General features: G+C 43.3%; 1 protein-coding gene and 1 non-coding gene across 4 annotated transcripts; both read right to left on the bottom strand.

The window, feature by feature from the left end:
- Window positions 1–65951: 65951 nt before the first annotated feature.
- LOC126457108 (uncharacterized) lies at window positions 65952–143866 on the bottom strand. Of its 3 annotated transcripts, XM_050093155.1 has the most exons (4): window positions 143734–143866; window positions 129534–129671; window positions 120056–120300; window positions 117478–118423 (listed from the first exon to the last, which is right to left on the bottom strand). In XM_050093155.1, exons 2-4 carry the CDS (start codon window positions 129578–129580, stop codon window positions 118269–118271), a joined length of 447 nt encoding a protein of 148 aa, XP_049949112.1. In that variant the 5' UTR covers window positions 129581–129671; window positions 143734–143866; the 3' UTR covers window positions 117478–118268. The 3 variants fall into 3 exon arrangements, 2 of the variants coding, with proteins under 2 accessions (XP_049949111.1, XP_049949112.1); XM_050093154.1 differs by lacking the exons at window positions 117478–118423; window positions 120056–120300; window positions 129534–129671 and adding exons at window positions 65952–66523; window positions 100545–100824 and having other exon boundaries at window positions 143734–143849; XR_007585433.1 differs by lacking the exon at window positions 129534–129671 and having other exon boundaries at window positions 143734–143860.
- On the bottom strand, window positions 134699–134773 carry Trnat-ugu (transfer RNA threonine (anticodon UGU)). Its single transcript has one exon. It is a non-coding gene; the product is annotated as a tRNA-Thr (tRNA).
- Window positions 143867–144179: the final 313 nt, after the last annotated feature.

Raw genomic sequence — 144179 nt, 5'->3', positions numbered from 1 at the left:
TACTTGCAAGATAATGGAAACAGACATTCCGAGCACTACTTCCTGCAGGGGGAGTTCGAGCCATGGCCTGCAGGAAGTATCACTACGTCAAAACCTGATTGGCTGGAGACAGCTATTTAGGGGCTACCTAGAACCAGCCCTGAAGTTCAGTTCACTCCGGATGCCGACCTCGTGGACTTCGACTGCTGAAGATTACGTCTTCGTCTCTGCATTGGACTTTTAGTAGTGTGTGCGTGTGTTACCACGAACCTTTGTGGAAAATTAGAAGTGAACTTTTGTTTGCCTCAACTGGGAGACTTTTACTGGTATCGTTATTGTTTCCTTTCTTTTGTTGTTCAGTCATCAGCCTTGTAAACTTACATAAGTAAAAGTTGTCTTTGTGAAAACTTGCGAATTGTCAGTCACAACAATAGGTACCGGTATCGTTTTATGCTCTGTTACACATACTGACCAGCCAGTGGTCCAACTAACCGGTAATGGTGTGAGCATTTGCAGTTCAGACGAAAAAGGAGACGAGCAAAGAAACAATATGGTGTAAAACCGTACTGTCAGCATTTCACCATACTGTTGATTACTGAAGACAATGATGGTATTAATTACAGTCAGTCGTCAGATAATATCTTAGCTCCTTCCTTATCCGAATCGGAGAAATACGTCTCAGTTCTGGAAATGTCGTCTGCTACGAGTCGATCAAGAGCAGAATCCACGATGCCACCCAGGCGCCGCATTTTGTCCTCTTCTTTTATGAGGTGCTGTTCCTAATCCCGCCAGTATTCGGCAGTGATATTTGAAAGAACTGCGTGCATTAGTTCCAGTATGTTTGGAAGCTTATCAGTCTTATTATTTCTCGGACCAGATCCCTTAACTTGTCTCCAGATCAGTTCTGTTGGGTTCATATTGTAACGGTACAGCGGCAAATGTAAAAATGCAGCATTTGTGTGGTGTGCTCGATGCTGTGGAAATGATTGTTTTCTTGTTTCTACGACACTTATTTGCATCTGTGGTATAAAACAATAGACATAGTCCAAATAAAGAGTATTTAGTTTTTAATTTTTGCCTTCAAAAATTAGACTGTTATGTTTTCTTAGTTTAAGCAACCTATATTAACAGTCTTTCATAAAACATTGATAACTAGGAATTTATATTTGAAAGGAAAACGGGAATTCCGCATGCAATATGTAATTAGAAACAAGAAGACGTGTATTATTCACAAAAAATGATGAATTTTACAATTACGAGATGTAGGTTTTCAAATTGAAAGAGAGAGAGAGAAAAAAAAAGACTCTGCCAGTACTTGAACCAGCGACCCTTTCCCTGCTGTCTAATGTCAAGATACTACTCTACTAATACCGCTATAACAACAGTTACAGCTTCTCAACTGTATCGAATACCCACCGGAAAACTTCAAAGCCGATTATCTCTGTGAATTTATGAAAAACATTAAGAACAGCATTTTTCTCGGTGCTTTTCAACCGTGTTTCACTGCGGAGCAGTAAGCAGCCTCAGACAGTTTCATACTGAGGATTAACAGCGCGACAATCAGACCACAGCAGCGCAGAGGCCGTGACTGTACACGATTTTTGAAATAAAAGCTACATAGATAAAGCGTGATAAAGAAATACGTTGATATCACATACAAAGTAGGACCTACTTCCAAAAGCGTAACACCATTGTACATGTGCTACGGCTTCTGACCAATCATCGCGTCTGTGTTTGTTTACATCAGGTCCATTCTTATGGTGAGCGGACTATAGGAAGCCTAACTTTGGCACTGAAAGGAGTGCTGTCTCCAGCTATAAAACTCTTGACAATCTACCCAAGAAGGTGAAGCATCTGATAGATAGCAGAAGTGTTTTCAGATATAAATTAAAATTGTTTCTTCTTATAACATATCTTTTTTGTATACCATAAAATAATTCTTGAATGGAAATAGTCAATTACAAACCTGTAAATGCCGGCATGTTGCCACATATTTTCAAATGATATGGCCCACATTGTAACTTTTATCGTGAATATGATGGAACATGGAACTAACTAACCAGCAGGTTAACGTGGAAACCTCTTCTTCAAGTAAGCCATACACATCCTTATATGAACTTTGAATAAGCATTTTATTGATCTTAACTGGGGATACAAGTGGAGCAGATGTGGAGGAGGAGGAGAAGATTAATGTTTAACGTCCCGTCGACAACGAGGTCATTAGAGACGGAGCACAAGCTCGGATTAGGGAAGGATGGGGAAGGAAATCGGCCGTGCCCTTTCAAAGGAACCATCCCGGCATTTGCCTGGAACGATTTAGGGAAATCACGGAAAACCTAAATCAGGATGGCGGGAGACTGGTTTCAACCGTCGTCCTCGCGAATGCGAGTCCAGTGCGCAGATGTGGTCAGCGTTCCCCAGCGAACTGCACCAGTATAATGACGTAGGTGATGACTGTGGCTGCTAGACTCCTCAGAAGACCAGCGTCCAAGGAGAAGAGTGAGCACGCGCTGAACTTCACAGGATTGAGCCGCGCCTGCCTGGACAGGCTGCGTAGCGCTTGGCGCAACTGCTGCTGCTGCTCCATGCCGAAACCTGCACCAAACAAGCTAATTAACAGCATTTCTCGCCAGAGTTCACTGTGGTAGACAGTCACTGACATGTTAGTAGCATAGAGTATTAATAATATCTATGGAGTGAGAATTTCGATTTGCCGAATGAGAATTCTGTCCGCAACATCTGCTGCAGCTCAAGACACGTAATTTCGGGACGGCACATTTTAGCCTGTACTGAACATTGCCTATTCTGAGTGTTCTTATTTCGCTGCTACAGACAGATTATCTTCAGAAGTACAGTGAAACTCTGCATACACGTTTTACAGATACGTTAATAACTTGATACCATGAACAGGCTTAAAGACGTGACGAGCAATGGTATTGTGCTTTTCGCCACAGTACCGTAGCTCAAATTTTCGGTGATATCCAAGTTTTTAATGTTTTATGTTGCTCTTATTCATATTGTCGAATCCCTGTTCAATTAATTACATTACAATGACGCTGTAGACGATGCCGAACTGTTACGAAAAAACAACGCGTTTGGAACTATGAAATTGTTACAGTAAACGCCGTAAGCGATTTGCACCACATGCTTGTCCATTATTATTTTCAATTTTTCTATATTTACTCTTCTGCTGTTCATAGACAAACAAAATATCCATAACATTTTTAGCCATCTCATCAGAAACGTAAAACTATACACTATGCAAAAAATAAATAAAATAAACAATAAAATGAATTTAAAAATAAAAAATACAAGATTAATGCTCGAATTTTTGAGTAATATAAGAAGTGACAACCAAGAACATTTTTTTATGTTTTCTGTTGTACTGATTCATATTGTCGAATCTATTCTAATTAATTACACTGCAGCGACATTGTATAGGAAACTGTCTCATTCAGAAATACTTAAATAATACAACACTTTGAGAACCAGCATAAATTGGAGGAAATTAACCAGACTGTTATGTATAAATTTTATCAGCTTATGAATTAGCATCGATATGTCTACACTGACTGGCAGCTTACTCAAACACACTTGCAAATTCATCCAGCATTGTCTCGTAAACACATGTTCATAAAATCGCAGACATTATCTCTTCAATACAAGACTTTACACAGAGATGATAAAAGTCATGATTTTACCTCTTAATACCGTGTCGGACCTCCTATACTACATCTACATCTACATTTATACTCCGCAAGCCACCCAACGGTGTGTGGCGGAGGGCACCTTACGTGCCACTGTCATCTCCTCCCTTTCCTGCTCCAGTCACGTATGGTTCGCGGGAAGAACGACTGCCGGAAAGCCTCTGTGCACGCTCGAATCTCTCTAATTTTACATTCGTGATCTCCACGGGTGGTATAAGTAGGGGGAAGCAATATATTCGATACCTCATCCAGAAACGCACCCTCTCGAAACCTGGAAAGCAAGCTACACGGCGATGTAGAGCGCCTCTCTTGCAGAGTCTGCCACTTGAGTTTGCTAAACATCTCCGCAACGCTATCACGCTTACCAAATAACCCTGTAACGAAAAGCGCCGCTCTTCTTTGGATCTTCTCTGTCTCCTCTGTCAACCCGACCTGGTACGGATCCCACACTGATGAGGAATACTCAAGTATAGGTCGGACGAGTGTTTTGTAAGCCGCCTCTTTTGTTGATGGACTACATTTTCTAAGGGCTCTCCCAATGAATCTCAACCTGGCACCCGCCTTACCAACGATTATTTTATATGATCATTCCACTTCAAATCGTTCCGTAAGCATACTCCCAGATATTTTACAGAAGTAACTGCTACCAAGTTTGTTTGCTATCTTATAATCATACAATAAAGGATCCTTCATTCTATGTATTCGCAATACATTACATTTGTCTATGTTAACGGTCAGCTGCCACTCCCTGCACCAAGTGCCTATCCGCTGCAGATCTTTCAGCATTTCGCTGCAATTTTCTAATGCTGCCACTTCTCTGTATACTACAGCATCATCCGCGAAAAGCCGCATGGAACTTCCGACACTATCTACTAGGTCATTTATACATATGTATATATTGTGAAAAGCAATGGTCCCATAACACTCCCCTGTGGCATGCCAGAGGTTACTTTAACGTCTGTAGACGTCTCTCCATTGAGAACAACATGCTGTGTTCTGTTTGCTAAAAACTCTTCAATCCAGCCACACAGCTGGTCTGATATTCCGTAGGCTCTTACTTTGCTTATCAGACGACAGAGCGGAACTGTATCGAACGCCTTCCGGAAGCCAAGGAAAATGGCATCTACATGGGAGCCTGTATCTAACATTTTCTGGGTCTCATGAACAAATAAAGCGAGTTGGGTCTCACACGATCGCTGTTTCCGGAATCCATGTTGATTCCTACAGAGTAGATTCTGGGTTTCCAGAAATGACATGATAGGCGATCAAAAAACATGTTCTAAAATTCTACAACAGATCGACGTCAGAGATATAGGTCTATAGTTTTGCGCATCAGCTCGACGACCCTTCTTGAAAACTGGAACTACCTGTGCTCTTTTCCAATCATTTGGAACCTTCCGCTCCCCTAGAGACTCGCGGTACACGGCTGTTAGAAGGGGGCAAGTTCTTTCGCGTGCTCTGTGTAGAATCGAATTGGTATCCCGTCAGATCCAGTGGACTTTCCTCTGTTGAGTAATTTCAGTTGCTTTTCTATTCCTTGGACACTTATTTCGATGTCAGCCATTTCTTTCGTTCATGCGAGGGAGGGTTTAGAGAGGGAACTGCAGTGCGGTCTGCCTATGTGAAACAGCTTTGGGAAAAGGTGTTTAGTATTTCAGCTTTACGCGTGTCATCCTCTGTTACAATTCCATTATCATCCCAGAGTGTCTGGATGTGCTGTTTCGATCCACTTACTGATTTAACGTAAGACCAGAACTTCCTAGGATTTTCTGTCAAGTCGGTACATAGAATTTTGCTTTCGAATTCACTGAACGCTTCACGCATAGCCCTCCTTACGCTAACTTTGACATCGTTTAGCTTCTGTTTGTCTGAGAGGTTTTGGCTGCGTTTAAATTAGCAGTGAAGCTCTCTTTGCTTTCGCAGTAGTTTCCTAACTTTGTTGTTGAACCACGGTGGGTTTTTCCCGTCCCTCACAGTTTTACTCGGCACGTACCTACCTAAAACGCATTTTACGATTGACTTGAATACTCAACATTGTCAGTGTCGGAACAGAAATTTTCGTTTTGATCTGTTAGGTAGTCCGAAATCTGCCTCCTATAACTCTTGCTAAACAGATGAACCTTCCTCCCTTTTTTTATATTCCTATTTGGTTCTATATTCAGGGATGCTACAACGGCCTTATGATCACTGATTCCCTGTTCTGCGCTTACAGAGTCGAAAAGTTCTGGTCTGTTTGTTATCAGTAGGTCCAAGATGTTATCTCCACGAGTCGGTTCTCTGTTTAATTGCTCGAGGTAATTTTCGGGTAGTGTACTCAGTATAATGTCACTCGATGCTCTGTCCCTACCACCCGTCCTAAACATCTGAGTGTCCCAGTCTATATCTGGTAAATTGAAATCTCCACCTAAGAGTATAACATGCTGAGGAAATTTATCTGAAGTTTACTCCAGATTTTCTCTCAGTTGTTCTGCCACTAATGCTGCTGAGTCGGGAGGTCGGCAAAAGGAGCCAATTATTAACCTAGCTCTGTTTTTGAGTATAACCTCCACCCATAATAATTCACAGGAACTATCCACTTCTATTTCACTACAGGATAAACTACTACTATTGCCCGGCGTAGTGCAGTAATCGACGTGAAATGGACTCAACAAGTCGTTGGAAGTCCCCTGAAGAAATATTGAGCCATACTGTCTCTATAACCACAAATGCAAAAGTGTTGCCAGTGCAGGATTTTCTGCATGAATTGACATCTGGTATATGTCCCATAAATGTTCGATATGTCGGGCAATCTGAGTGACCAAATCATTACCCCGAACTGTCCAAAATGATTGTCAAACCAATCGTGAACAGTTGAGGGCCGGTAACACGGCGCACTGTCTTCCATAAAAATTCCATCGCTGTTTGGAAGCAGGAAGTCCTTGAATGGCTGCAAATGAAGTAGCCCAGTCAGAGATCAGATCATTTGGACTAGAGGACTCAGCCCTCTCCATGAAAAAACAACCCACATCGGTACGGAGTCACTACCAGCTTGCACAGCTCCCTGTTGACAACTTGGGTCCAGGGCTTCGTGGGGTCTGCACCACTCTCGAATCCTACCATCAGCTCTTACTACCTCCAGTGCTCGCTTCGTCCCTTTATACTGTTGTACCGCGCGACTGCGCATGCGGCCACAGATGCAAATGCGCCAGGGACGTTGGTCGGCGGCAGAGACGTGCATAATGCGCGAGTTATATCTAGTGAAGGAGGCAATTGAAATTCGCTTGACGAAGAATTTAATTAGTAGAGATAGTGGTTTCAATCAAGATAAATCATGAAATCCGTCACTTGCTGTAATAAACTCGCAAAGACGTCGTCACAGTGCAGCTCACATGATATATCGATATGCCAACACAGATCAACTGCGGAGTCATAACTCGCGCATTATGAACGTCTCTGCTGCCGACCAACGTCTCTGGCGCATTTGCATCTGTGGCCGCATGCGCAGTCGCGCGGTACAACAGTATAAAGGGACCAAGCGAGCACTGGAGCGGCCGCTATCTTTGTTTCCCTTGATCTCCAGAACGCCTATGACCGTGTCTGGCATCCCGGGCTCCTCTTCAAACTCCAGACCTATGCTCTCCCCATCAACTTCGTCCATCTCGTTGCTTCCTTCCTCTCCCATCGTCCCTCCTATGTGACTATCCACAATTCCAACTCCCGTACTTTCTACCCCTCTGCCGGCATGCCCCAAGGTTCTGTCCTTTCCCCTCTCCTCTATCTCCTGTACACTGCTGATATGCCCAAACTTCCCTCTCCTGTTCATCTTCTCCAGTTCGCTGATGACACCGCCTTCCTAGCCCTTTATCCTACCCTTCAACGGTCCCAACGTACCCTCCAAACCCACCTTGACCAATTCACCGCTTGGTGCAACCAGTGGTTCCTCCGTGTTAATCCCTCCAAGACCCAGGCGATCATCATAGGCCGCACCACCCGCTCCTTCTGCCTCCACGATTTCTACATCACCATTTATGGCCGTCCTATCCACCTCACTCCTACCCTCAAATACCTTGTCCTCACACTCGACCGCCACCTCACCTGGACTCCCCATCTCCTTACCATCCAACACAAAGCTCACAACCGCCTCCGCCTCCTGAAACTCCTGTCCGGCCGGACATGGGGTCTGCATCCTTCCACCATCCTTCGCACCTACAAATCCTTGATCTGCCCCATCCTCTGTTATGCCAGCATCGCTTGGATTTCCGCCCCTACCCGGTTCTATAAAGCCCTCCAAATCCTCGAACGCCATGTGCTCCACCTCGCCTTCTGCATCTGCCTTCCGTCCCCCATGTGCCTCCTCTACGACTTTGTCCCCTGCCCCCACCTTCTCCTTTACCTTGAACACATCCGCACACTATATATTGTCTGCCACCTTGATCCCCCTCAACCCCTGGTGTCTCCCTTCCTCTCCACCCCCCACCAGTTGTCGCGCCTTTACCGTTGTGTCCCACCCTCTCTCCATCTCCACACCCTCCATCTCCTTCCCCAACACAACTTCCACTGTCTACCCCTCCCAGATGATGAGCTTCGCCCTGACATCTACCCTTCCTACCAACTCTAACCCCATCTTGCTGCCTCCTCCTCAGGGCTCCCTCTCCTCCCCCTCCCTTCTCCTGAGCGGCTTCCCCCTCCTACTCCCCCTCCATCTCTTGTGCCTCCTTTCAGTGTCTCTGCACTCCCTCCTGCCCTGTCTTCCCTCTTCCTCTTCCGCCCCACGTGTCTCCTGCCTCTTCGTGAACTCACTGATGCCCCTCCTCTCTTCATGCTGCGGCTTCCCCAGCTGCCCCATGCTCTCCTCTCCTTTTCCATACGCTCTGACCTTTCCCTCGGCAGGTCCCACCTGGCAGTTTTATTCTTCGTCATGTGTGCTCCAATTGGATTTTAAGTGTGTTGTTCCATAGTGTTTTTAATACTGTGGCCGACTTTTAACCTGTGCATTCGCATTCAGTGTCTTTTCTCTGAGTTTTCAGAATCGCCAACTGTGTTTTCTAACTTTCTGGTGTCTTTTTTAACTGTCCCCCATGAAGTCTCCACGTCAGTGTATTTTTACCTCCATTTTTCTCCCCTTACTCTGTTTATGTTCGCCTTTTTTATCTCCTTATGTATGTATCATTTTATTCTTGTTTTAGTTGTCCTGTCACTCGGCTGAAGAGCGGCGGATTGTGCCGCTGACAGCCCTCCCTTGCCCATATGGGGCAGGGGAATGAAATCACAAAAAAGAAAAAAAAACTGGTGGGGCCATTCGAGGGTTGGATTCCCTCACTTCGTCATCGAGGACTCGCACTGAATGGGCTACTCTCAGTGTGTATCTTCGACGTGGAAGAGCCCCAACCATGCCTGTCATGTTGTTGCCCGTCTGTACGCCGTCACTGCTGCCCACCGCCACCGCCGCCGCCGTCTGGTCGCCGCCTCCCGGTGCTTGCCACCGCCGCCGCCGCCGCCGCCTGGTCGCCGTCTCTCGGTGCCCGCCACTTCTTCCGCCGCCGCCGCTGCCGCCGTCTATCGGTGTTCGCTGCTGCCTGCAATCATGGACGGGGCGTCCACCATCATCTACACCTCCCCTTCACCTGCCCCCATTGTAACGTCATGGAGTGCTTCCTCTGGGGTTAACCCATCTCATCCACCTCCCCCACCCACAGTCTCCTCCCCATCTATCTCCTCTCCATCGCTGTATCCCCACCTGTATGTCACTCCTGCCCCTACCCCTGCTACTGCACCTGCTGCTGCTCCTGCTCCTGCCTCTGCCCCTGCTCCCACCCCCCTCCCTCTCCTGTCGCCTGTCGAGACGACTTTCCCCCTCTCCCCCCCTGCAACTACCACTGCTTCCCCTGCCCGAGTCACCACCCGCCCCGCCACAGTGGCCGCCACAGAGCGCCCTACCCTCTCATCTGGTGCTACTGCCTCACAGGAGGGCCCTGCCTCCCACCACCTCCCCATCCATCCAGTCCCTCATCCCTCCTTCAGGGCAACACCTGCCAAAAAATCTTCCTAATGGCCCAGTGGCGACCTCTCCTCTACTCCCTCATCCAAAAAGCCACTGCCTGCCCCACCTCCTGCTGACCCCACTATGGATACCACCCCACCTCCCTCCTCTCCAGCCCCCTCCCTGTATACCTTTGTCCTACCCAACCCTGATCCAAAATTCCTGGATGCCCGCACCCTCACCCTTGAAATCCAGAAGTACATCCCCAGTGCACCCATCACCCAACTTATCCCTCGCAGAGACTCTGTTCTCATCAAGTCTCCCTCTCCATCATTCCTTACTGATCTCCTCCGGCGCCTTCCCCGCATCGCCTTTGGGCCCCACGCATCCTTCATCCCATTCCTTACATCCTCCCCTCGTCGTCAGCCCCAACCACCTCGTCGTCCACCAACCCTCACCGCCGACATCACAAAACTCAGCCCTGTGGTCACAGAGGCTGAGGTGTTGGCGGAACTGAATGCCCACCCTATCCTGGAAGTCCGCTCTGCCCGCCGTATTTACAACTCCTCTGGCCCTACTTTCCTCATGCGTATATTTACAGAGTCCGCCTCCTCCATCGACCACCTCCTCATGCAGGGAGCCCTGATTTTCAACCACCGCCACCCTGTTGACCCGTCCCGTTCCCCTCCTCAATCCTACTGCTGCCAGCGTTGTCTTCTGTACAATGACCACCTCACCCAAAACTGTAAGAACCCACCCACCTGCCCCCATTGTAAAGCCTCCCACTTTCTTAAACAGTGTCCCAACCTCGTCTCCCCCCCCCCATCCTGAAACACCTGCAATGAACCTCACCCCACATATTCCTCCAAATACAAAGCCAAGCCCCCTCCCACCAACCCTGAACTCACTGTCCCTGTTCGCCCCATTGACTCACCCATCTACCCTAACAATTCCCTCTGCCCTCCCCCTACAGCACAAGACATCCAGTTCCTCACCATCGTCCTGCCGAACATACATCCCTTCCAGCACCCCCACACACTCCAGCAGATTTCCCTTGCCGCCCGCTCTGTTTTCCACTTAAACACCTATGCCACCTACTCCCACAACCAGGCCCACTTTACCTTCGCCTGCCTAGACACCCTCATTTAAGCGCCTCTCTCCCCTTCCCGCACCCTTCCCACCTCCATCCTCCTGGTGCGTCAACAGTATCGTCTCCTCTACCTCAACATTCGCTCCCTCCCTGCAAACAAATACCTCTTCATGCATACCTTCTCCCAGCACCAGGTTGACTCCTTCATCCTTAATGAAACTTTCCTCCAACCCCACCATGTTGTCCTCACCTCCCCTTATCTCCTTCACCACACTGACAATCCCCTTCCCCTAGCCCAAGGTGGGGTCACTATAGGCCACCTCAGGCATCTCCCTGTTCGGTCACAACCCCTCCTCAATGACCCGACCAAACACCTTCTCCTCAGCCTATTTTTTCCCTCCCTCACCATAACCTGTGCCACTATCCATATCTGCCCCGCAGCTCCTCTCCCCTCCGACTTCATTTCCCATATTGACTGTACCTTCTCCACCTATGTAATCGCCACTGACCTCAACATCCACAGCCGTGACCCTGCCACCCTTCGGCGGTGGCATCAGTTCCTTGCCACTCTCCATGGTGACCTTGTTCCTCTCCCACAGCACACCCGTCCTGAAAGTAACTCCACCCCCGATGTTATACTCGCTTCCCCCAACCTCCTTGGTCGCATCACCGTTGATGTCCTCGATCCTGTCGGTAGTGACCATCTCCCTGTCCTTCTCACCATCTCCTCTACCCGTCCCGCCACTGCAGCCACCCGCCCAGCTGCCCCTCCAAAGTCTGTCCGTGACTACCACCGTGCCAATTGGGGTGCCTACCGGGAATCCATTGCCTTGCAGGTCGAAAGCCAACCCCTCACCTTTCACCAACCTGATGACATCACCCTTGCCTCTTCCTTCCTTCAGAAGACCATCACCGACACTGTGGAGACTCATGTCCCTACCAAACTCATCCACCCTCACCGCTCTACGGTTCCGCCACAGGCCGTCCTTCTTCTGCGTGAATCCCGCAGGCTCTACTGCTCATTCCTCCGCACTCGTGACTGGGATACTCTCGCCCACCACTGGCAATTACAGCGACATATCCGGGACCTCCTTACAGCAAAGAAACTCTGGGACTGGCGCCAGACAAGCACATGCCTCAACTCCGCCCTCCCTGTCAACTCCTCCAAGTACTGGTCAGCTTTCCACCTCCTTAATGGTAGCCATCCCACCCCGCATTACCCCATCCTCCATGATGATCGACCCGTTCCTGACAACCTCAGTAAGGCTAACCCTTTTGCTTCCCATCTATCCGAAGTCTTATCCATTCCTGATGATCCCCATTTTCATTACTCCCTCTTCCCCACCATCCTTGACCGCACTGACACCTCTGTCCCCCCGCTCGCCCCTAGCTTCCAGTACTTGGATCGATTACCCCCCTCCAACATCAACACTCCCGTCACCACCCAAGACATCACACTCATCCTCCGCTCCAAACGCAACACCGCCCCTGGTCATGATGACATCACCTACCGTCACCTCAAGGAATCCCCTCCATCCTTCCTGTCTGTCCTTGCTACCCTGTACAATGTCCTCCTCTCCACTGGATTTTACCCCGACCTGTGGAAGACTTCCCGTGTCCTGCTGTTCCCTAAATCTAACAAACCCCCCTCTGATACCTCTTCCTATCGTCCAATCTGCCTCACCTCCGTGTTCAGTAAGGTCTTCGAGGCCATCCTCTCTCGCCGTATTCATTGCCACCTTAACCAGCACCGCCTCCTTCCTCTTACCCAATGTGGCTTCCGGCCTTCCTTCTGCACTGACGACCAGCTCCTTAACCTTACCAATCTTCTTTCCCTCCAACTTAAGTCCTGTCACTCCGCTATCTTTGTTTCCCTTGATCTCCAGAACGCCTATGACCGTGCCTGGAATCCCGGGCTCCTCTTCAAACTCCAGACCTATGCTCTCCCCATCAACTTCATCTGTCTTGTTGCTTCTTTCCTCTCCCACCGTCCATCCTATGTGACTATCCACAATTCCAACTCCCGTACTTTCTATTCCTCTGCCGACATGCCCCAAGGCTCTGTCCTTTCCCCTCTCCTCTATCTCCTGTACACTGCTGATATGCCCAAACTTCCCTCTCCTGTTCATCTTCTCCAGTTCGCTGATGACACCGCCTTCCTAGCCCTTTATCCTACCCTTCAACGGTCCCAACGTACCCTCCAAACCCACCTTGACCAATTCACCGCTTGGTGCAACCAGTGGTTCCTCCGTGTTAATCCCTCCGAGACCCAGGCGATCATCATAGGCCGCACCACCCGCTCCTTCTGCCTCCATGATTTCTACATCACCATTTATGACTGTCCTATCCACCTCACTCCCACCCTTAAATACCTTGGCCTCACACTTGACCGCCACCTCACCTGGACTCCCCATCTCCTTACGATCCAAAACAAAGCTCACAACCGCCTCTGCCTTCTGAAACTCCTGTCCAGCCGGATGTGGGGTCTGCATCCTTCCACCATCCTTCACACCTACAAATCCTTGATCTGCCCCATTCTCTGTTATGCCAGCATCGCTTGGATTTCCGCCCCTCCCCAGTTCTATAAAGCCCTCCAAATCCTCGAACGCCATGCGCTCCGCCTCGCCTTCCACATCCGCCTTCTGTCCCCCACGCGCCTCCTCTACGACTTTGTCCCCTTCCCTCACCTTCTCCTTTTCCTTGAACACATCCACACACTATGTATTGTCTGCCGCCTTGATCCCCCTGGTGTCTCCCTTCCTCTCCATCCTCAACCAGTTGCCGCGCCTTTACCATTGTGTCCCACCCTCTCTCCATCTCCACACCCTCCATCTCCATTCCCAACACAACTTCCACTGTCTACCCCTCCCGGATGATGAGCTTCGTCCTGACATCTACCCTTCCTATCAACTCTAACCCCATCTTCCTGCCTCCTCCTCAGGGCTCCCTCTCCTCCCCCTCCCTCCTCCTGAGTGGCTTCCCCCTCCTACTCCCCCTCCATCTCTTGTGCCTCCTTTCAGTGTCTCTGCGCTCCCTCCTGCCCTGTCTTCCCTCTTCCTCTCCCACCCCATATCTTACCTCTTCGTGTACCTACTGATGCCCCTCATCTCTTCATCCCGCCGCTTCCCCTGCTGCCACATGCTCTCCTCTCCTTTTCCATCCTCTCTGCCCTTTCCCTTGGCAGGTCCCACCTGGTGGTTTTATTCTTCGTCGTGTGCGCTCCAAGTGGGTTTTAAGTGTGTTGTTCCGGAGTGTTGTTACTACTGTGGCTGACTCTTAACATGTGCATGTCCCTTCAGTGTCTTCTATGAGTTTTGAGGACTCGCCAACTGTGTTTTTTAACTTTCTGGTGACTTTTAACTGTTCTCCATGAACGTCCCCGTGTTAGTCTATTTTTTACCTTCATTTTCTCCCATTATTCTGTTTTAAGTTCCCCTTTCTCGCCTTATGTATGTAACATTTTATTCTAATTTTAAGTTGTTATGTCACTCGGCTGAAGAGCGGCGGGTTGTGCCACTGACAGCCCACCCCTACCCATATGGGGCAGGGGAATGAAACCACAATAAAGAAAAAAGAAAATCTGGAGCGGCAGTCTTGCGTCTCACTCTGAAGATGGCTGAACGTTATACAGCCGAAATATTAGAAGAAGAAGGATATTTATTGCGGCTGCACATCCGAAACTTAGTGGAACTGCCTCCTATCAGTATGGCATTTACTATTACACATTTGTTGTAGATACCTACGAAGAATAAGTTGACCTGTTTTCACCTACTTCTCTTTACATCCGTAGGAACGAGAAAACTGCACCATAGGTGCTACCAAAGCTCAAACATGACGAAATGTATATACAACAAGGCGACTGTGTGAAAATTGAAGTTTCGCTATTACCGTAAATTGTAGACAAGCAGCGTCGCCCCAAAATCACGTGACTAGCCTCGTTTTATGCTGAGAACATGCGCAGTAGGCTATGATTACTTCATAGACATACAGGGCGGAGAAAAATTGTGTCACGAAATTTTGTTGTCGGTTCACACATACAAATAGTGACAAAAAATAAAAACACCTACAGCCGTCCTTATGGTTTTATTTTATTTTGTCGCTACCAGTTTCGACACTTCATTGTGTCATCAAAAATGTTCAAATGTGTGTGAAATCTTATGGGACTTAACTGCTAAGGTCATCAGTCCCTAAGCTTACACACTACTTAGCCTAAATTATCCTAAGGACACACACACACACACACACCCATGCCCGAGGGAGGACTCGAACCTCCGCCGGGACCAGCAGCACAGACCATAACTGCAGCGTTTAGACCGCCCGGCTAATCCCGCGCGGCATTGCGTCATCTTAAGGCCGTTTTGATGCGATACAGGTTGATACGATCCCCATGCATAACCCATCAGTTGGTAGCATTACTGGATTCGCAGCTAATGTGTCAGCACTCCAACCATCAACTGTTGACCATCAGCTGTTGACAGTTGATGGTTGGAGTGCTGACACGTTACCTGCGAATCCAGTAATACTGGCAACTGATGTGTTATTGTTATGCATGGGCATCGTATCAACCTGTAACGCATCAAAACAGCCTGAAGATGACTCAATGAAGCGTCGAAATTGGTAGCGAGAAAAATAAAATAAAATAAAATCATAAGGACGGCTATAGGTGTTTATATTTTTTGTCACGATAGTAAACGGCCGTCATCCCAGGGACGTCCTGCTAAAAGGATGGACATACAAATGTCCCTACCACCGAGCGTGCGGGCCGCCTTGGATACATCGCGGTCTCCGGCAGGCAAAGCATCCGCGGTCATGCGTTGCCCACAGCATCCGGCAACAGAGCAATCCCGCGGCCAATCGGAGCGGATGGCGCCAAGGTTCTCAAGTTTAAAAATGTTGCGTTGTCGACATACACAACATCAATAATTTTGGTTCCTACTGGCATCAGCTGTCCAGGGTTAAAATTTCGTGACACAATTTTTCTCCACCCTGTATATACACTATGGTTTGTAGCTAGTATGTTAATGAGTCGGATATAGTCAGACGCAAACTTGAAAGAAAGATTTATGCTGTCGTAAAAATAAATTATTGTTGTTTTCCTTATAAACTGCAATGCAATACTTGGAAGTGAGTAAATCGGAAATGTAACGAAGCTAAGACGAAATGGCTACAGGAAAAATGTGAAGAAATGGAAAAGGAAATGGTAGTCAGGATGACCCAATTCTGTTCAGTACTTCCCCGTTAGGTACGTGATCTACCTACGTAATCTTCCGCATTCTCCTCTAGCACCACTTTTCGAAACCTTCTATTCTCTTCTTGTCTAATCTGTTTATCGTCCATGTTTAACTTCCGTACATGGCTATACCCCATACAAATACTTTCAGAAAAGACTTCCTAACACTGACATCTATATTCGATGTAAACAAATTACTCTTCTTAAGAAACACTTTCCTTGACATTGCCAGTCTATTTTATATCCTCTCTGCTTCGGCCATCATCAGTTATTTTGCTGCCCAGGTAACAGAAGTCATCTATACAACTTTAAACCCCTCGTTTTCTAATCTAAATCCCTCAGCATCACCTTCTTTTAATTCTACTACATTCCATTACCCTTGTTTGCTTTTGCTGACATCCATCTTATATCCTCTTTCTATGACACTAACCATTCCGTCCGTCTGCTCTGCAAAGCTCAGAGGTTTTATTTCTTCTGCCCCCTGCTTGCCTTTCTTGCCATTCGACTCACAAGACTAAATCTAAAACAAAATCGACATGATGCCTTAACAAATTTGCTGCGCTCCAAGCGGCCTGATACACACACACACACACACACACACACACAGACACACACACACACGCAAATGTATCCACTGTTTAAAAGTCCATAACTGGCAAACTAATTGACGGAGTTGTCTCATCTTTGGTAGTGTTAGTTTGCAGTTCCGGCAATCACCACACAAGCGTTGTATTGGGTTGTTTTGTTTCGTCAGATGACAGTCACCAGATAGTCAGTGTTTTGTTCTTAGTTGCACCTGGTTACTCGAGTAAACATGGCTGGCGCAAGGCTTACATTCCATGAAAGGAAGTCAGTTTTGAAGTGGTAGTTTAAGTACGAAAACATTAATGAGGTTCAATGGCAATGGCGAAATGAGTATAAAAGAGAGCCACCGACACGTTTCACGATTCGTCGCATTCGAGACAAATTTGAAGCCGAAGGCTGTGTTAAAGATGTACACAAACAACGATCTGGACGACCTGTAACAGTAGCAAGGCCAGCTAACTCCCGTCGTGTGTTACAATAATTCACTCGCTCACCACAGAAGTCTGATAGACAGTGTGCCCGTGAAACTGGAGTGAGTCGCTCAAGTGTTCGGCGAATTTTGAAGACAGCAAAATGGAAGTGGTACATCTTTCTATTTCTACACTCAATGAACGAGGACGACCCAGATCGTAGAATGGAGTACTGCGAGTGGTTTACTAACATGGTGCGCAATGATGAAGAGTTTGCAGAGATGGTTCAAATGGCTCTGAGCACTATGGGACTTAACATCTGAGGTCATCAGTTCCCTAGAACCTAGAACTAATTAAACCTAACTAACCTAAGGACATGACACACATCCATGCCCGAGGCATGATTCGAACCTGCGACAGTAGCGGTCGCGCGGTTCCAGACTGAAACGCCTAGAACCGCTCGGCCACCCCGGCCGGCTTGCAGAGATGATTGTGTGGTCTGATGAGGCACAGTTCAAACTCCATGGTACAGTAAATCGCCACAATTGCATCTACTGGCCAGCCGAAAATCCGAACGTCCATATAGACAAAACCGTGAATTTGCCAGGAGTAAATGTGTGGTGTGGGTTGTCTTACCGGGGCATGATTGGGCCATTGTTCTTTGACGGCACAGTTACCGGTGAGGTGTACCTTCAGAAGCTTCAGACATCCATTTTACCTGCCATCCGAGACTTGTATGGAGACGGAAGAGTTTATTTTCAACAAGATAGTGCCCCAGCCCACTAACAAAATCGTGTTCGGGCGTATCTCGACGAAAATCCACCAGGAAGATGAATAGGCCCGTAGAGATGCTGTGGAGTATCCACCACGTTCCCCAAACCCAACTCCTCTGGACTTCTACCTGTGGGAAACACTAAAGGATGTCGTTTATCGACAAAAGCCACGCACACTGGATAAACTTCGAGAATCCATCGTACATTCATGTGCAAATATCCAACTGAACACGTTGCAGTCAGTACTTCGTGCTGCAGTTCGGCGGCATCGTTTGTGTGTGGATATTAATGGTGACCATTTCGAACACCTACAGTAATATCTTTAAGTTGGACTTTAAGCTACACTTCCACCAAAAATGAGACAACTCCGTCAATTAGTTTGCAAGTTATGGACTTTTAAACAGTGTATACATTTTTTGGACTCCTCTATATATATATATATATATATATATATATATATATATATATATATATATATATATATATACTGACGAACCAAAACATTATGACCACTGGCCACCGCGACGTTGGATGACGTCTAGTGACGTTGCGGGTACGTCACGTGACAATTAAAGTGTGTAAGCGGAGCAGATACGCACGGGCGATCTTCCTAACGAAGACACGGGCTGCAAATGGCGAAATTCATTGCGACTCTGACAAAGGACAGATTATTATTACGCAGAGCCTGTGTACGAGTATCGCGAAAACGTCGAAGCTGGTCGAATGTTCACGGTTTACTGTCGTGAGCATCTATGGAAAGAGGTAGGACAGTGAAACTACCACTAGGCCCTAAATGGTTGGACGTCCACGTCTCGTCACAATACGTATGCTACGGAGGCTTGTCTGCTCTGTAAAGTAGGGTAGATGGTGATCTGTGACATCTCTGTCGAAAGAGCACAATGCTGGTGCACTCACAAGTGTTTCGTAGCACACCCTTCATCGTACGTACATTGTTGATCATGGAGCTCCGCAGCAGACCACACCTAAGTGTTCACAAGTTGACCCAATGACATCGTCAGATACGATTGCAGTTGGTACTGCACCATCGGGATTCGAAAGTCAATCAATGGAGACGAGTCGTCTCTTCTTATGAATCAAATTTTTGCTACACTAGGTCGATGGTCGTCTCCACAAACGCGAGGTGAACTGCGGCTCGGAACGCAGCGCGCCACGGATGCACGCTGGTGGGAGCAATATTATGTTATGGGAGACATTCTCCTTCGTTTGCATGGGACCTGTGGTAGTAATCGAAGACACGCTGACAGCTGCGAACCACCTGCGTCCCTTCATGCTTTATGTCTTCTCCGACGGTGATGTCATATTTCAGCAGTACAATTGTTCGTACCCCGGAACCAGAACCATGCTATAGTGGTATGTGGAGCGTTATAGTGACCTCACGTTGATGTCTCGGCGACCAAATTCACTTGATGTAAATCCTATGGAACCCACATAGGTCGCTACAGGGCGTCATCACCGCATATGCAAATCAGCGACCCATTATTTACGCGAATTATATGATCCGTGCGTAGGTATATAGTGCCGCATACCTCCACAAACCTCCAAAAAAACTGTCGGATCCCTGGTACGCAGAATCAGTGATGTGTTTCGTTCCGAAGACGGACAAATAAGTTATTAAGCAGGTGGTCATAATGTTATATCCCATCAGTGTATGTATGTATGGAAGACTAAATTACGAAATACGGAACCGACATGATGGATTAACAAAGTTGCTGCGCTCCAAGCGGTCTGCCAGCGAACCAGAGTTGTGTTTGCGGAAGTTCCTGTTGAATTTCGCCCGACTGGAAGGAAGTGCCAACGAAACGATTATTCAAGTTATCGGACGACTAAATGAAATTGGAGACGTACCATCCGACTTTTGCGAGAATACTGTCTACACTACAGCTCCGCAAATGTTCTGGGCAGATAAATAGAGGGTGTAACGGAAGGGTAAGACCAAACTATCAGGAAACATTCCTCACTCATAGATGAATAAAATGTGCTATATGGACATGGGTCCGGAAACGATTTATTTCCATTTAGAGTTAATTTTCTTCTTCCTTTCGTAATCACATTTATCGTGGGAAACACACATTAGCAGAACGTACCAGCACAACATGAAGTGGTCAAAATACCCTTTTGGTTATGTTTGGTTAGAATGTACAGTAAGTTGTAATCCTCAGGTTCATAACCATTGATTGTTGTCCTAACTGAACGTAGGTAATGCTGCCATACTCACTTCATTGGTTGTTTTGACATGTGACGAACTTCATTGCTCTACTAGCATCAAGCATGTAGCACAACCTGTTTAGTGTTCACCATGGATTGTGTTTCCGGTACAGTGCAACGGAAGTGCACTCAAATGCGAAGTTGGCAGACGCCCATTTGCTATACGGATTAGTAGATGATAACGGCCGTCGCTGTCAACGTTTATATCAGGAAAGATCTCCAGAACGACAGTTCCCCGACACGAGGACGTTTGAAACAAATGATCGTCGTCGTATTGGACATGGGACGTTTAAGCCTACTACTCGGGACTGGGGAAAGCCTAGAAGGACAAGGACACCTCAGCTGGAGGAGAAACTTCTTCGTGCAGTTAGCAACAACCCCTAGAGTCTTCGTGCAGTTGGCAACAGCCTCTAGAGTCAGATGCAACAAGTATCGTTGACCCTGTGACTGTCTGGAGTGCTACACCATGTACAACGTCTACAGGCAATACCAGCAGCTGATTGTCATGCACAGGCACACTTCTGCGACTTGTTCATTCAACGATGTGCCAAATCTCACTTTAGGACAAATGTTCTGTTCACTGCTGAGGCTTCGTTTCAAAGGAGATGAATAATGTGTTGAAGAATTGTAGAAACTGGGCTCTAACAAGGAACTAAAATGTTTGCAGGTCCATGTCCGTATAACATATTTTCTTCCTCTACGTGGGAGGAATATTACACGAAATCCTGGCCATAACTTTTTGTTAAAGCCTGTATGAAAAGTCTCACACAGTCAGCTTGACACCTCAAACAACCAAGAAGCTGACCAGAATAATATCGAAAAGAATGGCAATGGTAGGATGTGTAGCAGTAGAGAGTTTCATATTTGGTGGCTCGCGGGATCGAGATCCACGCAGTTTTTTTTTTTTTTTTGAAATGCATATTTTTTCAACTATGATCATATTATTTCACATATATGATATTTGAAAGGAATCAGAATGTAAAGAAAACCACTTGTATTTGCACGAACTTTATAGAATTTGTAGATACCATGTGATGTGTTCTTTTACCAGTCTCATTCCTTCTATTTTTGTCTCCAACGGAATGCATCCGGCTTTTGCCTTCCTTTCAGCTGGCCCATTGTCCTCATCATCGGAAAAATCTTGACCTTCACAAAATAGACTTTCATCTCCTTTGTGGGGTGGTCGTCAGTCGTTAGTGTCTCTTGTCCTAACATTTCGATGGTAAATAAATAAAGTTTTTCCCCAATCGCCACTGCATCTGCAGAAAACTTTGCTGGTGATTGTCTCTTAGTAAAGTCCACTTCCTGATGAATACTATCACAGTGCGCGAACGCATATTTCATCTTAACGTTTGTCGACTTCATTAGGCTAGGCATTGAATCTTCACGACATTCATCAGCAGTAGTGAAGAATCTGGAGTCGGGAGTCATTTCCATTTTTGCAATAAAAACGTAAATTTTGTGATTTAAAAAAAACGTACGTACACCATTTGTTCTTGTTACAGTAGCGAGGTCTCACTGCTCTGCATGTTAAAGAGTGGGTGCGGTCTCAGTGTCTGCAGGTCGAAGCGTCCAGATGCAAAGCAGTGTTGGGTACCTTACCCGATTGCAGGTATAAGGGATTTCGCAAATCGCGACAGGCATACATTTTCAGGAAAACATTATGTGTTTGATCTTTTACTTATCGATTACTGCAAACATGATATTTGTTCTAATAATTAAAATTAGTAAACAGCCAAATACCATTGGGAAATCAAATAGTTGAAATGGCTCTGAGCACTATGGGACTTAACTTCTAAGGTCATCAGTCCCCTAGAACTTAGAACTAATTAAACCTAACTAACCTAAGGACATCACGCACATCCATGCCCGAGGCATGATTCGAACCTGCGACCGTAGCGGTCGCGCGGTTCCAGACTGAAACGCCTAGAACCTCTCGGCCACCCCGGCCGGCCATTGGGAATTCAATAAAATTTCATGCAAATACACGTGTTTCTTTGTATTACCTTTCAAACGTCACATGTCTGCAATAATATGAGGAATGTTGAAAAAATATCCATTAAAAAAAGAAAAGATTAGTGGGACTCGATCCAGCGGATCACCGATAACGGAATTCGAACGGTAACCAGTCGACCGTCACCATCTCGTACAGGAAGGGCTCTCAACAAGGGAAGTGTCCAGGCGTCTCGGAGTGAACCAAAGCGGTGTTGTTAAGACATGGAGGAGATACAGAGAGGCAGGAACTGTCGATGACATGCCTCGCTCAGGCCTCCCAAGGGCTACTACCGCAGTGGATGGCCGCTACCTAAGGATACGCTCAGGTAAATATTGAACGGGTAATATTCCTCTCACGGTTTTCTCAAAAGTTTCTAAGTAGCACACCTTACTACACTCATCAAAAAAAAGTTTTGCATCACCCCGGTTCCCAGAACTCCTGAAGATAGACGTTGACTGTGGATATTGTATCACAGACACAGTCCCTTTGACTGTCCAGAGATGTCACTAAACCCGCCCAAAGATGTAAACAACCATGCATGAGCAGCGCCTATTAGACGGAGGGGGTCCGACAGCCGATCATTTCCAGTCATTACACCAGCAAGGAGGTACACGGCTCGTGTTGTCTGTATTTCAACCATGTTTAGACGGTCAATACCGCGGTTTGATCGCGTCCGCACTGTTACTTTATGCCAGGAAGGGCTCTCAACAAGGGAAGTGTCCAGTTGGTTGTGAACCAAAGCGATGTTTTTCGGACATGGAGGAGATACAGAGAGACACGAACTGTCGATGACATGCTTCGCTCAGGCCGCCCAAGGGCTACTACTGCAGTGGATGACTGCTACCTACGGATTGTGGCTCGAAGGAACCCTGACAGTAACGCCACCATGTTGAATAATGCTTTTCGTGCAGCCACAGGACGTCCCCCCCCCCCATGAACCATGGACCTTGCCGTTGGTGGGGAGGCTTGCGTGCCTCAGCGATACAGATAGCCGTACCGTAGGTGCAACCACAACGGAGGGGTATCTGTTGAGAGGCCAGACAAACGTGTGGTTCCTGAAGAGGGGCAGCACCCTTTTCAGTAGTTGCAAGGGCAACAGTCTGGATGATTGACTGATCTGGCCTTGTAACAATAACCAAAACGGCCTTGCTGTGCTGGTACTGCGAACGGCTGAAAGCAAGGGGAAACTACAGCCGTAATTTTTCCCGAGGGCATGCAGCTTTACTGTATGATTAAATGATGATGGCGTCCTCTTGGGTAAAATATTCCGGAGGTAAAATAGTCCCCCATTCGGATCTCCGGGCGGGGACTACTCCAGAGGATGTCGTTATCAGGAGAAAGAAAACTGGCGTTCTACGGATCGGAGCGTGGAATGTCAGATCCCTTAATCGGGCAGGTAGGTTAGAAAATTTAAAAAGGGAAATGGATAGGTTGAAGTTAGATATAGTGGGAATTAGTGAAGTTCGGTGGCAGGAGGAACAAGACTTCTGGTCAGGTGACTACAGGGTTATAAACACAAAATCAAATAGGGGTAATGCAGGAGTAGGTTTAATAATGAATAGGAAAATAGGAATGCGGGTAAGCTACTACAAACAGCATAGTGAACGCATTATTGTGGCCAAGATAGATACGAAGCCCACACCTACTACAGTAGTACAAGTTTATATGCCAACTAGCTCTGCAGATGACGAAGAAATTGAAGAAATGTATGATGAAATAAAAGAAATTATTCAGATTGTGAAGGGAGACGAAAATTTAATAGTCATGGGTGACTGGAATTCGAGTGTAGGAAAAGGGAGAGAAGGAAACATAGTAGGTGAATATGGATTGGGGGACAGAAATGAAAGAGGAAGCCGCCTGGTAGAATTTTGCACAGAGCACAACATAATCATAACTAACACTTGGTTTAAGAATCATGAAAGAAGGTTGTATACATGGAAGAACCCTGGAGATACTAAAAGGTATCAGATAGATTATATAATGGTAAGACAGAGATTTAGGAACCAGGTTTTAAATTGTAAGACATTTCCAGGGGCAGATGTGGACTCTGACCACAATCTATTGGTTATGACCTGTAGATTAAAACTGAAGAAACTGCAAAAAGGTGGGAATTTAAGGAGATGGGACCTGGATAAACTAAAAAAACCAGAGGTTGTACAGAGATTCAGGGAGAGCATAAGGGAGCAATTGACAGGAATGGGGGAAATAAATACAGTAGAAGAAGAATGGGTAGCTTTGAGGGATGAAGTAGTGAAGGCAGCAGAGGATCAAGTAGGTAAAAAGACGAGGGCTAGTAGAAATCCTTGGGTAACAGAAGAAATATTGAATTTAATTGATGAAAGGAGAAAATATAAAAATGCAGTAAGTGAAACAGGCAAAAAGGAATACAAACGTCTCAAAAATGAGATCGACAGGAAGTGCAAAATGGCTAAGCAGGGATGGCTAGAGGACAAATGTAAGGATGTAGAGGCCTATCTCACTAGGGGTAAGATAGATACCGCCTACAGGAAAATTACAGAGAGCTTTGGAGATAAGAGAACGACTTGTATGAATATCAAGAGCTCAGATGGAAACCCAGTTCTAAGCAAAGAAGGGAAAGCAGAAAGGTGGAAGGAGTATATAGAGGGTCTATACAAGGGTGATGCACTTGAGGACAATATTATGGAAATGGAAGAGGATGTAGATGAAGATGAAATGGGAGATACGATACTGCGTGAAGAGTTTGACAGAGCACTGAAAGACCTGAGTCGAAACAAGGCCCCCGGAGTAGACAATATTCCATTGGAACTACTGACGGCCGTGGGAGAGCCAGTCCTGACAAAACTCTACCATCTGGTGAGCAAGATGTATGAAACAGGCGAAATACCCACAGACTTCAAGAAGAATATAATAATTCCAGTCCCAAAGAAAGCAGGTGTTGACAGATGTGAAAATTATCGAACTATCAGCTTAATAAGTCACAGCTGCAAAATACTAACACGAATTCTTTACAGACGAATGGAAAAACTAGTAGAAGCCAACCTCGGGGAAGATCAGTTTGGATTCCGTAGAAACACTGGAACACGTGAGGCAATACTGACCTTACGACTTATCTTAGAAGAAAGATTAAGGAAAGGCAAACCTACGTTTCTAGCATTTGTAGACTTAGAGAAAGCTTTTGACAATGTTGACTGGAATACTCTCTTTCAAATTCTAAAGGTGGCAGGGGTAAAATACAGGGAGCGGAAGGCTATTTACAATTTGTACAGAAACCAGATGGCAGTTATAAGAGTCGAGGGACATGAAAGGGAAGCAGTGGTTGGGAAGGGAGTAAGACAGGGTTGTAGCCTCTCCCCGATGTTGTTCAATCTGTATATTGAGCAAGCAGTAAAGGAAACAAAAGAAAAATTCGGAGTAGGTATTAAAATTCATGGAGAAGAAATAAAAACTTTGAGGTTCGCCGATGACATTGTAATTCTGTCAGAGACAGCAAAGGACTTGGAAGAGCAGTTGAATGGAATGGACAGTGTCTTGAAAGGAGGATATAAGATGAACATCAACAAAAGCAAAACAAGGATAATGGAATGTAGTCTAATTAAGTCGGGTGATGCTGAGGGAATTAGATTAGGAAATGAGGCACTTAAAGTAGTAAAGGAGTTTTGCTATTTGGGGAGCAAAATAACTGATGATGGTCGAAGTAGAGAGGATATAAAATGTAGGCTGGCAATGGCAAGGAAAGCGTTTCTGAAGAAGAGAAATTTGTTAACATCCAGTATTGATTTAAGTGTCAGGAAGTCATTTCTGAAAGTATTCGTATGGAGTGTAGCCATGTATGGAAGTGAAACATGGACGATAAATAGTTTGGACAAGAAGAGAATAGAAGCTTTCGAAATGTGGTGCTACAGAAGAATGCTGAAGATTAGATGGGTAGATCACATAACTAATGAGGAAGTATTGAATAGGATTGGGGAGAAGAGAAGTTTGTGGCACAACTTGACCAGAAGATGGGATCGGTTGGTAGGACATGTTCTGAGGCATCAAGGGATCACCAGTTTAGTATTGGAGGGCAGCGTGGAGGGTAAAAATCGTAGGGGGAGACCAAGAGATGAATAAACTAAGCAGATTCAGAAGGATGTAGGTTGCAGTAGGTACTGGGAGATGAAAAAGCTTGCACAGGATAGAGTAGCATGGAGAGCTGCATCAAACCAGTCTCAGGACTGAAGACCACAACAACAACAACAACAACAACACAGGACGTCGTGTTACGACTCAAACTGTGCGCAATAGGCTGCATGATGCGCAGCTTCACCCCCGACGTCCATGGCGAGGTCCATCTTTGCAACCACGACAGCAGGCAACGCTTGCAGATGCGCCCAACAACATGTCGAATGAACCGCTCAGGATTGGCTTCACGTTCTCTTCACCGATGAGTGTAGCATGTGCCTTCAACCAGACAAACGTCGGAGACGTGTTTGGAGACAACCTGGTCAGGCTGAACGCCTTAGCCACACTGTCAAACGAGTGCAGCGATGTCGGGGAACCCTGCTGTTTTGGGGTGGCGTAATGTGAGGCCGACGTACGCCGCTGGTGGTCATGAAAGGCGCCATAACGGCTGTACGTTACGTGAATGCCATCCTCCAATCGATAGTGCAACGATATCGGCAGCATATTGGCGAGGCATTCGTCTTCATGAACGACAATTTTCGCCCACATCGTGCACATCTTGTGAATGACTCCCTTCAGGACGACATCGCTCGACTAGAGTGGCCAGCATGTTCTCCATACATGAACCCTATCGCACATGCCTGGGATATATTGAAAAGGGCTATTTATGGAGGACGTGAGCCACCAACCACACCGAATTGCCGTTGAGGAGCGGGACAATCTGGACCACCAGTGCCTTGATGAACTTGTGGGTACTATACCATGACGAATACAGGAATGCATCTCTGCAAGAGGACGCGCTACTGCGTACTAGAGGTACCGGCGTGCACAGCAATCTGCGCCACCAGCTCTGTTTCGTGGTACAGCATACAATGTGTGGTTTTCATGAGCAATAAAAAGGGCGAAAATGACGTTTATGTTGATCTCTCTTCCAATTTTCTGTACAGGCTCCGGAACTCTCGGAAACGAGGTGATGGAAAACTTTTTTATGTGTGTTCTTGCATACTATGCTGTCTTAATGGACCACTAAAAGTGTGAACTGAAGGTCGTAGCTTCCCCTTGTGAGCACAGATTATGGATTATGAGAATATCAAAGAAAGACAAGACATCAACGACAAACTTAACATTACCATCTGGTATCGTATATTAAGGCGGAAGAAATCTTTTACTTTAGATTCGAAATAACACATAACGGATGAAGCAAGAAGTATATAAGGCGAAGAGTCCATTCTTCACTACAGTGTCTATACAGGCCTTAACTGGAGAAGAAATTTCCGAACATGTACGGCTGGAGCACAGCACCGTATAGAAGTGAATCATGGGCTGCGGCAAAACCAGAAAAGACGAGAATCAAAACATTTGAGATGTGGTGCTACAGAACAGTACTGAAATTTCAGTGTACTGATAAGATAAGAAATGAGTGGGGTCTCTGCAGAAAGGGCGAGGAGAGGAAGATGTGGAAAATATTAACAAGAAGAAGAGCAGTATGATACAACAAGCGTTAACACATCAGGGAGTAACTGATCTCGTGTTACAGGAAACTTCAGAGGTGGAGAAACTGAAGAGGAAGGGATTGGAATATACTGATTAAATTAGTGAAGGCATTGGGTGTAAGTACTTCTCTGAGATGAAGCGGCCGGCACTGCAGAAGAAATAGTTATCGGGAGCTCCAGTGTTATGCGCGTTATGAAGGCCCTTAGGAGGTAGTGTTCACACCTGGAAAGAAAGCGAACGTGTAATCGGTATGTCTACCGGGGGGTCTCATCCGAGATGTGGAGGCGTCCTTGCCTGCGACTATCGAACAGGCAGGATGCAGTCGTCTGCAAGGTGTGGCTACGTTGGTAACCAACGACACCGGTCGTGTGGCTCCTCTGTTCCTACAGACGTCTGTTAAAGGTGGTGGTGAATGCCGCTGGCCCCCTGCGCGGGGTGCAAGCAGAGCTCGCAATTTCCAGCATTGTTTCCAGAGTTGATCGGGATCCTTTGGTTTGGAGCCGATGGGAGGGTCTCAATCAAAGGCTCCGCCGACTCTGTGACGGTCTCGGCTGCTGGTTTCTAGACCTCCTTTATCGTGTGGACACTGGCAGCATTCCCCTTGATAGGGCAGGAGTACACTACACAAAGGAAGCAGCTACTGGGGTAGCAGAGTACTTGTGGAGTGCACACTGATTTTTGGGGGGGCTGGGTGGTAGTTTGACGTGCTCTGATGAACCCTTGATAGTCGATACGCAGAAAGAGAAGTCAGACTGCGTTAAAAGTAAAGACATTTTGACTGTCAAAATTTTGTCAGTAAATTTTTTAAATATTCGTAACAAAGTTCCCGATTTAGTGCCCTCCAGAAAACTTCTCGCATTCGTATTATTCTTGCTTCCGAGAAATGGCTGAAACCAGAAGTAGAAATCTCTGAGATATTTAGTGAGGCATGAAAGGTATATCGAAAAGACAGATTAGACGCCTAGGAGTAGTAGTGTTCATTGTAAAAATATTCTTTCTGTTGACGTCAAAGTTGAGAGTGACAGTCAAGTTATCTGGTCGTGTGTAACAGGTCTAGGTGGAATCAAGTTAATTGTTGGATTATTTTACCGGCAACCCGATTCCACTGCGACGGTTCTAGAGTTATTCGACGAAATTCTACGGTCAATAATCTGTAAAAATCCCAGATCATGGAGTAGAAATTGTAGGTGATGGCGATTTTAACCTACCGAGTATAGACTAGGACGTCCATGGATTCATTGCGGGGAGTACAGACTACAGACAGACAGAGAATCTTGCGAAGTACTTTTTAACACGTTTTACAAAAACTGTCTTTTTAAAAATTCTTTGACTTTCGGGACGTGCCTGTACAGCCATCTCAATAGTGGAATGTCAATTATGACGATACGAGCGAAAGGACAACACAACACCCAGTCCCCGAACAGTAAAAATCTCTGACCTGACCGCAAATTGAACCCGGGCCCCTTAGGATAGCAATCCACCGCACTGACTACGCAGTTACCAAGGTGGACGATAACTGTCTTGAGCAGCTTGTTCGACAACACATACGAAACGGAAATATTCAGACCTTATAGTACAAACAGGCCGGAATTTATCGACAGCGTCAAGGGTTACTGACCATGATGTCATCATGGCGACTGCGGTCACTAAACGTAAGAAATCAATTAAGAAGGCTAGGAAAGTATTTCTGCCAGAAAGAGCAGATAAGTAGTAGCTGGCATCCCAGCTACACAATGAATTGACACCATTTAGTCCTAATATGATGGACGTAGATAAATTATGGACAAAGTTTAAACAGACTGTGAATCGTGGTAAGAACTATATGCATAGAAAATGGATTAAGGACGGAAAAAAACGTGTCACCGTTATTGTATCTTTTCAAAAGATCTGGCATAGAACCTGAGAAAATTCTGATGCTACTTGAAATAGTGAAACGGGTCTGAGGCTGCCATCTAGTCGCTCGTTGAACAGTCTGGTGTAGCAGTCGAAGATAGCAAAACAAAAGACGAAGTTTTAAATTTCGCTTTTAAGAAATCGTTCTCGCAGGAGCAAAGTACAAACATACCGTCGTTGGACTGTGGAATAGACTCCCGTATGGATGACACACTAATAGGTATCCCTCGGTAAGAGAAACAAAAAGTAGAAAATAGGTAATTCGCCAGTCGGAATGAAATCCTAAGTCGTTTTTGCAAAGAGTATTCTGCGGCATTCGCCCCGTATTTAACTTGTATTTATCACGAATGTCTTCCCCAGGACGAAGTCCCAAGTGACTGGAAAAAGCGCAGGTGACACCCGTATATACGAAGGATAAAAGACCCGTCCTTCAAAATTACAGACCAACATCCCTATCACCTGTTTGCTGCAGAAGTTTTGGACATTTCTGCAGACCGAGAAAGTAATGTCCACGAGTCAGCACAGGTTTAGAAAGCATCGCTCGTGCGAAACTCAGCTTGCCCTTTTCTCACACAGAATACTACAAACTATAGATGAAGGGCAACAGGCAGATTACGCATTTTTAAATTTCTGGAAAGTATGTGATACGGTGCCCCACTGCAGACTTTTAACGAAGGTATGAGCATATCGAATAGGCTTTCAGATACGAGTGGCGCGAAGACTTCTTAAATAATAGAATCAAGTATGTTGTCCTCGACGGCGAGTGCTCATCAGAAACAAGGGTCTCGTCAGGAGTGCCGCAGGGAAGTGTGATATGACTGTTATTAATTTCTATATACATAAATGATATGGCGGATAAGGTGGACACCAATCTGCGGTCGATTGCCGACGATGACGTCTTGTAAGGTAAGTTGTCGAAATTCAGTGACTGTAGGAGGATACAAGATGATCTACAAACAATTTCTAGTTGGCGTGGTGAATGGCAGCTAGCTCTAAACGTAGAAAAATGTACGTTAATAAGGATGAGAAGGAAAAACAGCATTAGTAGTGTCCTTCTTGACCCAGTCAAGTCGTGTAAATATTTGGGTGTGACGTTTCCAAGCGATTGGAATGGAACGAGCTTTTTAGGATTGTTGTTGGGAAGATGAATGGTCGACTTCGGTTTATTGGGAGAATTTGGGAAAGTGTTGTGTATCTGTAAAAGAGACCGCATATAGGTCTCTAGTGCGACCTAATCTTGAGTAGTGATCGAGTGTTCAGGATGCGTATCAGGTCAGATTGAAGGAGGACATTGAAGTTCAAATAGTTCAAATGGCCCTAAGCACTATGGTACTTGACATCTGAGGTCCTCATTCCCCTAGAACTTAGAACTGCTTAAACCTAAATAGCCTAAGGACATCACACACATCCATGCCCGAGGCAGGATTCGAACCTGCGACTCTAGCAGCAACGCGGTTCCGGACTGAAGCGTCTAGAACCGCTCGGTCACACCGGCCGGCTGACATTGAAGTAATTCGGGGGCGGGCTACTAGGTTTGTTAATGGTAGGTTCGATCAGGACAAGAGTGTTACGGGGATGCTTCGAGAACTCAAATGGGAATCGCTGGAGGGAAGGTGACGTTCTTTCCGAGAAAAATTATCGAGAAAATTTAGAGAACCGACATTTGGAGCTGTCTGCCGAGTAATTCTATTGCCGCTGACATACATTGGGCGTAAGGAGGACGAAGATAATAGACCAGAAATTAGAGCTCATACGGAAGCATATAAAAAGCCGTTTTTCCCTCACCGTTCTTGCGAGTAGAACAGGAAACGAAATGACTAGTAATGGTTCAGTGTATGCACCGCCTGGTAGCTTGCGGGGTATGCATGTAGATATAGATGCAGATGAAAGAGTAGTGGGCATAAAACCCGTTAGAACACTAAAGACAAAAGAATTATAAGAGTGTTGTACGTTGTGGTTCAAATGGCTCTGAGCACTATGGGAGTTAACATCAGAGGTCATCAGTCCGCTAGAACTTAGAACTACTTAAACCTAACTAACCTAAGGACATCACACACATCCATGCCCGAGGCAGGATTCGAACCTGCGACCGGAGAGGTCGCGCGGTTCCAGACTGAAGCGCCTAGAACCGGTCGGCGACTCCGGCTCTACGTTGTGATAATTGTTCTCGCTCACAGATCCGATACAGTTGCAACCCATTTGTCATCGAGGTTGACGTAAAACTTAAAAGAGTTGCTGCCTGACCTTTGTCGATTCTTGTACTTTTAGGACTTTCTGATCTGTTTCAGGCACTTCTTGTTAAAATAATATTTAGATACTTCGAGAAAGTTCGATACTTTTATAAACAGAAGGAGATGATTCAGCCTGCCCTGTGCCTTCTGTTGTGTTGCCATAATAAACTGTTTTTCAGTATTACGAGCTGGGGTTCCACGACGAAGCTGCTCTCGTATTTCACAAATATTTGTATGCCAGCTTCCACGGTGAGGTTTCTATCTATCTCTCAACACTGGTACCTACCAATGTTAAGGGAAAATACAGTGGCAAGAGAACTGTAGCAATTTAGGAGGAATAGCGTACCTCATACCTGGGTTCAAAGGGTCACATAAATTTACTGTCAGAAATCATTTACAGACTGAAATCATTTCCCTCTGATCCAAAAGTCGTAATATTTCTCGCATTCTAAAGCTAAAAGTAAATTTGACTAAAAATGCATACATCTTTTTAAGAAATGCTCCTAAACTGTTCTTTATCAGTATTACAGAGACATAAATTTCCTATCAAATATATGACTCTCTGCCTATCATGCAAATTTTTGACTAGATTTCCGGCATGCAACTGATAATTATACCTGTTTAGCTAAACATAAACTAACTCTAATATTTAAAGATTTAACAGGAAAGAAATCTTGATAGTAAGTTCTACTAATACCTAGCGCCGACAACAGTAATATTTATTCAGTTTGAACGCGGCTAACAACAGGAAAAAGTGTACAAGTAGTATGCCAACTTAAATACCAGCTTACTGACTTTTCCAAACAACGTTAGCGTGGTTGTGAATCTGAAATCCGATTTCAAAATTCACTTGTACTCGTGCTTTTCAGCAGGAACAAATCTGTATTATAAAATATAATCATGTATGAAACGATAATTAAATCAAGACCCTACGCTGCCGACAGGCGCTGATATAAATCAACGGTGACAGTTGAAAATGCGTGCCTCGACCGTGGCTCGAGACGCTCTATTTTTTTGTGTTTGGCCGTTGCGGACGTCACATGACATCCGTTCAAGTTCACTCAGTTTTTTTTTTCCCAGAGGCCAACCAGCTCTCTGAGCGAACACGCTGAGCTACCATGGCGGCACCTGAACCATCGAGGGCACAGAGGGTAGTGCGACTGCAGGAACTTATCCCTTGCACGCTCCCCGTGAGACTCACATTCCCAACTCAATGTCCACACACTACATTCGTAGTGCCCCTGCCCATTACACTCATTACTCGCGGCAGACAGTCTTACCGAGAGATAGAACAGATACCATCTTCATATAGTTAAGGCTAACCGGCCATTGACCTTCTTCTGTGCGGATGCACAAGTATTGCTCGGTAAGATTGTCTACCGCGAGCAATGAGTGTAATGGGCAGGAGCACTACGAATGTGGTGTGTGGACATTAAGTTGCGAATGTGGGTCTCACGGGCAGCGTGCAAGGGATAAGTCTCTGCAGTCGCGCTGTCGTTTGTGCCCTCGGTGGCTCAGATGCATTGAGTGTCTGCCATCTAAGCGGGAGATCCCGGGTTCGAGTCCCGGTTGGGGCACACATTTTCAACTGTCACCGATTATGTATATCAACGCCTGTCGGCAGCGTAGGGTCTTGATTTAATTATCATTTCATTCTAGAGCGTTGCATGGTCATCTTCCTATAATCATATATATTCACCTTTAACTTCTTGCAGCAGCAGTTCTTCAGCGAGACTTGATGTCCTGTTCGCCTGGGCAGAAGTCAAGTGACAGACGGATCCAAGCATTATCGTTTGCACAACTATCGCTGATACGCTTAATATATCTAGTACGGGTACAGTTATGTTGATGTGATATGTCTGGGTAATTGTTAAAACGATAACAAATATTATTTGCACTATCAATATGACAGCTTGTAATATAGACATTGTGATGGGAACGGCATACATCTCGTTAAGAGAAATTGCTGTTCTCTTCAGACTCTTGTATACTATATCGACTTCCTGCACTCGTGCATAGAGCGTATTTAAATTCTGCATTGGCCGAGGTAACTCAGTTGTTGCAAGTCGATCTCGTCTCATTATCGAAGCGTTTAAGTCATCCACCTCACCAGCAAGAAACACATTTGGATCGTAAGAGAAATCTTTTTGTACGGTATTATTCAGCGACAGAAATCTTTGCCTCAGCATCAGACATGCTGCCAAGAATTGGAGAGAAATAACGAATGTGATGGAGTTTGTTGTAGTGACAGTAATACCGCCGTAAAATCCGTAGAGAATAGCACGAGCTGTACCAGCAGTATGAAGTATAAGTAATATAGGCAGCGTGGTCACTAGGAGCAGCTTCAGTTCGCGGTCGTTTCGCTGCGCACGGTTCCCAAGCAGAATGTCTACACGCTGAATGTCAGTGATCAGTTTTCCAAACTTGTCACCTGCGGTCAGGAACAGCGCGAAGGCTGAGCACACACACGTGGCAGTGGTGGAGACGCAGCACACGATGGCGGGCACCGTGTGGCTCGGTGGCATCTTGTAGAGTACGAGCTGCTCCAGACCGAGCCAGCACAGCCAGAGGAGAGCCAACATCACGAGCAGGCTGTAGGCTCGCGAGCAGACGCGCAGCAGGCTGTAGGCTCGCGAGCAGCGGTGTGGCGACACGCCCAGCGTCGCCGATAGCAGCAGTAGAGCCCTAAGGGCTACGGGTGGCCCCACACGGCCCCACGCCCTTAAAGGACTCCCCATGGCTGCGAAACCCTGGCCGCTTCAGTACGCTCCTGTGCTGTAACACATTCGCTCAATATGCGGCCGCGAAGTGAACACAGCCGTTGACATGTATTTATTATGCGCAGACCCGCAATATACTTAAAAGGCTGTGGTGACGGCTGTCGATTACTTCATTCACGCCTGCTCAAAGAATCGTTTGTTTGTTTCGGTTTGGGCGCTCGTCGGTAAACTTCGGATGTCCTTCCTTGCTGAGTTCCTTACTCTTGGCATCTCATTAACAAAACAGATTTATTGTCGCCTTAAGGTCTGTTGTGGCTCTCATACCTTTGTTAGTGACAGAAAAAATAAATTTTGAAGAAAAGTCAAATGTTTTGTGAAATGATTTGCCAAAAAGCAAGAAATAAACATTTGGCGTTCCTTTGAATGATGCTCGAAAACATGTACGGCAAATGGGGTGCTTCCAATGTTTCTCTAACCTATTTTACTTCTTACTTTCATACAAATCATTTCACAAACGGTGACCTTCTTTTGAGAATGAGATGTTCACTCTGTAGCGGAGTGTGCGCTGATATGAAACTTCCTGGCAGATTAAAACTGTGTGCCGGACCGACACTCGAACTCGGGACCTTTGCTTTTCGCGGGCAACTGCTCTACCATCTGAGCTACCCAAGGACGACTCACGCCCCGTCCTCACAGCTTTACTTCTGCCAGTATCGCGTCTCCTACCTTCCAAACTTTACAGAAGCTCTCCTACGAACCTTGCTGAACTAGCACTCCTGAAAGAAAGGATATTGCGGAGACATGGCCTAGCCAAAGCCTGGAGGATGTTTCCAGAATGAGATGTTCACTCTGCAGCGGAGTGTGCGCTGATATGTAACTTCCTGGCAGATTAAAATTGTGTGCCGGACCGAGACTCGAACTCGGGACATTTGCCTTTCGCAGGCAAGTGCTCTACCATCTGAGCTACCCAAGCACGACTCAAGCCCATTCTCACAGCTTTTCTTCTGCCAGTATCTCCTTCTTTTTAATTTTTTTTAAATTTTCAGTTTTTATTCAAGAAGTATGAAATATAATACATTTAAATCAAGATTGATGTTCTACTATTATTAAGAATGTGTACAGCGATTTTAATAATTCACGTTACACCCTTCTAAACGTTCTAGAGCGGACTTAGTAGATGAAGTGTTACATAGGAACCCACGTCCGAAAATGTCATCCGACGGCGCTACAGAGAGTCAGAGTTATAGGTGCCGATCATTGGTGCTGATCATTCAAAATATTATAACCACTGCCAACCGCGAGATTGGATGCCGCCTGAGGGCGTTGCGAGAAAGTGATAGCGTAACAGGAGTATGTAAATGGAGCAGACACGGGCGAGGGAACACCCTAGCGAAGATATGTGAACCAGTATCTCGAAAACGGCAAAGCTGGTCGAACGGTTCACGTGCTACTGTCGTGAGCGTCTGTGGAAAGAGGTAGAAGGACAGTGAAACTGCCACTAGGCCCTAAACAGTTGGACGTCCCCGACTCTTCATAGAATGTGGGGTTCGGAGGCTCGTCTGCTCTGCAAAGTAGGATAGATGGTGATCTGTGGCATCTCTGCCGAAAGAGCATAACGCTAGTGCCCGCACAAGAGTTTCGGAGCACACCGTCCATTGTACATTGTTGAACATGGAGTTCCGCAGCAGACCAACACCAAGGTGTTCACATGTTGAAACGACGACATCACCAAGTACGATTGCAGTGGACACGGGACCATCGGGATTCAACCGTCGATCAATGGAAACGTGTCGTCTCTTCAGGTGGATCACGTTTTTACTACACCATGTCGATGATCGTCGCCATGAACGCCGTCATCGATGTGAACGGCGGCTTGAAAAGTGCAAGGCGCCACGGACGCAGCTTAGTGGGAGCAGTAACATTCAAAGGGAGACACTCTCCTGGGTTGCGTGGTACCTGTGGTAGTAATCGAAGACACGCAGACAGCTGAGAACCGCCTGCATCGTTTCATGCTTGATGTCTTCCCTCAATGGTGACGGCATTTTTCAGCAGTATGATTGTCCATGTCTCGGAGCCAGAACCGTGTTACAGTGGTTTGAGGAGCATTCGCGACCAGATTAGATCTTATGGAACCCATCTGGGTCGCCATCGGGCGCCATCACCGCGTACGCAAATCAGCGGCCTGTTATTTACTCGAATTACATGAACTGTGCGTAGACATCTAATGCCATATACCAACACAGACCTACCAATAAATTGTCGGATCCTTGATGTGCAGAATCAGTGATCTATTTGTTTCCGTAGATGGGCAAACAAGTTGTTAAGTACGTGGTCATAATATTTTGGTTCATCTGTGTATCTGTATACAAAATGATTCCGTGATGATGTTACAAACTTCTAGGACGATGGAGAATGATAAATGTATCAATTTATAAGTAAGGGAAACGAACGAGTCGAAAGTTACAAGAGAAAACCGTTCTGATACATCTGACAGTGGAACACATGTACAAAGGGCGTTCAACAAAGTTTTTACAGTCGTCTCTAAATTTTTGCAGGAGGGAACGAAATTTTTTGTGAACATACTTGGAACATTTAGCTATACAAGTACATTGAACCTACTCAATGTAGCCTCCATCAACTGTGACGCATCTGGCCCAACGTTCTTTCCATGATGTAAATTCTTTGGATTGACTTTTACACCATCGCTTGACACAGGAAATAAGGTCTTCCTGACTATCAAATGTTTTAACGCTCAGGTGGGCCTTCGGACGACCAAAGAGGTAAAAATCAGGCAGAGCCAAGTCCGGACTGTAGGGAGGATGAGGAACTGTTCGTGAAAGTCTTTGTTTCTTCTTCCGAGGGGAACCCGGATGACGCCACTACATGGATTGGATTTTGATCTCAGCTTCGTACAAAAACAACCATGTTTCATCCTGGGTAATGACTCCGTCAAAACACTGTTTCCACTCTTCAATAAAGGTCTTCATGAGACTGTCGCACACATTCTTCCTCATCGTTTTCATTTCTCTTGTCAATAATCTACGCACCCAACGTGCAAAGATTTTTCTCTACCCTAGTGACTGTACCAGTGATACCACACTACCCAATGACAAACGAGTCATTTCAGCAAGCTGTCGTGTCGTTACATATCTGTCATTTTGGATGATTTGATCAATGGTCTCCTTATTCACACCACTCACTGCCGTCGATGGTCTAGCGCGCCGTGGATTGTCCAGTAGAGATAAATCACCTTCTTTAAACCTCTGCAACCACCGCTGGATACTGCTGCGATCCATTGTTTCCTCCCCATGTGAATCGATGTGGCAGAGTCATTGTCGGTCTTCAAGAGGAACTCCATCACCGACCGTTGTCGCAACCTGACATCTACTTCACGGGCCATTGTGGTTCACCTGTAGGTAAAAGAAAATACTTTTATATACCAACTTACAGCTAAATGTTCCAAGTATGTTCACAAAAAATTTCATTCTCCTCCTGCAAAAAATAAAAAAAGATGAGAGACGACTGTGAAAAACTTTTTGAACGCCCTTTGTACTGGTACTGCTGCTGCTAAGATTGTAGGGTAGGCAACTTCCACAGGTGGTAGTATGGACCAAAACAAGAAAAAATATTAGTAAACATGGGTTCTAAAATGGACATTTGAGGAACTATGAGCACTTATTCATCTTCGCTACTGTGAAAAACGTCTCCTCTATTGAACAAGTGCTCATAGCTTTTATGGTATGCATTTTAGATCCATGTTTACTAGGAACTTTTTCTTGTTTTGTTACATACTACCACCTCTGAAAGTTACCTAGCCGGCCGAAGTGGCCGTGCGGTTAAAGGCGCTGAAGTCTGGAACCGCAACACCGCTACGGTCGCAGGTTCGAATCCTGCCTCGGGCATGGATGTTTGTGATGTCCTTAGGTTAGTTAGGTTTAACTAGTTCTAAGTTCTAGGGGACTAATGACCTCAGCAGTTGAGTCCCATAGTGCTCAGAGCCATTTGAACCATTTGAACCAAAGTTGCCTACCGTACAATATAAACAACAACAGTACCAGTGCATGTGTTCCACTGTCAGAGGTATCAGAACGGTTTTCGCTTATAACCTTCGACTCGTTCATTCCCAGTACAAGAACCCTTACCTCAAACTGATACATTTACCCTTCTCCATTATCCTAGAAAGCCTGTAATATAATCACGGAATCACCCTGTACATATATACGTTTACAGGCGCGCCGCCTATGACTTTCACTTTCTGTAGCGTCGTTGGTTGACGTTTGCGGACATGGATTCCTATGTAAAACTTGATCCACTAATCTCCTCCACAACTTCTAGAAGTGGGTAACATGAATTGGGAAACACGCTGTAGATCAAGAGAAAGCAGAGAACTTTAAATTTATGTTGTAATTAGATTTTTTTCAACATGAAAGGAACAACTGCACAATTTCTACACCTTACTTACTTTCTCCATGGATATAGCTAGACCCTGAAGACACGAACTTTTTCACACTTCATTCACATAGTTCTTGGAAAGATATTTTAATTTTCTCTCAAACATTAAATAAGTTTTTTCAGTTATCCCACTTTCTTTCAAGCAATCAAATATTTTTTCTACAAAATTAGACATCAGCTGGTCAATCTGACACCCCATTTGTAGATTTCTGTCTCTTCATTTGGCTAAGACAACTCGGACAAAAATCCACCATATAATTTCTAAACAGTCTTGTTTTTATTAAATTAAAAAATGAAACCATAAATAAATTGCGTGACGTTCCCCACCGCTCAAAACAGTTGTTCGGTATTAATGCATAGTTGATTCTCGTAGATAAGAAAAACCTGATGTGGTAGAGAACAATAATAATAACCTTATACTTTTTACAGCTGGTGCAGTTAACGATAAGCAAGTACTGTCTGGAAAAACTGTACAAATATTCACTCGTATCTAGATAGAATATTAAAGGTTATGCAAAGTTTCGCAGCTCGTTTTAAGTGTTCAGAAAAGTGAAATTGTGCGCTTCACAAAGCGAAAAAACATAGTGCACTATGACCACAACATCAAGTCTCAACTGGAATCAACCAGTTCATACAAATACCCCAACATGTGTATGAATGTTTACCGAACAATCACATAGGCTAACAGTCAGTTGTAAGTAAAGCAGGTGGCAGATTTCGGTTCATTGCTAAGGTATTAGGAAAATGGACTCTCCGTAAAGGAGATTGCTTACACAGCATACCTATCCTAGAACATTGCTTAAGTATGTTGAACCTGTACTAGATAGGACTAAAAGGGTACACTCAAGGTATGCAAAGAGAGGCAGTACGCACGGTCGCCGGTTCGTCTGATCCACAGGAGTGCGTCACAGAGGTGCCGAGAAACCTCAACTGGTAAGTGCTTGAAGACAGACACCATTTATCCTGCGAAAGCCTAACTAAAAACTTTCAACAAACAACAGGAAATGAAAAACCTGTAAATATGCTACAGCCCCTACGTATCGCTCCACTAGAAAAGAGTAGACTAATTGCAGTGCGCACAGAGGCAATACACGTTCCACCCGTGCTCCGTATGTGAAACAGATGGAAAGAAGCCCTAATTAAGCTCTATAATGGGAAGTATCCTCAGCCGTGCACTTCACTGCGGTTTGCAGATGTGCGTATGGAAATTTGTTATCATTGTCATCATCATCACCTACAGCAAGGGTTTGACGATTGTGGTCAAGCCGGTTCTTCATTAGTCTTCCTAAATATTCTGGCGTTTACGCCACATTTGCGAGCAAGCAGGAACAGGAGATTAACCACTCCACAAGCAGCAGCCAACAGTGGCCATGGACAGTGGGAAAGAAAGTATGCAGTATGGTATCGAAACGTCGACAGAGAGCAGTGAATCCTGTGTTAGGTTTAGTACCAAGACGAATAACTTTTAGTATCAATATTTGATGTTTGAATTTTAATACGCTATTCTAGCAATGCTAAAGACCGTATCCACACGGATATGCGCCTAATTACAGTTTCAGTGATTCAAATTTACTTGCAAATATTAACTGAAGAACTAGGATAATGTTACAAGTCATTGTTAGTCTTTGCCTTCCCCCATGAACCATGGACCTTGCCGTTGGTGGAGAGGCTTGCGTGCCTCAGCGATACAGATGGCCGTACCGTAGGTGCAACCACAACGGAGGGGTAGCTGTTGAGAGGCTAGACAAACGTGTGGTTCCTGAAGAGGGGCAGCACCCTTTTCAGTAGTTGCAGGGGCAACAGTCTGGATGATTGACTGATCTGGCCTTGCAACACTAACCAAAACGGCCTTGCTGTGCTGGTACTGCGAACGGCTGAAAGCAAGGGGAAACTACAGCCGTAATTTTTCCCGAGGGCAAGCAGCTTTACTGTATGGTTAAATGATGATGGCGTCCTCTTGGGTAAAATATTCCGGAGGTAAAATAGTCCCCCATGCGGATCCCCGGGCGGGGACTACTCAAGAGGACGTCGTTATCAGGAGAAAGAAAACTGGCATTCTACGGATCGGAGCGTGGAATGTCAGATTCCTTAATCGGGCAGGTAGGTTAGAAAATTTAAAAACGGGAATGGATAGGTTGAAGTTAGATATAGTGGGAATTAGTGAAGTTTGCTGGCAGGAGGAACAAGACTTTTGGTCAGGTGAACACAGGGTTATAAATACAAAATTAAATAGGGGTAATGCAGGTGTAGGTTTAAAAATGAATAAAAAAATAGCAGTGCTGGTAAGCTACTACCAACAGCATAGTGAGGCATTATTGTGGCCAAGATAGACACAAAGCCCATGCCTACTACAGTCATACAAGTTTATATGCCAACTAGCTCTGCAGATGATGAAGAAATTGATGAAATGTATGATGAGATAAAAGAAATTATTCAGGTAGTGAAGGGAGACGAAAATTTAATAGTCATGGGTGACTGGAATTCCAGAGTAGGAAAAGGGAGAGAAGGAAACATAGTGGGTGAATATGGATTGGGGGGAAGAAATGAAAGAGGGAGCCGTCTGGTAGAATTTTGCACACAGCATAACTTAATCATAGCTAACACTTGGTTCGAGAATCATAAAAGAAGGTTGTATACATGGAAGAAGCCTGGAGATACTACAAGGTATCAGATAGATTATGTAATGGTAAGACAGAGATTTAGGAACCAGGTTTTAAATTGTAAGACATTTCCAGGTGCAGATGTGGACTCTGACCACAATCTATTGGTTATGAACTGTAGATTAAAACTGAAGGAGCTGCAAAAAGGTGGGAATTTAAGGATATGGGACCTGGATAAACTGAAAGAACCAGATGTTGTAGAGAGTTTCAGGGAGAGCATAAGGGAACAATTGACAGAAATGGGGGAAAGAAATACAGTAGAAGAAGAAAGGGTAGCTCTGAGGGATGAAGTAGTGAAGGCAGCAGAGGATCAAGTGGGTAAAAAGACGAGGGCTAATAGAAATCCTTGGGTAACAGAAGAAATATTGAATTTAATTGATGAATGGAGAAAATATAAAAAGGCAATAAATGAAGCAGGCAAAAGGGAATACAAACGTGTCAAAAATGAGATCGACAGGAAGTGCAAAATGGCTAAGCAGGGATGGCTAGAGGACAAATGTAAGGATGTAGAGGCTTATCTCACTAGGGGTAAGATAGTTACTGCCTACAGGAAAATTACAGATAGCTTTGGAGAAAAGAGAGCCACTTGTATGAATACCAAGAGCTCAGGTGGAAACCCAGTTCTAAGCAAAGAAGGGAAAGCAGAAAGGTGGAAGGAGTATATAGAGGGTCTATACAAGGGCGATGCACTTGAGGACCGTATTATGGAAATGGAAGAGGATGTAGATGAAGATGAAATGGGAGATACGATACTGTGTGAAGAGTTTGACAGAGCACTGAAAGACCTGAGTCGAAACAAGGCTCCGGGAGTAGACAGCATTCCATTGGAACTACTGATGGCCTTGGGAGAGCCAGTCCTGACAAAACTCTACCATCTGGTGAGCAAGATGTATGAGACAGGCGAAATACCCACAGACTTCAAGAAGAATATAATAATTCCAATCCCAAAGAAAGCAGGTGTTGAAAGATGTGAAAATTACCGAACTATAAGTTTAATAAGTCACAGCTGCAAAATACAAACACGAATTCTTTACAGACGAACGGAAAAACTGGTAGATGCCGACCTCGCGGGAGATCAGTTTGGATTCCGCAAAAATTCCGCAAAACTGTTGGAACACGTGAGGCAATACAGACTCTACGACTTATCTTAGAAAATAGATTAAGGAAAGCAAACCTTCATTTCCAGCATTTGTAGACTTAGAGTAAGCTTTTGAAAATCTTGACTGGAATACTCTCTTCCAAATTCTAAAGGTGGCAAGGGTAAAATACAGGGAGCGAAAAGCTGTTTACAATCTGTACAGAAACCAGATGGCAGTTATAAGAGTCGCGGGACATGAAAGGGAAGCAGCCGTGGGGAAGGGAATGAGACAGGTTTGTAACCTGTCTCCGATGTTATTCAATCTGTATATTGAGCAAGCAGTAAAGGAAACAAAAGAAAAATTCGGAGTAGGTATTAAAGTCCATGGAGAAGAAATAAAAACTTTGAGGTTCGCCGATGACATTGTAATTCTGTCAGAGACAGCAAAGGACTTGGAAGAGCAGTTGAACGGAATGGACAGTGTCTTGAAGGGAGGGTATAAGATGAACATCAACAAAAGCAAAACGAGGATAATGGAATGTAGTCGAATTAAGTCCGGTGATGCTGAGGGAATTAAATTAGGAAATGAGACACTTAAAGTAGTAAAGGAGGTTTGCTATTTGGGGAGCAAAATAACTGATGATGGTCGAAGTAGAGAGGATATAAAATGTAGACTGGCAATGGCAAGGAAAGCGTTTCTGAATAAGAGAAATTTGTTAACATCGAGTATAGATTTAAGTGTCAGGAAGTCGTTTCTGAAAGTATTTGTATGGAGTGTAGCCATGTATGGAAGTGAAACGTGGGCGATAAATAGTTTAGACAAGAAGAGAATAGAAGCTTTCGAAATGTGGTGCTACAGTAGAATGCTGAAGATTAGATGGGTAGATCACGTAACTAATGAGGAGGTATTGAATAGAATTGGGGAGAAGAGGAGCTTGTGGTACAACTTGACAAGAAGAAGGGACCGGTTGGTAGGACATGTTCTGAGGCATCAAGGGATCACAAATTTAGCATTGGAGGGCAGCGTGGTGGGTAAAAATCGTAGAGGGAGCCCAAGAGATGAATACACTAAGCAGATTCAGAAGGATGTAGGTTGCAGTAAGTACTGGGAGATGAAGAAGCTTGCACAGGATACAGTAGCATGGAGAGCTGCATCAAACCAGTCTCAGGACTGAAGACAACAACAACAACCTTCCAATCACGTAAGTGCCCTGTGGAGGCAGGTGGGAAAGAGTGCAAATGCCACGGTACTCAGTCTATGACTAGCTTTTGGGCAGGCAACACGTTTCTTCTGCGAATGGTTGTTTCGTTTCATTAAAGTTAATGTTTAACTTTGCGTAATGAAATTTTTATATGCAGTCTCTACTGCCATGAAGCAGATCTTGTGTACTTGACTGTCAATATTATGGTTCTCAATAGAGTATAATTAGAGTTCACAATCATTACTGCAGTTAATGTTTTCAGCTTGGCTCTCAGATAGGATCGAATGTGGAAACACATTTTCCTCACTTTGGTTTGAATTAATAAATGAGGTGGTATCCCATATCTTGAAACATTCTAGCATTATAACATTCTAGCATTATAACATTCTAGCATTATAACATTCTAGCATTATAATAGTATGGGGCAATGTTGTACCCTGGAACACTTTTCAGATTTTCGCCTAGTTTTAAAATGACAGCATTCATTTCATAAGTACCACAGTCTATTTCTGAAACTACAGTACCGCAGAAAAGCATGGTTTTTCCAGATATAATTTGGTCAAAGATTAATACGCTATGGATATGAGCCTAGGAACAAATATTCTATTCATATTTAAAAGTGTTGCAAAAGAGAAAGTAGTGTCAGCACTGTATTTAATAATCTATATGTTACATTATTACTCTGATGCCCATCAATAATCACTAAGTGAAATAAAATTAAGAAGAAATATTATCAAAACCAATCATAAGTTCAAAATTTTCTAAATAGAAGCTGTTAGAAACCAACACAAATTTCCAGTTTCAAGTCACGGAAAATTGGTAAGACATTAAAGAAATTCAGTTCAGTCACAAATATCACATATTCCATGGTAGAAGACCGTCTTTCAGATCAAGATGAAAGATGGTACAGAACTTACAAAGTATGCTTTAACTAATTTTAGAAATATACAGAACTTTACTCACCTAAAAACTTGTAACTGAAGAATTAGCAATATCCTCCAAATAACTATAATAGACTATGCAGCACTTAAATATGTAAAACTCATAATATTCACAAATGCTACACAAAACTCAAATTCGTGTCTCACAACAACAACAGCAGCAAAGATCGGAACCTGCTTATGGCTACCTCTAGTGTGCATTTCTTCATGTGTTTCTAACATCGATCATTAGATTGAATTACCTACCACGAAACATTATTTATTCTTGGGTACCCTATCCTCCAGGAACAACACTCTCCCCTATTTCCAAAAATCATTCCAGAATTCACTGTCTATTGACCACTTGTTTGGAGTGGCACCCAATGCAGGAGAAATCCGATACGGATATCAAGACAGCTTTAGGAAAAACTAGGTAAGTTTCTTTCTCCTGCTGATCTACGGAACAATCAGGTGAAAACTGGTAGAACTCTCCCTCACAGACTGTTCAGTGTAATCCTCCACATGCAACCTTCCACACCTACAATTTACATTTACAGCATATCTGGCACAGTAATGTGTGACAGGGAGAATATTTCTTCTAACTTTCGACAAATTTATAATGGATACCCCCTACGCATGGCAACCCTAGTAGTGATACTGCTGTGACTGAGAAATTTCCAACAGTTGAGAAGCCAGCAGTTAATCGCAATTCAATATGTACTTTACTGCAGATCTAGATTTCTGCTACAGTATAGCTGTCACCACAGCAAATGAAGTCAGTCATAGAGGATCAACAGGCTTGTAAATGCTTGTTATTACATGACTTTGCCATGTTCATAGCTTCGTTCGAACAATTAATAGATTTGAAACAAGCTACATACATGCTGACGTGAAAATTCCTACGCAACAGTGAATATTATGTGTGGCAAATCTTATACTGATCATTGAACATTAGGAAAGAACGTTGATTTTGAACTCCCCTTGTGGAATACATTGTGATGAATAGTGAGTATGAAAATTATTGTCAATGGCAAATCTACATGTTATTTTTGAAAGCAGTCTAATGATCAAATGTGAAAACTGTGAAGGACTATCGTGCCATATCATATGAACATTACGTGAAACGAAATATTAGCACCATTGGCGCCACACCTGTTTAGGCATCATTTGTGGAAAATTGATACTTATTGAAAATTATGAGTTAATTTTCATGCTGTTGATACGCTGACAGCATATGTAGTGGAACTGGCTAAGTGAGGATGGCACAAAACTGACAGTGAGTGAGGAATAGGAAGTGATTCTGTACCAGCAATCAGGAGGGGTCTAGTCAGCAAATCATATATAATTTAGGACTCAAAAATGACTACCAAGATATCACATACATAGTGTTGTATGACATCACATTTAAAAAATCCATGTCTGTTTATTTAGAAATGAACCACATTCAACTTTATGTACCTACACTCATTCACTGTTTTATCACATTTTCCTTGGCACAAAAAGCTGTGGTTGTTCTGATGATGGAGAAAAAGGGTATAGAAGCCTCTGCTACTGACAACTTAACGTGATACCAAAGCTAGCATCTGCCAGTTACATGTTGAAAACTGTATTAGTGGTTCTGTGTGCTCTATAAACTGCAACATGTTCTTCAGCATTCTTTATTTCATGTTCTTCATCATGTGTATCAGTCTAGACCTTAAGCTGCATTTACACTACACAAAACAGCCTCATACAGAGTCTCGTGTAATGTAAAGATGATCTGCATTGAGAAATTTGTTGCAAGAGTTTGTTTTGCAGCGATCCAGATCTGTGGTGGTTTTTAGGCGTGAAAAAAAGTTTCTAGCTTCTCTAGTACCTATTCGCTTTTGTGAGATCCCAAAGAAAAAAAACCATCACAATATTCCGAAAAGGGAGGATATATAAAGGAAAATGAGTGTGGTCGTGAGAAGGGAAAGAAGAATGGGAACAAAAGCAGGATCACTGAAGTAGGTAAAAAATTTTTGTATATGAACATACATTATATGTTTTATAGTATTTTATGAAATTTGTATTAATTTGTTTTTATTAGAGATGTATTAATAAAATCATATCTTGTGCATAGTCAGATCGAGTGTATATGAATGAAAGTGGTGTCCATATAAATATTTCAACTTTATAAAGGACAGAGACAACCCAAATGCAACTTTCAATATAGCTGGATGTGCAGTAAGTACATTCTTTAATCAATATCTGTTCTGGCATGGCAAGCTGTGAATTAAAATAAAATAATCTGCTAAATGTCGACGAATGTTCTTGGCGTGTTGAGATAACCGTCATGGAATGTTGCGAAGATGCAAGAACGACTTCATTGCTGGACAGTTCTCCATGTTCCTTGACTGTTTTCTCCATTCCTGTCAGCTGTCCATCAAACCAGGTGGTAGATAAATTTCACGTGAAGAGCTTTTGCGTAAAAAGTTTTGTAGTATAAGATAATTACTGTTATTTTCGATGTTACCTCTGACTGCTATACCATCTGTTTTATCAGTACACGAAAACCAGAATTTTCTACTGTTCAGCGAGATCTAGAATCAAGATAATTGAATACTCGTTCAGGTGTACCAATGTCCATGCCACTGTAAATGGTTTTGTTGGGCCGACATTCAAAGACATTGCCTTTTTTACCATACAGGGTACTTGCACATAACGTAGTATTCACAAGGCTTTTGGGTGTGGTATATTCAAACTCAGGATCTCTTACTGTGTTGTGTTTTTGAAAACACCACCATCCAATATTAGCACTTTGCAACCCACATCAATACACACTGAAGTGACAAAAGTCATGGGATACCTTCAAATATCATGTTGGATCTCCTTTTACTCAGCTTAGTCCAGCAACCCGACATAGTATGGACTTAACACGTCGTTGCAGAGATATTGACCATCCGTAACTGTGATGGTTGTGCCAGTGCAGGATTTGTGCACAAACAGAGCTCTCCATTACATCCCGTAAATGTTCAATAGGATTCTTGTCAGGTGATCTGGGTGGCCAAATCACTCACTCAAATTGTCCAGAACGTTCTTCAAACTAATCACAAGCAATTGTGGCCCAGTGACATGGTGCACTGTCATCCATAAAAATTCCATTGTTGTTTGGGAACGTGACGTCCCTGCATGGTTGCAAATGGTTTCCAAGTAGCCAAACACAACCAAGACCCAGTCCACTCCACATAAACACAGTCCTCACCATTATGGAGCCACCACCAGCATGCACAGTGCCTTGTTGACAACTGGGTCCATGGCCTCATGCCATCTATACCAGACTCGATCCCTACCATTAGCTCTTGCCAACTGAAATCTGGAGTCATCTGACCAGGTCACATATTCCCAGTCCTCTAGGATCCAACCGATATGCCCAAGAGCCCAGGAGAGGCGCTGCAGGTAATGTCGTGCAGTCAGCAAAGGCATTCACGTCAGCCATCTGCTGCCATAGCCCATTAACCCTGAATTTCGCCTTACTGCCCAAACGGATACATTCATCGAACGTCCCACACTGATTTTTACTTCATGCAGCGTTGCTTGTCTGTTAGCAGTGACAACTCTACACAAACGCTGCCTGCTGCTCTTGGTCGTTGCCCATGCTGAGAGGTAACGCCTGAAATCTGGTATTCTCGGCACACTCTTGACACTGTGGATCTCGGAGTATTGAATTCCCTAACGATTTCCGAAATTCAATTTCCTATACGTCTGACTCCAATTACCATTCCGTCGTGTTCAGAGCCTGTTAATTCCGATCATGTGGCCATAATCACGTCATAAACCTTTTCAACATGAGTTACCTGAGTGCACATGACAGCTTCGTCAATGCACTGTCCTTCTATACCTTGTGAATGTGATATTACCGCCATCTGTATACGTGTATATCGTTATCCCATGACTTCTGCCACTTCAGTGAAAATGGAAGCAAGAAGCACAACACTAAAAAAGTAAAGTTTTATTCAGAGTCTGTGCAGATGGTAGCTTGTAACATCCCGTTTTTTTTTTTTTCATCAATTTCACCGATAGCGTAAGGGAAACTTCATTCTGTTTCATATTAGTCGGCGAATTGAAGCCACTCCTCAGTAGTAGATGACACCTCGGCGTTGTTCCATGGAGCAACGTAGCGCATTATCTCAGCCTCAAGCTCGGTAAAGGACTGACATGGCGCCTGCTCATCGCAGACATGCACAGCAAAGATATAGGACGACTTTTCGCCTAACCGCACCCCAGCATCACTTTCTACAAGGCGATGCCCTATCCCGCGCTAGAGTATGTAGCGGTGGACTGGGCCTTTGCAGCAGAAACCAACATTAAGAAGCTCCAGCGAATGCAGAAGAAGATGCTGCACCTACCGCTACTTGTAGTGGCACCACAGTTTAAGATAGGGAAGTTAGATTTGATGCAGTATTTCTGAGGACACAAGTTACAGCCGGGTGAGGGCTGGACTGTAGTCAGTTACGCCGACCAGCAGTTGCGAAAAGGAATGGAGGCCACAGGGGCCATCGAACCGCTGAAAATAGTAAACGCAGCTGTTCGCATGTCGGAAGCTATAGGAAGAAGGGGCCCACTGGTGCAACCGTGGTGTGGGGCGTACGTAACGGAGCGATGCGTTAGCGAAACAGAGCCGAAAAAGCCGAGTATAAACAGGTGTTGTTTTCTAACGAGATTCATTCAAGTGTGGCAGCTCTCCTGGATGGCGGGACGTGTCACACTTCCGGCGACACACGGCGACAGATAGGGTGACAGCGTCCCACTCCACAGCGGGTCGTTGGTTCGACCCTCTGAGGTCGACGCGGGGTCCGCAGCCAGCCGGGGTGGGCCACTCTTCGGGTCGCTACCGCGGACAGTTGTCTCGGCTCCCGACACACGCCGGAGACTTACAAGGCGAGGGCCGCAGGTTCGGACGCCGGAACGGGAGCAGTCATTGCAGCCGCATTCTCAGCTACGCCAGCCAAGGAAGAAGCGGCAGCGCGGCTTGCTACAGCTCTCAGCAGAGCAGTGCGGAGTCAACAGGGACGGTGGCCGCTGAGTCGGCTGCTAGCGCAGCCATCCTCACGTAATTGGAACTCTGCAGCTGGCGTACAAGGCCTGCTTGACACAGTGCGTTGCACAGGCCGCTGGGGTGCTATCTCAGCAATGTGGGGCCTGTGACGCAGACCGAGGTGAACGAAGCTCTGAAGTGGAAAAAATAAATCATTTGAAAAGCTCGGACGAGTTTTAATACGGCACCTCCTGGTACCCACCTTCTACGCACGTGACTTCTCATCGGACATGGTGTACGTGATGACCAGTATCTCACAACTGAAGGAACGCTACCAGCACACTGCCAACTTGTATGTAACGAGGGAGGGGGGAGGGCGTCCGCAAATAGGAACATTCATGTGCTCTGTGGAAAAATACAGTGCTGAACATCAGCAGGGTGGCCTCACCTTCTGAATCACTAAGGTCATTCGGAAAGTGAAGATTTAAGTAACTGATCAACAAAAAATATAACCAGAAAGAAATCTAAATAAAACCACTATAAGATGCGTGGAGACAAAAACACCCAGTTCGAAACACAAGACAAAAAAATGGTTCAGATGGCTCTGAGCACTATGGGACTTAACTTCTGAGGTCATCAGTCCCCTAGAACTTAGAACTACTTAAACCTAATTAATCTAAGGACATCACACACATCCATGCCCGAGGCAGGATTCGAACCTGCGACCGTAGCGGTCTCGCGGTTCCGGACTGTAGCGCCTAGAACCGCTCGGCCACTCCGGCCGGCGAAACGCAAGACACAAACGACAGAAGAAATCCCCTGTAATAATGATCAGCTGGTTAAACAGGAAGCAAATGAAAAACGAGATTAAATCATAAATACAAACATATTATAAATCCAGTATCTATAATGTATATCATTATGACCACCACCATAATAGCTAGTATTCCCACTTTTGAAATGGGCAATAGTCGTGACACATCATGAAAACAATGAGGCCTTGGCAGGTGCTGGAGGGAGCTCGCACCACACTTGCATACACAAGTCACCTAATTCTCGGAAATTCCAGGGAAGGAGGTGACGAGCTCTGATGTCACATTTAATTACGTTCCAGATGTGTTCGATCGGGTTCAGATCTGGTGAGCTGGTTGACCAACCACTGTGTTCCCCGAACGCTTCATCACTCTCCTGGCCAGTCCGCAGCTCGAGGTCTAGTGGCTAGCATTTCTGCCTCTGGATCACGGGGTCCTAGGTTCGATTCCCGGCCGGGTTGGGGATTTTCTCCTTCCGGGGACTGGCTGTTTGCATTGTACTCATCATTCCATCATCATTCATGAAAGTGGCTAGATTGAACTGTGTAAAGATTAAGAATGTGTGTGGGTGCTGATGACTGCATAGTTGAGCGCACCACAAACCAAACATAATTATCATCATCTACACTCCTGGCCTGATGACATAGCACATTATCTGCAACTGCCTGCACACATGATCGTTATGAAGGGGTATACGTGGTTTGCAACTGGTGTACGATACTCCTTGGCCGTCGTGGTGCCTTGAACGAGCTCCACTGGACCCATGGATGCCCCATGAGTGTTCCCCAAAGCATAATGGAGCTGCCGCGAGCTTGTCTCGATTTTACAGTACAAGTGTCAAAGAGGTGTTCCCCTGGAAGACGACAGATTCGCGTTCTCCCACCAGCATGATGAAAAAGATATCAGGATTCATCAGACCACGCAATGCTCTGCCACTGCACCAGCATCCAGTGCCAATGGTCATGTGGCCATTTCAGTAGTAGTTGGCGATGTCATGGTGTTAACATTTTACATGCATGGGTTGTCAGTTACGGAGACCCACCGTTAGTAGTGTTCAGGGAACTGTGTATTTAGACACACTTGTACTCTGCCCAGCAGTAAATTCTGATGTTATTTCCTCCGCAGTTCACCACCTGTCATTTTTTACCAGTCTGCCCAGCATATGACATTCAACATTTGTAACGAAGGGTGGCTGCCAAACCCCACGATGCCTGGACGTGGTTTCACCTTGGTTTCGCCATGTGTTGAAGACTTTCACCATAGCACTCCTCGAACACCCAACAAGTGATGCAGTTTCCAAAATGATCATGCCAAATCTCTGGGCCATCACAATCTGCCCTCTGTGAAATCTCAGCTAGATTACGCACCTTCCCCATCCCACAACTGAACAGCACACTCACAGATACTACATGCACCATGCGTGTGTCTGATTGGCAGTCATTCCTCAATGGGGTGACTCTGCTATCGCATGGATGGGTTTATATCGATAGTAGGTTGGCAGTTCACTGGACTGATTTCAACCAGACTTGGGGCAGGTATGCCTTACTGTCAGATAACACTCGTTTATGACAGTTCAGGAGGTATGACGACATGAGCAATGAGATGTGTGAAAAACTGACACATCATACACGACGTTTAAATTTATTACCCGTTTGTTACTCGCTCTTTTCACAATAAATTTTGCAGATAGTATCCACATATGCTGCTAAATTCATCTCCAAAAGTTATGTCATGATACCACACATAGTTCAGGAGATATAATATCATAAACACGGAGACGCCTGAAAAAATGCCCCGTCTCGATGAGTTTTTAATACATTTATTCTTTGCTATTAAGACACTGCTACAGTCAAGTAACTTAAAGAAATCCCTGACACGTGGCAGCGCTTTTGACAGCTTACAACGGTGTAGTGCAAACGGCTGTAGGCGGAAACAATCACCGTCAATAGAGCTTTGAAGAGGCATTGCCATAGAGACGTTTACAAAATCACGGTGTAGACAGGCGAAGCAGCTGCACCCAGCGTACGGAAACTGTCTGGGATATTACACTACAAACATAGTTAATTTTCTGTTATCGTTCCTAATAGAAAACTGGCAAAACGGGTATCCTGGCAATGCGGGGTGTCTCAGCTAGAGAACAATATACAGTACGTTTCACAATGCCTACTACAGGTTTCTCAGTTGTAGAAGTGAATAAACAGATTAAATCTGGACCAGGGTCCTTCTCTGTGTGATGAAGGACATTGTCTTAAAAGTCAGGATTGTGACACGTCCATGAAGCACCAAAGTCAGTTCTCCTAGTTGTGAATGTACCAGTTTCTGTCAGCTGTTATTGTAGCTGGACGAAAACGGTAGAGTCTGCACAGAATAAGGTGGTCAGTAGATGCGCATTTGGCAAGGCACACATGGTGAGAACGGTAGTGGTGGGGGTTATGGGCAGCTATCGTTTACCAAAATCTCGTTTTAGTATCTCAAACCATATATGAAATATGAATGTTGTGGATCTTTCATTCTGGCTTTATTGCTGGCATGGCGCGACAGTAAGTGAGTGTGCCACATCAGATCAGTTTTCTCGAGAGTGGTGACAGTTAGAGATTGTAAGTAGGCTGTTTAGATTTTTATGTTGGTAACGCCACGTACTGCTCTGTATGAATATCAATGACTGCACTGTGTGAAGTCTGTGGCTGGTTGGACTCATTGCTGGAATATTCGATTGCATAGTGTTGGGCAGTTAGATGTGAAGAGAGTGTAGCATTGAGCTGTTGGAGGTGAGCCGCCAGCAGTGGTGGACGTGGAGAGAGATATGCCAGAGTTTTCAGAGGTTACTATAAGTTGACGTTCTGGACGTGTGTCCGCCAGAAAAAGGAAATTTGTAAAAATGGATGCCATGAATTGATGACTTTTGAACATTATTAAGGTAAATACATTGTTTGTTCTGTACAAAATCTCTCATTTGCTAACTATGCCTATCAGTAGTTAGTGCTTTCAGTTGTAGTATCTTTTATTTAGCTGGCAGTATTGGTGCTCGTTGTATTGCAGTAGTTTGAGTAACGAAGATTTTTGTGAGATAAGTCATTCATGATAGGTATAGGTTATTGTTGTATTGTATTGTATGTATGTATTGTATGTTAACTGGGGACCAAGAAACGACGGAGAGGCTCCGACCCCGCCGCAGCCACAGTGGTCCATAACCCCATGACAACTACCACAGTCCACTTCACCACTCCACCGCCCCACACCGAACCCAGGGTTATTGATCGGTTCGGCCTCCAGTGGACCCCCCAGGGAATGTCTCACACTAGACGAGTGTAACCCCTATGTTTGCGTGGTAGAGTAATAGTGGTGTATGCATACGTGGAGAATTTGTTTGCGCAGTAATAGCTGACATAGTGTAGCTGAGGCGGAATAAGGGGAACCAGCCCGCATTCGCCGAGGCAGATGGAAAACCGCTTAAAAACCATCCACAGACTGGCCAGTTCACCGGACCTCGACACAAATCCGCCGGGCGGAATCGTGCCAGTGACCAGGCGCTCCTTCCCACCCGGAAAGCTGTGAGTTAGACCGCACGGCCTACTGGGTGGGCTAGGTTATTGTTAGTCAGGGCCATTCTTTTGCAGGGTTTATCGAAAGTCAGATTGCGTTGTGCTAAAAATATTGTGTGTCGCTTTAGTGATGATCAAAATAAGTAAAGAGAAAACTGTCTGAGTATGTTGAGTTTTGCTCAGCTGTTTGAAAATCAAATAACGTAAACATTTACCAGCACTTTCATTCTTTACAGTCAAAGGAGAAGCTTCATATGGCGACCTTGCCAGGGTACCTCGCTGGAATCTTCTGATTTTTTCTTGTAGTTTGTGTAATTATTGTAGTTATTGTTTATTTCTAGCGCATAATTGTAGAGAGAATCTACTTTGTGGTAGTAGTTTTTCATTGTTGTACTGTAAAACAATTGTGGCATGCATGTAGATTTGCACCAAGTATTTCGCAGATGCGCTTCCAATTAATTGGATCTTATTTTCAGTGCTATTTTAATGTGTTTTCTTATTGTGCTCTTCAAATTGTGCTTTTCTGTGTTATTGTGTGAAATATTGTGACAAGTATGGCGTGTGAAAAACGTAATACTAGGCTCCAAAGTAAACTGAGAAATGACTGTGAAGACGAGAGTAGTGTGTTAGCGCCATCGTGTAATGAATTAACAAATATTCAGAATAGTAATTTGGAAATTGTGCATAGGCAAATGGACCAGGCAATAAATAATGGTGTAGACAGTAAAATAGCTAGTGAACAGGGAAGTAAAGTCGATCGATCGATCAGCAACAGCTAGCCTCTGGAATGGCGGGTTTTGCATCATTACCCATTTCTCAATCAAGTCAAGATACATTTTCTGCTTTTCAAAATTCGAATGTTGCTGTTGCAAATGCACTGCCGTAAAGTACAGGGGAACATCTTTCAGACACCAGTGCATTGTTATTACAATTAATGCAACAAATGGGACAACAGCTTCAAAAGTTAGATGCAATGGAACAAAATCAAAAACAATAACAGCAACAAATGGAACAAAATCAAAAACAAATTAAAGAACCACTTCAACAAACACGTGAAGATTTAACTACTGAGTTACATAACATCGAATCGAAATGTCATAAAGTCTGTAATGACGTAAAAACACAAATTTGTGAGCATTTTCAACCTTTTTTTTGCGGCATGAAAATGCATTACAGAATCGCGAAGCAGCCATAAAAGAACTGCAAACAATTGTTCATGAAAATAACGACACCTTGCGGGCTGAAATTGACTCAGTTGCATCTTCTGATTCAGTTACGCAACTTGCAAAAACTCAGGAATCTTAAAGGACACGGTAGATATTCTGAAACTTGGTTGAGAAAGACACACGGAGGAAATCAATTCATTATCAGAGACAGTAGTCGAAATTTCGGATCAGCTAAATAATTTATCTACGAAGGTATATGATAATCTGAATGACACAAGACTGGGACATTTTACTGACATAGAAGGGTACGAACAAATTAGGAAATTCCAACAAAATCAAAATCAAATTAATAGGCAAAACAAAAGAGAAATCCGGGAAGTACAAGATCAGTTGGCACAAGTAATACAAGAATTACATATTTCAGCGGACATTCGCGCTCAAATCCGGGAAGAAAAGCCACAAAGTAATAACACAGGCATTTCGGAAATTATGAAAGAATTAGCAAGGTACACCGAATTTTGAGATGGAACCGCCGACACGACGTAACAATGACCGATATGCGACTCGCCGTCATGATGACTTTGCCTATAAGCTGTTCATTACTACATGTAAATGCAAAACATTTAAGATTTCTGGCAACGACATTCATCCACAAGCTTGGCTTCATCAATTCTCTCATTATTTTCCTCCCAACTGGTCAGTAGAGCACAGATTAGAATTTATGTGTTGCTACTTAGAGAATGAACCAGCTGTAAGAATGCAATCGATCATTCACGATTGTCACAGTGAAGGAGAATTTTATCATGCCTCCCTCTCAGCATATTGGTCTCAAGCTACTCAAGATCGCGTAAAACATAGCATCATAATGATGAAACATTTCGAACAATCTGAATTTTCCAGTCTTGTCAAATATTTTGAAGACATGTTGCACAAGAATCAGTACCTGTCAAACCCATACAGCCTCACAGAACTCATCCGCATTTGCTTAATCAAATTGCCTGAACATTTAAGACATATTATTTTGGCAGGACGTTGCAAATATGACACTGAGGCTTTTCAGGGACTCTTACAAGAACTGGAAATCGACACTGACAATCGCAGGACGCGAAACCAGGAAAACAACAATTACAGGTCACATCAGTCACAATTCCGGGCCGACAGAAATAATAACTGGACACGAGAAGGCTATTATTACAAAACAAATCGTGACCAAAACAGACACCACCCGTATGACAACTGTTGGCAGAGTAATTATAATTACAGGGAAAGATCACCTCTCCGCGGTAATGACTATGACAGAGACTATCATAGAACCAGACGGTATGGGTACCAGAACTATTATTATCAAGGAAGACAGAATAACTTCAGATGCAATGGGCCACATCGCAGTTACGGTTCCGGGAGAAATTCTCCACCACGTGACCGGTAAGAAAGAAATTACGGAAATTACTGATATGACGGCGGATGATGTAATCTTAACAAAAGACCAGAATTTAATCAGAACTGGCGGGATTCAAACAGGGCAGGGCCCTCTCCACATTTCGAAATTGTAGAAGTTAGGTCTCCTAATCCCAATAACGACACGCGACAACAAAGAGACAGTAGACAATGACTCGCACTGCAGGCAGCCACGTGCACCAGCTGGCTCAGAGAAAAATAACATAGACGCTAAGCGTGAGAAAAATTTTACCATTCTTTAGCGACATATACTACATGATAATTGCGTTGATGTTGAAACTCTGCACACTAAGAAAAGTAAAGAAGTACACTGCATTTTACATGTGGCACCATTTATTGAGAGATAATTTGCTTTCTGAATTAGTCTTTGCTATAAGGTAAGATTTTCACTTCACGTTACTAATACGCTTAACTATCAGTCTAGAACCTAGGGAACTTATTTAGACAATAATTGCGAATGCATTGTTATAATGAACAGACGACACGGTGTTATTGTGTGTACATTTTGTTTGTTAGTTGCACGATTATGTTACGACTATAAGGCTTACATACTTAGAACATATACTGCTAATAAGATTTTAATGCAACATTTTGATTTACTTAAAAAGACATTCTGGATTTCTGAGAGATTACGGATGACTTAGTATTTGGTTTGTTTAACAGCTACACGATTATACTACGGCGCTGTTAATGAGTGACACAGTCTACATTATTGCTTTTGCGCTGTATCTGTTTTATATCTGCACATTTTTTTTAAATTCTTCTGGAAAGTAAAACATGTTTTAGCAGTGACTTTTGTGGTATAGCTACAGTGAGACAGCCTTTTTGCATCACAACAATGCGTTACAGTATAGTACTTTCTTTATCACGGCAATGAACGTAATAATTAATTTTTGTACTTGGAACATTTTTAGAAAGATTCTTGAATTACAAATGTACAAAGAATGTTTTCAGTGATGCATTTCAATCGATTGTTGTAATTTGTAACACCTGAGGGTGTAATTAAATTAATCCTCAGTGGGTACACGCCTACTTTGTCTACTTTGTGGCAAGCGCTAGGAGCCCCAGCTAATAAGGTATTTGCTTATACAACTTTACACATCGGTACCATATTTCTCTAACACAGAATTACACAGCTATCTGATTGTTTAACAGAGAAATAAACATTTTTTTTACTATGTCAGTGACACATGTTTACGCAATTACACAGGTGGATAACTTCACACATACGAAATTGTATTCGATCTCCACTTTGTAAACTGTTCACATTTTTTCGGAACCATTGTGATATTATGAGTGCTTTGAAAGATGTATTTTGTATGGGATCATGAGCTTTGAAGTACGTTTGAGGTAGATGACTCTATTGAAGCGAACAGAGAGAATTTTTAAAGGTTTTGAGATTATTGGAGGAAGCTACGACGATTTTGAGATTTGATTGATGTGTTATGATGATACTATTATGATGACGATGTGTATTATGATGTTGAGATATGTTTATGATCGATGAGATGATGCTATATGAGGAATGTGGTTACATGTTCATATGTATATGAATAATGAGTAGAGTTTAGGGACTCTTGTTTGTGAAAAGTATGTTGGAAACCAAGAATCGTACTTTTAGAGTTATGAAATGTGTGTGCTTGTGTGAATGTTAGTAGCACTGTGCTGACAGAAATTTTAGACTTTACAATACGAGATTTTGTTTCTACACACTTCTAACGTACATTTTCAACTTGCGAAATTTTTTATGTGAGACTCACTGTCGTAAATGTTTCAGTAAAGAAGGTAGGAGACCTTGATGTAATGCATTGTGGGCGCCCAGCTGCGCGACAGTCTCCTGGAAAAAAAGTCATTAGTGTGGGCCTTTCAGAGGCACAGGTGTAGGAAAAAGGGGCCATTAACCTCGCTATTGACATTTTTTATAGAAACCATCGCAAATACGACATGCTCATACTTGAAAACATATGATTACCGCTTCGAGCTCGTAATTTCTGATATTTACTGAAATGCCTAATGGATTGATCAGAAATATTTTATGTCTGCACGTCTGATTGTGACTGCTGTCTGTCAAGTTGAGAGATTTTTTTTACTGCCTTACGAAATTCCAAATGGCTAGTGAATGACGTTTCATGCCTTCCTTTATGTATATATTTGCCTATTCTGTTTAATATCTAGTTTCTAGCTGTACTGCAGCATTGGTTAAAATAAAATTTAATAGATGTACTAATAGAAATTTTTCTGTCTACAGATGCATTAAATAATAATTTTATGATCTACTTTCTTTAACAAAAGAACGGAGTACATGTAGACATTTCCCTTCACAGGAATTGTATACATAATTTTTTTAATAACTTGGTAACTTGTTTGGTAGAGTAAGTTATTGTGATGCCTCATTCTAGTGTTAAGATGTGACATGGCAATCTTTACTGTAATATTTTTTCTGCTTGAGCTTTGTTGTGTTTAGGTATAAGTTATTGCATTTGAAGCTGCTGTTTGCCAGTCATCGTCCTACTGAATTTTACATTGTATTAAGCCAGTTTTAATACTGATTTATTTTTCATGTTGCTGCACATTGCCTTATATTAGCTGTAATGTTCCATTTGCTTTGCTAATTTAGATATACTGCTGCTTGCTTTGCCAATTTGCATTTTTTTCATTGCTATTTGTGTTAATTGTTTTGTGCTGCTGTATTGCCTCGTTCTCTAGTATATGTATCTGAGCTCAGAAGATTTAAGTTATCTTAAGAGGGGGTAGGCTATATAAGAGAATGAGTTGTGGTGAATTGGAAGGAATGCATTGAAAAGCTATAAGAAAAGGGTTTGGTCAAAAAAGTAGTGTACAATGAATAACAATTATTTTGAAAGAGGATATGAACAAAAAAGTAGGGTTTAGGGACAACAGGTTCAGGTAGGATTTTCTTGGAAACAAATGATGAGGTAAGATAATGGAAAATAAATAATGAGGTATGAAATATGTGAACATATAAATACAGAATGCATGCTTGGATAGAACCTTTTTGCAAAACAAAAAAATGTTGAAATAAGAGGAAAGGTCTATTGAATGAAGTTTTGGGTTGGGCTGCAGTACCAAATGTCACACTAAAAACAAACACTGTCCTTTCCTTTTGTATTATTTCGCTATGTGTTTGTGTACCCTTGTGTATTTGTGTTCTTCCTGTCTTCATGTGTTTATCTGATAAGAGTTATGTTGTAGAATTTTTCTAATACTAAGCTACATTCACTATGATGAGGAATACTGTTATCCTCAAATATAATTTGCATTAATAATATGTTGTTTACTTTGTAAAGATGTTTAGACATTATTTATTCTGTTGTGTTTCCTTTTAATGCTCATGTGTGAAGTTAATGCTTCGAAAGCTATTCTCAATTTTTATTTATTTACGTATGTCATAATTCCTGTAACACTGATGTATATGTTTATTTCTATTCGTTTGTAAAGCCTGTATTACAACAAATGTTATCTGTATTGTTATGTTCTTTAATGATGTTTTCTGTACCGTTATAATTGTATTCTTATGTTGTAAATTTGTAATTATATAGACACCAGTTCTTCAAATGAAGTATATAGCAGGGCTACTGCACACATTTCTGTTGGTCATAGTACAAGCACAATATGTGAGAAGTTAAAAAAAGGGACTGTTAATGCTCGCATCTGTGTTGATAATTCAGCAGGGGACTGGTTAACAGCACTGCCGGTTTTAAGGACATTTCAAAAAAAAAATTATGATTGCACAAATGGTGGTTAATGTACTTGCTATCTTATCTGCAAGACTCTTTGATGGTGATTGTGCACCTGCACAGTCGCAACAGATGGCTGCCGGCCATCTCTACAAGAACTACAGTGGGTCTGCACCTTTGATTGCCCACCAATACCATAATCTCTACCAGGACTACAGTTGGTCTGCTCTGTATTGACCTACCTACCAATGTTCTTCAAAACTTCTATTGACTCTGCTGTGGGTTTGATCTGTTGTGGGCCCTTACCTGTCTGCATATCAAGAGTCATCGCTGTCTTTCCGTTGGAAGGACAACACTACTTCTTCAAGACTGCATGGAAATCCACTACTTCCATGTGCATTTTATTTTACTGCTCAGACTCTGTGCAAAAGAAAAAAAACTGCAATTACCACTGTGATGAATGATTAGGACTATCTTTATGGACTGTGAGAACAATTTTCTGCTTTTGACCAACAGTGTATCAATAATTGTGTGAATTCGATATATTTTTTTGTCATTAATATAAAAAATTTTAGCAAATAAGTATTGTCCACTGTCAAAAACTATTTGTAAATTTTGTGGGGAGCATGGGGGCTATATAAGTAGGCTGGTTAGGTTTTTATGTCGGTAAAGCCAAGTAGTGGTCTGTATGAAAATCACTGACAGTGCTGCGTGCAGTCTGTGGGTGGTTGGACTCATTGATGGAATATTCATTTGCGTAGTGTTAGGCAGTTCTATGTAAACAGAGCGTAGCATTGGGCTGTTGGAGGTGAGCCGCCAGCAGTGGTGGATGTGGAGAGAGAGATGCCGGAGTTTTGAGAGGTTACTATAAGCGGACGTTCTGGCCGTGTGTCCACCAGAAAAAGGAAATTTGTAAAGATGGATCTCATGAATTGATAGATACATATATGATGATTTTTGAACATTATTAAGGTAAATAAATTGTTTGTTATCTATCAAAATCTTTCATTTGCTAGTTATTCCTATCAGTAGTTAGTGCTTTCAGTTGTTAGAATCTTTCATTTAGCTGGCAGTATTGGGGCTCGCTGTGTTTCAGTAGTTCGAGTAACGAAGATTTTTGTGAGGTAAGTCATTCATGAAAGGTATAGGTTATTGTTAGTCAGGGCCATTTTTTGTAGGGATTATTGAAAGCCAGATGGCGTTACGCTAAAAATAATGTGTGTCAGTTTAGTGATGATCAGAATAAGTAAAGAGAAAACTGTCTGTGTACGTTGAGTTTTGCTCAGCTGTTTGAAAATCAAATAACGTAGAAGTTTACCAGTACTCTCATTCTTTACATTCAAAGGAGAAGTTTCAAGATATCCACCCAAAACGAAAGAAAAATTCAATGTTAGCTAAACTTCATAATCAGCAACATATTATGTAAAATTCACCTAACAGAAAATCATAGACATCCCTCTTTTTCATCGCAAAATTTTTCGAATTTTTCTCAATGTCTTACTTCCATGCAAATATCTCAATAACTACGGCCATTAACGAAGTATAAAGCTATAAATAACACAAAAATTAAATTGTGTTACCTAAAAGCTTCTGCAGTATCGTTTGAGGTTGATTGCATAGTGTACGCCACAATTCTGTAATCGCCGACCGTCCGAAAGGGGGCAAACACTACTCAGCATGCCCCTTACGAACAAATAGATGAACTCGGCCAGCATTTTAGATGAATATTGGTCACTGCGCATCAGCTACCATGTCCTACGCGGAACCTCGTGATGGACTGAGGCAATCTGGAAAATGTTCTCGATACATTTGTACTATAGCTCTACCATCATGCTCAGGTTAACTGTAAATCAACACCTCTGTCTACTCTTCAAATGCTTATTCCGCCATCTTGTACTATTTAGGTCGTCCTTGCTGCTTAATGATGGATTGACGAGAGACCAGAACGCTGAAGCAGTGATGTAAACCGTGAAGTGGAAGGTTTGAAAGTGGCACTATCTCCAAACGCATTTCTCATTCAAATGGTACATTTATGGACTTGCTTTTCAATCTGCTAAGCCTCTTCTACAACCCCTAGACTCCTGCAATACGGAATATAACATATTACAAGCGCTGCTGTTTCAGTAAATGTGTGATGAAGGATGTAAGGGAAAGTAGACTAAGCCCGCATATCAGCTTAAAATGACACCGAAGTGTTTTTCACAGTTCATGGTCACGTTTCGTCGTAACTGCAGTGTTACCTATGGCACGACGTTAGTAGATGACTCTTAACTTTGAGAAAAATAAAAGCATGTGGTTGAAAGTACTGCACAGCTGTTGAATTTTGTTTTTGAGCCTTGTCCTTCTGCTACATACACTGGTGAGCCAAAACATTATAAACACCTGCTTAATAGCTTGTTTGTCCATTTTTGGAAGGAATTACATCACTGATTCTGCGTATCAGGAATCCTGCAGTTTGATGGTATGCTCATGGAGGCATTTGGCGTTGGATGTCTAAGCACAGATCGCTTAATTCGCGTAAGTAATAGGTCTCCGATTTGCATAAGCGGTGATGGAGCCCTATAGCGACCCAGATGGGTTCTGTACGATGTACGTCAGTCGAATTTGGTCGCCGAGGTACCACCGTGAGTTCACTATAATGCTCCTTAAAGCACTGTAGCACGGTTCTGGTTCCGAGACACGAACAATTTTACTGCTGAAAGGTGACATCGCCGCCGGGGAAGACATGAAGCATGAAGGGATGCAGATGGTTCGTAGCTGTCAGCATGTCTCTGATTACTACAAAAGGCGCCATGCAAGCGGAGTAGAATGTCTTCCATAGCTACTGCTCCTAATTGGCTACCTCCGTGGCGCACTGCACGTTTCTAATCTCCTTTCACATTATGGCGGCGTTTGTGGAAACGACCATCGGCCTAGTGTAGCAAAAATGTCATTCACCCGAAGAGCCGACACGTTTCCATTGTCCGACTATTGAATCCCGATGGTCTCGTGCCCGTTATAATCGTAATTGATGATGTCGTTGGGACAACATGTGAACACTTAGGGATGGTCTGCTGCGGAGCTTCATGTTCAACAGTGTACGACGACTGGTGTGCTCTCTAACACTTGTGCCTGCACCAGCATTGTGCTCTTTCGGTATAGACGCCACAGATCTGTCCTGCTTTCCGGAGCAGACAAGCCTCCGAGCGCTACGTTCTGTGAAGAGTCATGGATGTCTAACCAGTTAGTGCATAGGGGTAGTTTCACTGCCGGCCGGTGTGGCCATGCGGTTCTAGGCGCTTCAGTCTGGAACCGCGTGACCGCTACGGTCGCAGGTTCGAATCCTGCCTCGGCCATGGATGTGTGTGATGTCCTTAGGTTAGTTAGGTTTAATTAGTTCTAAGTTCTAGGCGACTGATGACCTCAGAAGTTAAGTCGCATAGTGCTCAGAGCCATTTTGGTAGTTTCACTTCCTCCTACCTCTTTCCGTAGATGCCGATGACAGTAGATGCCGATGACAGCAGCACGTGATCATTCCACCAGTTTCAAGATACTAGTGCTCAAGCACTGCATAATAATAATCTTTCCCTTGTGAAAGTCGTTTATCTTAATGGATATCCCCATTCATTTGCAGCCCATATCTTCGCTAGGGTGATCCCTCGTCCTTGCCTGCTTCGCTTACATACTTTTGGTACCTCTTCAACGCCTCTGCCCGCAACGCCACTTGGCGTCATCCGAAGTCGCGGTTAGCAATAATCATAATGTTCTGGGTGATCAGCACAACTGTAGAAGGCTCCACCAATTAAAGGAATCGCTGTACGCAATGTGCAACCAATAAATAGGTTTTAATTGTCCGAAATAATGAGGTTAATGTTACTGCAAATTCCCTGTGTTTTGTGAATAAAATAAGGTTTTTTTTTTTTAATTTTAGGAATCCCAAGCTATATACGACACTCCGTCCCTTATTCTTGCACCTGCTGTGCCGTCACAAGACAGCACGTTCCGTACTCGGTTACAAAAGAGGGCTGCAAAAGAGAGGACTACAGCACACTTCGGACTGTGATGAAATGATGGGAGAGACACTGGAAATTTTGGAGTCAACAGCTAATGCATCGAATCTCTACAATATGCGTTTGCCAGCGTCGGCGATGTTGTTGCAGTCGGGGCTGGAGGCCATAGCCGTACACACACTGCGTGTAGAACAGTTAGCGAGTGATGTTGTCAGAGGCGTGTATTAGGAAATACGCGAATTAACGAAGTGAGGATAGCAGCTGGCTGCCATGACGTCGGCGTACAAGTGCAGAGTACGGTGGTGGCCCAAGAACAACGGTGGATGAACACGGATTAGATTTCATATGTTGCAACAGTAGCTTTTGACAATGGTCCACGTCGATTGGTCAAAACTCAGCCGTCGTCGTCCTATTTTTTTTTATTGCAATATCATTTCCTCTCCCGTCACAGTACATTATCTCCTCTTTACGCAATAAGTTCTTTAAATTGCAAAGAAAATTTTCGTTGGTATTTAAATAATAAATAATTACATATTATTTATAAAATAGTATTCTATTTTGATGATTTTAAGAACTATATTGTGTCTTTTTAACGAATGTTGATGAGTGCTGGAAACGAAAATTATGTATTTCACTGCTGTCCAGTAAAACCTGCACTGAGCGGAAGGATGCGATGATTCTGTAGTGCTGTAGGGAGGAGTATGGTGACATCGGAGTTGGTGGGTTGGTATACAGTAGTGCGTAGTGTGGAAAAGTCGTTATCACAAGACATGGATTTGTCGGTTATGAGCCGGCCGCTGTGGTCGAGCGGTTCTAGGCGCTTCAGTCCGGAACCACGCGGCTGCTACGGTTGCAGGTTCGAATTCTGCCTCGGGCATCGATTTGTGATGTCCTTAGGTTAGTTAGGTTTAAGTAGTTCTAAGTCTAGGGGAGTGACGACCTCAGATGTTAAGTCCCATAGTGCTTAGAGTCATTTGAACCATTTGATTTTGTCAGTTATGGCCATTTCATCGGAAACGAGCCAAAAGATATAAGCTGCCTCCACAAACGGTTCTGTTGGCCCCAAGCTCCTCTGTCTTGGGTGGTTAGCCCTCTGAGATTGCGTTAGCAATTATCTATCGATGACACGAGAATTAAGGAGTTGAATGCCACAGTACATTCCTTATTCCTTCTCCGAAAACTTTCATAGCAAATCATAAAAATCATACCAGTACAGAGCTCTGGAATGCCAATATATTAAGTAGTTTATTACAAAACATAGTAAGGAAAACTTAATTTCATTTACAAGGCAAAATTTATCAGCACAGGCTAAAGATCTTTTCTAATATTATATTTTTAGCCTCTTATCAAGATTGTTCGTCTCAAAGATTATTACATATAGAAGTATATTGTGTGTAATATCTTTAAATGACATAATTTGCCACTCATTTGTTGCGAATTCTGACATATTCAGAGGGTGATGAGCTCAAAAGGTGAATAATCTTTCTATGAAATAGTTGCTTTAGACACATGGCACGTGAATGTAAACACTATTCTTACCACTAGGTAGTGAGTCAGTCCACACACAAATATAAGTGATCACTCACAACAATTTTTATGGTGCAGACCTTGGTGGAAAAGAAACATTTTGTGGTAGGTCAGATCTTCCACTTTCGCTAGTCATTTATGAAACAAATGGTTTTGCTTGATGAATCCATTTTCACTGCTTGTGTTACGTGAGTGTGCTAAGCCCTTTGCTGGTTAATTTAACTTTTGGTGAGGTTGTGAATGAATGTGTGAGACGTTTATGCCTTCCATTTACATTACAGAGAGTCTCCTAACATTACTCGTTGAGAATGCAGTTATTTTTCTCTGTCACACCACGTGTTTTGAAGGCATTGAGACTACCAGAGTCGCGTTGGTTTGGACTGCGTAAGGCGAGGTAGGAACGTTGGCACCGTCGCCAACAGCGAACTGCAGCAGTATGATGAGGTAGGTGACGACGATGTTGGCCATGCCGGTGAGCAGCCCGGCGTCCACAGTGAACAGTCCGCGGGCGTGGAAGCGGACGGGCCCGAGGCGCACCTGCCGGGACAGCTGGCGGAGGTGCTGGCACAGCTCTCGCGGACCGCCGTCTGTGGGAAACTCACCGTCGTCATCACTGCCACTGCTTGTAACTACTGTGAGCACCACAATGCCAGATAAAACACACACACACACACTCCCGGATGAAAATATCCCAATGGGACGGCAATCGGCAGATGTGATGTACACGTACAGACAACAAATTTCAGAAAAATTGGATGATTTATCGAGAGAAACAACTTCACAAGCTGAGCAAGTTAGTCATCCTCTGGCCCTTATGCAAGCATTTATTTGGCTTGGTATTGATGTACGGTGTACGGGAAGGTGTCGTCGTTGAGTGACTGTAGGAGGATACAAGATGACTTGAACAGGATTTGTAATTGGTGTAAAGAATGGCAGCTAACTCTAAATATAGATAAACGTAAATTAATGCAGATGAATAGGAAAAATAATCCCGTAATGTTTGAATACTCCATTAGCAGTGTAGTCATGTCGATTAAATATTTGGGCGTAACACTGCAGAGCGATATGAAGTGGGATAAGCATGTAATGGCAGTTGTGGGGAAGGCGGATAGTGGTCTTCGGTTCATTGGTAGAATTTTGGGAAGGTGTGGTTCATCTGTAAAGGAGACCGCTTATAAAACACTAATACGACCTATTCTTGAGCACTGCTCGAGCGTTTGGGATCCCTATCAGGTCGGATTGAGGGAGGACATAGAAGCAATTCAGAGGCGGGCTGCTAGATTTGTTACTGGTAGGTTTGATCATCACACTAGTGTTACGGAAATGCTTCAGGAACTCGTCCAGGATACCGAGCAGCATACATAGCACACGCCCGTTGGGCATTTCGATCACAATAGCCATACATCAACACGATATCGACCTTTTCCGCAATTGGTAAACGGTCCATTTTAACAAGGGTAATGTATCACGTAGCAAATACCGTCCGCACTGGCGGGATGTTACGCGATACCACGTACTTCTACGTTTCTGACTATTACAGCGCCATCTATCACAAAGCGAAAAAAGTGGTCCAACTAAAACATTCATATTTCTCTCCGTACTACACGAATATTTAATAAAAATGGGGGTTCCTATTAAAAAAAAACGCAGGTGATATCCGTTTGATCTATGGCAGTGCCACCTAGTGGGCCAACCATAGCGCCATCTGGTTTCCCCCTTCAAGCTAAACGAGTTTCGTTCTTTGTAGTTTTGTCGTTTGACGCTTATTTCGTGAGATATTATATATATATATATATATATATATATATATATATATATATATATATATGTGTGTGTGTGTGTGTGTGTGTGTGTGTACAATTATAATCCACATCTCCTCCTAAACCACAGGATCTATTTCAATCGAACATTATATATATATATATATATATATATATATATATATATATATATATACTCCTGGAAATTGAAATAAGAACACCGCGAATTCATTGTCCCAGGAAGGGGAAACTTTATTGACACATTCCTGGGGTCAGATACATCACATGATCACACTGACAGAACCACAGGCACATAGACACAGGCAACAGAGCATGCACAATGTCGGCACTAGTACAGTGTATATCCACCTTTCGCAGCAATGCAGGCTGCTATTCTCCCATGGAGACGATCGTAGAGATGCTGGATGTAGTCCTGTGGAACAGCTTGCCATGCCATTTCCACCTGGCGCCTCAGGTGGACCAGCGTTCGTGCTGGACGTGCAGACCGCGTGAGACGACGCTTCATCCAGTCCCAAACATGCTCAATGGGGGACAGATCCGGAGATCTTGCTGGCCAGGGTAGTTGACTTACACCTTCTAGAGCACGTTGGGTGGCACGGGATACATGCGGACGTGCATTGTCCTGTTGGAACAGCAAGTTCCCTTGCCGGTCTAGGAATGGTAGAACGATGGGTTCGATGACGGTTTGGATGTACCGTGCACTATTCAGTGTCCCCTCGACGATCACCAGTGGTGTACGGCCAGTGTAGGAGATCGCTCCCCACACCATGATGCCGGGTGTTGGCCCTGTGTGCCTCGGTCGTATGCAGTCCTGATTGTGGCGCTCACCTGCACGGCGCCAAACACGCATACGACCATCATTGGCACCAAGGCAGAAGCGACTCTCATCGCTGAAGACGACACGTCTCCATTCGTCCCTCCATTCACGCCTGTCGCGACACCACTGGAGGCGGGCTGCACGATGTTGGGGCGTGAGCGGAAGACGGCCTAACAGTGTGCGGGACCGTAGCCCAGCTTCATGGAGACGGTTGCGAATGGTCCTCGCCGATACCCCAGGAGCAACAGTGTCCCTAATTTGCTGGGAAGTGGCGGTGCGGTCCCCTACGGCACTGCGTAGGATCCTACGGTCTTGGCGTGCATCCGTGCGTCGCTGCGGTCCGGTCCCAGGTCGACGGTCACGTGCACCTTCCGCCGACCACTGGCGACAACATCGATGTACTGTGGAGACCTCACGCCCCACGTGTTGAGCAATTCGGCGGTACGTCCACTCGGCCTCCCGCATGCCCACTATACGCCCTCGCTCAAAGTCCGTCAACTGCACATACGGTTCACGTCCACGCTGTCGCGGCATGCTACCAGTGTTAAAGACTGCGATGGAGCTCCGTATGCCACGGCAAACTGGCTGACACTGACGGCGGCGGTGCACAAATGCTGCGCATCTAGCGCCATTCGACGGCCAACACCGCGGTTCCTGGTGTGTCCGCTGTGCCGTGCGTGTGATCATTGCTTGTACAGCCCTCTCGCAGTGTCCGGAGCAAGTATGGTGGGTCTGACACACCGGTGTCAATGTGTTCTTTTTTCCATTTCCAGGAGTGTATATATTCGCCCATAGGGATGAGAGGGGTATCTTCTTGCTCCCATAGTATATTTATACAAATAATTATACAAATAATGTGCCATGTATGTAAAAAGATTGGATGAAATTTCTCGACATGTGCTTCTTTCTGGATATATATATATATATATCGGACTGGAAAGCATATTTTAAGCTCGCTTTGAGCAATTTCAACCATACTTAGAATACAGATGACTCATTATTTGTACAAATATACTGTCTGAACAAGATAGCTCTGGCGATGAGAACAGTAGATATCTAAAAATGTTAGAGAAGGACCTGTTGGTACTTCTTTCCTGTGTTTCGTTGCCTTGGACTAGTTTAAAAGTACGAAACGCACTGCTTCTCTTATTTGTGTTGTTCAGTGTGTCGACTAGGCAGCGAAATGCGAGTGGTGAAATAGATCAAGTATGTTCGTCGTTGAGTACACCAGCGCAGGCGCTCCTGTCTGTGATGCAGCATCAAGGGTAACCGCAGCCATGGTCTCCGAGCTGATAGTCCATGCTGCTGCAAACGTCGTCGAACTGTTCGTGCAGATGGTTGTTGTCTTGCAAACGTCCCCATCTGTTGACTCAGGGATCGAGACGTGGCTGCACGATCCGTTACAGACATGCGGATAAGATGCCAGTCATCTCGACTGCTAGTGATACGAGCCCGTTGGGATACAGCACGGCGTTCCGTATTACCCTCCTGAACCCACCGATTCCATATTCTGCTATCAGTCATTGGATCTCGACCAACGCGAGCAGCAATGAGGCGATACGATAAACCGCAATCGCGATAGGCTACAATCCGACCTTTATCAAAGTCGGAAACGTGATGGTACGTATTTCTCCTCCTTACACGAGGCATCACAACAACGTTTCACCAGGCAACGGCGGTCAACTGCTGTTTGTGTATGAGAAATCAGTTGGAAACTTTCCTCATGTCAGCACGTTGTAGGTGTCGCCACCGGCACCAACCTTGTGTGAATGCTCTGAGACGCTAATCGGTTGCATATCACAGCATCTTCTTCCTGTCGGTTAAATTTCGCGTCTGTAGCACGTCATGTTCGTGGTGTAACAATTTTAATGGCCAGTAGGATATATAATGAGCCAAATGCCAATGATAAATGCGACATATTTATTGATAAATTTATATCCCTTTCTGAACACTGTTGCCCCCAAAAAATTGCTAAATGTAACACCAAACAGTTTTCACAGAAACTTTCGATCACTACGGGTATTAAACTGTCCTCAGAAAGGAAAAGAAAACTGTATGAGGCAGCAAGAATTAGTAAAGGCCCAGAAGCAATTTTACACTATAAAAATTATTGTAACATACTGAGAAAAGTTTTCAGAAAATCAAAAAATATGTATATTAGAGATGAAATTAACAACTGGGGCAATAAAATCAAATCAGTATGGAATGTTGTTAGAAGAGATACAGGAAAAGTAACCACTGGGGTTTGTAGTATTACTATTAAAGAGAGTGAGACAATCTTAACCAACAGTACACAAGTAGCTAATGTATTTAACAACCGTTTCTTAAGTGTAGGTGAAAAAATCGGTGAGAATAGTTCAAAATAAGTTATGCAGTACATGGAAGAGTCAGTTTTGAGAAATCCTAGTCAAATTAATTTTCATCTAACAACTTGTGAACTAAGGAAAATCATCAAATCTTTGAAAAATAAATGTTCTGTTGGAGTAGTTGACATCTCTCACAAGATATTAAAACAATGTGGAGCAGTTACAGCTGATGTTCTGAGTCACATCTGTAATGCATCACTAAATCAAGGTGTTTTCCCACACAGGTTAAAATATGCCATTGTCGAAACTCTCAACAAAAAATGGGACACCACAGATATCAATAATTACCGGCCATTATCCTTGCTCTCAGCATTTTCAAAAATAGTGGAGAATGTGATGTACTCAAGAGTGGTTAGCCACCACAGCAGTAATGAAATGAAACCTCCTGACAGATTAAAACAGAGACTCGAACTCGGGACCTTTTCCTTTCACGGGCAAGTGCTCTACCATCTGAGCTACCCAAGCACGACTCACGACCCGTCGTCACAGCTTCAATTCTGTCAGTACCTCGTCTCTGGCTATGGCTAAGCCATGTGTCCGCAATATGCTTTCTTCCGGGAGTGCTAGTTCTGCAAGGTTCGCAGAAGAACTTCTGTGAGGTTTGTAAGGTGGGAGACAAGGTACTGGCAGAATTGAAGCTGTGAGGGAGGGTCGTGAGTCGTGCTTGGTTAGCTCAGATGGTAGAGCACTTGCCCGCGAAAGGCAAGAATCCCGAGTTCGAGTCTCGGTCCGGCACAAAGTTTTAATCTGCCAGGAGGTTTCATACCAGCTCTGCACTCCGCTGCAGAGTGAAAATCTCATTCTGGAGTAATTTAATACTTAGTAAATTACAGTTTGGATTTCAAAAATGCTGTTCCACTGAGACAGAATATACAATTTTACTGCCCACATAATAGAGTCTTTAAATAGGAAATTGTCGCCGATAGGAATTTTCTGTGACGTATCCAAACCATTTTACTGTGTGAACTATGACATTATGTTACAGAAATTACAGTTGTGCGGTATAAATAGAACAGCATATGAGTGGTTTAAGTCATATCTACAGAACAGGAAGCAAAAAGTTCCTTTATATGGTTTAAGTGATTTAAGGAAGTTTCCCACTTCATCTAACTGGGGTGAAATTACAGTAGGCGTTCTTCAGTGTTCGATCATGGGTCCCCTTCTGCTCTTGATATTTGTGAGTGACCTACCTTCTTATCAGAAACAAGAAGCTAAACAGACACTATTTGCTGACGATACAAGCACATTAATCCAGTAGAAGAAACTCCAATAGAAAATTATACAAATAATGCCTTTGGAAAAGTTATTGATTGGTTTTTTGCGAATGGGCTTGCTCTTAACTCAAAAAAACCCAGCAAATCCAGTTTTCTCCCGGAACGAGTATGGTTCCTTCTATAAATATGTAACATCAACAGAAGTCAGTAACCAGGTGGAGCGTACTAAGTTTTTGGGTGTTCATATAGATGAGAATCTTAATTGGAAAATTCATAATTTGGATCTCTGTAAACATCGACTGACAGCAAATAATTCTACTTTATCTGAATGTAAATTAACTACAGACGTATGAAATGTTTTTAGACCGTGGCTGTTTGTCACTTTCATGCAAATGTGCAGCGCATCAGTCGCTGCCTCGCTCGGTATTTCCTGTTGAAAGTATTATTTGGAGGTACAGAGTCCAGGGTACGCCCGGAATTTTTTGAGAGACCTCTTATAAACGAACCACGTCCATGGTATGGCGCTCACGTACGATGGCGTTTGGTATGATGCTGTCACTTTCGAATACCGATGATGAAAGAAATTTTCAACTCTACGATTTGTTCCGTAGGAAACGGAGGTACTGTGACATGCAGTTTCTGATGGACAATGTCCTTGGTCAGCTATTCGAAAAATGTTCCATGATGAATTCTGTCCCTTCTCTCAAGATCATCGACAACATGAAAGTTAAAAACATCACTGCACGTAACTACATTGAACTGTGAACTGGAACGAGCGATCATAAAGTTTCCGTTTGAGGACATTGCTGCAGGCTAAGTGCAACCCAGCGCGACTGCGGTGCGTGTATTTAAGCACCGACATCTACGCAAAGGGTTAGTGTGGTCTTCAGACGGAAACTTTTTGATCGCCCCTTATACACTACTGGCCATTAAAATTGCTACACCACGAACATGACGTGCTACAGATGCGAAATTTAGCCGACAGGAAGAAGATGCTGTGAAATGCAAATGATTAGCTTTTCAGAGCATTCACACGAGGTAGGCGCCAGAGGCGACACCTACATCGTGCTGACATGAGGAAAGATTCCAACCGATTTCTCATACTCAAACAGCAGTTGATTAAGGAGGAGAAATGCGTACCCTTAGGTTTCCAGCTTTGATAAAGGTCCGATTGTAGCCTATCGCGATTGCGGCTTATCGTATCGCGACATTGCTGCTCGCGTTGGTCGAGATCCAATGACTGTTAGGAGGATATGGAATCGGTGGGTTCAGGAGGGTAATACGGAACACCGTACTGGATCCCAACGGCCTCGTATCACTAGCAGTCGAGATGACAGGCATCTTATCTGCGTGGCTGTAACGGATCGTGCAGCCACGTCTCGCTCTCTGAGTCAACAGATGCGGACATTTGCAAGACAACAACCATCTGCACCAACAGTTCGACGGCGTTTGCAGCAGCATGGACTATCAGCTCGGAGACCATGACTGCGGTTACCCTTGACGCTCCATCACAGACAGGAGCGCCTGCGGTGGTGTACTCAACGACGAACCTGGGTGCACGAATGGCAAAACATCATTTTTTCGGATGAATCCAGATTCTGTTTACAGCATTATGATGGTCGCATCCGTGTTTGGCGACATCGCGGTGAACGCACATTGGAAACGTGTCTTCGTCATCGCCATACTGGCGTATCACCCGGCGTGATGGTATGGGGTGCCATTTGTTACACGTCTCGGTCACCTCTTGTTCGCGTTGACGGCACTTTGAACAGTGGACGTTACTTTTCAGATGTGTTACGAGCCGTGGCTCTACCCGTCATTCGATCCCTGCGAAACCCTACATTTCAGCTGGATAATGCACGACCGCATGTTGCAGCTCCTGTACGGGCCTTTCTGGATACAGAAAATGTTCGACTGCTGCCCTGGCCAACACATTCTCCAGATCTCTCACCAATTGAGAACGTCTGGTCAATGGTGGCCGAGCAACTGGCTCGTCGCAATACACCAGTCACTGCTCATGATGAACTGTGGTATTTGTTGTGACTTAGCACGACAGCCAAGTCACAACGAGAGGAAGCCGAAAGGCACGCGTTAAGCTCATGCAGATTGGCGTGAGGTCTGGAACAGTTAAAAGGAAATGAGAACTTAGAAAATGGACGCAGTTGCTGTAATACTTAACTTTAATCCACATTTGTAGAACATCGCTCTTGATGATACATGCTTCACAATATTAATTATCAAAGCTATGGCGCCTTGCTAGGTCGTAGCAAATGTAGCTGAAGGCTATGCTAACTATCGTCTAGGCAAATGAGAGCGTATTTGTCAGTGAACCATTGCTATGAACGTCGGCTGTACAACTGGCGAGTGCTAGTACGTCTCTATAGACCTGCCGTGTGGTGGCGCTCGGTCTGCAATCCTGACAGTGGCGACACGCGGGTCCGACGTATACTAATAACGGACCGCTGCCGATTTAAAGGCTACCACCTAGCAAGTGTGGTGTCTGGCGGTGACACCACAGTATTGTGCTGAAGCTGCATGGGTAGCTGTACCTGTACACGCCATCCAATCTCTGTTTGACTTTTCTCGGCTACGCTGCTGAAGCACCCTCGTCGTGTAGTAGAGAATAATTCAATGCGGCTGTATTTCTTAGCGTAAAAGCTATACATAAAGTAAACTAACGACAGTTTTACTCACCTACAGTAATCTGCAATAAAACCTCTTCAGCTAGGCTTGAAGTCCTATCCGCCTGGGTACATGTCGATTGAGAGACGACAGACAAAAATGTGATTTCCATAATCAGAACCATAATGTAATATACACAGATAAATGTTCCATTCATTCTCTCCTTGTATGCACTGGCCGCACCTAGTAGTATTAGGCGGAATGAGAAATGAATGGCCAGCACGAGAAGCTGCACTACAGCCATTGTAATAGGAATAGCGTACATGTTATTCAGACATTCTGCCAGTTTCGTTAGCTTCATGTGCACATTCTGTAGCAACATAATTTTCCGACAGAGGGCGTCTAAATCTCGCGACTTAGTACGCATTTGGTGTGGAATAGGTCCGTCATCAGTACTTATAACACTGATTGATCCAACTATCGCAAAGGCAGTGGGTTCATAACAGATATCTGCTAACAAGATAGTGTTGAGATAACAAAACCTCTGTCTAATAACTAAGCAAACTGCTATGAATTGCATCAAGACGAGAAACGTCACAAAGTTGTCTAATATTATCGCACTGGTAACGTAATATTCATTAACGACTGCAAGAGCAACGACTCCGGCGTTAAGGATAACAAGAAGGGGCAGCGCGATTAGCAATATCAGTCCAGCTCGTCTATCGCTTTTCCCTAGATCTTCCTTCAGGAAAACGCCGGCACTCTGAATGTTGGCAAGGATGCTTGCGAATGTGCGACCCCTGGTCAGAGCCTGCGCAAGGACTGAACAGATGGTCGTCACGGTCGCCGTAGCGCAGCAGATGAGCGCGGGCGCCGAGTAGCAGAAGGACTGCCCTGGGAATATGGTGCTGACCAATCTCTGCAGCTTGTACCAGCCCAGGAAGAAGAGAGCCGCCAGTACGAGGAAAGAGTAGGCGCGGGAGAGGGCGGCCAATGGGGGACGGCCACGCGGCGAGTGCGGGGAAACCCCCAGCACGGCCGACAAGAGCAAAAGCAGCCCCAGCCCTCTGGCAAATGTGCTGCTCTCTGGTCCATCCATGGCAGTGCTCGTTGGTTACGTCCTGGGTCGTGACGCACTGAGATTCTTGTGCGCTCTGTCTGTAACCTAGGCAGACCGGCATCGTCGTACGGCGTGGAAAACCGAAGAGCGACCCCACTGAGCATTTACTTATGCATCGTAAAAGCGGAAGTGAATTCCATGTTCGATTGGATGCCACCTATTCAACAACGTCCACTCGACGAGTCAGTTACTTTGCTTAATAAATAACGACAGTTATTTGCAAGTAGCGAGCACGTGCTGTTACTCTGTTTCGCTCCCCTCGATCGCCATCGAGAGGTTCCACACTATAAAATCGTGGATTTCAATATCTTGACAAGTGTCTGTTTTATATTCACCCCATCATATGTAAATCTCTCCTAACGCCAGCCACCCATGAGTAATCAACTTGCGCGCTTCGAGTTGAAATGGTTCTACATAATCTAAGAAACTTTCACGACGTTTAATTCACTTCCACAAAGGTACGCTGTATTTTTTTTTCTTTCATCGCTGTATATCTACAGCAAGAGAGAAAGGGTGACAGCCTATTCAAAAGGGTGACAGCCTATTCACCATGTTATTCGATCTGTACATAAGAGCAAACAGTAAAGGAAACGAAAGGATAAGTGTGAAATAGAATTAAATTACAGGAGAACAAACACAACTTTAGGGACTACACTGACGTTTCAGTTCTCGCAGAGACGCCTGAAGATTATAAAGATCAACTGAACGGGGTGCCTTGAAGAGCAATTACGAGAAGCACTCCGATAAAAGAAAAATAGGAGAGTTGTGAGATTAAATTACGTAAAGCTGGGGGAACTACACTGCCTGATAAAAGGAGCGGAATATTCAGAAGACATGGTCGGATGTCAATGTAACATCGTACACTTACACACTATATGTGGACATGTAACTGATAAGAACTTCGATTTTCTGTGATAGGTAGAGCGGCCACCAGGGAGCATTAGTGCTGTTCGTGTTTAGTGCTGTTGTCAGGCCCTATAGGGCGTAGGGCGTACAAGGGGCGCGAACAGTATCATATGTCGACTGATCACTGTGTAGAAAATGACGCGCCTACTCGTACGAGAAAACGTTATCAGCAACTGTCAGAGTGTGAAAGGGGCTCCGTTACGGATCCTCGTTTGGCCGGTTGGTCGAATCATGCAATATCCACATTTGCAGGGTGTAATGCCACTTCCTCGGACGAGAAATGAAAATCAAAAATTAGCTCCAAAATTCCCAAAGTTTTCTCCAAAACTAGTTCCAAATTCCATGAAAAATGATTTAGCAATCAAATTTCCAGTTAACACTATTATTTGGATATCAACCAGTAATTGAATCAGGAATCTAATACTTAGTAATTTATTAACATACGAAAGAAAGATAGGATTCCAGTAAAATCAAACTCAAAATTCAAAATCATAGTAAATCGCAAAATCATTATAATTAAAATTCGCAAAGTAGAACCAACGTTCCCAAAGAATACTCCGTGTGAGTACTCTTTGAGATTCGTGAGTAATGGCTAAGGATAATTCAATCCATTGTCACTACGTTACGAGAGTTAGCCAAAGCAGGTCATACTTTTGAATGCTCGTATATGTAGTAGCAATTAGATTGTTTTTTCAGAATTGATTATTGCGGTCTACTATGACGCAGTGAAAAGATACTTTGACTTCAGATATTACGTGATTTAGAATTCAGATAGAGGACTTGCGTATAATAGACAGAAGTGACTTTTAATTAGATAACCTGAAGTTAACACTATTTAGGAAGTGAACACAGATAGACAATTTCATTCGTAATAACTAATGGACTATGGAACTTGGCGATAGTTACGAAGCATATAATTTATAATTCCCCCCAACACCTGGGAAAGCTTCTTCCTCACGGTCTGTTAGGAAGTGACTAACATTGTGTACTAAACCAGCATATCGTGTCAATTCACGCATTTATCATTCAAGTTTTACAATATTATTTATAGAGATAACGTGCTGCGATATCATTTGACTGAAGCGCTAGGCGCTTATATAGAAACTCCTTGACGTTAGGAATTAATAACACTGTTACGACTGATTATAGATTTGAGATTACAACCAGTCTATATGGGATTTGGTGTCGCTGGAACTAATTTGAACTTATCATTAATATTTAAATAGCAGCTGATAAACCATCGATTATAAACGATTTAATTACGAAATTTGGTGAAGTAAATATCTCGCTCAAGTCGCGAGTTCAGTTCATCAATGTTCTGCTTGTAACGTCGATACTGATAAATAAGAAATAACAATCTCATTGCTCTACCGCTGAGTGTTAGCCAAGACCGAAGACCCGAAGGACGTTACAAGGGCCCTATGTTGAACTGTGGTCCGATGTTGAACTGTATGGGAACGTGAGAGCTGGTGTACTTGTCGTCAAGGGTCCGTTCGATAACGTCTAAGGGACGTCCACAGCATTGTGCACCAGGCACATCGCAACCCGTTCAGATGTGCACCTACCATCACCATCAGAGAACGAGTAATGGACTCTTTCCAAGCTTTGTGTCATCCTGCACCAGTCGTCAGAGACTAGCGGCAGCTGAATAAGAAAATTATTGCTCCATGCATAGGTTGTCGTCAACACCGCAAGACAAACGACTGCGTTTGGTGCGGTGCTATGACCAGGAAGCACGGATTGCTGACGAACGGCGTTGTGCTGCGTTCAGCGATGAATCGCAGGTCGATACAATCCCAGGTGACAGTCGTCAGCGAGCATGGCGGCGACATAGGAAGAGATATGTGTTTAACGTCCCGTTGCCAACGAGGTCATAAGAGACGGAGCAGAAACTCGAATTAGGGAAGGCTGGGGAAGTAAATCGGTCGTGCTCTTTCAAAGAAACCATTCCTGCACATTTCTGAAGCGATTTAGAGAAATCACGGAAAACCTAAATCAGGATGGCCGGACGCAGGTGTGAACTATCGTCCTCCTAGATGCGAGTCCAGTGTATTATCTAAACATATCAGTGGTCCCATATCACTCCAACTGCACCTGTGCCACCTTCTAGGACGAGGTCTCATTCATCCAGTGTTTTGGAGAGGCACAGTAGTGTTATTCGTGGCACCACGGTGTGGGGAGTAGGGCGGTTGATAAAATATCGAAATATCGATATTTCCCCCCAGAAAATATCGATATACACTGAAGAGCGAAAGAAACTGGTATGCCTGCCCAATATCTTGTAAGGTCTCCGCGAGCTTGCAGAAGTGCCGCAACACGACGTGGCATGGACTCGACTAATGTCTGAAGTAGCACTGGTGAGAACTGACACCATGAATCCTCCAAGGCTGTCCATAAATCCGTAAGAGTACGAAGGGGAGGAGATCTCTCCTGAACAGCACGTTGCAAGGACCCAGGTAAGCTCTATAACGTTCATGCCTGCTGAGTTTGGTGGATAGCGGAAGTGTTTAAACTCAGAAGAGTGTTCCTGCAGCCACTCTGCTTCAATTCTGGAAATGTGGGGTGTGGTATTGTCCTGCTGGAATTGCCCAAGTCCGTCAGAATGCACAATGGACATGAATCGACGCAGGTGATCAGACAGCATGCTTACATACGATTCACTTGTCAGAGTCGTATCTAGATGTATCAAGGATCCCATATCACTCCAACTGCACACGCCCCACACCATTACAGAGCCTCCACCAGCTTGAACAGTCCCCTACTGACATGCAGGGTCCATGGATTCATGACGTTGTCTCCATGCCTATACACGTCCATCCACTCGATACAATTTGAAATGAGAGTCATCCGACCAGGTAACGTGTTACCAGTCATCAACAGTCCAATGCTGATGTTGACGGGCCCATGTGAGGCGTAAAGCTTTGTGTCGTGTGGTCATCAAGGGTACACCAGTGGGCCTTCGGCTCCGAAAGCCCATACCGATGATGTTTCGTTGAATGGTTCGCACGCTGACACTTGTTGATGGCCCAGCATTGAAATTTGCAGCAATTTGCAGAAGGATTGCACTTTTGTCACACTGAACGAGTCTCTTCAGTCGTCGTTGATCCCGATCTTGCAGGATCTTTTTCCGGCAGCAGCGATGTCGGAGATTTGAAGTTTTACCGGATTCCTGATATTCATGGTACACTCGTGAAATGGACGTACAGGAAAATCCCCACTTCACCGCTACCTTGGAGATCTTTTGTCCCATCGTGCTTGCGTCGACTATAACACCGTGTTCAAACTCACTTAAATCTTGATAACCTGCCATTGTAGCAGCAGTAACCGATCTAACTACTCCGCCAGATACTTATTTTATACAGGCGTTGCCGACACCAGCGTCGTATTCTGCCCGTTTACACATCTCTTTATTTGTATACGCGTGCCTATACCAATTTCTTTGGCGCTTCAGTGTACATCAACAGTGTTTGCATCCCCGATATATCGATACGAACGTGACAATATCGAGTACTGATATTTTTATTTTATATTATTTTTTTCGAAATTTTGAATAAATATTGAAATTGTTCTTTTGAAATTGCAGTACGAGGGTTACTCCAAAAGAAATGCACACTATTTTTTTTAATCCATCTTTTATTCTACATGTTTGAAAGTTTTACAGTGTGTAGATACATCCTTTAGGAACAATATTTTCATTTCTCCACATAATTTCCATCCCTCTCAACTGCCTTACGCCATCTTGGAACCAGCAGCTGTATACCCACACGGTAAAGTTCTGGACCAACCTGTTGGAGACACTGTTTGGCAGTGTGTACAAGGGAGTCATCATCTTCAAACCTTGTTCCACAAAGAGAGTCTTTCAGTTTCCCAAAGAGATGATAGTCACATGGAGCCAGGTCAGTACTGTAAGGTGGGTGTTTCATTGTTGTCCAACCGAGTTTTGTGATCGCTTCCATGGTTTTTTGACTGACATGTGGCCGTGCATTGTCGTGCAACAGCAAAACATCCTGCTTTTGCCCATGTGGTCGAACACGACTTAGTCAAGCTTGAAGTTTCTTCAGTGTGTCACATATGTAACAGAATTTATGGTGGTTCCACTTGGCATGATGTCCACAAGCAAGAGTCCTTCGGAATCGGAAAGCGCTGTAGCCATAACTTTTCCAGCAGAAGGTGTGGTTTTGAATTTTTCCTTGGGTGAATTTGCATGATGCCACTCCATTGATTGCCTCATCGTCTTTGGTGCAAAATGATGGAGTAATGTTTCATCACCTGTCACAATTCTTGCAAGAAATTCATCTCCACCATTCTCGTACTGTTCCAAAAGTTCGCTGCATACCGTTTTTCTTGTTTCTTTGTGAGCCACTGTCAATATCCTGGGAACCACCTGTCACAAACCTTTTTTAACGCCAACACTTTCAGTATTCTGCAAACACTTCCTTCCCCTATCCCAACATATCGTGACAATTCGTTCACTGTGATGCGTCTGTCAGCAGTCACCAATTCGCACATTGTCTGGAGTGTGTGCAGGACGAGGCCTGCCGCTGCGAGGACAATCCACAATATTTCCGTGCCCGCTTTCATCACGTAACCTCCTTGCCCACCGACTAACTGTACTGCGATCGACATTAGCATCTCCATACACCTTTTTCAACCTCTTGTGAATGTTTCCCACTGTCTTGTTTTCACAGTACAGAAATTCTATGACAGCACATTGCTTCTGACGAACGTCAAGTGTACCAGCCATCTTGAAGACATGCTGTGACGGCGCCACTCACGGGAACAGGTTGAACTAAGTTTGAAAACAAGCGGAAAGGATGTATCTACACAATGTAAAACTTTCACACATGCAGAATGAAAAGTGTATTTTTACAAAAATAATGTGCATTTCTTTTGGAGTCACCCTCGTAGAACATAATTTTACTATCACTGTGTGAACGAGTCCTTCTACTTTTTGAACTTTCATCACGTCCAGTCTTTCTCTTTGACTGTTTGCAGCAAGTATAGGTGGCACAAAAGTAGAAGTCCGATTTTACTGGGGTATGTGATGTGAATGGAATAACAAGACTTCTGATGAGAAGAAATAGCACATGTTTTGTGTTAAAAAAATATTTTTAACGGTACTAATGTGCTGTTTCTTCACATCGGCATTTTTCGAAAAGAATTGCTGAAAACGATGAACAAAAATCTAAACGACAAGATTGGTCTTTGTGGCTGGTGGAGACGTGTGAAGAGAAATGCTGACGTAATCGGCGCTCGGCGCCACCAATAGAAATTGCAACGTTTATCTTCACCACCCAATTTTATTACATCAGCGTGAAATAAGGTTTACTCGTATTTCGACATGTAGTAAATGACAAATAAAGTAAGTAGGTTATCAGAGGTTAACTGGAATGAAATTTTGCATGACAGTGCACCATATACGCTGCTGTTAATTAACAACACAACAGTCGATCAAAAATTATTGTAATACAAGCTTTCCATCTGCACAAAGCCTGTTGTTAACTTACAGATTTTCAAAAATTGTTCAAATGGCTCTGAGCGCTATGGGACTTAACATCTGAGGTCATCAGTCCTCTAGAACTTAGAACTACTTAAACCTAACAAAATCACACACATCCAAGCCCGAGGCAGGATACGAATCTGCGACCGTATGATTTTCAAATGAATTATTTTTCTTTCAGTTCTTGCTCTAGCAAGGAAAGGTCCCCAGCGGTGCGTATGACTTCTTGAAACTTTCTATACACTGATGTAAGTTAATATCCCAGGTATCACACACTGCAGCCATTCACCATGGTGGACCCTCGCTTGCGAGTTATTGACGAAAGAAAAATCGGAATTTTGCGTTATACTTAATAGCCTTGCAAATAATTACCGTCTACAGCGGGGTTGTATGCTGTAATGCATGAGTAAGCAGCTTTGCGTGTAGGAGGATGTGGGTTCGAATCTCATCAAATGTACGAAATTTTTCTTTTTAAGTCGTTATCGAAATGACTTTGATCATCATTTTTATTCAGTTAATTGGTTTAAATGTATTTTTATATTTCTATTACTTTGTAACGTAATTTTAATCACCTTATAAAATTTTTCATTTGTTTCTTTTTTTTTTTCTTTATATCATTCTCTTTCCAATCGGAATTTTTGTGAAGATGAATTTAATTATGTTTATCTATTATAATATTCAATTATTTGAAAATCCGATCTATCAGTTAAAAAACAAAAGACGAAATAATTTATTTCTATTTGGGCAGTGGTGTGAAAAATGTATTTTTGTTACCAAATGTGCGTTTTTTTACACGGTAATCGTCGTACAAACATTTAAAATGTAACCTAAATACCTACTGCACTTTGGACAAAACAACACAGATGAAAATCTGAATGAAAGACGGGTTTATCAGAAAAACGAAATTCAAGCAAATTAAGAACAGATATAATGAAAGCAAAAATGTGGGCGAAAAAAGTGGGTGATATAACAATGGAAAGTAAATGGAAATTAATACATAAAATTAATTAAAGACACATCAGTAAAGTTCACCGTATAGACAGATTCAAAAAGTCGATCGCACCGCTGGGGACCTCTCTTGTAAGGGGAATAGGCAGGCTGGTAGCTTGTAGATGGACAGAATATCTAATAATAAATCAGTACTTAAATATAAAATCCTAAAACTGGCAGTATATTTATAATGTGGAGTCGACATTTTTGTAGGCGGATATATCGGTACTTTGTCGATATATCGAGGGTCGATAATGATATTCCTTTAAATATTGATACATCGGATTCCCGATATTTTTAAACATAGCAACAGTTCTAGGGGGGAGCCCTCAAGTAAGATATCACGTCACGGCTAGTACTGACTGAGGGAACTCTGACATCCTGTACCATCATGTATTTTCCCTCGCCGGCCGAAGTGGCCGTGCGGTTAAAGGCGCTGCAGTCTGGAACCGCAAGACCGCTACGGTCGCAGGTTCGAATCCTGCCTCGGGCATGGATGTTTGTGATGTCCTTAGGTTAGTTAGGTTTAACTAGTTCTAAGTTCTAGGGGACTAATGACCTCAGCAGTTGAGTCGCATAGTGCTCAGAGCCATTTTTTATTACCCCTCAAAGGACAGTAACGTGGTGCCATGTTTCAACAGATCAATCCTCGTTGCATTTGCCTCGTGTCTCTATGAACTTTCTGCGTGATGTTGAGGTACTCCTGTAGCCAGTAAGATCCCCAGATTAATCCCTGATAGATGTGTGTGTCCAGCTCGGACGTCAATCTGCCCCAGTCCCCATATCTAGGCTATCAAGGATCAGTTACAATAGTTGTGGACCATGTTGTAATAGGAAAGGATGCAATGGCTTAATGAGGCTGTTCTCAACCACATCAGTGCCCGCATCCATGCCAGAGGGTGTGCAACGACACACTGATAAGAGGGGATCGTACTGTCCAGTTCTTTGTAAATTTGACTCGATTTTGTAAGCACTGAAATAACACCACAAACTATCTCAACACTTGAAGTTTAATTTCATTTCCTCCTCCACATCAGGCTGCTTCTCTTTTTGGTGAGGCAGTGAATATTAGGTTATGGGGCACGAATCGCAGCAAACAAATGTTTCTATTTCGACAGCAAAATGATTGCCCATGACAAAATGGTTCAAATGGCTCTGAGCACTACGGGACGTAACATCTGAGGTCATCAGTCCGCTAGAACTTAGAACTACTGAAACCTAACTAACCTAAGGACAGCACACACATCCACGTCCGAGGCAGGATTCGAACCTGCGACCGTAGCGGACGCGCGGTTCCAGACTGAAGCGCCTAGAACCGCTCAGCCACACCGGCCGGCGCCCATGACAGAAGTATACACATGCAATAGTGAGAAAATCTTTTCTATAAAAAAATAGATGGATAGATCGGATAACTAAAGAAGAACTGTTAGATCGAAAAGAAATTTATGACGCAGTTTAACGATATAAAAGCTTTGGTGCGCTCGTGTACGCCATACACGTCTGTCCAGTTCAGATGCTACATGCAGTCCGCCTTCCTCTCCACATCCTCTCTGCCCTCCGCACTTTGCCGACTTCTCCTCAGGAAGGTGCTTCGCCTACGTTTATCCTGTCTCTCTGAGATAAACTGTGCAGGGTGAAGCAAAAAGATGTTAACGTTAAATGGGTGTTAAATCATGCGAAATTACAAGGCAGGGATTTGGTTACGCGGTTTCAGTTCGGCACCCATCCCGCTCAGTGCAGCTATAGAGTTTGCCCATTGTTGACTGCAAGGCACAAGGGGCCATTTGGGCAGGGATAGAAGCGATCACTTCAGTGATGTAGTGCTTTAGGTCGTCGAAATTGTTAGATTTTCTGGCATAGACACTATCCTTGAACAGGCCCCACAGCCAAAAATCTCATGGCTTCATGTCGGTTGAACGTGCTGGTCATGGAAGAAGAGCACCTCTTCCAATCCAACGTTTGCCAAATGTGCCGTTTAGGTAGTCCTGAACCATCTGACTGTAATGGGCAGAGGCGTCGTCTTGCTGAAAGTACCCTCCCTGGAAATGGTAAGAGGTGCATTCTCTTCCATGAATGTGCTGAGCATGGCAAGGTAGTTCTCTCCCCTGACGGTCTTTCTTCAGAAACAAGAAGGGCCCAATCACTCCAGATTTCCTCACTGCACAACAGATTTTCATCTTGGGGAAATCACATAAACTCTCTCGAATTTCCAGGCGGTGCTCGCTTTCGCAGATGACATAGTTGTTCTTGTTCACACGACCGCTGATGTGGAATGCTGGTTCGTCAAAAAAGTGAACAGAATGTCAGGCGCCATGTTCACCGTTTCCCAGGTAATTTGTGCAGCATTCACACGGGCTTGCTTGTCCGCGTTTGTGAGCTGCGTACAGTCTGCAAGTGGTACGACTTAATTCCCAAATCACGGTGCAAAATTCTAACCACTGACCTTTGAGAAATGTTTCTCCCTACAGAACTTGTTTGGGCTGGCTACCGTCGCTCTGTGGACGAGGATAATATTCTCTTGCATTCGGACAGGTCTGTCTCTACTGCTGTTTCCCTTGCAATCATCTTGAACGGATCCAGTCTTTATAAACTTCTTGTAGCTCCTACAGATCAGGTGTCACGCTGCATCCCGTCCGGTCCAGGCCTTGAATTTTTGTTGTACGATGCTTGGGACTGAAAATCTTCATCCAGGCCACTATCTTCCTTTGTTCTTCAGTGGAATGTCGGCACGCCATGGTTTAATCTGCGGAAAAAAACACCCATCTAACTACGATGGTGATGGAAGATAAAGAAATTAATTAAATTTTGTGGCACATCGGTTATCGAACCCTGGTCTTGTTGCATACTGGACAAAAATGGTAACCATTACACCACTGCAATACTAGTGCCCTGCCCCACACAAACTTCGACTCATATCCTCAGCTTATTTTCCCCTTACATGGTCACTATTGCCGTGACTCTCCGGCATTGGGATAGCACCCCAGCTTTGGACGTAATGGGGAAGTCCTGTGCCACCAGCGCCGCCACATCCCCTCTCGCTTTATCCCTGCTTACAATCAGCGAAGATTCCATTTACCGACTAGGACAGGTCCGTGATACTCTATGACGACCGAGCGAGGTGGCGCAGTGGTAGCACACTGGACTCGCATTCGGGAGGACGACGGTTCAATCCCGCGTCCGGCCATCCTGATTTAGGTTTTCCGTGATTTCCCTAAATCGCTCCAGGCAAATGCTGGGATGGTTCTTTTCAAAGGGCACGGCCGACTTCCTTCCCCATCCTTCCCTAATCCGATGAGACCGATGACCTCGCTGTTTGGTCTCTTCCCCCAAAACAACTCAACTCTATGACGAGTGCTGCATCTTATCAGACTTGCTCTGGACTGCAATTCTACTGTTAATGTTCTCACTTGCCTGTCTGATTCTGGTGATTGTTCACGGTCTTTGTATTTTTGTTGGTTGCTTGTTGTCAGTAATAAACTATAGATATTCCACAACAAGGTTTTTCAAACCGAATAACTTTACGAGGAAAAAATGAAACACTTATTTTATGCGTACGAAGTGTACAGTGTTGCGTGTGTTTGTATTACAACACATTCCAAGCTGCACTTTATAATGGCAACGAATGAGTACGTTGACGGTTTTCTTTTACTAAACTCTGTATTTTGAAACTATTTTATTCGAAGTTGACAACACTGTGGAGCCGTTAAGGCCCCAGTATATGAGAAAACTTGTTTGTCAAATGCGCCCTTGTCTAGCAACGCGTTTGTCAAACTAGCCCTACAAATAGTTCATGTAAAATGATTTCAATTTAGCAATTTGTGTTACATGAGAAAATTACAATATGTATAGAAATGCTAAAACAAATCTTCGTACAATGATGTATCAGAAAACTGAGATGGCGATTCCAACGACGCCCTTTGTTCTGACTGAGCCAGCTGCTCCTCATAAATGGTCATGGAAGCAGATGAGGCATGTTCCACGAAGTGCGTTCCTCTTACATTTCCCTGTGATACGGCCACGTTTCCATGTGCAGTATAGTCTTTAATGCATTTTTACAGCACACTCATAAATTTGAATTTCGCATTAAATCGCTTTTGTTCAGGCATGGCCTTGGAATGAGAGAGCAGGGACAAGAGAAATAATCTGTCAGGATCTTCCTCCAATAATTTTAATTTCTTTTGAATACTTTCTGCACGTATGCAAAACAATTTCTGCTGTTCCAAAAGTCTCTTTTTGGGAACTCTAGAGCCTGAGACAGTAGGAGATGGTTCTTGATAAGTGCTTGACTCTTCATTTGTCATATTGTCTGTTTCTTACTGAACAGAAGGTTTAGTTTCACATACAGGCGCTAAAAACGAAACTTGCTTGAAGAAAATGTACTGCTCCCTGGCATCTGCCGCTGAACTACTCCACTCTTTTCTGTTTTTGCAGCTCTCGAGTGTACGAATCTCTTACAGTTTTCCACCTCTATTGCAACTGTGTTGCTAAAATAAAAAGATTTCTTTTCTGATTTAAAGTATCGTTCATCAGGAAATACATTCACAGATCTACATTAAATATATAAATGTGGAGTTTCTACCATCTCAAGCATTGTAAAGGACACTTGCCAAAATATTTGAAATGTTCTGAAAGAATCTACATTCCCAATGCTTACTGAAGAGGACTGGTTGAATATTGCAGAAGGTTTCAAGACAAATGCAGATTTTCCAAACTGTATTGGGGCAATGCGCCTGATGAAGCCCCGGCACAGTAGCTCATATTAACTCCAAACACTTTTTCTCAGTTGTGTTTTTAGCCATTTGTGATGCAAATTATAATTTCGTTTCGGGTCTTATGGCAAAAGTTCAGATTCACAAATCTTTAAAAACAGTTGTTGTTGTTGTTGTTGTTGTTATTGTGGTCTTCAATCCAGAGACTGGTTTGATGCAGCTCTCCATGCTACTCTATCCTGTGCAAGATTCTTCATCTCCAAGTACCTACTGGAACCTACATCCTTCTGAATCTGCTTAGTGTATTCATCTTTTGGTCTCCCTCTACGATTTTTACCCTCCACGCTGCGCTCCAATACTAAATTGGTGATCCCTTGATGCCTCAGAACATGTCCTACCAACCGATCGCTTCTTCTAGTCAAGTTGTGCCACAAATTTCTCTTCTCCCCAGTTCTATTCAGTCCTCCTCATTAGTTACGTTATCTACCCATCTAATCTTCGGCATTCTTCTGTAGCACCTCATTTCGAAAGTTTCTGTTCTCTTCTTGTATAAACTATTTATCGTCCATGTTTCACTTCCATTCATGGCTACACTCCATACAAATACTCTCAGAAAAAACTTCTTGACACTTAAATCTACACTCGATGTTAACAAATTTCTCTTCTTCAGAAACGCTTTCCTTGCCATTGCCAGTCTACATTTTATATCCTGTCTACTTCGACCATCATCAGTTATTTTGCTCCTCAAATAGTAAAACTCATCTACTACTTTAAGCGTCTCATTTCCTATTCTAATTTCCTCAGCATCACCTGATTTAGATTGACTACATTAAATTTTCTAACCTACCTGCCCGATTAAGGGAACTGACACTCCACGCTCCGATCTGTAGAACGTCAATTTTCTTTCTCCTAACGACGTCCTTCTGAGTAGTCCCCGCCCGGAGATCCGAATGGGGGACTATTTTACCTCCGGAATATTTTACGTAAGAGGGCGCCATCGTCATTCAATCATACAGTAAAGCTGCATGCCCTCGGGTAAAATTACGGCTGTAGTTTCTCCTTGCTTTCAGCCTTTAGCAGTACCATTACAGTAAGGCCGTTTTGGTTAATGTTACAAGTCCAAATCAGTTAATCATACAGACTGTTGCCCCTGCAACTACTGAAAAGGCTGCTGCCTCTCTTCAGGAACCACACGTTTGTCTGGCCTCTCATCAGATACATCTCTGGCTGGAGGAGAGCCACTGCCATTTACATTCGTTGGTGATGAAGCATTTGGTTTGACAGAATATATGCAAACACCCTATGGTGGAAATAATTTGTCAGTCATCAAAACGATATCGTTTATCACGAGCGAAACGTTTCATAGAGAGTGCAATTTGGAATAATCAGCAACAAACGGAGAATATTCCATCGTCCACTCAATGTTTCAATTGATTTGGCCTCAGATATAATAAAAGCATGCTGAATATTACATAATTTCGTTCGTCGTAGAGACGGGTATACATTCGAAGACAAATTGAACATCGTTGGACTACATGAAGTCGAGGAAGCCCTAATGCCGAGAACAAGGAACAAATCAGCCGCTGTTAGCAGAGATAAATTTGCTGAATTCTTTGCCAGAGAAGAAGGTGCGTGTGAAGGTTGCTGAGTGTGGACGGGTTACTCCTGCAACCGAAATTGCAGATCTTAAGATGGTTCTGGAGGTACCGAAACTGGTCATGTGAATAAACATTTTTGCAATCAAGATGGATTATAAGTAAAAGGGGCAGTGGGTTGGCAATTGAAGAAAATTTGATCTGGGGACTTCTAATATTTGTACATAACAATGTATTATATAGTATATATGATTGCAAATAGATACCTTTGTGGTTTTTAGAATCTGTTGTTTCATTTGCAAAAACATGGCTCTGAGCACTATGGGACTTAACTTCTGAGGTCATCAGTCCCCTAGAACTACTTAAACCTAACTAACCTAAGGACATCACACACATCCAAGCCCGAGGCAGGATTCGAACCTGCGACCGTAGCGGCGGCGCGGTTTCAGACTGTAGCGCCTAGAACCGCTCGGCCACTTCGGCCGGCTTTCATTTGCAGTTGTTGACGTAGATGTTTCACTGCAACTCATTTACCACAACGGTGAGAGCATCAAAATGAACAAACCGAACTGAAAGGAGATTGGGGAGAAATTAAGAGTAGGGGAATATGAAGAGGAAGAGGTACTAATGAGTAGTAGGGGTAGTAATATGGAATACTATGATTTCTTGCCTTGTAAGTGCTGTACTTTGGTTAGATGCTTAAAAACTACGTTCCGCATGTGTAGACTGCTTTGGGATGTGTTAATACTACAGTTGGCAGCCATTGCGAGTGAGTGAAGCCATTTTAACGAATTCATTGGGAGGCATAATTGTTGCAGGTTGCTGGTTTTCAGTACCATTCTTGACATAACGCGTTAATTATTAATGTATTTTGTAAACACAAGTTTAGCTAATACACTAAACCGCAAAATGGCTTGTTTGTTACCTATTTAAATTTAATTTTAGATTTTATTTGCGTTGCTGAATTTCAAGATGGCTGTGTTACTAATATGAAATACTAGTATTTCATATTTGTATCCTAGTACCGTACTTTCAAACCTGTTTTACTTATAGGAATTGCTTCAGACATGACTTCACGAGCTCTAAAGCAGTGGAATGAGCCTGCTATACAAATATCAATTAAAAATGTTAGAGAATAGATAATGGGCCACTCCAGATATTTGGATGTTATAAATCTCGCACGCGAAACCACGTCAAAACCTTGTGTCTGCGACCTCATGCCTCCCACAAGATGCAACCGCTGGACAGAACTTGCACGAGTCCTTTGAGAGCCTATTATTCTGAACTGGTACGCGTATGGATGAGGAAAAATGAATTTCCATTAACAAACATGCACATCACTGAATTGAAAGGACGTCTACATCAAGTGCCAGATAGGGGAGATAGCAGTCAGTGGGTTTAGGGTGGCAGGAATATAAACTCGTTAAACCCTCATATTTTCACGGATGAGACTTCATTGCCAGCAATGAAGGAATAATTAAGGATTTACCGAACGACCCAGTCAACACAGGAGTTGCGGCTTCTAAAAGTGAAAAACGCTAATGTTGAAGTCGAGGGAGGAACATCTGTAGCCACATCTGTAATTACACCTTGACAAATATCACAGATTGCACAAATAAAAAAGAGGCCAGGAATGAAAGGAAGAAAAGCAGGTCCTTCAGTAGCCCTAACCTTGCCTCCATACAAGAGATCTCTTTCAGTATCGACGACACCAACAAGTAAACCGTAGACAAAGGAGCAGGGGTCACCAAAGCCTAGGAACCAAGAATAATCTGATTCTGAGGATCATGTTTTTAATGAGACATGATTCGTCCACAGTTAGTAGCGTTGTGGACAGCAGTGTATATGGTATATTTCGTGTGTTTTTCTATTGTGTTATTATGTTTTATAGTGTTTTCTTTGACAATAAATTATTAGATTTGCAATTATTTGTTTTCAGTTTAACAAACTTGAAACGAATGAAATATTCCATTTTTTGTACCCCATCATCTGAAGTGTCAAAAACGTCAAATTTTGCGTTAAGCCTAATGTAGAAATGTTCCTAATGTAGTATGTAATCGAAAATACAGGAAGTATTAAAATATATCTCAAAATATGTGGAACAACTATTTTGTTTGCTTAATGTGAAAAACTGAGAAATTTATGAACGGAAAACAAAATGGTATTCCGTATTTCTACCGCTTCCTCTGCTAGCTACGAAACAGAGGTCAAGCGCGGCAGGGGAAAAGTTTTCGTATGATTATGAGACAGCTTCAAACAATTCAGCAGGTGTCCCACAATGCGAATTATGAAAAGCTGTTAAATCCTCATTCGGGATCCACGAATGTGTTACGACATGTTTGTAAATGTGACCAGAAATTTTCTCACTCCATAAATATTTTGAAAAACGACAAAGACTTAGTTCAAAAATGGTTCAAATGGCTCTGAGCACTATGGGACTCAACTGCTGAGGTCATTAGTCCCCTAGAACTTAGAACTAGTTAAACCTAACTAACCTAAGGACATCACAAACATCCATGCCCGAGGCAGGATTCGAACCTGCGACCGTAGCGGTCTTGCGGTTCCAGACTGCAGCGCCTTTAACCGCACGGCCACTTCGGCCGGCGACAAAGACTTAGTGGCTAACAAGTGTGTCGAAATATGTGCTAAGAACTTGAGGCCATTTAACAGTATACGGGCTTGCTAAACTTATGGCAAACATTGATTGAAGTAGAAAAAAACTATGACTCAATGGAGAAAACCGTTCATACCGCAATAAATAAACCCGAAATACGCCGAAAATGAAACAAAGGACAAATAAAATCCACCATTTTCCAACTTTCAATGGCGGAAAATGAATAAACAGTATATTTCATTGAGCCTCGTCTTGTGACACTCGGGTAAAAAAAAAGACTTGTCATCAATATTTTACCCTACTAATAACATTAAAGTGAAAGCGTACAGAACTAATTTCTACGTAGCGTCAGTTAGTTAGAAGACGAGCAGTCAAGCAAGATTCCTTTAGCCTCCTTGGGTCGGGAATAACTTGGCTTAGAGCAGATTATGAGTGGCAGCTTGCCGCCTGGCTAACAGACAAGCATAGGCATGTTAAAAGAGGAATGTGTACACGTCTGGCACGCGTACAAGCAAAATTTGTCAGTTTAACCTCACTTTGAAGCAGACGCCGTTCGTGTTCGTAAGTATTTTGACATGAGTAAAGTGACCACAAAAGTAAACAAAGCAGTCCTGGCATTGACTTTGGTACTGTTTAAAAGAAGAGTAAGAAAGCAATACACTTATTCAGGGAATGGTTTAAAATGAGAGATTTACACTTGAAAATCTGCTAAAGGAAATGATTATATCAAATGTCATCGAATGGGCAATGAAACTTTTAAAACTTTTTAAGGTCCTAGTAAAAGAGCAAACTTTCTTGTCAAATTCGATCATATGTAGCCGCGGATGGATCAAACAAGCCGTACACGTACCAAGAAAATATGCCATATAAACCTTACGTTTGAAACAGACGCTTTTAGTGTATAATGTATTTTGGTGTTATAGTGGGAATGGCTACAAATATAGATAAAGTTTTTCTAACCAAGAACACTGTGTTTAAAGAAGATGAAAATAAGACGCTGATCCAGAAAATTGTTTAAAATGGGAGAGAAATATACTCATGAAAACCTGTTAATGAAAATGCTACACTCAGAACCTAATGACTGCACCAACTTTCGGTGGATGGGCAGTAAAACTTTTAATAACTTGTTTAGACAACTTCGTACTCACACTGAAAACGAAGACGCAGCTATGCGAAAATTTATTGTCTTCTACTTGGTCCTCTAGCGACAGTTCTTTAAAATATCATGACGTGAGAACATATAGTCCACATCGTTTGTAGAAGAACTGTAGAACTTCGATTTCTTTTATTTCATTGCACTCCCGTTTTTATGGCATGCCTAAAATATTGGTTTTGTTCATAACCTCTTCCTCCTTGGCTGAGAAAGATGAGATAGGTTATACCTCTAACTTTTTGGTAATTGCAAGGGTTATTTTGTTTTTATCCTTGATCGTAGTATCCATAGTTGTTGAAACTCACTATACAGTGAGATAAATTGTAAGAAAACAGTTTTTCACTATACATATGCGGCGAAACACTGACACAAACAACGTCCGCCGTCTTTTCAAACTTTCAGCCAATCAAACTTTCTCGCAAACACGATCTGTGCTTGTCAAACACGTCAAACATCACCATACACGGTCAAATGTTTGTAAATGTAAAACAGTTTGACAAACCGTTCGATCGTATACGGGAGCCTCAGATTGCTGAACCCAGAAGTAGTGCTGAGTTTACGTCACAAAGCATCCAAAAAATCAAGAAAAACGTAGAGTTCGCTTTGCTGTTCACTGTTGATTGATGGATAGTTATTCATACGTTAATGTTATAAATACCGGATGATCAAAAAGTCAGTATAAATTTGAAAACTGAATAAATCACGAAATAATGTAGATAGAGAGGTACAAATTGACACACATGCTTGGAATGACATGGGGTTTTATTAGAACCAAAAAAATACAAAAGTTCAGGAAATGTCCGAGAGATGGCGCTTCATCTGATCAGAATAGCAATAATTAGCATAACAAAGTAAGACAAAGCAAAGATGATGTTCTTTACAGGAAATGCTCAATATGTCCACCATCATTCCTCAACAATAGCTGTAGCCGAGGAATAATGTTGTGAACAGCACTGTAAAGCATGTCCGGAGTTATGGTGAGGCATTGGCATCGGATGTTGTCTTCCAGCATCCCTAGAGATGTCGGTCGATCACGATATACTTGCGACTTCAGGTAACCTCAAAGCCAATAATCGAACGGACTAAGGTCTGGGGACCTGGGAGGCCAAGCATGACGAAAGTGGCGGCTGAGCACACGATCATCACCAAACGACGCGCGCAAGAGATCCTTCACGCGTCTAGCAATATGGGGTGGAGCGCCATCCTGCATAAACATCGTCCGTTCCAGTAGGTGTTTATCAGCCAGGCTGGGGATGATGTGATTCTGTATCACATCGGCGTACCTCTCACCCATCACGGTAGCAGTTACAAAACCATAATTTCGCATTTCCTCGAAGAAAAAAAGCCCGATAACGGTAGATGTGGTAAATCCAACCCATACCGTGACTTTCTCGTCGTGCAGCGGAGTTTCCACGACAGTTCTAGGATTTTCGGTAGTCCAAATTCTGCAGTTGTGGACGTTGACAGACCCTCGGAGCGTGAAATGAGCTTCGTCGGTCCACAACCCGTTACGCAACCAACCTTCATCTTCCGCCGGCTTTTGAAACGCCCACACCGCAAATGCCCTCCGCTTCACTAAATCGCCAGGTAACAGTTCATGATGCCGATGGATTTTGTACGGATAGCATCGCGGGATACGCCTCAGTGCCAACCAAACAGTAGTGTATGGAATGCCGGTGCGACGTGCGACTGCACGAGCGCTGACTTCCCCATGCATAGACGAACCCGCTACAGTCTGCATTTCTTCCTGAACTGTCTCAGCATCATTACGCCTTGTGCTCGGTCGGCCACTACGTGGTCTATCGGCTAAACAACCCGTGGCTTCGAACTTCGAAATCATTCTCGTCACAGCTGCATTTGTCAACGGACCTTTACCTGTTCGAATCCCCTTCCTATGGCGATAGCATCGTAACGTTGAACAAGCACATTCCGCATTCTGATAATACAGCTTCACTAAAAGCGCCTTTTCAGGTAACGTCAACATGCTGCGACTGCTGGCGCATCTGATTCTCTCTCTGATTCTCCTTGTATACACAAGTTTCATGCGCAGTCACTGACGTTTTGCTGTCCAGCGCCATCTGTGGGACATTCTGTGAACTTTGTTTTTTGTTTTTGTTCTAATAAAACCTCATGTCATTCCAAGCATGTGTTTCAATTTTTACCTCTCTATTTACATTATTCTGTGGTTTATTAAGTTTTCAAATTTATACTGACTTTTTGATCAGCCGGTATTTATTCCATCTGTAATACCACTTAAACACAAACTACAGTGCAGCTGACAACGATAACAAAGTGGGTGTCTTTGCGTGTGTGTGTGCGTGTGTGTGTGTGTGTGTGTGTGTGTGTGTGTGTGTGTGTGTGTGTTCCTACTTGTGGGCGTTATGTAATGTGTTTTGGCAAATATTGACAATATGCAGAAATTAATCAGTGATATATTCTCCTAAATTATCGTTGCCACTCGCCCGAACTTTGGTAGTTTGCCGTTAGGATTTCTTCATAAATCCGCTCGTTTCGAATTTGAAGTAGTCAAAAGAAGTTATAAAAGCATCTTCATTATCGGACAACTTCCCTCCGAGATTTTTGTTCTGAAAATCGAAAAGTAACGTCCCAGGCTGCTAGGTGACTTAGAATATGGTGGATCCAGAATCACTTCGCTTTCGTCATATATTTTCGTATTACAAGAGCACCCGATGTAGTCTTCCTCCCCTCTTTTGTTCGATCTGCGCCAGCAATGTGACTGAGTCATGTCAGCAGTTATAACTACACTTCTAGCAAGCGACGTCATTGTTATCCTGTTAAATGAGTATCACAGTCTTCTGTGAATGAAGACAATGTTTTATACAAAGTGGTTCCGTTTCTCGTCTTTGATTCCCTTCCTATGAAGGCAGGACAGCATGTTACAGAACGAATTTATTTTTAACCAAGTGCCAGGAAGCTGGGAGTATTTGGAAGACGATTTCCAGTTTCGGTATTCGACTGATAATCACGGGGAACCCCATAAAAATCTTAGTTTCGTCATTCTTTCCTTTGTCGTGTGAAGACGAAGGTTGCTTCTTGTGTCACATATCTGGATAGGATGGATGATGTTAACTCACGAGTTAAGTGATGAAGTGCTGGCAGATATTCACAAATATTCACTGGTCAAGTTTCTATATATGTACGCCAACATAAGATATTTCGAATCAATCTCATAGAATGCAAACGTATTATGATACCCGACCGCTCAAATTTATACACATCTGTTAACTTTTGTGATGACTAGTGGGGATCACCATGGACTAAATAGTTCAGAAAATCGTCATCAAACTAATATTATCTTCTCGAAAGTACTGCAGTGATCCTTGAAATGTCAGGAATCCGTCCTGCTTTCTCCCAATGTATACGACGAAAATGTTCCAATCCGTCTCCACTGCCTTTTCAATATTGTGAAACATTTTTTCTACTTAAATATCTGTAGCTGACAAACAGAACTGTATTGCTAAAATTTTCGCAATTCAAGACTTAAATCTCTCCAAGTAATGAATGAGAAAAGAGAAATTCTATGCAGTTTTATGGAAACCAATAAAACGCAGTGAGTCTGTGCATGAGTATAATATCTGCGTCTGCTGTTTTAACGGATGAATAGACAGGGCATTGTAATATAATAACTTTTATGAATTCAATATCTATGTTGTATCTTTGCTCCATTTTCATTCTTCTCTTTTCTACTGAAAGTAAATGAGTCTGGAAGACTCGCCCTATCTCTCTTATGCTGTCTTAAAAGTAAAACTTCTATCGTATTACTCTTAAGTTAACTGGTAATAATTTTGGTATAATACGGGGTTATATTTATTTCACAAACCTATCCTGCATCCGTGATTATTTGGGTAACCACGTTTTATGTTTCAGCTATTTATTTCTGCTGCAATGGATAAGTTTGGTGATGTGATGACTAAGCGTCATCTGATCAATTACTTCATTTATTTTAGAGTATGCAGTGTTATTTGTTTCAAATATGAAGTCCGATTTATCTTTCTGTGCACTGCGACACATTTCATTGCATTGTAATTTTACACGGTCTCACATCACCCACCTTCTTGCTATCCAACAACGAATTCTTCGTCTGCATACATGTCATCACAACACAAAAAGAGACAGTAATAAGCGCAGAATCTGGTACAGTGGGAGTTTTAATAATAGACACTTCATTTTAAAATTATTTAGAGTCATTTCCTTGTAGTTCAGTCCGTCAGCGAGCATTTAACACTCTGTCTTGAAACCATATTTTTTCCGACGATGTGATATACAGGGTTGGTAAAGATTTTGTTAGCAAACAAATGGACATAAAACGTAGAGGACACAAATAATTCATTGAAATATATCGTAATATGTATTATATTGTATTTTTAGATGTTGCACAACTGATCATTGTAACGTCTTCAGTCTCTTCTGTTTTTAGTTTGACACAATGGCTGAACGGTTGACACTGGAGCAAAGAAGATTTCCAGCAAGCCTGATGGAAATGTATTGTTCGGCGACTCTTGTCCGTGAAAGGTATAGATGCACGTGGGACACCAAGCCGTTTAACAGTGTACCGCATCTACGAAAAGCTTGTGGATATTTGATCGGTAGCTAACAACGATCGAGGCAATGCAGGACGTCGATCAGGAAGATGTGAACAAAACATTGCATTTGTAAAGGAAGCCCTGTCGCAGAGTCCTTCGAGCTCGAACGTACGATGCAATTTGGAAATAGGAATTGCTGAAAAAACAGCGTCGCGCACTTTGAAACACGACCTAGGGATGAGTCCGTATCGCACCCAAGTCTCCAAAGCTTTGACATTGGCGCAGAAACGTAAGTGGGTAGAATGCTGTCAGGTTTTAGCAGAAGTGACGAATATCCGGCAAGAGTCTGTGAACCGACGTAACACGATTTTCTGGGCCACCGAAAACCTACGAGTCGTTCGGGAGCATGAATGCGACTTACCCAAGGTAAATGTTTGGTGCGCTGTGACAGCCGCTGGAGTAACTGAACCCTACTTTTTTTGATACACGAACAGTAACTTCTGACGTCTTCTTGCAGATGTTGCAGCAGTACAACATTGAAGAACTACCGCTAGACATCTGCAGTTCAGGATATTTCCAACAACGTGCCGCTCCTCGCACTGGGCCCGTACTGTTAGAGACAATCTCGATGCGACGTTTACAGCTCGTTGAATTGACCGTGATGGACCTTTGTGTTGGCCTCCACTATCTCTTGACTGTAGCACTATGTGATTTCTGGTTATGGGACATGGTGAAGGAACACGTGCACAGAAGGAAAGTTCACAACATCAATGACCTAAAGACCGTATATGGAATGTGATATCATCTATTCCCAGTGAAATGTGTGTACGGGCTTTAAATGCTGCTATTTATCGATGGTTTTTATGCGTTGAACGTGATGGTGAGCAGGTTGAGTTCATAGATGTTTAGCACTTGCAGCGTATTTAAACATTCGATGCATTTCGTTAATAGATGTATGTAAAGTTAATAAATTTTTTCTGCCATTAGAGTGTTATAATTTTGACAACTCCATATTACAGCACCTTCCAAGTTTGTAGTTTTCAGTCACAATGGATATATAAACAGACGTCACGGCTCTTGCGCCTTTCATAAGTAATATACAAGAATACATCATTTTTCTCCCCAGATAATTCTTTACAGACGAATGGAAAAACTGGTAGAAGGCGACCTCGAGGAAGATCAGTTTGGATTCTGTAGAAATGTTGGAACACGTGAGGCAATACTGACATTACGACTTATCTTAGAAGAAAGATTAAGGAAAGGAAAACCTACGTTTCTAGCATTTGTAGACTTAAAGAAAGCTTTTGACAATGTTGACTGGAATATTCTCTTTCAAATTCTGAAGGTGGCAGGGGTAAAATACAGGGAGCGAAATGCTATTTACAATTTGTACAGAAACCAGATGGCAGTTATAAGAGTCGAGGGATATGAAAGGGAAGCAGTGGTTGAGAAGGGAGTGAGACAGGGTTGTAGTCTCTCCCCGATGCTATTCAATCTGTATATTGAGCAAGCAATAAAGGAAACAAAAGAAAAATTCGGAGTAGGTATTAAAATCCACGGAGAAGAAATAAAAACTTTGAGGTACGCCGATGACTTTGTAATTCTGTCAGAGACAGCAAAGGACTTGGAAGAGCAGTTGAACGGAATGGACAGTGTCTTGAAGGGAGGGTATAAGATGAACATCAACAAAAGCAATACAAGGATAATGGAATGTAGTCTAATTAAGTTCGGTAATGCTGAGGGAATTAGATTAGGAAATGAGACACTTAAAGTAGTAAAGGAGTTTTTCTATTTGGGGAGCAAAATAACTGATGATGGTCGAAGTAGAGAGGATTTAAAATGTAGACTGGCAATGGCAAGGAAAGCGTTTCTGAAGAAGAGAAATTTGTTAACATCGAGTATTGATTTAAGTGTTAGGAAGTCGTTTCTGAAAGTATTTGTATGGAGTGTAGCCATGAATGGAAGTGAAACGTGGACGATAAATAGTTCAGACAAGAAGAGAATAGAAGCTTTGGAAATGTGGTGTTACAGAAGAATGCTGAAGATTAGATGGGTAGATCACATAACTAATGAGGAGGTATTGGCTCAAATGGCTCTGAGCACTATGGGACTCAACTGCTGAGGTCATTAGTCCCCTAGAACTTAGAACTAGTTAAACCTAACTAACCTAAGGACATCACAAACATCCATGCCCGAGGCAGGATTCGAACCTGCGACCGTAGCGGTCTTGCGGTTCCAGACTGCAGCGCCTTTAACCGCACGGCCACTTCGGCCGGCCGAGGAGGTATTGAACAGAATTGGGGAGAAGAGGAGTTTGTGGCACAACGTGACTAGAAGAAGGGATCGGTTGGTAGGACATGTTCTGAGGCACCGAGGGATCACCAATTTAGTACTGGAGGGCAGTGTGGAGGGTAAAAATCGTAGAGGGAGACCAAGAGACAAGTACACTAAGCAGATTCAGAAGGATGTAGGCTGCAGTAGGTACTGGGAGATGAAGAAGCTTGCACAGGATAGAGTAGCATGGAGAGCTGCATCAAACCAGTCTCAGGACTGAAGACCACAACAACAACAACAAGTATTACAGCGCCTTGCAAGTTTGTCATTTTCAATCACAATGAATACATAAAAATACATCACTGCTATAAGTAATTTATACCGCTATATTTTAATTACTTACAATTAGACTGTGATTCACTATCAATAGACCTCCGTTATTAATGACATGCGATTTTTGGAAACGTAAGCGACAAATGATGAAGGTGGAAAGCTGTCTTGAATCGGCTGGCCTCCAGTGAACTGCAGCAGGATGATGATGTAGGTGACAACGGTCCTGGTGATGCTGGTCAGCAAGCTGGCGTCCACTGTGAAGAGCGAGCACGCGCTGAAGAGGACGCGGCGGCGCCGGACCTGACGGGACAGGAGGCGCAGCTGTGTGGACACAGCCCGCGGCCCGCCGGCTGTGGACAACACGACACACCTGCCTAGAGTTGTAAACTGAAATAGGCTACTGTAGACTATCATAAGTAAGCGCAGACTACGGTAGTTTTCCTAGTAGCCTTGGTCAGTTAAGACCGTAACTGCATTACATACACGTTAAGTGTATTGCATACCTATCAGGTGTTAACTCGTTTCGATCACTTCGTTTATATACTGCAGAGCCAAAGAAAGTGGTTCAAATGGTTCGTCGGCCGGAGTGGCCGTGCGGTTCTAGGCGCTACAGTCTGGAACCGAGCGACCGTTACAGTCTCAGGTTCGAATCCTGCCTCAGGCATGGATATGTGTGACGTCCTTAGGTTAGTTCGGTTTAAGTAGTTCTAAGTTCTAGGGGACTGATGACCTCAGAGGTTAAGTCGCGTAGTGCTCAGAGCCATTTTCAAATTGTTCAAATGGCTCTGAGCACTATGGTACTTAACTGCTGTGGTCATCAGTCCCCTAGAACTTCTTAAACCTAACTAACCTAAGGACATCACACACATCTATGCCCGAGACAGGATTCGAACCTGCGACCGTAGCGGTCGCGCGGTTCCAGACTGTAGCGCCTAGAACCGCTCGGCCACTCTGGCCGGCAAAAGAAAGTGCTGCACCTGCTTAATAGCATGTAGAGCCCCCGCGAGCACGCAGATGTACCGCAACTTGATATGGCATGGACTCGACTTATGTCTGAAGTAGTGCTGGAGGAAACTGATACCACGAATCCTGCAGCGCTATACATAAATCCGTAAAAGTATGAGGGTCTGGAGATCTCCTCTGAACAGCACGTTGCAAGGCCTCCCAGATATGCTCAGTAATGTTCACATCTGGGGAGTTTGGTGGCCAGCGGAAGTGTTTAATCTCGGAAGAGTGTTCCTGGAGCCACTGTGTAGCAATTCTGGACGTGTGAGGTGTCGCATTGTCCTGCTGGAATTTCCCAAGTCTGTCGGAATACACAATGGACATGAAGGGATGCAGGTGTTCAGACATGACATTTACGTACGTGTCACCTGTCAGAGTCGTATCTAAACGTATCAGTGGTCTCATATCGCTACAACTGCACATGCCACACCATTACAGAGCCTCCACCAGCTTGATCAGTCCCTTGCTGACATTTAGGATCCATGGATTCATGAGGTTGTCTCCACACCCGTACACGTCCATCCGATCGATACAATTTGAAACGAGACTCGTCCGAGCAGGCAACATGTTTCCAGTCATCAACAGTGCAATGTCGCTCTTGACAGACCCAGGCGAGGCGTAAAGCTTTGTGTCGTGCAGTCATCAAGGGTACACGAGTGGGCCTTCAGCTCTGAAAGCCCATATCGATGATGTTTGTTGAATGGTTCGCACGCTGACACTTGTTTATGGCCAAGCGTTCAAATCTGCAGCAATTTGCAGAAGGTTTGCACTTTCGTCACGTTGAACGATTCTCTTCAGTCGTCACTAGTCACGCTCTTGCAGAATCTTTTTCCGGCCGTAGCGATGTCGGAGATTTGATGTTCTACCAGATTTCTGATATTCTCCGTACACTCGTGAAATGGTCGTCCGGGAAAATCCCCGCTTCATCGCTACCTCGGATATGCTGTGTCCCATCGCTCGTGCGCTGACTACAACACCACGTTCAAACTCATTTAACGTTTCATAGCCTGCCATTGTAGCAGCGGTAACGGATGTAACAAGTGCGCCAGACACTTGTCTTACACAGGCGTCGCCGACGGCAGCGCCGTATTCTGCCTGTTCACATAGCTTTGTGTTTAAATACGTTGGCTCTTCAGTGTATGTAGGTATGGCATTTTCAACGGTTACAATCTTTTTAAATCCTCTTATCCTTACACTGCTTTCTTCCATCAGTTCTTATATTAATTTTTTATATTTTACTCTTATGATTATTATTCACGAAACTGATTCATTCCCTGGATACAAGATAAATAAAAAAATAGAAAATATAATCGGGGTTCTAACACGGGTCGCAAAAAGTGTGAAGCCTTGACGCTAGGCACTGTGCTACCGCTTCGGTTCAACCGGCCAAACGGTACATAAAGTTACTATAAAATTTTAACGGTCGTTTTCTCAAAGGGGTCGAGTATCTGTGGATAAGTCGAGACACATGTTCGCGTATTTTGACTCTTCTCTCACTGAACAAGCTTCTGGGAAATCGGATTATGGCTCCTCCCGTGTTTGCCTCGTTAGAATAGTTATTAAGCTCGGCATGCCGCGCTTGATAGCAAGACAGATTCTAAGGAATTGTTAGTCGACTTACACTGAGGTGGCAAAAGTCGTGGGATAGCGATATGCACATATACAGATGATGGTGGTAGTATACCGTAGACATGGTAGACGAGGGTTGGAACTGTAACAGTGGCAACTATTTATTTACAGCTCGTACAAAATAGATACGTGTTTCAAAGTTTTACAGACCTTCAAAGTAGTCACCAGCATTGAGTATAGCCCGTTGCCGGCGATGTCGAAGTCGTAGGATACTCTTAGCAGTGCCAGTTATGTTGACAGTTCGAGTGGCATGGTCTATTGCCCGACGAATTTGTAGCAGTTCCGAAGCGAATGCCTTGAAGTGTTTCCCTCAGTTTAGAAATCAAGTTGAACTCACGAGGGCTGGAGTCAGGGGAGTGCAGTAGGCGGTATAGCACTTATCAGCCCCATCAGTCAAACAAATCAGTAACAGTTTGCACCGTACGTGCTTGAGCATTGTCCTGCCTCTGTACTGTTCATTTTTGGTACACAACCTACGATCAGCTTAAAGACAGAAGTGATGACACTTTCTGCAGGACCTGACCATTTGCAGGACAATGCTCAAGAACATACAGTGCAAGCTGTTACTGATTTGTTGGACTGGTGGGGCTGCTAAGTGCTATACCACGTACTGCACTCCCCTGATTTAAGACCTCGTGAGTTCAACTCGATTTCTAAACTGAAGGAAACATTCGCATCAGAACTGCTACAAATTTGTCGGGAAATAGACTGTGCCGCTCGAACTGTCAACACAACTGGCACTTCTAAGAGTATCATGCAACTTCCACATTGCTGGCAACGGGTTATACACAATGCTGGTGACTACTTTGAAGGTCTGTAAAAGTTTGAAACATGTATCTATTTCGTACGAGCTGCAGATAATTAGTTGCCACTATTAAAGTTCCAACCCTCGTAAAAGAGCAGTGCATTGGTGCCACCGTCATTTGTACTCAGGTGAGTGAAACAAAAAGGTTTCCGGCGTGGCTCTGGCCGTGCGACAGGAATTAACAGACTTTCAACGCGGAATGGTACTTGGAGCTACACGCACAGGACATTCCATTCCGGAAATCGTTAGGGATTTTAATATTCCAACAATCACAATGTCAACAGTGTGTCGAGAATATAAAATTTCAGGTATTACCTCTCACAACAGACAACGCAGTGGCCGACGGCTTTCACTTAACGACCCAGAGCAGCGGCCTTTGCGTAGAGTAGTCAGTGCTAACAGACAAGCAACACTGTGTGAATGAAGAAATCAGTGCGGGTTGTACGTATCCGTTAGGAAAGTGTGGCGAAATTTGAAGTTAATGGACTATGACGGCAGACGAACCGACGCGACTGCCTTCGCTAACAGCACGAGATCGCCTGCAACACTTCTCCTGGGCTCGTGACCATATTGGGTGGATCCCAGACGACTGGAAAAGCGTTGTCTTGTCAGATGAGTCCCGATTTCAGCTGGTAAGAGCTGATGGTAGGGTTCGAGTGTGGCGCAGATCCCACGAAGCCGTTGGACTCAGGTTGTCAACAAGGCACTGTGCAAGCTGGTGGTAGCTATCTAATTGTGTGGGCGGTGTTTACATGGCATGGACTGGGTCCTCTGGTTCAACTGAGCCGATAAAGATAGGAAATGGTTATTTTCGGCTACGTGGAGACCATGTGCGCCCAAACAACGACGGAATTTTTATGGATTACAATGCACCGTGTCACCGGGCCACAATTGTTCACAACTGGTTTGAAGAACGTTCTGGACAATTTGCCCATCCAGATCGCCCGACATGAATCACATCGAACGTTTATGGGACGTAACTGAGAGGTCAGTTCGCGCACAAAATCATGCATCGGCAAACTTTCGCAATTATGGACGGCTGCAGAGGCAGAATGACTCAGTATTTATGTGGGGGGTTCCAAGGACTTGTTGAGTCAATGCCACGTCGAGTTGTTGCACTACGCCGGGCAAAAGGAGGTCCGTCACGATATTAGGAGGTATACCATGTCTTTCGTCACCTCAGTGTAATACACCAAAGTACCTTTCGAGATGTGTTTCATTCCTGAAAAGTGAACTTGGGAAAAATGAAAAAGCACGTGGTGCACTATTTTGACCGCTCTCCGTACCCAGAAACTTCCATCAAGATCGTCTATTTACACCTGGGAATGTTCCCTTGTGAGTGTTTCCAATTACAACTTCGATGACCACGCTCGAGTGGACATATGAAGATAATAACCGTTCTCGAAAGGATAGATACCGTTGATGACCGTGCAGCTTCTCTAGAATAAATGATAATTAATAGAAACCGTCAGCTGCCGACAGGTGTTGTTGATATAGCTCTATAGGGACAGCTGAAGATGTGTGCCCCGACCGTGCACAGGTTGCCCGAGCTGTTACGGAAATCGTCACCTTAGTTGGCGCGAGTAATGAGTGGATCGGCAGTTATCTATTAGGAACATTACTTACGTAGATTGTGGAGGAGGAGGAGGAGGAGGAGATTAGTGTTTAACGTCCCGTCGACAACGAGGTCATTAGAGACGGCGCGCAAGCTCGGGTGAGGGAAGGATGGGGAAGGAAATCGGCCGTGCCCTTTCAAAGGAACCATCCCGGCATTTGCCTGAAGCGATTTAGGGAAATCACGGAAAACCTAAATCGGGATGGCCGGAGACGGGATTGAACCGTCGTCCTCCCGAATGCGAGTCCAGTGTGCTAACCACTGCGCCACGTCGCTCGGTCGTAGATTGTCGTTGCCGGCACTATAGCTCAGCGTGTTCGGTCAGAGGGTTAGCTGCCCTCTGTAACAAAAAAAAACTGAGTTAATCGATCAACAACGAACTTAAAAGGGTGTCTTACGACATCCGCCCCGAGCAGATGCAACGAACGAAAGCGAACAAACATGAGATCTACCGGCACTGTAGCTCAGCGTGTTCGGTCAGAGAGCTAGTTGGCCTCTGTAATAAAAAAAAACTGAGTGGAACGATCAACAAACGAACTTGAACGGATGTCATGTGACGTCCGCAACGACCAAACACAACGATAAAAAAAAAGATGGATAGAGCGTCTGCCATGTAAGCAGGAGATCCTGGGTTCGAGTCCCGGTCGGGGCACACATATTCAGCTGTCCCCATCGAGGTGTATCAACAACACCTGTCGGCAGCTGAGGGTTTCAATTAATTATCATACATTCGAGTGGAGTCAATTTAGTTTCAGACGGAAGTCCGGCTTTATTGTTTATCACCTTGAAGTTTCAAACTAGAAATACACCAACTGCAACAAGTAATCCAAACAAACGTGGAAAGTCCTATTAGTCTCAATGACAGTATAAGGGGCCTCTTAGGTTGAAACACTGAAATCGCGTCTTTTTTATCTGTGTCAATGTTTCTTACCTAATAGCATTAGTATCACTGAAGTGAGCTTTTCCAAAAGGAAGTTACCTTCACAAGACCATAAGAACTACACAAGTTACAAGTGTCTACTGTACATACACCCTTTGTCACAATGTCACAAAATTATCAACGTATAAACACAGATGAAAGAAATGTTTGTAGTACACACCTGCTTCATTCTGCAACAGTAGCTCTTCAGCGAGGCTTGATGTTCTGTCTGCTTGGATACACGTCGTGTGAGAGACAACGGTGAGAAATAACACTCCCATAACCACCAATGACATGAAAAACATACAAATTATGGTGTCACCATACCAGAAGGCAGGCGCCCTGACGATTACCGATATTACACGGAACGAAAGATGCACTGTCAGTACGATAGACTGCACAATCGCCATAGCGATAGGAACACCATACATGGTGCTCAGACATTCCGTCTGTTTCGTTAGTTTCATATGTGCACTTTGTAGCTCGATAATTTTCCTGCAGATGGTACCTAAATCTCGCCGCTTTCCATGTGTTCTGTCCAGAGCATTTCGTTTCTCCATAGTTATAAGGAGGACTGATCCAACGAATCCGAAGGAAGTGAAATCGTAACAAATATCTGCTCTAATTACAGCGTTGAGTGTACGAAACCTCTGCCTGAGCATCAGGCAGACAGATATGAACTGCAGCAAGATGAGAAATGTTACAAAGTTGGCCGACATCATTCCAGCGGTAATGTAAAATTTAGTTACGACTGCGAATGTGACGCCAGTTGCGTATAATGCAAGGGTAAAGAACAGCGCAATCGTTAAAATTATATCGGTTTCTTGGTCACCAAGTCCTCGATCTTCACCGAGTAAATCGTCTACACTTCGGATGTTAGCAGTTATGCTTCCAAATGTTTGAGTTCCGCCCACAGCCAGCGCTAGAATAGAGGAGGCGGTTGTCGCAGTCAACATAGTGCAGCAGAGTACGCCCGGTATCATGTAACCGTAGCTATCTCCGCGAAAAACAAAGTTTAACTGTGTGTGCACTGTAGTCCAACCCCAGAATATGACTGTCGCCAACACAAGCGTTTTTGTTCCGTAGTAGCAGATGAAAAAGTTGTGTGCGTGAGGGGACTGTGGCAAAACACCCAGCATTGCCGACAATAGCGTAAGAAGCCGTAGACCGAAGGAAGATCGGAATACATGGGTTTTTACCATAGCAATGGCATTTACAACGGCTGCCCTTAGCTGAAGAATTGCACTGTACCGCAATGTCTTTTTCACCGTCGTTAAGCGACAACTTAGAAAATCAAGATAAACGTAACTTCACCAAGCCTTTAATCTGTACGACAATTCAGTACTCTGAAGGCAGAGGAAATTCGAAGCTGTCAATATGTTCAGTAGTGCCCACGCAATTAGTTCTTATTACTCGTAATCAATAAGGATTTTCATTGTGACTAAATGTCAGACGCCGATGGTTGATCGAATACTGCGCATTTCGTCTGTCATCACGTAAAAGCCCTGTTTTCCTTAGGAACCTCCCTACTGTTGACATACATTTGTTTGTAGATGAGACAATTTTAAACGTCAGAACTGAAGTAATATTCAGAGAGATTTCGATGAAATCACCACCTGGTCAAAACCAGCTGACAAGCTCTCAATGTGGAACAAAGCAAGGTTGAGTGAATCGCCAAACAAGAGTGAGTGCAGGATCTGGAATGGAAAGGGAGGGGGGGCAGAGGAAGGAGACAACAAAACTGAGCTTCTTTTTGATTTGTTGATCTGTGTGCTAATTTGAACTTGTTATGCAGCAGGACCCCAGGCAATTTTACACGTTGTACTTCATTTGGTGTATGACGAGTAATGTGTACTTAGCCCGCCCGGTTAGCCGTGCGGTCTAACGCACGGCTTTCCGGGCGGGAAGGAGCGCCTGGTCCTCGGCACGAATTCGCCCGGCGGATGTGTGTCGAGGTCCGGTGAACCGGCCAGTCTGTGGATGGTTTTTAGGCGGTTTTCCATCTGCCACAGCGAATGCGGGCTGGTTCCCCTTATTCCGCCTCAGCTACACTATGTTGTCGGCGATTGCTGCGCAGACAAGATCTCCACGTACGCGTACACCACCATTACCGTACCACGCAAACATAGGGGTTACACTCGTCTGGTGAGAGACATTTCCTGGGGGGGTCCACCGGGGGCCGAACCGCACAATAACCCTGGGTTCGGTGTGGGGTGGTGGAGGGGTGAAGTGGACTGCGGTAGTCGTCGTGGGGTTGTGGACCACTGCGGCTACTACGGGGATGGAGCCTCTCTGTCGTTTCTAGGCCCCCGGTTAACATACAACATACAATGTGTACTTCTGTTGCCAGAAGGTATTTATTGTTTGTTTGGCATTGCCTAATATGAGTCTTTGTGAGGCTAAGACTTAAAGTGTTATCTGTTAACACTTATAGGCATGTTCAACTATCGTATGAGCTGTGTCTGCTGGGAATGAGTTTGTACCGTTTTCTTGCGTCATCATCAAATACAGTGCCAAAAAATTAACTATCGAATTCGTTGAAATAATTATTGTGTTCTTATTGTTTCTGATGGTATACGTTTATCACTGAAGATGAGCACCATTCACATCCCGGCAAAACTTCCATCTGCCAGTTGTGGCACGGAAGACATTCCGGAGCATTTGTGCTGTTATACCTGCAGCAGCTTGCCTAATTCGGTCTCAGAGCTCCGCCAATGCGTTGATACGGTGTCGGCGAAACACACATCTCTTGATAAATCCACAGACGAAGAAGAGCATGAGTCTGAGGTCGGGGAACGCGTCGCCAAGATCATAGGTCCTCCGCGCCCAATCCAGGAAACACATCATTCAAAAACATACGCACATGTAGGGCACGCCGGCCGGGGTGGCCGAGCGGTTCTAGGCGCTACAGTCTGGAACTGCGCGACCGCTACGGTCGCAGGTTCAAATCCTGCCTCGGGCATCGATGTGTGTGATGTCCTTAGGTTAGTTAGGTTTAAGTAGTTCTAAGTTCTAGGGGACTGATGACCTTAGAAGTTAAGTCCCATAGTGCTCAGATCCATTTGAACCATTTTTTTGTAGGGCACAACGGCATGGTGCCCCGTCCTGTTGGACGTAAACATTATGCACACATTTATCCTGCATAGACTGTGGTAAATAAATTGTTGCAGCATATCCAGGCACGTTGCCCCCATTGATGGAGTTGTCGGCGAAGCAGAATGGGCCGTAGATTTTGTCAGTGGATATTTCTATCCAAAATTAAAGACAAATATAAGGATTTATAAGCGAATATCACTAGGGTGATAGACATCGCCTACAGGAAAACTAAAGAGCGTTTGGAGAAAAGAGAAACATCAAGCGTTCAGTTCTAAGCAAAGAGGGGAAAGCTAAAAGGCGGGATGAATACATAGAGGGTCTATACAAGGGAGATGAACTCTCAGGCAATATTATAGATTTGGGAGAGGAAGCAGATGAAGATGAGATGGGAGACATGACGCCGCGAAAACAGTTTGACAGAGGACTGCAAGACCTAAGTCGAAGCAAGGCCCCTGGAATAGATGACGTTCCATCAGAACTACTGATAGCCTTGGGAGAGCCAGCCATGACAAAATTCTTCCATCTGTTGTGTAAGATGTATAGACAGGCGAAATACCCTCAGACTTCAAGACGGATAATATAACTTCTAAGCAGGTGCTGTTAGGTGTGAATGTTACCGAATTATCAGCTTAATAAGTCATAGTTGCAAAATACTAACATGAATTCCTTACAGAAGAATAGGAAAACCGGCAGAAGCCGACCTTGTGTAAGATCAGTTGGGATTCCGGAGAAATGTAGGAACACGCGATGCAACACTAATCCTACCACTTGTCTTAGAAGATACGTTAAGGAAAGGAAAACCTGCTTTTACATCTGTTTTTGTCGTAAAGAATTCTTTTGGCAATGTTGACCGGAATACTCTCTTTGCTATTCTGACAGTTCTGAAGGTAGCAGGGTAAAATAGGGGAGCGAAAGGCTATTTACAACTTGTACAGAAGTCAGACGGCATGAAATGGAAGCAGTGGTTGAGATGGGAGTGAGACAGGGTTGTAGCCTATCCCCGATGTTATTCAATCTGTACACTGAGCAAGTAGTAAAGGGAACGCAAGTAAATTTTGAGTAGAAATTAAAGTTCAAGGAAAAGAAATAAAAACTTTGAGGTATGCCTATGTCATTGTAATTCTGTCAGAGCTAACAAAGGACTTGGAAGAGCAATTGACTAGAATGGACAATGTCTTGAAATGAGACACAAGCTTTTGAAATGTGGTGCTACGGAAGAATGCTGAAGATTAGATGGGTATATCTCGTAACTAATGAAGAGTTACTGAACAACAGTGGGGAGAAAAGAAATTTGTGGCACAACCTGTTTAGAAGAAAGGATAGGTTCAGAAGGCACATTCTCAGACATCAAGGTATCACCAGTTTAATACAGAAGGGAAGTGTGTGTACGTGTATGTGTGAGGGAGGGGGTGGGGGGGGGGGGAGGGGGTGGGGGTAAAAATCGTAGAGGGAGACTAGGAGATAAATAAAGCAAGCAGATTCAGAAGGATGTAAGTTGCAGTAGTTATTCGGAGGTGAAGAGGCACGCACAGGGTAGATTAACAAGGAGAGCTACAACAAACAAGTCTTCAGACAGAAGCCAAAACAACATTTCCATCCATACAGTAACTTTGGGTAGTCACGCTGGAATTACAAGTGATCCACGGGTGGTGCGTCAGCCCAAACGACGCAATTATGTCGGTTTACCCTTCCACAAGTGTTGACTATTGCCTCATCACAGAAGAGGATCTGGTTGAAGATGTTGCAATTTGCATCTGCTTGAAGTAAATCCTGGCACATCATCTTATACTCTGCCAAATCTACGTCATGTAGTTCGTGGAGAAACTGCGTGTGTCGCAACACTTTATGTACCTTCGATCGTTGAATGTCCAGTTCCACCGACAATTGTCGCAACACTATGGAACTTCGCTTAATGGATGTTCCAATGTCTTCATTTCGGTCAGCAGAGGCTGACAGAGTCCTGTTCTGGCTCGTTCTTAACAGTACAGTGCAGTTAAACTTGTTCAGTAACTGTTAAATTGCCTTATCAGTAGGTCCAGGTTTATGGACTCGGCGATCAAATGTCGTCCGTATTTCACGATGCGACAACGTCTGCAACCTTTACATCACAATGACTATCCTCTCTCGCACAGTAAACACAATGTTTTTAAGGTGCCTGTAACAACAGAACGCATGTTTAGCTGTGCCCTGAAACCAATTCATCGTTTCACCAACCACTACAACTTTTACATTTACAATGCACCTGCAGCGCACTAGCATACACATCTTACCCTTACATCACCGTTTTCTACATTATAGCTACTTAATTTCTGGATACAATATGTTACAGTTTTTGAATTGCCCTTTAATATCATTGGAAGGTCAGTTACACTGACGTGCCAAAACATTATGACCATATGCTTAACAGCTTGTTGGGCCATCTTTGTAGCGCAATGTAGCGCAGTCACCGATTCTACAGTTCGTTGGTAGATTTGTGGAGCTACGTGGCACCAGGTGCCTTTGCACAAGTCATGTAATTCCCGTAAATAACTGGCAGGGGATTTGTGTACGTGGTGATGGGACCCGATTACGACCCAGATGAGAACCATTGGATTCACATCGCGCGATCTTGGTGGCCAAGACATTAACGTGATTTCACTATCCCGCTCCGCTAACCACTGCTGTAAGATTGTGGCGCCTACAAACGTCCAATTATACTGCTGGCAGATGACATCGTCGTCAGAGAAAACATCAAGCGTGAAGGCATGCAGGTGGTCTGCTGCTGAACTGATGTCTTCGATCACTACCACAGGTCCCAAGCAAGCGCCATAAAATGTCTATCATACCATAATACTGTTCCTATCACCTACGTCTGTGGCGCGGTACACGTTTCGAGAAGCCGTTCGCCGGGATGACGGCACTGGTGGAGACGACCATCGAGCTGGCGCAGCAAAAATGTGAATTCTTCCGACGAGCCGATACGTTTCCAGTGACACACGGTCTAATCTCAATGATCCCGAAACAGCTACAATCATAACTGACGATGTCGTTGGGCCAACACGTGAACATGCAGGGGTCGTCTGCTGCGTAGAGCCTTGTTCAACATTTTGCACGGAATGGTGTGCTCCGGAACACCTGTGCGTCCACCAGCATTGTCCTCTTTCGCCAGAGCTGTCACAGATCGCCATCTATCATACTCTACAGAACAGAAAAGCCTCCAAACTCACGTTCTGTGAAGAGTCGTGGACGTCCAACCACCTAGCACCTAGCAGTAGTTTCATTGCCCTTCTACCACTTCCCGTAGATGCTCACGATGGCAGCACGTGAACATTCGACCAGCTTCGCCGTTGTCGAGATACCTGTTCAGATAATAATCTGCCGTTTGGCGAAGTCGCTTATCTCAGTGGATTTCTCAATTTGCAGCGCGTATATCCGCTAGGATAACCCCCCGCCCGTCTCTGTATTGCTTACATGTTTTTCTTACTGCGTCACGTGCCTGTAAAGCCGCCAGGTGCCATCCAACCTTGATGATGGCGGTGGTCATAATGTTTTGGCTTATCACTTTATTTTGGTTAGAAAGAAGAGGGGGTCCAGTACCGATCCCTGTAACACTCCACATGTTATGTTTCCCCATTTTGAGATTATTCTCAAATCTGAGACACAGCTTGCCCTCTCCTACGGAGGAAAGGTTCCATTCATGCCATTATCGTAATTACTCTTTAGTTTCCTAGGTAGACTTGTGTTATGCACAAAATAGGAAGCTTTGACAACATCTCAGACTATACGAACAACATATTTTTATTGTTTTCGTTTGTAAGGTCTTTTCTTGCTTTCTGTGAGGAGCATCCTTTACGAAAGTGGAACTGAAAGGCGGTTCACAAGTTCTGTCAGGTTAAATGAGCTAGTATTCCATCATAGGCCATTAACTCAAATACTTCTGAAAAGACTGCAAGAACTGATATACGTTTGTAATTAAAAGTGGTTGCTTGATTTCAGCTTTGTAGAAGGGTGTTACTCCAGCAAGTTTAAGTCTGTTGGGGGATATACCACAAGTCATTAATTGGTTACGATGATAGCTTAAGAGTAGTGTTGTACCACCAAACCAGCACAAGGTTTTAATATTCTTCTTGAAACACCACCACAGAATTACTAGTTTACTGGCCTGGCGAATTCTAGAATGTCCTTAGCGGTTGTATTTTTTAAATTGATATCTGGTAGTGGTGTGTGCGGTATCTGCAGTTGTAAATTAAACGCGCCTGTATCTGGTTGGTTATTACTGGATGCAGTATTTGCAGCCACTGTGAGGCATTAATCGTTGAAATTGGCACACAATAATCTGAAAGTGTCACCACTCGTGCAGAAGCTGTTTTCTGGAGGCTCAGTTTCGCTTGGCTGAATAGGTTTCTTTCATGTGAATTTTAAAAATTTTCCCGGCGACTTGAACGTTCAAACAAATTTCGGGCTTTCGATGCATCGCACGATATTTCAAATTAGCACCTGCCAGTCATTCTCAGGTGATCCATTGAAGACTAACGGCGACGTCCTCCATTCTGCAAAATACAGCGCTATGTGAGTATTCTGCACATGCGTCGAAATCAAACTGACAGACGGGCTATACTTCCCGGCGGTAGCGCCCTCCCTGGAGGAACAGCGGGACTCGGCTGTTCTCTGCATTACCGCTCGCTGATTGAAGCATTCAACTTGTCTGGCAATAGTTAAGGGCCTAAAAGCACTCCTCCCATGATTCCAGCCCACAGGTTTATGAAATAACCTGTCTGGAAGCCTCGTTCATGGGTGACAATTGGGTTGTGTTCCGACCAATTATCGATGTAGTGGAGGGTGAAAATATCTCCACGAGTGAAACTAGATTCGTTAGTCCACATCACGTTATTTATAAAATGTCGTTGTCTTCCATTTGGTGCAAAAGGAATTCAGAAAATCGTACTCATCGAATACGGCCTTCTGCTGGTGCTGAGTTACGTGTAATGATATGGATGCAGTTCTTCACCGTGCAACTCTTCAACGACCATTCTTTGAGATATATGGAACTGCCTTGCAATATCACGGGTACTTTGCCGAGCTGGTTGGTGAATGGTTTCAAGAATCGCGTCATCTGTTTGTGGAGTAATGTACGTCTAGTCCTTGGACGACCTGTGTTCATTACTTGTGGACAAAGATTGCCGTTTTCCTGAAGGAGTTGCTTCAGGTGACGAAAAACAATCTGCCTGGACGGCGGCTTGGAGAGTACGTCGCAGGATACACATGCACCTGATACCTAAACAATATCGACATATTCTTCGTTTGTGTACTCCATCAGGAAGCCGTCGTACATGAACATGACAGGACCAGTTATGGTTGTACACTGTGCTGTTAGTAGACACAGGCATGCAGTTTAATGGATCCCATTGTCATGTGGTAGGCTATTGTCATGTGACAAAATGATGTATTGCTTACAAACGACGAGAAATAGGAAACAGACGTCTAAAAAATGGAAAACGGAGTTTGACGAGGATACGAATCGTAGCTCCATTGTGAATGTGGGTTTGATGTCCCAGCAGTCTATTCAGCGAATTATGATGGCTGGTACGATAGTGCGGTTTGCTACACATTCCTCTATACATTCCAATGCACTGCACGATGTGATAGTGTTGCCAGATTCTCGTTTTGATACATGTTGTCTTGAGTCTGGATGAGGAATCGCATGTCGACCTTTAAGAGCGGTAATTTTCCTTGCCTGCATATTTGCAAGTTGAGGTCAGACAAGATCGTATGCTTAAAGATTCACTCATCAGGCCACTAGAAAGACAATCTGATGCTTGAAAGAGAGACTGTCACAAAGTGACAATAGACATCAAAGAGAATGTAAGGTCGTATTCAATTTCACAACTGAATCGATAACAGGCACGCCTTTAGAAGGCACAGTCAGAACGCTTTATGCGAAGCAGCATACAAATCATTTATCAAATGGTTCAAATGGCTCTAAGCACTACGGGACTTAACATCTGAGGTCATCAGTCCCCTGGATCTAGAACTACTTACACACATCCATGCCCAAGGCAAGATTCGAACTGCGACCATAGCGGTCGCGCGGTTCCATACTGAAGCGCCTAGAACCGCTCGGCCACAGCGGCCGGTTAATCATTTATCATGACACATGATAACCTTCTGAAACGATCTCCTGTGTAACTCTCGAGACACCTCAGAATGAACTAATCATCCCTGAATCAGGCTCTCACAGCGACAACTACGAGTGATCTCTGAAAGACCTCCAAATGTTCCAAGTGGTTGATTCCTCTAAGTCCTCCAGCTCACTGACTGATCCAGTTGACTCGGTTATGCAACTGATCTCTCCCAAGGCTGCCCTGCTTGGCAGCCGGCCGGAGTGGCCGAGCGGCTCTAGGCGCTACAGTTTGGAACCGCGCGACCGCTACGGTCGCAGGTTCGAATCCTGCCTCGGGCATAGATGTGTGTGATGTCCTTAGGTTAGTTAGGTTTAAGTAGTTCTAAGTTCTAGGGGACTAATGACCGCAGAAGTTAAGTCCCATAGTGCTCAGAGCCATTTGAACCTGCTTGGCATTTTTGTTGATTTCCCCCCACTCTGTCCTTCAGGGCGCTGAATTTCTCCTCAATCGGCTTGGTCATTGGTGGGTTCAATTTGCAATGACTGCAAATAGATGACTGACGCTGGGTAACAACACTAGCCAGCCCACATGCAGCGTCTCAGACTTACTGATCTTGTTTCGGAAAGTCTCTGGGCTGTTGCTAGTGTGCAGCATGGGAACTCATGCATTGTTCTCGCGTTGTCTAACGTTGCAACTCTCCACACCGCTAGCCGCTGGTTTCCTAGCGGCTTACATGCCGGATTTACTTGTGAAAACCGCCGAGAATTATTTTAGGTGCCTTTCTGCATTCCTGAGCTGCCGAGAAGGCTTGAGCCCAGCAACAAATCCATTTGTTTGTAACGGGAAAGCCTGTAAACCTTCACTCGAGTGTCTTTGATGTTCGGAGCTTGGCGGCGTCGGTCAGCTGTCAAGTCAGTCTTTAAACAGGGCACCGCTTTCAGATCGCAGTAAACACTTTAAACTGTACCTGTCCGTCTTCTTTGGCTTTCGCAGAAGTCTCACCACGCCCAGACAGAACTTAAGTGGAGTCCTTTTGTCATGAGTATACGGCTGCGAAGTATTACATCCCGTAATTTCTCACTAAAAATGTTCTTCTATAATCTGCACCTAAGGTCAGTAACTTTTACCATTAACATTTGACCACCTTCGTCAGGTAAATCATTGACTATTGGTTCTACAGCTAAATAACTGTAGGTTGTTGGGTCTAAAATCAAGTTGTCCATGGCAGTTGCATTATGTACATCGATCCTCATAGGAAATTTTACTGGGAAAATTATTCAGAGTTGGACATCAACAACTCCAGGCGTCCTTAGTCAGCCATCTGACAGAAAACCAACGTTACAGGTCCTGTAAACAGTATTTTTCGAGTTGTGTTCTGTGAACTGCCATTAGTACAAGACTGTGTGTTTCCTGATCCACTATTGTGGCACAGTATTCAAAAAGCTGTTGAACACAAATTTTGCTAATCGGAAGAGACTGGTATGTAGCTCAATCTTTTGCATATACTGCTAATCTTCTTTTCTTTTTATTGTTTCTACAGTAGTATGACATTAGCTTGTAGCCATCAAAATAAATATTTTAAATTTCAGTATTTTCCATATGATGTTCTGATACGTACAACAACTCTGCTGAAATTCCAATTCCCGTTTTATTTTTAGTATCATAAGTCCTTTTCTCGTTTACTCTCTAAATGTAAGATAAACAAGCGCCACGAAAGAAGCGTCCGAATGAGACGGAAATCGGTAGATGTGACGTACATGTACAGACAAACAAATGATTACAATTTCAGAAAAAAATTGATGATTTATTCAAGAGAAAGAGCTTCACAGATTGAGCATGTCAATAACGACTTGGTCCACCTCTGACCCTTACGCAAGCAGTCATTCGGCTCGCCACTGATTGACAGAGCTCTTGAATATCCTTCTGAGCAACATCGTGCCAAATTCTGTCCAACTGGCGCGTTAGATCGTGAAAATCCCGAGATGGTTGGAGGGGCCTGTCCATAATGCTCCAAACGTTCTCAATTGGGAAGAGATCTGGCGAGATCTGGCCAAGGTAGGGTTTGGCTGGCAGGAAGACGAGCAGCAGAAACTCTCGCCATGTGCGGGCGGGCGTTATCTTGCTGAAATTGAAGCCCAAGATTGCTTGCAATGAAGGGCAACAAAATGGGGCGTAGAATATCATCAGCGTACCACTGTACTGTAAGCGTGGCGCGGATGACAATCAAAGGGGTCCTGCTATGAAATGAAATGGTACCCCAGACCACCACTCCTGGTTGTCGGACTGTATGGCAGGTGATAGTCTAGAGTTTCATACACCTTTAAGTATGGTTTGTATGCTGTGCAAAATTCATCGAACCATCTCTCTTACTTATGAAGAAAAGTGTACCTGTAGCAACAAATGCTGCCATTAGTAAGTGAAAAAAATAATGAAATTTCACATGTAAAAAAAATTACTTCGTTATGTTTTCGAACTTCCACTGTTATGAGTGTGAATTCTGAATCCTTCCTGGTCATGCTGACAAAGTTTTGTGAATTTATTTGTAAAAGTATAGACAGTGGAAATTAAAATGTCATGTGGTGCCTCTCCTGCTCCAAGTCGGCCCGTTTGACGTCCTACCCTCCTTAAGGAAGAACTCCCTTTCCATGGTCTAGAAGTGTGCCACCATGCAGCACTGATGTTTCCACAGAAGATTGGGCAGATCTATCACGCACCGGGGTTGCTGTGTCGCCTAAGACACAAAAGCACATCAATGGCAGCTCTGGCAGCGGTGTGGGGTCTGTGAAGCAAAAGAAGAAAAAAAAGGCTATTTACAATCTGTAACATAGCCAACATCGCAGAGCCATTTTTTTTTCTTTATTGTCATTTCATTAATCCACGTAGGGGTGGGCTAGCAGCAGTGATGTAGCTGCTCTTCAGACTATAGTTTTGAAGATAGTAATATAATGTTTGAAGCAAAAGATGAGTACAGAAAACGTCTGGATTACACTGATGCAGTGGAGTAGGCGTTTCACTGCAAGCTGCTTGGAGGCAACGAATTGCAGGAGATGATTTTGATGTGGCATATGGTTGATGATCAGGTCCCAGTAAGGGATAGACAAAAGAGATTGTGGTATCATTGTGAAGAGTGAAATAAAAGATGAGGACAGAGACTTGGCATGGAGTTGTGGAGAAGGAGAAAGATTATTGGTGTGGTTGTGAAAGTGGTGATGATGGAAGGAATCTAGGGTGCTGTGGGGTTGGAGGGGCTGCTCAAGGGTGGGATGGAATGTATTAAACGGCAGTGTCTACTCTAGAAAAGAGGAAGTGGGAGTGGTTTTGGGAATATGTGGCAATGGCATTTAAATAAAATACGGAACGGGCTGCCAGAGTGACCTGATAGAGGATATGTGAACGCTCAAATGGGTGAACGTTTTGAAGGACAGTTATGATGAAGCAGATGATGCCTCCAGCAGTAGGAGTAGAACATAGGGAGATGTTTGGGTGCAGTGACGTGTGGATAGGATGGACTTGGACAGAAGTTCAGGTATAGTGGGAGGGGGTTTGGCTGTATACGTGTAGGAGGTAGTGGGATGGGACTGGTTGCAAGTGTTGCAGTTGGGCAGGGACTGGATGTTGGGACAATGTTGGGACAGGTGGCTGGCTTTGTAATGGGGGCAGAGCAGGAGGATTTTTGCAGTAAGAAGTTACATGATCATTGCAGATGAGGCATTTTTGGCAATGGTAGGCTTGGGCTTGGGATTGGGAAGGCACAATTTTGTGTTTGCAGTGATAGATAAAGGCTTCATTCTGAAGGAGATGATCTATGATTGAGGGATCCTAAGAAAAGATACGAATGAGGAATGCAGGACCAGAATGGTGAGGAATTCGAAGGGCTTTTCAGAGTTGGGAGTCAGGATTGGCATTTAGTTCCTGCTCAACTTCCCCCATGGTCATCTCGGAGTCCACACCTCTGATCACAATATTAAGAGTCGGTGGGCGGGTCATGGTAGAGTAAGAGGGAACAGGGGGCATGTAGACCAAAGGTGATGGAAGGGACTCCTTGCAGCAAGTGAGTCTGAAAATCAGGATCAGAAGATTAGATGATGACAGAGTCTTTGCAGGGTATGGGTTGTGATACATTGAGGTTTGGAAGATACCTTTTTTATTTTGAGGGAAAGTGTTTTATTTTAAGGAATCTGACATTAGGGTGTGAGAAGATGACGAATATGGAGAAAGAGATGTGTGGTGTGAGATGGGAGCAGACTCCATAGGTTCTTTGTGTAGGGCTGAGGGGGCAGCAGTTGGGTATCAGAGATATGTGAAGTATCTGTACTAGCTAGGTTGCAAGGATCGTCTGAGAGTGGGATGTCGGAAGATATTGACTCTGGAGTGGGATGGGATTTTGTAAGACTTTTCTTAGTTTCCTTACCTGGGACTGGTTGGGTCAAAGCGGATGCAGATGCCGTGGTGCTCGTCCAGTTGATGCTGGAGTAGGGGCAGCTGGTGCTTCTGCTTCTGGATCCAGAGATAATGATGATAGTGGTGACAATGGAGCAGAAGTAGGGGCTGATGGCACAGCTGGCTGGTGCAGTTCTGACATTGGTCATGGGGACGGCAATGGTGGCGGCAGCAGCAGTGGCAGTGGAGCTGCAGTATGTGCTAGAGTGATGACATCTGAAAATGAAGATTTGATTAAGTCTGGGGATACAAAGTGTGATAGTGGGAAGGTGGATGGTGTCATCCAAGTAATGGGGAAGACAGGAAAGGAGGGAAGAACGGGAGGGGAGGAGCGGACAGTGAGTAGGAGGTAAAGGAGTAAGTGGAGGTGGGAGTACAAGTGCGAGCAGATGATTGTGGATGTTGGAGTTGTAAGTTGAGACATTATCGAATCAGAGTAGCGACTGCAGTGGCTAGCTGACGGAGGTGCAGACTGGTAGTGAAGACGTGCGGCTGGTGATCACTGGTGATGTCGAGTGGCAAGGACGAGGACTGGTGGCGAATGTGATAACTGACAGTGAGGACTTGTACTAATGGCGACCTCTAGCGGTGAAGGCGATGACGATGACAGGCAGCGAGGACTGGCAATAATGGTGATGTCTGGCACTGGAGGCGATGAAAATGACGGACAGTAAGGTATGCTGGCAATAGTGAAGAGGTAGATGGCGTCGACTGGAAGCATTTCCCTAAGGAATTTCAGTCCGTTGGGTAGCATACGTAGTTGTTGTTACCAAGAGGAAGAGATGTGCTGCACAGAGTAGTCAAATAAGGGAACTTATACGTAATATTTGAGAATGAAACGCTCTTGTACTTAAATGTAATATTTGAAAATGAAACACTCTTATTCTTATTGACAAGTCGAATCATACACATCAAAACATGAGAAATACATATGACAGAAAAGAATGATCTCTTTCTATGACAATATTGAACAATACCTTACTCACGCATGACATGTTGCTGTTGTTGTTGTGGTCTTCAGTCCAGAGACTGGTTTGATGCAGCTCTCCATGCTACTCTATCCTGTGCAAGCTTCTTCATCTCCAAGTACCTACTGCAGGCTACATCCTTCTGAATCTGCTTAGTGTATTCATCTCTTGGTCTCCCTCTACGATTTTTACCCTCCACCCTGCCCTCCAGTACTAAATTGGTGATCCCTTGATGCCTCAGAACATGTCCCACCAACCGATCCCTTCTTCTAGTCAAGTTGACGCACGACATATCAAGACGAAAATCTGAACTACCTTCACAACATAGTGCAGTGCCAACTGAAAGCAGATGACTGTAGCATCGTTCAGCGACACAGCAGAGATTACTACGTGCATTTATTTGTTGGAAGGCATACAAACGCAGTACCTCAAGAGTGTGGCCAGAGGCTAACGTGAATGACGTGTGGAAGCTCTAGCCACCGCATAGCGTCGCATGTGATTGCTGCACGGCAGCACCGCAGGCTGCAATTCCGGTCAGCGGGCGGAGAGCTGTTACTGCCGGGGTCCGTGCGCTGACTGCCGCCATGAGTCGCCACTGCACGAACGTTTGCAGAGTATATATAGTCAGTTTTCTAAGACTTCCGTCAGACGTTTGCAGAGGATTTCTAAGTTGGACGTTGAAATACCACGAGCAAAGTGTTATCGCTTGTACAGAAGTCAGAAAACATAACGAGATCTGCTGTCAGTTCTTGAAAAATGGGGATGGCTGTTGAATAGCACATCGGTATACATTACAGCCTCGAGTCTGTGTTACACAAGAAGAAAATGTTGCTGACAGCTTTGACAAATTTTGACTGTGTCGCAGAAAATACAGATTGCATCCTGTAATGCGTATTGTTTTACAATAAGAGCTGTACTCTACGAAAGCAAAAAACTATGCCGTTGTAACTGCGTAAGATTTTCGTAATTGTAATCGTTTGAAGAGAGACGGGGCTTCTGTTCGATGGCTCGTCAAACGAGCAAAATCCTACTTTCACCTCTCCTGTCGGACATGACAGTGCAAGAATGTAGCACTTCGATTCCACCGATTACAAGGCAATCCAGATGCGTGTGGGCGCTTATTTCGTGAAACATAGATGCTAAACTTTACATAACCCACGATTGATGCAGGTAGCAAACGACATACATCTCATGTAAGGACCTCGCTAAACCATCGTTACTCCATGGGTTGATATGTTTTACGTTAAGTATAATGCCACCAGATGATTCCACTGGATTTCTAAGATGGACGTGGAACTACCAAAAGCAAATTGGTATCGTTTCTTTTTTGAAACGTGAGAAAACCGCAGGACAGTTGCTTAACCTACAGAAAGAAGAAAACATATGAGATTTACTGTCAGTTCTTGAAAAGTGGAAATGGCTGTTGATTAGTATATCGATGTACATTACAAGATTACAGCGTCGATCCTGTGTTACACAAGAAGTGAAAGCTGCCTTCCAGGTTTCCTCTTAAAATGAGTATTGTACCGACAACACAGAATTTCGTGCTGAAATAGCGAATACAGTACCGATAACTAGTAAAGTGAGAGTTACACATACATCTCTGACGAATACTAATGCTAGTAATATAACGACTTGTTAATGTTTTCAAGAAATGTAAATCATCTGTCCACTTCACCTATACTTAGGCTGTCACAGAACAACCCAACTCTAATCGCGGGCCGCGCGAAATGGCCGCGTGGTTAGAGGCGTCATGTCACGGATTGCGAGGCCCCTCCCGCCGGAGGTTCGAGTCCTCCCTCGGGCACGGGTGTGTGTGTGTGTGTGTTGTTCTTGGCATAAGTCAGTTTAAGTTGCCGCCACGGTAGTTCAGTGTGTTCGGTCAGAGGGACCGATGACCTCAACAGATTGTTCCCTTAGGAATTCACATAAATTTTTTTCTAATTCCGAAAGGTTTATGTTTCATGTAATTTCATACATTTGGCGCTACTACATGTCTGAAGTAGATTATGTTTACGTATTTAGCTACACCTTTCAGTTCTCTGGAAATCTCGGCGTTTTTGTCACACTGCACTCGCGCGCGCGCACACACACAAACAAAATAGCTGTCAAGCAAATGGTTACTCACTGCACTGTCGTATCTGCCACCTTTTTTGTCTCGTGGATGAACAGCGTGAGATGGGTTCCACGTAATCAATGTTCATAGAATACATGCTGTTTTTCTGCCGCCAGAAAGGGCATCAGACGTTTTCCAAAACTGAGAAGCCAGCTAGCGATATAGACATTTGTTTCTATGCATCACCTCAATGATACTTCTCATACCACATTTTACATTTCTATTATGAGTTTGAAGTCGCAGAACAGGTTAGTTCTGGTATATGGTAGTACTATCCATTGAATTATCACGATAATGTATTCACATTTCTACTGCAGAAATGAAACCAAAACCACTACAACTTGTAAGCTGAACGTTCCACACACATCTGACGAGCAGTACAATTTTTGAACCAACAGCCCATTTTCCATCTTTCTTGAGAATCAGACGTATGCATACAAAGTGTAAGTACAGAATTTTATATATATATATAATCTGTGTGTGTGTTTTCTGTACTTACACTTTGTATATATAAAATGCAAACATGTATTAGTGATTTAACCCATCCAACAGTCCTTGAACACACATTCAGCTAACAAGTTCCACACACAATGATCACTAACTTCAACAGGGTAAAATTACCACTTTGAGCGCCAAATACAACATTGATTATCTCTAACAAAAACCATTTATAGTTTTCCAGAGATGTCTAACGTCAACTTCTTACCAAATTCAAGACTGATTAAGGGTTTGGAAATTATGGTACGTTCACATTATTCCTACAAAATGATCGTTGGTGATGGTAAATGTGTGGTGAAACAGCAACATCTTATGATAGTAATAGTCCATTACTTCTATATCCATAACATTTCAACACAAAAAATAGCCGCCATTGTTTGACACAAAACTACAATGCACCCATTAGATAACATAGGCCAGAAGTTCCAACACATAATTGCAACATAATCGAAGAGCAGTTAAGATCTTGTATGTCCACCATAGATTGAGTCTCTCTATATGATCCATATTACAGAGTACAAGTGACGCCGCTCGTCAGAACAGAACTGCTTATAGTTACTTCACAGAGACATATATTCGTTCTCTCACTGCTCCATATGTATGTGAAACAGCAAAAGGGCTCAACTAGCAGCGATATAAGATGCTCCACAATGTGTTGTATACAGTCTTGTGAAGTACACACAGTCATCTTTCTAAGGTATGAGACCTAGCAGAAGCAGCATCAAAGTCTTTAACACCAAGCACACTGGAAACTGCACACCACACCTCTCACTTCTGATGATTTGTTATCGTGCTTGTACAGGAAAATGTGATGTGATAGTTTACGCAGATGTGTGGGTCACTTTGGCTCTATTAGTATAGTGCCATACTAGTATTTGTAGTAGTAGCAGTAGTAGTAATTGCAATACTAGAGCCAGTAGATTCAAACAGTAGACCTCATGGCGAATTCAGAATGCAATGGGTTACAAATTAACTATAGGATTCTCAGCCAGTTGTACCATAGCAACCCACACACTGTTTTGATGGGTGGCAATATAACTATTAACAAACACCGATTTCTACTGTAGACATGCCTTGGTATTTAATATTGTTGCAAATGAAACAATGAACTCCAATCGTCCTAAGATTTCCAGCAGATTTCTAACCACTACTCACCCGTAGCATCCAGGCTTACTAACCATCAAGAATGCGTCTCTGCTATGAATTTCTAACGTGTTATTCTCATCTGGTATTCCAATGTAGTAAACTACTAATCAGGTTAACGGTATTTATATGATGTCACCCTGTAGTTAATAGTATGTATGATTCTGAGTTAAGAATTAATGATGTCTTCAATTATATCATAATCAAAGATGGCTGACCTGAAGATCTGAATTCACTCCAAAATAGTTGTCCCAATTCCTGTTGTGCTGAGGTCATCAAACCCCCCTCCTCATCACTTATTCTCAGCACAGGCTTACTAACCATCACGCAAACACAGCACCTGTGCTCTACACTCCACAGTGAAAGGTCAATCATTGTTATCAACATCATGAAGCATCATCAGAGATCTACCACATCCAGGCAAAAGAAACTGACTCACACACTCAACTGTAAATATTAAATCTCTCTCAATGTTTCTTATTCATTATGTGTGTGTGTGTGTGTGTGTGTGTGTGTGTGTGTGTGTGTAGGTTTGCATTTCTCATGGTTTTCTTTTATTTCCCCTTCAGTTCAACAGCTCCATGGTGTAGACGATGTGGTGCCTGATACATTTGAGCAGCAGCAGCTATCAAGTTGTCATGCAAACACACTCCTTGGTGCAGCTTCTGACATGCTGGAGTAGAAATCACACACATTCAAGATCTAGAAATTAAGTCAGCATGCAGACAAGCTCAATGATACATCAAAGCAGGATAGACAATCATTTCCAGTCTTCAGCTTTCCACTATATTCTATGTCTGCCCCACAAGCACAGCTAATTTGCTAAAGAGTGCTATTGTTAAATACTATCAAAGCTACTTATCAACTAACTGCTAATGGATCAAAGCATGTTAATCTTGGTTTAGCACCTGACATTAACTTCAAAGTTATAGTGGAAATAGGGAAAGCCCAGCAGGGTGCAAAGATGCATTTCAGTGGTATGGAGTGGGATCAACTATGTAGAAACCTGATATACATGGAGGATTGCATGATATCTGAGAACAATCCATTCCCTGAAGACATCAGCATCTTTGGCAGCAACAGTGTCTCCATTGTTGACGTGTTTGGGGGAACTACAATGAAATTAACATCTCAACACCCACTTGAAGTGTTCAAGTGTCATGAGCATGCGTGGTTTGTACAATGCAATATGGATCACCACAGAGAGACTCAGTCTATGGAAAAGGAACGTTAAACAACTCTTCAAAGGTATTCTCAAGTATTTAGTGGCACATGTAGTTCATGATGAGGGTGAAGAGTTAAGTGTATGTACAGGTATTTGCACATGTGCTCTACCTAAGTCTACTAGCATTACTCCCATAAATGGAAATTCCATACAAGTGGAGTTAACAGAATTGATTCCTAAGTTTATTAGTGCTCCAGTTGGATAGCATGGAAGAAATGCTGAATTTAAAGCATATAAAAACAGTTATTTGGAAAGTATTGCAAAGTAATGAACAGGATTGATGTAGAAAAAAGACAGTGACAATGATTTTTTTAATGATGATAATTTATTTCCCTCAGTTCACAAATTACCATTGTATGTTAATGGTCTATAGAAGTTGTGTCATATGGTTCACGAAATACCAAAGTATTTTATAACTGTTTTTACATGCTTTAAATTCAGCATTTATTTCACATTATCCAACAGGAGCACTAATAAACTCAGGAATGCATTCTGTTAACTCCACTTGTAAGGAATTTCCATTTATAGGAGTAATGCAAGTAGACTTAGGTAGAGCATATGTGCCAACACCTGTACATACATTTAACTCTTCATCCTCATCGTGAATTTCATGTACCAATAAATGTTTGAGAATATCTTTGAAGAGTGGTTTAACATACCTTTGCCATAGACTGAGTCTCTCTGTGGTGATCCATATTGCATTGTACATACTACCACGCATGCTCATGACACTTGAACACTTCAAGTGGGTGTTGAGGTGTTCATTTCATTGCAGCTACCCCAAACGTGTCGGCAATGGACACACACACACACACACACACACACACACACAAAGAAAAACTTTACAAAAATATTTGTTTATTGTGCAAACTTTTAGCAGAAACAAAAACATATGTTTGAATCATGCAGGTACAGATGCCAGCAGTGTTACCACCATATAATTATTTGAAATTAAACTTCAGTGCTATCTGACATGATATACAACTTGTATAAATCTCCCCTGTTGCTGTCAAATGAACAATTCCTGATTGTGTCATTCTAATCGCCTTCAGTTAAAGCAGTTTGTTTTGTAATATTGGCTTGTGATGTCATTGTGGCATCAACCAAGCAATACATCATAATTACAGTGCGTATTTTAATTCAAATTATCTTTTATATTCCATTAAATTATGCTGGAAAACCAATTTTAAGCCATATTCAGTACACAACAGTAAAAAATTGAGACCCTCACAGATTGCTGGCTCTGCTCACATGCTAATCATATTTACACTACATTGATTGCACTGGGTGGAATTGAGGATAGAATGGGTAAACACATGCATAAATAAAATAACACAATAAAAGTTCTAAAAAATTGAACAGAATGTTGTTGTTATGTATTCTGAAAGGTAACACTTGATTTGTGAAGTACAAGTACGTAATTGGATTTCACCAAGCGTAAGCATTGTGAAATATTGATGCATTTTTATTAATGTTGTAAGTAATTAGTATTAATTCAAATATTTTAGCAAAACTGGGTATTTTGACACATAATATACTTCAGTTGTTTCAAAATACTTTTTTAAAAGATGTCAAAAACGTTTTGAGCATTGAAACTTCCTGGCAGATTAAAACTGTGTGCGGGTCCAGACTCGAACTCGGGACCTTTGCCTTTTGCGGGCAAGTGCACTGCCAACTGAGCTACCCAAGCACGACTCACGCCCGGTACTCACAGCTTTACTTCTGCCAGCATCTCGTCTCCTACCTTCCAAACTTTACAGAAGCTCTCCTGCAAATCCTGCAGGTTGAAAGGTAGGAGACGAGGTACTGGCAGAAGTAAAGCTGTGAGGATGGGGCGTGAGTCGTGCTTGGGTTGTTCAGTTGGTAGAGCACTTGCCCGCGAAAGGCAAAGGTCCCAAGTTCAAGTCTCGGGCCGCACACAGTTTTAATCTGCCAGGAAGTTTCATATCAGCGCACACTCCGCTGCAGAGTGAAAATCTCATTCTGTTTTGAGCATTGCTTTTGGCAGAATGAACCTTACAAAAAGTATTATGTCAGGGCACATAACGGGTGGTCGTAACATTCAATAAATATTAATAACATTAGAGATAATTTATATAATAATAACATTAGACATAATTTATAAAAAGGTAAAACCTAAAGCAAAAAATTTAATCACTTGATGAGAGCTGAGATATCAAACATACCTGTATGCAACATTTACAGTGCAAAATAATTTGGATAATTTTAAGCAATTTAGTGCTAAAATGCCTATTATATAAAATCACAATCAGCTTTCATTAAATTAAAATTTAGGTTACGATGAGTTTTCCATCTCATGCAATAGAATAGATCTATTTTTGAGTACTTTCAATTGATCTTACTCTCATGAAAGTGATAAAAAAAAGCAGAGAATTCAAGAGAATTATTTCACAGTTGGTCATGTCATGGCTGAAGCCTGTATCTCTGGTGGTTCGGAAACAGGTCAGTGTTAGTGTGATGTGGCCTGTTGCTTTCCTCAGTGGCGATGCAGGTGGCATACATGACATGACAAAGTGGTTCACTTCAGTTATTAAGGAGCAACCTGACACAACAGATCAAGTATGTTACTAGAGGGTGTCAATGTTTTGAGGACATAAATAAAAACTCACAAATAGTGAAAATGTCATCTATGTACAACACTTGAGACCTGAAGTGTAATTAAGATATTTTGCAGTTGTAATTAATCTATTCAAAGCATAAAATCAACACTCCTTATTAACATAAACGTCCGCCCCAGTAGCTGAGTGGTCAGCGTGACGGATTGCCGTCCTCTGGGCCCGGGTTCGATTCCCGGCTGGGTCGGAGATTTTCTCCGCTCAGGGACTGGGTGTTGTGTTGTGTTCATCATCATTTCATCCCCATCCGGCGTGCAGGTCGCCCAATGTGGCGCCGAATGTAATAAGACCTGCGATATGGCGGCCGGACCTGCCCCGCGAGGGGCCTCCCGGCCAATGACGCCAAACGCTCATTTCCATTTCCATTAACATAAACAACAACTCTACAATGTGATGTTAGTCAGAAACATTATCATTTTCATTATTTGTTAATTGAAAGGAATGTTATAGTATGTTCTGCAACATCAAGATTATAAATTAGTATTTTGTTTAAGTATTGAACTTAAATTTAAAATGTAATGGGTGAAGTGTGACATTTCAATTATGTAGGTAATTAAAATAAAACTGTCAAAACAAAGTTAACAAAACTTGAAGTAAACTAAACTTATGAACTGAATAACAAAGTTAACAAAATTTAATGTAAACTATATTGAGAAAATATAAATTTTATGGATCAGCCAGACAATAAGAAATTATACTGCACATGTTTCATTTTTTTGACACCATACATTCTGAGGCACATGTCTGTACAGATGTACTTAGGGGATGGATTCTGTTACAGTCCAGATTCCAAAGAGATCCAACCAACAATTTTTCATAAGTATAAAACAATAATATTCCTTGTAGAATGATTATTTACATACTGAAGTGATAACAGAACTTCCTTGCTGTTGATGTTGGTACACTGCATTCAGCAGTCCACATTCATCTAATACTATCTCACTCTATGGGCTACAATTCCAAAGTCATTGTTCTTTTTTCTCTCTACATATTTTGTACTCCTGGAATCATATAGTTTAGAATCAAAACCAGTGTCAGGTTGCAAGATAGTATGATAAAAAGTCATTTTCCTTATTTATAGAGGTGACTGGGTTGGAAGTTACAGTCTGATAAAACTTAACAGCTAATATGCAGGTTAACAGTAATGAATGTGTATATTTATCATCTGTCCAAAACATGGCTGAAAAAGTATCGCAAAAATTTATCCTAAACATTTAACATAAGTGTCTTACTACAAGCAGTATCAATAGAAAAAAACTACTTTAAACAACATGAAAGTAAACAGAGAAACTTGATCATCAGTGACCTGGCATGTCTGACTCTATTTTTTAAATGGTAGTAACCATACAATTAATTGTCTAATTAAAAAAGATTTTTAAGAGAGTTTTAATTAACAAATCTGTTATAACATTATCTATAAAAGGCAGTCAAACTAAAACAATACAGTTGTAACAAAGTAAGTAAACTATTTATTATTTCAAAAGTAATCACCATAACTGTTGAAACTTCTGCAAAACAATCAAAACAACTTTGGCAACATGAGGGTGGGGATTATCCTGCAACAGAATGGAGACGTCTGGCAGCATTCGTAGGTTTTGGACTTGATGGCATGATTCAATTTGACAACAAATTGTTAATAATTTTGAGAAACAATAGTCTGTGGGGACCCCTCAGTGGTAAAAATATTGGCCAAAATTGTGTCAGTGGCCCTCACTCCAGCTTATATCATGTGGACCACATGTGGCGAGCTGGAGAGCACTTTCACAACCAGGAGCCACACTGATCCCAGGAATTGGCCTTCAAAGTTGATGTGGATACACTCCCATGATTGTTCTAGTATCAGCCAAGGAGAGTATTGCTATGAGGGTGTTGACTGATTGCGTGAGCAGCCAGTGCAAGTGCAGATGGTCTTTTCAGTGTCAGCATTGACACTTAGTCAGGGTACATGGTCCCCAATTATTGCCTTCATCCTTGTCATCCCCTGGGGGATAGCACAAAAACTGATTACCCAGGGAGGGGTGCAGAAGAAATAACATTCAATAGTTCTGGAACTCTGTTGCCAAGATAATGATGCCATATACAGTGTTGAGATTTTGTTGGATGTAACTCAGTTGCCAAGGTGATGATGTCATACACAGTGTTGAGATTGGATGTAAAGGAAAGTGCAAACAGCTAGAGGAGTGCCAGGTAAAAATTCCTCCAGCCACCTCTGATACATATATCTTAGCACTGAGGAGAGAATAGAATCCCTATATGTGGTCTGGGATATCTCATTTGAGGTTACTGATAAACCCTGCAAAAGTTTGCAACAGGTCCTCATCAGCCTGAAACATTACTTTTCACAAGCATCAGATTCTGCAACAGTTCTCTTTTCCAGCCTCATCAAGGTGTCAGCACTTATGTGTTGCATAGTTGACCTATTGTGGATTTTGTATTGGCGTTTGCTAAAATACACTGCCCATCATTGCAGTCATTGTGATTTTTCTCAGATAGCTAGATGTGCTGACCTAAGAATGAAATGAACAATTTGTGATTTGTAGTCATATTATATTTTGTGGACTATAAAAACAGATAAACTTTTTTATGTCATACACAATTGCAAGAGCATCCTTTTCAATGTGAGAATAATCCCCCTGAGTGTGCCTGAGCAGTTTAGATGCTTAGGGAATTCAGTGCACCAATACTTCTGTGTTTCAATGGGCTAACGCATCTTCTATAATACATTGTGACACATGTAATCCTAGAATTAGGTACTCACCTTGCATGTATTTGTTGAGGCTGGGTACATATTTGAAGCAGACTTTTTATATCAGAAATGCCTTCTGGTATGCAGATATCTACAAGTTCTCTGTGCCTTTCTGATCTAATTAATTTAAAGGATGAGCAGTTTGGAGGCCTCAGGGATAAATTTCTCATAATAATTTACTTTTAGCTGAGGAAGGATTGTACTTTCATGATGTTAATGGGTGCCAGTAAGTAGTCAATGGTTTTAGTACTCTGTCATCTGTGTTTTGTTCCATCTTTGATCAGGGTGTGCTTTAAGTACTTTATATTGAGCTGAAATAAACTGCACTTGTATAATTTGCATTTTAGTTCATTTTCTACATCTACATCAAACAATGTAAAAGCCAGGATGGAATACTGACAATATTATGAAAAGGATAGACTGCTACTCACCACATAGAGAAGATGCTGAGTTGCAGACAGGCACAACAAAAAGCCTACTAAACACAAAAGCTTTCAGCCAGGCCTTCTTCTGAAATGTGTATATATATAAAACAACAAAGATGATGTGACTTACCATACGAAAGCGCTGGCAGGTCGATAGAAACACAAACAGACACATACATACACACAAAATTCAAGCTTTCGCAACAAACTGTTGCCTCATCAGGAAAGAGGGAAGGAGAGGGAAAGACGAAAGGATGTGGGTTTTAAGGGAGAGTTTAAGGAGTCATTCCAATCCCGGGAGCGGAAAGACTTACCTTAGGGGGATAAAAGGACGGGTATACACTCGCACACACACACACACACACACACACGTCCATCCACACACGTCCATCCACACGTGGATGGACGTGTGTGTGTGTGTGTGCGAGTGTATACCCGTCCTTTTATCCCCCTAAGGTAAGTCTTTCCGCTCCCGGGATTGGAATGACTCCTTAAACTCTCCCTTAAAACCCACATCCTTTCGTCTTTCCCTCTCCTTCCCTCTTTCCTGAAGAGGCAACAGTTTGTTGCGAAAGCTTGAATTTTGTGTGTATGTTTGTGTTTGTTTGTGTGTCTATCGACCTGCCAGCGCTTTCGTTCGGTAAGTCACCTCATCTTTGTTTTTTTTATATATATATATATATATATATATATATATATATATATATATATATATATATATATATATCTGTGTGTGTGTGTGTGTGTGTGTGTGTGTGTGTGTATTTTATCTATCTCAGAAGAATGCCTTCCGACTGAAAGCTTACATGTTTAGTACTCTTTTTGTTGAGCCTGTCTGTGACTCAGCATCTCTGCTATATGGTGAGTAGCAATCTATCCTTTTAAAAACATTGTCTACAGTGTCTACAATTACACCCATACTCTGAAAACAACCATAAAGTGTATATGGCAGAGGGTATGTCCCATTGTACCAGTTATTAAGGCTTCTTCCCATTCCATTCATGTATAGAGCACAGGAAGAATGATTGATTGAATGCCTCTGTGTGTGCTGTAATTATTCTGATCTTGTCCTCACAATCCCTATGTGAGCAATATGTAGCAGGTTGTAGTATATTCCCAGAGCCATCATTTAAAGCCAGTTCTTCAAACTTCATTAGTAGACTTTCTCAGGATAAACTGCCAGTTCAGTTTCCTCAGCATCTCTGTAACACTCTTCCTTGGGTCAAACAAACCTGTGACCATTCGTGCTGCCCTCCTGTGTATATGTTCAATACCCCTTGTTGGTACGATTTGCTATCAATTCCACACACATGAGCAATATTCTAGAAAAGGTTGCAATTTGTAAGCAATCTCCTTTGTAGACTGACTGCATTTCCCCAGTATTCCACCAACAAACCAAAGTCTACCACCTTCTTTACCCATAACTGAGCCCATGTAATCATTCCATGTCATGTCCTTACAAAGTGTTACACCTAGGTATTTGTATGAGTTGGCCAATTCCAACTGTGACTCATTGATATTATAGTCATAGGATACTACAGTTTTTCATTTTGTGAAGTGCACAGTTTAACATTTCTGAACATTTAAAGGAAGTTGCCAAGCTCAGCACCACTTTCAAATCTTATCAAGATCAGACTGCATATTTATGGAGGTTCTTTCACACAGTACTTCATTACAGATAACTGCATCATCTGTGAAAAGTCTGAGGTTTTATTAATATTGTCTGCAAGGACATTAATATACAACATGAACAGCAAGTATCCCAAATACTTCTCTGGGGCATACCCAAAGCTACTTCTGCATCTTAACAATGACTCTCCATCCAAGATCACATGCTTTGTCTTCCCTACCACAAAATTCCTCAGTCCTGTCACACATTTCACTTGATACCCCATATGATCATACTTTTGACAGTAAGCATACATGAGGTACTAAGTCAAATGCTTTTTGGAAATCAAGAAATAATGCAGCTACTTGGTTGCCTTGACCCAAAGCTTTCAGTATGTCATATAAGAAAAGTGCAAGTCGGGTTTCACATGAGTGATATTTTTGGAATCCATGCTGGTTAGCTTGGGGGGTGGTCATTTTGTTTGAGATACCTCATTATGTTTGAGCTTGGAAAATGTTTTCATATTCCACAACAAATCAATGTCAAGAATATTGTATGGTAGTTTTGTGGGTCACTGCAATTACCCTTCTCGTAGATGGGGTGTGACATGTGCTTTCTTCCAACTACTGGACATGGTTTTCTATGTGAGAGATCTATGATAGATTATAGCTGGGAAAGGGGCTAACTCAGCAACAAATTCAGTACAGAATCTGACTGGGGTTCCATCAGATCCTGCAGCTTTGTTCAGTTTTAACGATTTCAGCTGTATCCCAACACCACTGACGCCAATACTGTACTAATTTCACTCATCTTTTCAGTAAAGAAACAGTGATTACTGCATAATAGGTGTAAAACAAAGTGTAGGCCTATATATAGAGAGATGCTGAATGAAACACCTTTGACTGTCAAGAGAGCAATGTGTGATGCCTTCAATGGTTACTGTAGCAGAATATTGTCAAATGACATTTCAAAAAATCCAAAGAAATTCTGTTCGTATGTAAAGGATGTTAGTGGCACCAAAGTTAGTGTCCAGTCTCTAGCAAATGAGACAGGAATTGAAACTGAGGGTAGCAAAGCAAAATCTGAAATGTTCCTTTAAAACGAAAATCCCAGGAGAACTGTCCCAATTTAATCCTCATACGACTGAAAAGATGAATGAAATAAATATTAGTAAATGATGATTAACTGAAACCCTCAGCTGCCAACAGGTATTGTTGACATACCTCGATGTTGACAGCTCAAAATGTGTGCCCTGACCGGGACTCGAACCCGGGATCTCCTGCTTACATGGCAGACGCTCTATCCATCTGAGCCACCGAGGACACAGATGAATAGCGCGACTGCAGGGACTTATCCCTTGCACACTTCCTGTGAGACTCACATTCCCAACTGTTCACAATTCTACATATGTAATGTACCTTATAGACATTTGCCCATCCACTCATTACTCGCGCACACTTTGGCAATACCTGTAAGAGTTTGGGCAACCTGCGTGCATTCGCACAGACGAAGGTCAATGGCTGGGTAGCCTTTAACTATAAAGGCTACCCAGCCATTCTACATATGTAATGTACCTTATAGACATTTGCCCACCCACTCATTACTCGCGCACACTTTGGCGATTCCCGTAAGAGTTTGGGCAACCTGCGTGCATTCGCACAGACAAAGGTCAATGGCTGGGTAGCCTTTAACTACACTCCTGGAAATTGAAATAAGAACACCGTGAATTCATTGTCCCAGGAAGGGGAAACTTTATTGACACATTCCTGGGGTCAGATACATCACATGATCACACTGACAGAACCACAGGCACATAGACACAGGCAACAGAGCATGCACAATGTCGGCACTAGTACAGTGTATATCCACCTTTCGCAGCAATGCAGGCTGCTATTCTCCCATGGAGACGATCGTAGAGATGCTGGATGTAGTCCTGTGGAACGGCTTGCCATGCCATTTCGACCTGGCGCCTCAGTTGGACCAGCGTTCGTGCTGGACGTGCAGACCGCGTGAGACGACGCTTCATCCAGTCCCAAACATGCTCAATCGGGGACAGATCCGGAGATCTTGCTGGCCAGGGTAGTTGACTTACACCTTCTAGATTACATTGGGTGGCACGGGATACATGCGGACGTGCATTGTCCTGTTGGAACAGCAAGTTCCCTTGCCGGTCTAGGAATGGTAGAACGATGGGTTCGATGACGGTTTGGATGTACCGTGCACTATTCAGTGTCCCCTCAACGATCACCAGTGGTGTACAGCCAGTGTAGGAGATCGCTCCCCACACCATGATGCCGGGTGTTGGCCCTGTGTGCCTCGGTCGTATGCAGTCCTGATTGTGGCGCTCACCTGCATGGCGCCAAACACGCATACGACCATCATTGGCACCAAGGCAGAAGCGACTCTCATCGCTGAAGACGACACGTCTCCATTCGTCCCTCCATTCACGCCTGTCGCGACACCACTGGAGGTGGGCTGCACGATGTTGGGGCGTGAGCGGAAGACGGCCTAACGGTGTGCGGGACCATAGCCCAGCTTCATGGAGACGGTTGCGAATGGTCCTCGCCGATACCCCAGGAGCAACAGTGTCCCTAATTTGCTGGGAAGTGACGGTGCAGTCCCCTACGGCACTGCGTAGGATCCTACGGTCTTGGCGTGCATCCGTGCGTCGCTGCGGTCCGGTCCCAGGTCGACGGGCACGTGCACCTTCCGCCGACCACTGGCGACAACATCGATGTACTGTGGAGACCTCACGCCCCACGTGTTGAGCAATTCGGCGGTACGTCCACCCGGCCTCCCGCATGCCCACTATACGCCCTCACTCAAAGCCCGTCAACTGCACATACGGTTAACGTCCACGCTGTCGCGGCATGCTACCAGTGTTAAAGACTGCGATGGAGCTCCGTATGCTACGGCAAACTGGCTGACACTGACGGCGGCGGTGCACAAATGCTGCGCAGCTAGCGCCATTCAACGGCCAACACCGCGGTTCCTGGTGTGTCCGCTGTGCCGTGCGTGTGATCATTGCTTGTACAGCCCTCTCGCAGTGTCCGGAGCAAGTATGGTGGGTCTGACACACCGGTGTCAATGTGTTCTTTTTTCCATTTCCAGGAGTGTATAAAGGCTACCCAGGCTACCCAGCCATCGACCTTCGTCTGTGCGAATGCACACAGGTTGCCCAAACTCTTACAGGAATCGCCAAAGTGTGCGCGAGTAATGAGTGGGTGGGCAAATGTCTATAAGGTACATTACATATGTAGAATTGTGGACAGTTGGGAATGTGAGTCTCACGGAAGCGTGCAAGTGATAAGTCCCTGCAGTCACGCTATTCATCTGCGTCCTCGGTGGCTCAGATGGATAGAGCGTCTGCCATGTAAGCAGGAGATCCCGGGTTTGAGTCCCGGTCGGGGCACACTTTTTGAGCTGTCCACATCGAGGTATATCAACAACACCTGTCGGCAGCTGAGGGTTTCAGTTAATCATCATTTATTCCAGGAAAAAAGCTGCACGTCATCAACAGTATAAATATTAGTTTCAGTGGTGCTGTGAAACAGCTGATATCATTAAAACTGAACAAAGCTCCAGGCCCTGATGGAATCCCTGTCAGATCCTATACTGAATTTGTGGCTGAGTTAGCCCCTCTTCACACTATAATCTATCATAGATCCCTCCAACAAAAAACTGTGCCCAGTTCTTGGAAAAAGGCACAGGGTACTCCCATCTACAAGAAGGGTAGTAGAAGTGATCCAAAAAACTACCAGACAATTTCTTTCACATTCATTTGTTGTGGAATCTTAGAACATTTTCCAAGCTCAAATATAATTAGGTATATTGAACAGAATGATTTCCTGCATGCTAACCAGCATGGATTCCAAAAATATCACTCATGTGTATCTTTAAAACCTCCACATTTGCTTGAGGAGTCCAGTGGTTTCCTGATGACCATTTACTCTAGAACAAGGGTGTAACAATGTTGTTGAGGATGACATAAGTCTGCCTTCAAGCCTTCACAAAGGCACATGGTTGGCCCCTCCTAAAACAGGGGATAATTGATGCCTTCATCATGTTGTGGACACACTAATTTGCTGCACAAGCTCAGTCTCTTTCAAAAATAGGCACATTTACTTGGCATAGGGCATGTATGATGTAGAAAGAGGCAGCACCTGCAACTTCATGGGGGTAATTTTAATGCATGACTCTTCATTGGTGGCTGACATGGAACTGCCATGTCCAGTTGAATATTTACTTAGCAAATAATTTAGAAGTAAAGGTGACCGTTCACTGAATAGCTGTAGTGTTTATTCATTGACAGCCACACATAAAAGAGAATGAAGACTTGCTAGCTTCTAAGCTGGCTAGATGCACAGTGCCAGGATTGCAGTTTAGCAGGTGGACTAGGATCAGGTGGGGGATGTGTAGTGTATGATGCATTGAGGGAGAAAGTCACAGGCTGTAGGAAGAAGGGTTCTGAATGGCTACCTAGTGGCTTGGATGGATGTGGCAGGTATGCTGGCTAGAAATGTGGGAGGAATGGATGGCAGGTGCACCAGCTAGATATGTGTTACATGGGGGCAGGAGTTAGTGAAGTGTGGCACACAATGTGGATGACATGGAGGTATGGATTAGGAGGGGTGACAGAACAGAGTAAGGGGAAACTGTTGGGTAGAGGGTGTGAGGACAATGCATTAGTGAAGACTGAGGCTGGGAATCGATAGATCGTGCACTTGGGTCTTCCACAGGGATATGATCCTGTGACAAGAGGCTGGGTGTGGAAAAGGTGTTGGGATGGACCAGGATGTTGTATAGGTTGGTTGGGCAGTGGAGCACCACTTTAGGAGGAGTAGGAAAGATCTTGGGTAGGATGTCGCTCATTTCTGCACATGACAGTAAATAATCAAAGCCCTGGCAATAGACATGGTTTAGTTGTTCCAGTCAAGGGTGATACTGGATGATGAGGGAAGCACTCTTTTGTAGTTGATTCTTGACAGTGGTAGGAGTATTGGGGGGAGTGAGGAATTTGGGGGGGGGGGGGGCAATTGCTCTACCAGCTGAGCTACACAAGCATGACTTATAATCCATCCGCACAGCTTTGCTTCCACCAGTAACTGACCTACTAGCTTCCAAACTTCATAGAAATTCTCCTGTGAAACTTGCACAATTTGTAAGTGATGCTTCCATAGCTCAGTTGGTAGTGCAATTGGCCTCAAAAAGCAAAGGCCCCAAGTTCATGTCTCAGGCTGGCACAAAGCCTTAACCTGCCATGAATTTTCAGGTATGATGTTGTTTACATACAAGATAATATTGCATGCTTGAGTAACTGAAGGTGAGGAACATTGTTCTCGTGTTCTCTGTGGTCTGTGCCATACAGTGTTGCACTGTGAGCAGTATATCTGCTGATGCTTGACAGGAAAGGATTTTCAGACCAAGGTGCACCTGATCTGAACTGCTGGCCATTAAAGTCGCAACACCAGGAAGGAGGGAATATAATGAAATTTTAGTTACTGTGTGTGTACACTATAATAGGAAAACACATTTGTTTATTTCTTTATTTATTTAAGCCTTTAAGCAAGATCTGAGCCTTCTCTTACATCTAACCAGACATCGTCAGTGATCAGCATCACAGTTCTTATAATATGGGAGCAATACATAAGGATAGTAAAAACAATTTCCTCATTACATTTTTGTTGAATATTAGTTATGACATCTAACATAAAACAAGGTGACAGTACAGAAGGAATTGACTGTTTAGGGAAAGAGGAAGAAATAGTAGGGTGAGATTAGTAGATGAATTGGAAGGAACAAGAATAGAGAGAGATGAGAAAAACACAGATAATTTATACTCTGTCGGAGAGAAAGAAAACAGTTAGAATATGCCAAGAAGAAGGCTACATCAACAATGACTTATCCTCTTCAATGCAAAGTGGGTTTGGATAAGACGCAATGTACAGGGTAATTCGTTCCACAGTTGTACGGCTGAAATGGAGAAGGAAATGGAGAAAGATTTAGTGATATACAAAGGTGCAGCCAAGATGCTGGACATATCTAATCAGTACTGCAATTATGGAATGATAATAGGTGAATATTATGTAAGGAGAGGCACTCAGGACTAATTATGTAAACAGAGCATGTGGAAATCACACCACCTATCCAGTCACAATCAACCTAAATATTTATAAGAAGAACTGATGTGATCATAGAACTAAATGTTGCAGATGTATCTTATGTAAGCATTCATAGCTAACTTGAGTCATCTGGAGTTTTCACTATTTGTGCTGTGGTGATTTACATCACAGTAGTAAAGACTTGGCATGACTAAAGTCTGAATTAATATTTGTTTAACTTGAGGTGGAAATATTTTTTTTAATTATTTTTGGTTTACATGTAGACAGGAGACAGATTTCCAAATGCTGTATCAGTTTCTTCTGCCAAACTTAGATATTCATTCAAGATCATGCAGTGTTGTTTTACTGTTCCATGTAATGTTAATGTTTAAAGAAAAAGGAAGGTGAATAAGATAAGACAAGAAACTTACTGATTCAGACAAATAAGGAATCAAACAAGCCTGTGGTCAATGAAAAATACTGAAAATATTTTTGTGCTAATTTGAAACTCTAGATTTGCATATCTTACTGTTTGCCTTGCTCCTGCATAACATTTCATTGATTGTATCAATGTCTGTTTGTACTGTGAAATTTCAAACATTTATGAGTTCTGTGATAAACTCCTACTGCTATCGTTAATTGTAGGATTAAACTTATTTGTGCTCTTTTAAAATTTTTGAGAACAGTAGGTTCAGCCTGGTTCAAAATAATCATTCTCTAATTTAATTATATAGTAACATGATAAATAGATTACTTTTGAGAATTTTGGGATGCTTACAAAACTGCAAATATTTTCGTAAGTTACCAGTACAAGTGCTTTTGGGTAACTTACATCATCACAAATCAGCACTTATGATTCAAATTTATTGCCAAAGAATAGATCACCCCAGATTTCATTGTATATAAATGCAAATAACCGTGCATTATTGAAGCTTTTCGGAAGTTACCATTGTTCTGTGCATAATCTAATTTGTAGTGAAATGGCGTTTGTGATTAAGTGTTTGTAGCAGACATTGTAACTAACATGTTATGTCACATCTAGTTTCGCTTAAAGAGGAGCATATATTTTCTACATTTATCATAAATTAAATAACCTCAAAAAGTTTTAGGAAACTAGTAATTTTTACCATGTGTTTTCCTGTTACCTTAATAGAAATATCATTTTGTTCTTATAAGTTCTTAAGTTGTGTTTGAGTGTTTAGTGAAACAACACAAAACAATGACCAAACTGAAAATATTGGTATTTATATTTGATGATGAACTACAGTTTCAAACACAGAAATTTATTCTAGAAATTCAGCTTAACTGTAACAGGCATAGGTGTACAAGCTAAAGCAACATATGCACTCAGATAGCCTGATTGGCAACTTGTGACTGTAGTTCATTATATATGAAAATGATAACAATAGTCTATGATTTCAGGTTGTTTTGTTTTGATTCTAAAACCTGCAGAGGAATCAGGAGATGTGTGCTTAGGGGTAAATGAATTAATTATCTATAAGAAGAACAGAAATGAAATGTCATGTGTAACTGCAATTTTTCTTATGCACACAGCATAACAACATAATAATTAATTCAACGATCAACCAAAAATTGTAAGACTGCAAGGAGCATCTATACTTCAAAAGCAGAGAATCAAAGAGATTACACTGCACTCATAAGATATTAGCAGATGATTCACATCACTGTTTTAATCACTCCATCCCTAGTATAAATGATATCAGACAGTGAAACATACGCAATGTCCAAAATGAGTTATGACTTGAGGTTCACTTGGAAGCATGGGTGGCAGCAGTGGAAGACTAGGTGTGTCTGGTGTCCCTGTAGAACTACTTGTAGTTAGCGTCTCAGAGTGAGCTGGTGTAAAGGCTGGCTTGAGGCTATTGATGGATATTGTGACAGAAGTGCCATTGATACCAGCAACAAACGTCTTATTGTGGTGTGCCAGTACTGTGTGTGGGCCGTCAGATGGTGGTTGGAAAAGTTTTCGAATAGCATTGTGTCAGATGAAAACTTACTTGCATGACATTAAGTTGCAGAAAATCAATGTTCAGTGGGTAGAATGTTCTTTATAAATGGCATGCCAGAGCTTGCAGATATGTGTGTGAAGATGTTGCACAAAATCCGAAGCTTCAATAACACAGTCTGCTATGTCAGTAAAGGACTCTCCCGGTAATCAAAGTGTTTGGCCATACACTAATTCAGGTCTTGTTTAAAGGCTATCCAGAGACCTAGTAAAACAAAGAGGTAGGCTGTCAGCCCAATGCTCAGTGGCACGGAATCGAAGCAAAGCCTTTAATTAATGATGAAGCCGTTCCACAAGACCATTAGCAGTGGGGTGGTAGGTGCAGGTTCTACTGTGGTTCATGCCAAGCAATTTGAGATAGCTTTAAAGAAGTATGATTCAGATTGCTTGTCCTGATCAGTAATGACATGGAGAGGAATACTGAAGAGTGGGATCCAGTCACAGAAAAAGGTCATGGCTGCAGTTGCAGCTGTTGTCTTTCACAGGATACATTTCAGGTCAATGAGAGAAATAGTCAGTTGCTGTCAGGCAGGTCTGATGGTGGAAAAGGCCTAACCATGTCAATGTGGAAATGTTCAAAATTTTGATTCGTTGGGGTGAAGGTACTAAGCGGAGCTGTTATGTGCCAAGTTACTTCGTTGCTCAACAAGTATTGCACTAGCTAAGAAATGCCCTACAATCTCTCTAAATATTTGGCCAGATAAATGCCTTCTTCACCAGTCATATAGTAGCCTTTACACCTGGATGAGTGAGGCTGTGAAGAGATGAAATGGCTTGTTTGTGAAAATCTGTAGTAATGAACAGTCATGCTTCTGGGATTGGTAATGTTGCAGTATGGCACAGTGTTTGCTCTTGGTACCCAGGTTCATCAGAGCTGCAAGCCTGATGATGCTTCAGGGTATGCTTCAAGGTATGCTTTCGATTCACTGTCATCTTCCTGGGTGTTGCAAGTGTTACTAAGTCCAGGTGTCATGGCTGGTGTGTTGATGCCTTGTTTGGCTTCTGCCGGAAAGCAACCACTAGATGCTTATGATCTGTGAGAACAGTAAAATGTCTACCCTCAAGGATGTGCCTAAGTTTTCTGACTGAATATGCAACATAGAGCTCATCAGCGTTAAGTTGACCAATTTACTTGCAAAGGCAATAATTTATTGCTAAAGAGAGCTAGAGGTTTCCAGTCATGTTGCACACAGTCTTGTAGCACTGCTCCAATTGCAGTTGATGGTGCATCTACCATAACTGAGAGAGGTGCATCAGGAAGAGGATGTGCTGACAATGCTGCCTCTGCAATAACCACTTTCCCTTGGGTCAAAGATGCTTTCCTTTTATCAGTCCATTGGAGTGTGTCTCCAGATTTAGGTGAACCTTTTAACATTTCATTGAGAGTTGCTGCCAACAGTGCATGATTACTCACAAAAATCTATAAAAGTTGGTCAAGCCCAAGAAATGATGTAGTTCTCATACAGCAGTGGGTTGGGACAACTGAGAAATGGCTTTCACTCTGTCTTGAGATTGTAGTATCCCTTGTGCATTGATAAGGTATCCTAAGAACTTTACTTGTATAGCTCCAAAGACTCATTTTTTGCGGGTTAATCACTAAATCATGTTCTTGTAGTCTAGTGAATAGTTGTTGTAGGTGTGCTAGATACTCTGACTCACTAGATGATATTGCAAGCAGGTCATCAATGTAGATGTAACATCCATGATGTGTTGGAAAATCTGGGTGGCACTGCACAAACCAAATGACACTCACACAAATTTGTAAAGCCCAAATGGAGTACAAACACTGCTTTTGGGTACACCTTTTGATGCAATTGGTATATGCTAAAAAGCAAGGAGCTCTATTGTGGAGAAAACAGTCATACAACGAATACACATAGCAAAGTCTTCAATAAGTGGCACAGGATAACAATCAGGTACCATTCTGGCGTTCAGCTGACAGCAATCACTGTGTGGGTGCCACCCATTAATATTCTTAGGAACAATATCTATGGAAATGCCCAGCTACTACTCGAAGGGTGAAAAGTCCCTTGTGCTGACATAAAAGAGAACTCTTGCTCGGCAATCTCTAGTTTTTCTGGATGCAGACAAGAAGACCATCCCCGAACTGGTAGTCTTGACATAGTGACAATGTGGTGTACTGTGAAGTGTCTTACCAGTGTTGGAGTAGGTTCCAGAGGGATGACTGTGGAGAACTGATGAAGTAGGTTGTTGTACGGTGAATCACCTGTAATCTCTTTGCTACCAACATGGTTGGCATGTCATAGGTGCCTATGACTAGACTCAAGCAGGCACTGGCTGCAGAGATCTGGGAGGAAACTATAAAAAGATAACTATCTGCTCCAACAATCAGATACACCACATCAGCAACAATGAATCTCCACAAGAATTCTCATCAAAGATTGAAATTTAAATATAAGCTGATTTAGCCAGATGTCTTAATGAGAGAGTCACCTGCAGTACAATCAGGGTGTACATAAAGTCCGGGAACACTTTCAATTATTTATTGTACAAGAACTAAACATTGTGCAGATGTCATACATATTGCATTTGGAAGAGAAACTCTGAAAGATTTTTTACAAACATTCAATATGCGAACTAT

Source organism: Schistocerca serialis, chromosome 2, assembly GCF_023864345.2.
Source record: "Schistocerca serialis cubense isolate TAMUIC-IGC-003099 chromosome 2, iqSchSeri2.2, whole genome shotgun sequence".
In the NCBI taxonomy this organism is placed as follows: Eukaryota; Metazoa; Arthropoda; class Insecta; order Orthoptera; family Acrididae; genus Schistocerca; species Schistocerca serialis.
Note: the sequence above shows the minus strand (reverse complement) of the source record. Positions and strands in the feature narration are given on the sequence as shown.

Coding starts and splice junctions, on each gene's coding strand:
- LOC126457108 (XM_050093154.1), bottom strand. CDS start 143,837: ATGCCAACCATGTTGGTAGCAAAGAGATTACAGGTGATTCACCGTACA. Junction 100,825..143,733: donor TGGAACCTACTCCAACACTG/GTAAGACACTTC, acceptor TGTTGTCCACAG/CCGGCGGGCCGCGGGCTGTG. Junction 66,524..100,544: donor TAGTGAATCACAGTCTAATT/GTAAGTAATTAA, acceptor AGTTTCCCACAG/ACGGCGGTCCGCGAGAGCTG.